This window comes from Mirounga leonina, unplaced genomic scaffold (assembly GCF_011800145.1).
Source record: "Mirounga leonina isolate KUSES-001 unplaced genomic scaffold, KU_Mleo_1.0 Mir_175, whole genome shotgun sequence".
Classification (NCBI taxonomy): domain Eukaryota; kingdom Metazoa; phylum Chordata; class Mammalia; order Carnivora; family Phocidae; genus Mirounga; species Mirounga leonina.
The window spans coordinates 4716925-4860193 of NW_023270453.1; the positions used below are offsets into that span (position 1 = coordinate 4716925).

A 143269-nucleotide genomic window follows, 5' to 3' on the forward strand; every position below is an offset into this window, starting at 1 on the left:
CCTGAGCCGAAGGCAGTCGCTTAACCAACTGAGCCACCCAGGCGCCCAGGAAAAGAAATTTAAAAGGTACTCCCAGTGTTGATCAAATGCCACAATATGTGAAAATGATTTTGGAGCTTCTGACCAAATCTCAAGGATGCCCGTATAAAACATCTTAATAAATTCCCCCTTTACAATATTGCTTCTCACAACAGTCAGTCAGAGGCTCTTTGGAGTTACTCTGTGCCCTCCCAGCCCCACTGTCCTCCTCGCAGTTCCCACTCCCAAGGCCTGGGCAGGGCCTGGTACTGCATGCCTTTCCATGTACAGAACTCAGTAAACCCCAGGTACCACCAACCCACTAAGCCTGGATGGTGATGGGCCTGAGTCAGTCACACATATGGTAAACAACAGATGATAAATGAAGCGTGCAGACCTGAAGCTGTTTGTCACTGACTCTGTGAGAGACTCATCCAAAGTGGCAGATGGGACATTTGGGCAGCGATCAAGCACCTGTTGGATGGAGGCCCATCCCAGGCTGCCCGAGTTAAGGTCTTCTTGGAAGAGCTCAAAGAGTTGATGTTGCCAGTTCAGACAGTCACCACATGAAAAGAGCAGGAGAGAATGCAAATTGCAAACCTGCCCAGGCTCATTTCCCAGGGATTCCAGGGGAATCCTGAGCTAGGACTTTGAAACTCAAAGAGGTGTTGACTTAGCCCCTCATGTGCATTCCCATGTGTGTTTGGCAGGCGCAGACTGTAAAATCATATTCACCTTCTCCCAGTTGCCTTTACTTAGGAACTCTTTTGATATTTACCCAACTGTCAGAAGATTCCGTGTGACCACTCTCAACCTATCCAATTTCCCATTTCTTGGGTGGCCTAAATGGACTTTGACTCAAGCTATATTGTGTTCCGTCTCTCCTCTATGCACAACCAGTTCTAACTGCTCAGAGGTTTACCAGTTTCTCTGTAAGTGACTTATTTGAACTTCCTAAACATACAGACTTTCCAATATTGTTTTAAAATATTATAAGGATTTCCTCTTACAAACCCCCAAAGATTATACTTTCTAAAAAAATGAATAATAGTAATTTTCCTCAAGGAACTACCACAGTATCTATTGAAGGACAAGTTTTCAATTGTCTTGTTATATTCTTAATCCTCATTGATACACAAAGAATCATTCTGATTCCCTTAAATACTATCCCAAAGTAGCTCATAAATTTAAAGCCAAACAGTGATAATGGATAATTATTATATTTTGCTTACCTTTAAAGAATAGTGGCAAGGTAAGGGAATCTCTTAAGCTATCAAGCTAAAATTTGAAGGAAGGAATTTTAGTCTTCCCCCTCACAACATTTCAAAACCAGTCATCCAATCTGAAATCTGCATATGGACCGAGTTGGAATCCTATCATTTGGGGGAAAATTACATTATGGGAATTTATATACAACTGCTCCTTTCTACATAAAACCTTTGTTCTGACTACTCCGTAATTTCTAAAGCTATGATATTTTGTGAAACCCACCCCCAAAATACAGCTTGGGTAAAGCTGCTGATTAAAGACAAGTAGACAGGGATATACTAGGTACAGGGAGACCAGCACATTCTGAAATATTTGGAGATCAGGCCACGAAACAAAGCACCCTAGTCTTTTCTAAAATGATGACAGCCTTTTATCTACTGGTACTCGGAATCTGTTCAAATAGGGAGCTTTGAACTCTGCATTGGGCATGCTTCCCAGGAGTTCCGCAGATCTTCCTCTGGCTACCAGCCAAGTAAGGACAGCTCAAGGAGGCTGGGCTGTAGTTGTCTGAAGTGCCCTGAGAATTCTGGCTTCTTATTCTGGGGGGTGTCCTTCGTGTGTTGAGCTCTCTCTTCAGCCAACTGGAGGCCTTTCTTCTGAAAACGGTTTTGGCCCATGAACCAAGTTTCGGGTTCCAATTCTCCCACTTTACCTTCCTTAACAGTTACTAAGACTTCCAGAGAAAGGAACAGCTGGTTTCCATGTTAAATTAAGTGCCTGTGATAAGTTGTCCTGTTCCATGGTCAAACATTTCCTTTAAAAACAGAACACATCCTCAAGGTCATGATCACCAAGTACTACCCTGTGAAATTAATGAGCACTTTCAGCCAAAAATAATGCAGGACTAGGGTCCTGCTCAAATGCTGTAGTATTGACTTTACAAAAAAAAAAAAAATGACAACTTGAAAAATCTATATACATATGTGAAATGCCAAATTGAATAATATTAGCTAGGGCATATTGCTGTTAAAATCTCAGTATAGCAATGACTTAGGTTTTTTGGAAACCTTAAAAACAATTCCTCACATATCAGGGTTTGATCAACTCTAGAAAGTAAGGTATCCACTTGCTGTGTTATATTGTCACAGTGTCAGAGTGTATCCCCAAAGGAGGCCCAGGTCCCCACAGGATTTTTCCTAGTCAAAAATAGCCTCCCTGGATCATCTACCAATTCACTATTTGTTGGAATTAATACGCTCAGCTTTTAAGATGCAAACAACCTGTGCAGAGAATAAACATAGCAGACTTTTTATCTGTAGTGCCCACTGATTTAATACACCCCACAAATTCAGTTGCTCTGAGGAAAAGGAGGTTTCGATGGGAGGGTGGGGGCAGGAAAGAGCAAAATGGGAAGGCGCTTTTGGAAACGGGGTGTCAGGGGCTGAGTGCTGAGGCTTTGACTAGTCCAGGGAAGCATCGGCACCCCGGCTTCCTTTCTTCTGGGAAGGGAGAAAGGAGGCATTCAGAGGCATTCAGAGGCAGAAAGGGAGATGAGCCATTCCAGGGCAAAGCCTGTCTGAAATTTTCCTAAGCCTCTGGGAGGTGTCATCTCTTTCCATAACACAGCAGGGAGATGTCTTCCCAAATGGTTTTCTCTATGCAGAGAACTTCATCCTTTAAGTTCTGTTGACTGATAGAGAGTTTCCTAAAGTTCACTGAGAAGGTGACTTTTGAGCAAAGGAGGGTGAGGGAGTGTGTACTAGGTGGCTCCCCAGGGTACGGGCTTTCCAGGCAAAGGAAGGAGGGCAGAGGTTCTGGAGGGAGCAGGGTTGGCAGGTTCAGTGGCCAGGAGGAATGGAGGGATCAGGCTGGAGAAGGAAGGTCAGATCCTGGAGAACCCTGGATGTGATGGTCAGGGCTTGGGTTTTTATTCTGAGTGAGGTGGGAAGTGATAAGAGGATTTTGAGCAGAAAAGTGTCATGATTTGACATAGATTTTAAAAGGTTCTGGCTGCTGTGTTGACAAGAGTCTTTCCTTAGTAACTACTACTTGTGAGCAGTTGCTTCACTCTAGTAAATCCCCAATCAGCTTACTCTACACATACACGATGTTCTTCTTTAGCAACTCCAGAATGAGTATCTCAAAAGCATCCCAGACTAGGTATAAATCATGTTATATATTGTATTTGAATATCTATTCTTATACCAGTTGACTAAAGTGTTGGAAACACTAAATACCTATCATTTACAAATATCTCATAAAACCTGGTTTGGCTTTATATAAGAAGTCTGGACAATGAGCTGACCTCGGTTTCCTTACCTATCAATCGAAGCATTTGAATTTGTACATTCATTCATTCCTTCATTCATTTTATCAAATATTAATAAGTATTTCTTTTTAAAAACAATATTTCATTTATTTATTTGAAAGACAGAGAGAGAGAGAGAATGAGCAGGGGGAGGGGCAGGGAGACAAACAGACTATACTTCCTGCTAATCAAGGAGCCGTGGGGCTCGATCCCAGGACCCCTAGATCATGACCTGAGCCAAAGTCAGGTGCTTAACCAACTGAGCCACCCAGGTGCCCCATATTAATAAATATTTCTAATAAGAGCAGGGATTACGCTGAGGAAAGATCTACTTCTTTTCAAGGAGTTTGTATCCTACTGGTGAGCGACCAGAAGCAGTCTAAAGATGGAAGTTATATTTTTTGTTTTGCTTTGATGGGTCAAACTTAGTATTTTTTACCTCTGAGAGAAAGGAGCTATAGATAGAAAGATATGGAAGATTCAGGAAAGCAGGAAGAAAATCTGTAGACTGTGCTGAGAAGAAGGGGAGTTGGCCCCCAGAGTCCAGAGAGAGGGGGTCAGGTCTTCCTTCATGATAAAACATTTACTAAAGGTCACAGGTTCCCAGGTTGGAAGGTGAGAAGATTATTACTAAAAAGGCTTCAATTTCCCCTCTGAAGTAGCAGACAAGGTCACCTGCTGAGCATGAGGAGGGTGCTATTGGGTAGAAGAATTGAGAAAACAGTGAAGTCTTGAAATAGCCACTGTGGAGAATGGGACAGTGAGTGCCCAGAGATCCATGCCTTGTGGTACCAATCTGTGCTTTTGGTGATTTTATTTCTGAAGAGCACAAATGAGTGGAGAACACAAACAATTCCATTGGTTCAAGGTTGGGGAATCGCTCCACAGCATGATGTGAAGACCATGGCTAGAGGAAAGTGGTAAAGACTAGTTGACATGAAGAAGCATCCTGGGGAGGTAAGGGGAAGCTGGAGGAGATGGAGGCAGAAGGGAAATTGGGGGCAAAGTGTTGGATACCTCATTGAGACAATGGCAGGTGTGGTGGGAATGCCTGAGAGCCAGAATGAGGGGACGGTGTAGTCAGAGAGTGCAAGGTTTGGATTTAAGATTTTACAAAGGAGCCAGTTGGAGGGGTATGATATCTGGGGTCTGGCGAGGAGAGTGGAGAGTGAGAGGAGCTCAAGTAGCCCAGGAACTGGGTGATGGGTATGTGGGGAGTCAGGCTGCTGACATGGAGTTTGAAGGCAACTGGAATTCCAGCAGGGTTTCGGGCAGAGAGGTCCGTGGTCCCTTGTAGCTCTAATGTCATATTATTGGGATAATATGACCAATAACTAAGAAAATAATGACTTTTAGTGAAGTTCAGTGAGCGATACTGGATAACAATTGGTTAAGAATTCCTTTATTTTACTAAAGAAACTCAATGTTCATCTCCAAACAAATATTATTCTGTGTCATGTCACAGTGGAAACGGGGTAAATTTTGTGGCAGAAGTCAATCTGACCAACCATTTATCACCTGCGTGGCTTAATGTCTCCAAGAATCTTTCATTATTTGTAAAACGGGAATAACAATATTGACTTCCTGTGATCACTGAGATTTTCATATACTATGCCATATAGGAAATGGATCCCTAAGATGATTTGCTTAGTAGCCCCTCCTTCCTTCCTACCCCCTGCAGGTCCTTCCCTGGGGCCATCTGGGAGCTGCCACATTAAGAAGACATGCCTGTCCCTGGACCCAATTGATTGGTTCCAGGGTGGGTACCTGGCCCAGGTGAAGCCAACATCCCGCCCTCCAACATTTTGCACTCCAACCAGTATGAGTATGGTTCGTCTCCCCGCCGTGGCTGAAATCCTGGGATGCAAAATGCAAAAGGGATTAGGGGAAAAATGGAGCTGATCTGTAGATAGGAGCCAAGATAGCCCCTCTTTTGCCTGAACGGCAGAGGTGGATTTCTTCAAAGTGTCTTGGACACAGTGTGTTAAAGTTAATAGCGGAGCACCTGACCCAGTTCACATGTTATACAATTGCTTTCATTTTTTTTCAAGGCATTGTCATGTAGGAGAGGAATTAGGAGTCAAAAGTAATTTACGTGACTTATCGGACAGCACAAACACACGCATGTGTGAGACAGAGTCAGAGAGACAGAGACAGGAGAGGAGGTACTGGAAGGCAGGCAAAGGCAAGAGGGAGGAGTAGGAGAAATCACAAATGAGAAGGCTTTCCCAGCTACCGGATAAACAAGTCAATAATGCTCCCCCCAAAGAACCAAACATGCTCCCTGTCCCTACCCTCCCCATCAAGCCAAACTTTGCCGTGCTCCTGGGAAGGAAGACACAAAAACCTCAGGAATCTTAAAATCAGAAGGAAATGAGAGAGGAAACACGATGATCTGGAGCTGCAACAGCCAAGAGGAGCCAGCAAATGGGTGATTGCTCTGCTGAAACATGCACCTGACAGTTTGAAAAACTTAGTCACCAGACTATGAGAACAGATAACAGCGTGGGAGGCCGGGCTGAGGCTAGGCAGTGGGGAAACATGTAAAACTCTGTGGCCCTGAGGTGCTGAGCACACAGCTCTAAAACTCGCAGCCTCGGCAGCCAGAAAGCCAGAAGACCACCTAACGGGAGAAAGCAGACAGATCCATGTTGTATTGTAAAATGCAAATATGACCAACGCCCATCCGACTAATGGTGGAGACAATTCGACAAGAATCCTCTACCACTGAGCATGATTATATTCAGTCCTCGAAAAATTTGTAAAATGTGCCTCGACTTTGAAAATCGTCATTTTTGGGTCTAAATGGCCTTTCTAAAAAACCTGCTTCACTAGTTCACTCAGTCTAAAGTCCCTTATAGTTCTCACCTCAAGTTAAACAAAAACTACATTAATTTTTTTTTTTTTTGACCAGCCCTGTAGGGGACAAGTGAACACAGAGACAAATACAGATGGTGAAACTGTCAACCCTAGGTTATAGGCACCCAGATGATTCAATACTTATTTTAATTTTAGAACTTGTCATCAGCATAATGACACAAAATTTTTTATTGTTTATAGAGAAAGTAAGAGATCCCTGAGAAGGGGCCACCAAACCCCTCCAAGACTGTGGACTCCAGTTTTAGGGATGGGGAGCCTGAGAGTCAACATGGTTAGGTTATTTCTTGCTTGGCTCTGGGTTGGAGGACCTGGTTGGGGGAGGAGGAAAACTGGGGGCAGCTCTACTTCAGGGGCCATTCCAATGGCTCAGGAGGGAAGTGAACAGACTGAAGAACTAGAAGGGAAGGGATAGAAGGATGGGACGATTTTGAGAGAAGGAAGGAAGGCTCATTGCCTCCTTAAGGCTCACTAGAGGTGGAGGCTGAGGGGGAAGGAAATAGTGTTCTGAAATGTCAACCACATAATACATATATATTTAGGCTTCAAGGATCCTCTTCAGAACTATGTAATATGGCAACAAGTTTCTGTGGACAGCTGATTAAACAAAATGCTCTAGAAGGTACACTTAGGCCCACTTCAAGTGGGATTTATAATTAGAACCCCTGGGCCCTCTTCTCAACTCTGCCAATTCTGTGGACTTGAATTTTTATTTCCCGGTCTGTAAAATGGCAGGTGTGTGGGAGAGAGGACGCAATGCTCAACGAGAATCACAGAGCAGCCTGACAGAAACACCCACCAAGAAAAAATGGCGCCAGCCAGAAATTAATTCTGGAAATCCTTTTATAAATTGCACAGGCTAACATGAACTTAGCCTTTATAAGAGAAACACATGAAGCCAGAGATAAGATTTTGAGAAGTAATTTTAAATAATTGCTGTGGTCTCCACAAACAGAAGTGAGCAGCTTGGCTTTCTGAATAAATGGCATTTACAGCTGTCATCGCCTAATAGGGCCACCTGCATGGCCACCCGGACTGCCCCCACACACGCTAGGTTGGTCAAAGACACAGAGAGAATTTTCATACAAAAGAACCTTTCTTCTGGCATTAGTAGCCATTGAGTCGGGTTGTGATTAAAGATCCACACATTTAATATTATCATCACACCAAAGCTTGATTTTTGTACTGGCACAAAGAATGGAAAATTACCCCTTTTTACTTCAAAGAGTCATGCTGATTTCCTCGAAATATGTAGCGCTTCAGCATTGCCCCGGGCAACTGATTTAATTCAAAGAGATCCTGCCTGTTGATTGACAGCTGAAGAAAGGTAAACTTTATTGGTAATAGGCTGGAGAATGGGTTATAATAGGTATGCTGAGAGATTAGCAAGCAGTCAGGAAAACAATAGCAGACTTCAGGTAAGTTTAGCTAGCTGAGAAGAGCCTATTCTGTAAGTTTGAGTTCTTGTGAGAATTTGCATGCAAGCTACTGGTAACTTCTAAGAAAAAGATTAACTGGAGGCATAGAAATAAGTAAACAAATCTGGCTAATGCATTTTCCCACAGGGAACAGATGTCGCTACATAAAATTCAGTTCAGAAACGTTTTCTCCAAAGTTCCCCAGACTGGGTTAGAAGTCAGATTACAGTATGCAGGACATACATTAGTGGAACAGATGGTCTGAAAGAGACTTTGGAGATGCCACGAGATTCCCTAAGCCCCCAGTTGTATATATTTTTACGGTAATGTATGACTGGATATGAATACAATTAGCTACCATTTTGTTGGTTTACTTTCCTTTGAAGAAAATAAGCAACTAGTAAAATGTTCAAAGACATGCCCTTTCAACCAAAGTCACATCTGAAAATGAATTGTTTAATGAACATGGCTTCCGGTGAATTCTAATTTGCTAGCTAAGTCTGACGCTTGACAATTGTCATTACTGAGTCACAGAGTGACTGATTTCAGATTGCACTCAGGGCTTGTCGGAAGCTATGGAAAATAACCGCAATATTCATCTTTTCCTGCATTGTTTGATATGTTTTCCTCAGACCAAAATAGACCATTAATCCTATTGTATTTCTTTTGTATCATGTACTTATACTGCAGTACGTATAGCATTGTAGTTCATTTAATTTTCTTCCATATCTGTCTCCTGCTTGTGTGAAAGCCTTAAAGAGCAAAGAATATCATCCTTCTATTTTTAGCTCCTGGCCAAGGGCTTGGCACAGCAGTTGCCCTCAATAAAAATGTATTGAATGAATGAATAAATGAATGGATAATTGTTTTCTTCAATTTTTATTAACCTTCACACATCTAAACCTAATACAGTTTTAGAAAGCCATCGAATGGAATCAGAATATGTCATCCTGAAATATGCCACTTTGGCATAAAGATTATTTTGAGCCGAAGACACTTCAGAATCAACAGATGCAGGAAGAGTTCTCTGTCTTTCCCTTCTCAGCCTAAAAGTGTGAAGGTGTCCCCTCCTTCTCTCCTCTTTCCCCTCTCTCTTCCCCACCCTGCCCAGAAAGAGAAGAGCAACTCACCTCCTCAGAGACAGGGGAGTCAACATCAAGATTACTTTGCATAAACAGATCTTACTGAAATAACCTTTCTCTTCCATTGGTTCTCCCACATATTTCCTGCTACCTCCCCAATATGTCTCGTATCTTGAAGCCTAGTCCCTACTGTTTCTGTGAAGAGTGTATAAAACCCCTGAGTCTAACCATTTCTTTGAGTTTTACTTCTTTTTGTGAACTGCCATGCCTGTAAATATTAATAAAAATTGTGTGCCTTTTCTCTTGTGAATCTGTCTTTTGTGAGTTTAATTGGCAGCACCCTGGGCTCTCAGTGGAAGAGGGTAGAGGTTAGACTTTCCTCCCTGACACCACTGTATTTATTCCTATTTCTCTTTATACCCATCAAAGAAATCTCCGTTCTGGCTATATTCTCTTTATTTCTTATGGCTTCTTGCCTCTTTTAACATTTTGAAATATAAAAGTAACAAACAAAATAAAAAAACTATCTTGACCACATGGGGCTCTTTTAAAAGACTCTTCCTTCCTGTTAACATCTCAAACAAAAAAATAAACTCAAAAGGTTTCCACTTTTTAGCCCCTGCCCTTAATACTTATTCTCAGTTCTTGTCCTTTGGCAAAGCAACTTTCTTCTTTCCAAATGCCACCCCAAACTCTCATCTTTGTTCAGGCTAACAAAGACTCTCTCCTTGAGCAAACTTGAACCAGTCTGTTCTGGACCCTCGTCTCAATTAGGCCTCAACCTTTGGACTTCTGGTCTGTTTGGAAGTTGGATTCTGATTTGAAATTCTGATTCCAAATGGAATCAGAATATGTCATCCCGAAATATGCCACTTTGGCATAAAGATTATTTTGAGCTGAAGACAATTCAGAATCACCAGATGCAGGAAGAGTTCTCTGTCCTTCCCTTCTCAGCCTAAAAGTGTGAAGGTGTCCCCTCCTTCCCTTCTCTTTCCCCTCTCTCTTCCCCACCTTGCCCAGAAAGAGAAGAGCAACTCACCTCCTCAGAGACAGGGGAGTCAACATCAAGATTACTTTGCATAAATGAATTTAGCAAAAATCTTGCTAAGTCAGGATAGAGGAATTCTCATGCTCTGGATAACTGATCACTTTGATGTCTGATCAAATTCTTGATCTCCCAACTTCCCCCAGGTGATGTTTAATGACACAGCCTATCTTTAGCAAAATTTTGCCAAGTTGAGTTAGCCAAAATCCTTTATCCCTCTGTTTCCTTAGTAATGTTGCATCCAGTGACCTCCACCCTGCTCCTGGGCCATAAATCTCTACATGCATGTGTGCACATGCTGTCTTCAGAACGGAGCCCAGTTTTATTGCAACCATTTTTGAATAAAATCTCTTTTTCCCACTTTACTGTTAGGTTCTGATTTTCTTTTTTAAAGATTTATTTATTTATCTGAGAAAGAGAGAGAGACTGAGCACGAAGAGGGGGAGGGGAAAACGGGGAGAGAGAGAGAGAAAGAGAGAGAGAGAATCTCCAGCAGACTCTCTACCCTGCATGGAGCCTGATACGGGGCTCAATCTCATGATCCTGAGATCATGACCTGAGCCAAAATCAAGAGTCAGATGCTTAACCAACTGAACCACCCAGGCGTCCCTCTGATTTTCTTTAATAACATGTACAGGGACCAGTATCTCAAAAAGGACCTCTAGCAAAGGAGTATCTCTTTATTTGTCACTCCCTTTGCCCTGCTAGAATATAATTTTCAAAAATTGTAAAACATGGCTCTCTTTGCTCTTCATCATCCATCCGGTAAGAAACACCAAACAGCCCATAAAACTAAATCCCTCGTCATTGCTACAACCAAGGGGAAGTGACATATGTGGACATGCATGAACTAGAATCAGAAACAACATATACACCCTCCAAAACCCAAAAACATTAGAGAGGACGAAAGAACTAAAGAACAGAGAGTCAGCAAAGTTAAAGTTCTATTGCTTTTTGTTATTCACTCTGAAAGCCACAAAAAGGCAAGCCTGGGCTTACACAGCCCCTAAGGTGCACTTTCCAAGTGGTGCATTTTACCAGGCGTCCATGTGGAGCCCACTTGAGCATGGCACTGCAGCCTCCAAAATTCATAAGATGTAGTTTTTTAAATGTTAAAAATATACCTCTCATGCATATATGAACATGGGATGCCTGGCTGTCTTGGTAGGTGAAACAGGTGACTCTTGATCTTGGGATTGGGAGTTCGAGCCCCACATTGGGTATAGAGATTACTTAAAAATAAAATCTTAAAAAAGAACATGTCCAAGATTTTAACCAACTCAAAAATCAGTGAAGGAACCAGTAAGATACTAAGGCTATTTCAAAAGAGACTGAAGAACTGAGAGATACATAGTTACCAATGCTGAAATAAAGTTAATATCTTATGCGGCAATCAGATGTAATGCTTGAGATTGTCTTTCATACCAGCAGGAAGTGAATTGTTTCTCTAGTGAAACAACATTTATTTTCATTGTTGTGGGCAAGAATCATTGGCATTGCTATCAGTTTTCAGCAAGCTAACTTCTTCCCTCACAGAGATGTAGAATTGCCTGGATAAAAAAAAGTCAATCAGACATGGAGCACTGGGTGTTATATGCAAACAATGAATCATGGGACACTACATCAAGAACTAATGATGTACTGTATGGTGACTAACTTAACATAATAAAAAAAATTAAAAAAAAAAAAAGTCAGTCAGAGGCACACAGAGCTACAAAATCAGATAATCTCCAAAGGACTTGTCAGCCCTTTGCTGAAAGGACACTTGGTACGCTCTTTGCCCACCCCTCCCCCAAGTCTTGGATCATTTCTCCTGACATCCTTTTGGAATTTTATTTATCCTCCCCACCTTCCTCCCTTCCTCTTTCCCATCATTCTTTCTTTCTTTCTTTTCTCCTCAGATATTTATCTATCACTTACTGTGTTCTAGATCAGCACTGACCACTAGAACTAGATAATGGACATGCTGTCTGCCCACGCTCTCCAGCATGGGGGCCACTAAATACACCTGGCTATGGAACAGTTGCAATGACTGTCAGGGGTGAACTTAGACACGACAGCTCTGGCCCTGACCATAAAAAAGGAGGAAGAACTATGTTAATTCCTAAACCCAGCTCTGTGAATCTCTACGTGAGTTAGGAAAAGGACTTCAATGACATATACAGGGTCAATCCTGGACAAAATCGTGAAATATTAAAGTTTTTAGAAGCATTAAGCCTTCCTTTTCCTTATTTACCCTGCATAACTAACATGTATTTATGGATAATTTATTATGTACCTGGCCCTTGATTACGATCTTTATTTTTTTTTAAGATTTTATTTATTTATTTGACAAAGAGAGACAGCAAAAGAGGGAACACAAGCAGGGGGAGTGGGAGAGGGAGAAGCAGGCTTCCCGCTGAGGAGGGAGCCCAATACAGGGCTTGATCCCAGGACCCTGGGACCATGACCTGAGCCAAAGGCAGATGCTTAACGACTGAGCCACCCAGGCGCCCGTCCCTTCAACTTCTAAAATCCTATGGTCTTGGGCGCCTGGGTGGCTTGGTCAGTTAAGCATCTGCCTTCGGCTCAGATCATGATCTCAGGGTCCTGGGATTGAGCCACCAAGGTGCCCCTGATTACGATCTTTAAATATTAGTTTCCTAGGGCTGCGATAACAAATCGCCACTGATTTAGTGGCTTGAGATAACACAAATTTATTATCCTACACTTCTGAAGATTAGAAACCTGACGTTCTCACGGGGCTAAACTCAAGGTGTCGACAGGGCTGTGTTTCTTTCTGGAGGCTCTAGACGAGAATCTATTTCCTTGCCTTTTCCAGCTTCTGGAGACTGCCTATATTCCTTGGCTCAGGGACACTTCCTCCCCTTCAAAGACAGCAACAGTGGGTCAAGTTCTTTACATCCCTCTGACCTTCTCTTCTGCCTCTTCTCCCATGTTTAAGTGTCCTTCTGACGACACTTGGACCCACACAGATAATTCAGGATAATTTCCCTATTTTAAGGCAGTTGATTTATACCCTTAATTCCACCTGTCATCTTAATTCCCCTTTGCCATTTTCCCACCCCGAGGTCCTTAACCATAATCAACCACAAAGTCCATTCTGACATAAAAGGTAACATATTCACAGATTCCTGGGATCAGGGTATGGGCATCTTGGGGAGGAGGGCATTATTCTGCCTACCACAACTATATTATTTCATTAAATTCCCACCACCTTATTATTATGAATATTTCCATTTAACAGAGCTTCAGGACTCTAGGACTAGGTTGTAGATAATTAAAGTAAAGCTTAGGGAAGCTGAATTCAGTGAACCCAAGGGGATATTTTGAGCTTGAGGCTTTCTCAGCACTTCTGGGGCATTGATATTTGTCTATTTTGCTTACTGTAAGGAGAGGTTGGGCCCCAGGCAAGGCTTGGAGGAGAGGGGTGACAAGATTTTGAGAATGTTGCTATCTTAGAGTAAAGTGGGATGGTGCCATGCTGCACTTGTCCTGGGAACCATCCACTTACAGTATCAAAAGACACACTGTCTACAGCCACTCAAAATGAGCTCCCACTCAATACAACCTTAAGTTTATTTTTAAAATGAAGAGAAAAGCTAAAATGTTAGTATAAATTGTATACCGAATACGTGCACGGAGATCAGATGGGCTCATTTTGGAAATTCAGGACTATCAGGCATATTCAGTGGGAGCTTGTCTTTGAAAAGCTATGGTCTTTTTAAATTTTATTTATTTATTTATCTATCTATCTATCTATCTATCTATCTATCTATCTATCTATCTTTTTGAGAGAGAGAGAGCATGAGCTGGGGGAAGGGGCAGAGGGAGAAACAGACTCCCCAATGAGCAGGAGCCCGATGCGGGGCTCCATCCCAGGACCCTGAGATCATGACCCAAGATGAAGGCAGACAGTTAACTGACTGAGACACCCAGGCACCCCAATTGTATACCAAATACATGCACGGAGATCAGATATGCTCATTTTGGAAATTCAGGAATATCAGGCACAGTCAGTGGGAGCTCATTTTTGAAAAGCTATGATATTATTTTAAAGCTACAAAATGTGTTATTCTATAGTCCATCTGTTTGTTTTCTTGCCCTGGCCTCCTTCATCCACTAAAGTGCAATAAATCCAGCTGAGGGTCTTCTGGGTACTGTTTGATTCTTGATTTGGGTCCTGGTTGTTTAGATGTGTTCACCTGGTGAAAATTCATTGAGCTGCGCACTTATAATTTGTGTGTTTTCGGTATGTACGCTACACTAACAAATTTAAAAAGACACTACATACAGAGAGTAAGTGTGAGAGAATGGTCTCAATGGAGCAAGCAGGATTGCTGGGTAACAGAGGGCAACTTATTCTGAAGCTGATGCTCTAGGGCCCCTCACCCCTGGGTTCCAATGAGTGTGAGAAGCTGCTAAGGAGCAGTTGAGTGTTCTAGGAGGGGAAGGGAAGCCAGTCTTCAATCAGGAATTGCCTACAGAGAAAAAGGAGAGAAGGAACTGATTTTGGAAGGACTCAGTGATTCCATTTCTTATTCAAGATACCTATTCACTTTTTGGTTTTAAAAAGCAAATCAACAAAAACAAATGAGCCATGAACTTAGCCTTGCAGAAGTCACAGCACTAGGGTGGATGCAGCCCTGCCCAGAGGAACAGGAAAGACCTCACCCAAATCACCACTGAGTAGGAGAGATGGATGCTTTGAAATGCTGCTGTATTGATTTCCAAACAGAAAAGTTTCACAAAGTCCTGGGGGGTTCTCGTGCCTCTTAATGTCTTTTGAATCCCTGCCTTCATGGAACTTACTTTCTAAAGTGGGGGTGGACAGAGACTGACAGAAACAAAAACAAGCCCCACGTAGAGTAATTAGAAGGGGACAAGTGCTATGGAGAAGAATAAACCAGGGAACAGGGAAGTGGTGATGAGGATAAGGTGTGATGTTTAAATAAAGTAAACAGGGATGTCCTCACTGAAAGATGGCATTGAAGCAAACATCTGAAAAATCAGAATCCTGGGGTCACCTGTGGAAATGCATCAAGGTAAGAGGAGCAGCATGTGCAAAGGCCCAGAGGTGACAGACTGCAAAGGGTCAGTGTGGCTGGGGCAGAGCTGGAGTGAGGGGTGAGTGGCAGGAAAAGTGTTCATGGGGAGGGGCAGAACTTGCAGGTGTCCTAAGCCACTGCACGGAGTTTGACTTTTACTCTTAGTGATTTGAGGAGGATTTGATCACAGGAGTGATACAATCTGAGTTAGACTGTAACTGGATCATTCTGGTACTGTACTGAGAAGAGACAATTTGAGGGTTGGTGTAGAAGCAAGGCAAAGAGCTAGGACCCTAAGAAATGTTCTGGGTAAAGACAGGAGCGCTGCTGGAGGTAAGAATGGATATGGTGAGAAGGGGTCAGATTCTGTTCACATTTCCAAGGCGGAGCAATAGGACTTCCTTACAGATTGGATGTAGGTTAAAAGAGAAGAAGAGTCAAGAATGATTCTAAATTTTTTGGACTGAACAGTGAAAACATATAGTAGCCTCTAACAGACACAGGAACACTCCGAAGGACCCATAAGGAAAGTGAAAACACAGACCACAGAATGGAAGAGAATATTCACAACTTAGATCTAGTAATGGTCTAGTACCTAGAATACATACAGAACTCTATAATTCATCAGTAAAAAGATAAGTAGCACAATTAAATGGACAAAGGATTTGAATAGACATTTTTCAGAGAAGTTATACAAATGGCCAACAAGTGCATGGAAATGTGCTCATCATTAATCATTAGAAACATGGAAATCAAAACCAAATGAGGTAATATTTCACACTCAGTACAATGGCTACAATCAAAAAGATTGACAGTAAACAGAATGTGGAGAAAATGGAACCCCCATACACTGCTGACAGGGATGTAAAATTGTGCATCTACTTTGGGAAACAGTTTGGGAGTTCCTCAAAAAGTTACACACAGAGTTGCCATATGACCCAGGAATTTGACTCCATGGTATACATCCAAGGGAGTTGAAAACTATGTTCACTCAAAAACATGTACATGAATGTTCATAGCAGCATGATTTATGATAGTAAAAAGTGGAAAGAACTCAAATATCCATCACCTGTGAATGGATAAACAAAATGTGGTATATCCACACAGTGGAATATTACTCGGCCATAAAAATACTCAATACTACTGATACATACTAGATGGATGAACCTTGAAAATGTTATGCAAAGTGAGAGAAGCTAGTCACAAAAGATCACGTATTGTACAATTCCATTTAAGTAAAATGTTCAGAATAGGGAAATCCATAGAGATGGAAGGTAGGTTACAAGTTACCAGGGGCTTGGGGAAAGGGAAATGCAGTCACTGTTGGTGGGTATAAAGTTTCTTTTTAAGGTGAGAAAAAGGTTCTGATTAGAGTATAGTGATGGTTACAAACACACTAAAACCCACTGGATTGTACACCTTAAAAGGGTACATTTTACCATAGGTGAATTATATCTCAATTTAAAAAAGAAAAAAAAAGAATGAAGATCTTTGAGAGTTAAGTTACTCTTAAAAGAAAATCTATGAGTAAGACATGTATCAATTATTAAGACTTACTATAGTCACGGTAATAAAAACAGTATAGTCTGGCACCAAAGTAGACCAATAAAACAGAAAACAGATGTCAGAGGCAGATCCACATGTATAGGGGAATTTAATAGTCAAGTGGCATCACAAATCAATGGAGAAAGAATAGATTATTTGATAGCTAGTGTTAGGAAAATGGACTACTATCAGATGCAAATAAACCTGAGTTACTAGCTAGCACCAGACAGATGGACTCCAAATGGATTGAAGACCTAAAGTTACTTGAAAATGTAGAGGAATAATTTTGTGACTTTCAATGGGGAAAATTCTTTTTTTTTAAATTTAAATTCAATTAGCCAACATAGAGTACATCATTAGTTTGAGGTGTAGAGTTCAATAATTCATCAGTTGCATATAACACCCAGTGCTCATCACATCATGTGCCCTCCTTAATGCCCATCACCCAGTTACTCCGTCCCCCCTACCCATCCCTTTCCCCTCCAGCAACCCTCAGTTTGTTCCCTCTAGTTAAGAGTCTCTCATGGTTTGTCTCCCTCTCTGATTTCTTCTCATTCAGTTTTCCTTCCAATGGGGAAAATTCTTAAATGAAACCTCAAACAATAAAAGCTCGAACTTGACGAGTTCAATTACATGGAACTTAAAAATGTCGGTTCAGTGAAGAACATTGTGGATAAAATTATAGACTCACAGAATGGAAAAGAGATCTGTAATGGCTAAAATCAACAAAAGATAATATCTGAGAATACAGGAGACATTTTCATATCAACAAAGAAAAAAGTAACAATTCCAATAAACAAGTCAACAAAGGCTATAAAGAGGCAATCTATAGCAGAGGAAAGTCACATACTTCTAAGGCTGTTGTGATAGGTGATCAGAGGCATGACATACCACCTAATAAGGCAGAATTAGAAAGCTAGAAATGACAAAGGTTGACAGGGATGTGGGGATATCTGAATCCTCATGCACTGCTGGGAGAAATGTAGACTGGTGCTGTCATTCCGGAGAGTGACCAAGAACTTATGCCAAACTATAATAATCCAGAAATCCTGTTGCAGGTGTACTGTCAAAGAAATCCTCACATGGGTCCATAAGGAGAAGTATTTGAGTCTAATTGCAATATTGTTTTTGGCAACAGGAAGCTACAGGGAATCTTGCTATGTATCACTTGGGAGAGTGGATAAATCAAATGTATATACTTTCTAAAATTCATACCCCCCTATGTGTGCACACATACATGCATGCCACATATAAACACTCACTAGCCTTAGGAATAACTAAATCTTTGTTTCGGCAAATCTGATTTGCCTGAGCTTATTCCTAGTTCTCACCATAGAGAACCTCTTACTTTTCTTGAGTCCCCACTTACCTACCCCACACAAAAGTCATCATACCAGGTTGGGATAATGTGATTTTTAAACCTACACTCTCCTAACACACTCGGGCCAAATATCTATGCTTTTGCTTTTTTCCACATTCTGAATTCCCAGTGCAGGCCTAGACTGGTTCTCCTGGTTCTCCTGCAAACCCTGAAGACACACTTGATTCTTGTCTATTTTCCTTCCAAGAGACTAGATCTTCTTTTAAATCTGAGCCTAAGCAGGATCTCTGGTTCTACTAACAGGTTCCCCTCAATGGCTGTCCACTTAAACTTTGGAGCATCAGCCATCTGGAACCCTGCCTCCTTTCTTTCCATGTGAACCCTTTGTAATTCAGCTAAGACCTCTTGTGAGCTCTTGACTTTGATCAGGATAAGAGCTGGTTGAGTTCTGTTAGACCTTGAATTTCCACTTGTACAATGAAGCCTCACTGGCACCTGGGCACATTCTTTAGTGTCCTGCCATAGGTAGGTCACCTGTTGTCAGGTCCTGGCCACCCCATCTGCCTTTTATTCTTACTTGAAGAGTAGATCACAACGCCCAATGCAGGAGGCTGAATAATGGTCCCAGAGCTGAGTCCTCCTCCTCCTCCCTGGGACCTGTGAATGTTGCTTTCTATGGCAAAAGGGCCTTCGAAGATGTGATTAGTTGGAAGATCTTTAAAAGAGGGAGATTATCCCAGATTACCCAATGGGCCCAATGTAATCACAACAGTCCTTAAAGAGCAATGATGAGGAGTTAGAGTAAGAGGAGAACGTGAGCTGAAGTGGAAACAGAGACTGGAGTGATCTGCTCTGATGTTCAGGAAGGGGCCACAAGCCAAGGAATGTAGGTGGCCGCTAGAAGCTGGAAAATGCAAGAAAACATCTGAGCCTTCGGAAGGGACCAGCCCTGTTGACACCTTGACTTTAACCCAGTGACATTGATTCTGGAGTTCTGACCTACAGAACTGTAAGAGAATAAATTTGCCTTAATTTAAGGCACCACATTTGTGGTAACTTATAACAAAGCCATAGGAAACAAATAAACACTTTGGACCTGTTATATGGGAAGACCTCCTATTCATAAAACCCAGTGGTCTTTTCCTTTCCCCCTTCCTTCTTAGCTTCCCTTGGGAGGCTGCCAGATGTAGCCACAGGAAAAATATGGGTTTTGAGGGGGAAAATCCAGATCTGCTTCTAATTAGTGTTTCTATGCAAGAATTCTTTTTTGTCATTTCTCAGAAAATTTATGTTTTTCTACATCTTGACAAAAAATCCATTGAGAAATTGGGGAAAGGGGAAAACGTAATTCTCTAGCAAATATGAAAGCTTAGCAATCAACAGAGAAGGGGAATATTTATGATCTAATCAGTCAGTTTTACTTATAGCTGTTTGTAAGTGTGCTTCTGGCTCTACCTTCTGCTAATCGTGAGTCATTCTGGCACATAAAATACATATTAATAAGTTTATACACACTGTATACTTTATTTAAATCCTGTGGATGATGTTTTAAGAAATAACAAGACTTAGAGGCAAAGAAATCCTTAAATTGGCAATTTTTACACAAGATGTTTTTGTAGTTCTGTTAATCTTGTTGAGCTCTAAATATTACATTATTTGAATACGAATCAATTCCGCTGGCTTTTTCCAATGTTTGAACATTTGCCATACTTTATAAATACTACTAAACTTAATATTTCATATTTACTAAACACAACAGTTTAGATATCCATAATAATGAGTAAAGTCATAAAGAATGCTGGAAGTATTCTGAAGAATAACTTACAATTTGGGGGAATTCCTGAGAAATTTTGTAAGGGATGATATCTCATTCCTGAACTCCCTAATTAGTATCTATTAGGAATTTAGAAACACTTTTCAAATGCCTGCTCTGTCATTTTACTAGCTGCACAAACTTGGGCAAATTATTATTTTAAGCTTAAAGGTCTTCATCAGTCAAAAGGGGACAATAATACCACGTAGGTTTGCTATAAGGATTAAATAAGATTTTATATGAAAGGTACCTGAGACATAATAAGTCTTCAAAAAAGTTTAAGGCAACATGGGGTACATTTTCATAATTTTGGATTTGGCTATAGACTCTGAGATATGACACCAAAAACACAATCAACTAAAGATGAAGTAGCTCAATTGGACTTCAGCAAAATTAAAAACTTTTGTGCATCAAAGGATATTATCAAGAAAGTGAAGAGACAACTGACAGATGGGAGAAAATATTTGCAAAGTATATATCTGGTAGATACCTGATTATATTTCCAGAATATATAAAGAGATTCAAAATCTCAACAACAAAAACACAATGCAATTTTGAAAAGGCAAAAGACTCGAATAGATATTTCTACAAAGAAGATAACAAATAACCAATAAGTACAATGAAAATTGCTCAGCATCTTTAGTCATTAGGGAAATGCGAATGAAAACCACGATGAGATTTACATCCTCTAAGATGGCAATAATAATAATAATAATAATAATAATAATAATAAAATGGAAAATGGTAAGTGTTGGCCAGGATGTGGAGAAACTAAAACCCTCACATTGCTGGTGGGAATGTAAAATGGTACAACTACTGTGGAAAACAGTTTGATGGTTCTTCAAAAAAGGTAAACAGAATTCCCAAATGACCCAGCAATTCCACTCCTAGGCGTATACCCCAAACAACTGAAAGTAGGGACTTGAACAGGCACTTGTATGATAATATTCATTGCAACATCATATTCAATAGGTAAAATGTGGAAGGAACCTAAGTGTCCATCAGCAGGTGAGTGGATAAAAAAAGTATGGCATAGGGGCGCCTGGGTGGCTCAGTTGGTTAGGCGACTGCCTTCGGCTCAGGTCATGATCCTGGAGTCCCTGGATCGAGTCCCGCATCGGGCTCCCTGCTCGGCGGGGAGTCTGCTTCTCCCTCTGACCCTTCCCCCTCTCATGTGCTCTCTCTCATTCTCTCTCTCTCTCAAAATAAATAAAATCTTAAAAAAAAAAAAAGTACGCATATCCATACAATGGAATATTATTTCATCATAAAAAGAAATAGATGAAGGGGACAAAAGAGATCAAGGGGATCCAGAGCACACTTATCATGATGAGCACTGAGAAATGCAGAGTCATTGAATCATGATACTGTACACCCAAAATTAATATCACTCGGTATATTAATTATATTTCAATAAAAAAAAAGGACTGAAGTTCTTACACCTGCTACAACTTGGATGAACCTTGAAAACATATGCTGAGTGAAATAAGCCAGAGACAAAAAGACAGATATCGCATAATGATATGAAGTATCTAGAATGGGCAAGTCAACGAGACAGAAGGAGGACTGGAGTTTGCCCAGGCTGTGGCAGGCATGGGGAGGCACTGCGTGATGGCCATGGAGTTTCTGGTGGTGGAAGAAGTGTGAGGAGGAAGTGAGCACATACAGCAGCACATACCGTGAATGTCATTATGCCTCTGCATCGGTCGCCTAAAAATGGTGAAAATGGCAAATTTTGTATTAAATATATTTCACCCCACACCCCAAATGCTCATCCTCATGGGGCTTCCTCATGAGATTGTGCTTGAGGAAACGTTTCATTGGCTGGGAGACTGAGAAGCCACTCCCCCTCCCCCGGGGTGCTGTCCCTGGAGGACTGAGTGTCCCCTGTCTTCACCAAGACCACGAGCCCCAGGTGCGGAGCCTGGCGAGGGGATGTGTGGCCCCCTGAATGGCTGACTGTCCTCTTAGCTTTTCCTCACACTGGATTCATTGCAACAGGAGACCCTGTGCCAGCCTATCTGTCACCATAAAACATGAACACGAGGCAGGGCCTACTGCAGAGTTAACCTTATCTAAAAGGCATTATGTGATCAAGGGAGATTTGGCAAGCTTTCAAGTGCTCGGCTCCACAGAGGAGGCTGAAGGGCTGATTTTCACTTCTCCAGCTCATTTTGACTTAGCTAAACGAAGGAATAGCAAACACAGCGTCAGTGTGATGACTGAAAGGACACAAACCAGACACAGGCTTGCTAAGTTAAGTACATTCAAAGGAGAAATATTTATATTTTACATTTTAAATAGTCCCCGAGGGAAGCACAATATGTTTTTCATCTCGCTTGTGTTTAAGAACTTACCGTACTTGAAAAGCAAAGGATATCCCCCGCAAGCTATGGATTCAAATGACAGTGATTGTCTTATCGTGCAGATCAAAATAGCAGACTTGGAATACAAACGAGGCTTTCTGTGTGATCACATGCAATATAGGTTATGCAGGAGAAAAGGTAAAAATGATTGGACGAACAAGGAGCATACATTCTGCCACACTAGACCCAGGCAGCTAGGAGGTAACATGTCCCCACACTTCTCCTGGAACACAAATGCACATTTTTATGAATGTGTTTCCTGAGACTTTGGGCAAAGGATATAGAGATGCGTGTGAAAGGGGAATTGGGAACATTCTAGAAAAACTCAGAGAAGGGGACAAAAAGGCATATGGATTTCTGATCTGGCTTGACTTGCAAGATATGGTGTGGATAGAAAAGGTGCTGTTTTAAAACTGTAAGTCTCTTGAGAGAGGGGTGACTTTTCATGGTCACTATGTGAGCAGAAAGAGTAAAAGAATCGTTATGGTTGAGTTGAGACAAAGGACCACTCAAGCAGATGAAGATAGAGAGAGAACTGGATGTTAGGGGGTTGGAAGGAATCATTATCTAAGGAAACGAGGGAAAGAGGCAACATGGAAGACAACTCCACCAGTTTATGGAAGATAACCCTCATGTCCACCATGGGGCACAAACTTCTACTCTGTGGGAAATACCAGTACTCTTTGCTATGACACTTCACTGTGAGGGATGCAGAAACTGGCTTGCCAGGATTTGGGTCCCAGCTTCACCTCCTGCTAGTTGTGTGACTTGGGCCAAGTCACACACTCTGTGAGTCAATATCCCTAACTGATAAATGAGGCAAATAATAGTATTTATCTTTTTTTGTGTTAATAAACACACAGCTCATTAGATGTCAGTTACGACGCTAACAACTTCCAGTATTTACTCCTTGATTTTCATGATGAACATTAGGTGGTAAAAGTCATCGTGAAGATTAAATGAGATAATACAGGTCATTATTTATAAAACAGTGCCCAAAATATAGAAAGTGCTTGGTAAGTTATGCTAATGTTAATATTCCTATTGCTTTTGAATGAACTCAATTTAATCTTTACTCATTTTCTTATAACTGGGCTGATCAAAATATTCCTAACAGAAGTAACAATACAATGATAGCTATCATTTATGGACTGCTTATTATATGCTGGAAACTATGTTATGTTGCTTACACATCTCATAGCAGCGCTGCAAGGCAGAGAGTGTTGCATCTGCCTCAGATGGGAATGGAGGTTCAGAGTGGTTAAGGAATTTGCTCAAGTTAACACAACAAATAGTGTCAGAGAGAGGCTTCAGAGCCCATGCTCTTTCAATATGTCAGGATAGGGAAGCCAGAACTAATAAACAAATTTCATGATCACTGAACGGACCATAGAAAGAAGTAAATTCATTTGAACTGTCGAATGATACCCATATGTGGCATGTATATTCTCTAAACATCAGTGAACTCACGTAGGAATAACTACCTCCGAGTAGTAGATATCCTCACCGTGCCTGGTACACGTTGGTGCCTCACAATTGAAGGTGGTGGTCCTAGGGCTGGCAGTGGTACAGGGCGGGGTGGGGGGAGGGACAGCTATTCCCATTATGTGTTAGGATGCTGATGTAGAATGATTCCCCCAAACCTCTCATTCTTTCAGTTAGAAGGTGACATCAATAATATTGTTAATCCTTTTGCAAGGAAAGTTCTTGGTGAAGAAAGAGACAATGGAGGTCCCAGAAAGAAGACCATAGAAGAACACAGCTTCAAATCAGACAGGAAGTGTGGAGGACAGAGGACGACTCAGGGGAGCTGGGTTCTGAGCTCAGCTCTGCAACACCTTGGCCAGGATCCATGTGACTCCGCAACCTCCATTTTCTGGATTTCTGAATCCTCTGATGAGCCAATAGTAGAGTAAGACTTGGGGGTGGTGTTGAAATTCAAACACGCTGGTCTAACCCTGAGATGCAATGACCCATCCATCATCCTGGTCAGAGCCTCCAACCCCAGCCCACCTGACCCTGCTGTCTTGATTCTTTGATCCTTTGATGCTAAATGGAAAGAAGTCTTCTGGAATTAGGATTGAGGCTGTGGCACCCCTTCCAACATTGTGTCTGGACAGCTTTCTCTCCCTCTCCCACTCCTTGTCCCCAACACTAAACACTAAATCAGTTTCTCCAAACCTCTTCCCATAGCTCTCTTTCTTTTGCTGCCAACCCTTTGTCACCCAGAACCTATGTTTCCCCAACATAGTTCTGATCACACCACATTGTACTAGCCTCCTGGTATTTTAAGTTCCACCTTTGTAAAATAAAGGATTGAGCTGGAAGCCATTAAAGTTTCCTTCCTGGCCAACCATTCTCTGATTCTGTACATGAAGTTGTATATACTCATATCGCATGTCTATTTCAGAGAAGAATTCTATTTAACTTTTAAGGTACTGACTTATCAGATCAACAGTAGTCTTGATTCAGGACATAATTAGACAATCAGACAAATATTATGACATGAGCTCAAATTTGAGTGTGTCTCTTCTTTAAGTAAATTGTCCAGAATGAAATAATCTACTATTTGTTTAGATATTTACTGTTTGCAAATACTCTCAAGTGTGCTTTCTCCTGTACTTCTTACACTAACTGTAAAGATAGATGTTAACCCCTCACCAATTTCTTAAACATCAGTGTACTCACATAAGAATAACTATCTCAGGGTTGTACTAAGGGTTAAAGGAGGTGATACAGTACCTAGAACAGTGCCTTGTACACAGTCAGTGCTTAACCAATGAAGATGGTGATCATGGGATGGCAGTGGTGTGAGGGGTGTTTTCATTATGTCATATGATAGAGATGTGGAATGCTCCCCCAACCCTCATCTCTAGAATCACTATCTTCAAAAAAAAAAAAAAAAGATACCTAAACAGAGATCCTGTCACATGTTTTACCTATCTTTTCGCATATTAGTCAGAAAGGAAACTTCTGAACGGTGGTATGCCAACTGTTGAGTTCCAGAGCTAGCTATAGCCTCTGAGTTTGACAAAAGAATCTAACATCACCTTTCTTGAAAACCAAAGTGTCTTAGTCTGCTTGGGCTGCTATAACAAAATATCTTAAACTGGGTAGCTCATACATACCAGAATTTTATTTCTCACAGTTCTGGAAGCTGTGAAATCTTAAATCAAGTCCCAGGCAGATTTAGTGTTTGGTGAAGGCCTGCTTCCTGGTTCATAGATGGCTGTCTTCCTACTGTGTACTGACAGGGTGGAGGTGAGGGGAGCTCTCTGGGCTCCATTTTATAAGGACACTAATCCCATTCATGAGAGTGTAATCACCTTCCAATGGCCACATCTACAAATACTGCCCTTGGGGGTTAGAATTTCAACATATGAATTTTGGGGGGACACAAACAATATTTAGTCAATAGCACAAGGCAGTTTTATCTACCTTGTGACACTATTAGAATAATAACTAATAGATTTTTTAAAAAATAATTTACAAAAATAAAACAAATAAAGGGGCACCTGGATGGTATAGTCGGTTAAGTGCCCAACTCTTGTTTTCTGCTCAGGTCGTGATCTCAGGGTCATGAGGTCAAGCCCCACAACAGGCTCCACAATCAGCGCAGAGTCTGCTTGGGAGTCTCTCTCCTTCTCCCTCTGCCCCTCCCACTCATGCTTTCTCTCTCTCTCTCTCTCATAAATAAATAAATCTTTAAAAAATAGTAATAATTTACAAAAACACCAGACTAATACTTGTACAACTATGGGTAAATACTTTGAATATCCTAACTTGTGACCCCATCCAAAAGATTAGGCTGGCATTTCATTAGATTGGTGTCATCTTTTCTACTTATCAGGTTTCAGTTGTGGAGGGTGATTTATAAATTTTATCCCAGGAGAAGAATTTAAGAGATAATCATAATTTCTTGATAAACAAAGCTTCCTAAAAGCCTTTCATTAAAACAACACTGAGAAAAGAATTATATACCATTATAAAAAAATAAAAAACTCATACAAAGTAATTCTTTGTAGCCTAAAGATTTGCACAACTCCACCAGGGATTAACATTTGTCACCATAAATAGCTACGTAAAACAAAGTAATGCCATATTTCTAGACACATCTCAGCTAACTTATGAATCTATGAAGTAACCAGATAATCAGCTCATATGAAGCAAATGGGGATGGTTTCTTCCTTTCAGTGCCTGTAGGTAAATTAGATCTGCTTCTTATTTGTGAAGACAAAGCAATTTGGCATCTCTGTGAGGTTTTCTGTTTGTTTTCAAATAGACTTTGAAAACATTTTAAAAACTGAAATATTGGTTGAATTTTCAATTCAGTTGCTGAAGCACTTTGATTGAGTTATTCAGTTATTCGTCAAATAGTTACTAAATGCCTTCTATGGGCCAGGTAAACATGATGGTTCTGTAAATATCAGGATAAACAAAACGTAGTATCTGTTCTGAAGAAGATTGCCTTCTAGTGGGAAAGAGTATTGTCTAAACAGTGATATACCAAAGCCATGATTACCATGATAGAGATTCAATGGAAGGAGAAAAGATGGTGATAGAGTCCCACTGTTCGGTGAGACCTAGGAGGAAGAATGAGGGAAGAACTTCTGAAGGAAGTCATGCCCAAGGCATGCCAGATAGAGGGGACCACATTGCAAACTCAGGGAGGTGAGAAACAACAATACTATGATGAAAATAAACAAGTAGTCTGATTTTGTTGGAATGTAAAACACAAAGAAGGAGGGACTGAAAACCCAACAGGAGAAGTACAAAGAGGACAAATCATGGATTTGTTAAGTTATTCCATGTTAAGTAACTTGGACATTTTCCTGAAAGCAATAGGGAGAAACAAAATATTTTGAATAAGGGAATGACGTGCTCTGATTGGTTTGTCAGACAGTTCACTTTAACGAATTTTTATTTAGCACCTTTGGGGTAGTACGCTAGGTTCTCAGAGTATAAACATGAATAAGAGGGATCATTTTACCCTGGAAGAACTAAAAGTCTAGTGGAAAACAGACAAGGAAAGAGTTAACTTCAAAATTTTGGTGAGTGTTATGACAGTGACCTGGATATTTGAAAAAAGAACTCTCAGATATAGTTGGCAAACCTAAAATAGCTCCAAAAATAGCTGAGAAAGTGATTCTTTTCCCTGAGTTCTACACAGTATGAAGTTTACATCTTTGTAACACAAATATGTTGTCAATTTCCATTCCTTCCAACAAAATGCCTTTGCATAGCTGTCAGCTCCTAGTCTTGGTGGTGGTGGTGGTGGTTGGGGGTGCTTAGAGGTCATCTAGCTCCACATCTCCTTAATAATAGTCTTTCCCAACTGGGGAACCCCCTTCATTCCAAAGCAGCTTGTTCCACTGTTGGAAGTAGATGTGTAAGAAAGGGGATTCCCACACAGCACTTTGGAATGACCTCTTCTAGTGCTGTCTTTTGAGTTCCTTGTCTGAGGCAGTGTGTGTAAGGGGGAAGACCCAAGCCCATGGAATCACAGTAGCTCTGCCATTTATGAGCTGTGTGGTCTTCATTAAGCTACTTAAACTTTCTGACTCAAGTCCCTCATCTCCACAATGGTTTAACATGGGACTTAAATGATGAGAGAAATATTATAGGTAAAGCAATAAGCAAGTGCCTTGTATAAAGAAGTTCAATAAATAATAGCTATTACTATTATCATTAAAGTATAATTCTGTTTATGCCCTCTGTCCTCACTTCATTTAAAAAAAAAAGAAAAGGCAAAACTTACTTCCATGAACTCTAAGTGTTGGTCTCAGTATTGTACTCATTACCTGGGTTCATCACACATAACACTATCACAGAATACTATCTCTCTTGAGCAGAAAAAATATGTAGACAATTTCTGACATCTATTCCTATCTATTCATTTATTGTAATTGCTGATCTGGGTAACTTAGTATCCAAAGAGCATCTATCCTTTCCAAGTTGACCTGAGAGACAGGTATTTCCCTCTGCATTTTTTTTAAAGGGCAATGCATTTAAAACTTATAGAGTTTTTTAATCCATAGTAAACACATTAGGTGACCTTGCACATCTAACATTTTGCAATTGCTTATTCTATTGCTCCAAATCACAAGATAAATAAACACCTTCTGACTCAAGATGTGGATATAGAAGGATCCTCTTCCCACCGACAAACCTACAACTACATAAGGAATAATTTCTTCTAAAAAGAAAGCCCTAAAACTAGCTGGGAGGGAACTCAAAATCCTAACCTTTTTCCTGAGGAACGAAGGTTTTGAACCTCACATCTGCCATCTCAAGAGATGAGCCCCCAAAACACCTATTTTTGAAAGTTAATGGGACTTGCCCCCCCAGCCCACAAGACTACAGTGAGCTAAGAAACAGTTCTTAAATAGCTTACACAGAGCCTCACCCATGCCAGGGCCCAGGGCAGAAGAAGCTGAATGAAAAGTGCCCAGACTTTTTGTGAAAGAGACTTATTTGCTTATTTTAAAGCATCAGCCTGAGGGGCAGGCATCCAATTTAACACACAGCTAGGGGCCTAGTGAAATATTCTTCAAAGACAGAGGTTGGCAGGCACCATCTTAGCGCTCTCCCTCTGCCTCATTCCAGCACCATTATCTCCCAGAAAGGAGCTTCTATATTTATCTGGTGTCCTGATTTTTACAGCCGCTGCCCAGGACAAACCTCTAGATTGCCTGGCTCTGGTAGCCAGTGTGGCTTATGTTGGTGGGTCCCCCAGGACTGAAACAAAGAGAGAAAGAGCTCTTAACCAGCTCCAATGCGCAGAGCACAGCAGAGAGGCAACAGGCTGAGGCCACCAGTCTTGCTGTTCAAGAAACCCATTAGCTTGTCTTTGTAGCTGTGGCCTGAAGGCAGGCTTCCAATTAAACACACACAGAAAGATTGACACTAATCCTCTTCAGGGACTTCAGAGTGTGAGTGATATCATTGTGCTCTCCCTCTGCTGTGCTCCAGAACACCTGCATATCCCACAAGGGATCTTGTGCACACATCTGGCACCCCAGCTTTTGTGTCTGCTACACAGAGTACACGGCCTTTGATAGCCTAACTGTGATGGCCAGTGTGGCTTGTGTCCAAACGTTCAGTGGGTTGGTGGCAAAAAAACAAACGGTTCTCACACCTAGGTTCAGTGCGGAGGGAGCAGACAGAAACACCTGCCTTCCAGTCTTCCTTTGAAAGAGACAAATTTGCGGGAGCCTGGGTGGCTCAGTTGGTTAAGCGACTGCCTTCGGCTCGGGTAGTGATCCTGGAGTCCCGGAATCGAGTCCCGCATCGGGCTCCCTGCTCGGCGGGGAGTCTGCTTCTCCCTCTGGCCCTCCCCCCTCTCATGCTCTATCTCATTCTCTCTCTCAAATAAATAAATAAAATCTTAAAAAAAAAAAAGAGACAAATTTGCATATTTTAGAAGTTGCTACCTGAGGATCTGACTTCTAATGAGCCTGAGTCTAGGTGTTGACTGAGATCCTCCCCTTTGGGACAGTGACAGGTGTAGCACACCCTCAACTATTGGGAGCCACTAAAGTAGAAAGAAGGCTGCTTGGACAATCACGAAAGTTTGAGAGACAACCAAGAGCTAGGGTGGGGTTGAACAATAAGCTTCATCTCCTGCATGGGTATACTCCTTCAAGACTGGGAGAGATGACTGTTTTATCTAATGCACAGAAACCAACATAATGAGTCAAGGAAAATGAAGAAATAGAGAAATATGTTCCAAATGAAAGAACAAGATAAAACCTCAGGAAAAGGCTTTAATGAAACAGAGATAAGTGATTTACCTGAAAAAGAGTTCAAAATAATGGTCATAAAGATATTTACCGAGCTTGGGAGAAGAATGGCTGAACAAACTGAGAATTTAACAAAGATAGAGAAAATATAAGAAAGTACCAAATAGAAGTCACAGAGCTGAAGAATACAATAATTGAACTGAAAAATACAAGAAAGGTTCAACATCAGATGAAGCAGAAGAAAGGATCAGCGAACTCAAATACAGGACAGTGGAACTAACTCACTCAAAGCATCAAAAGAAAAGAGAATGAGGGGCGCCTGGGTGGCTCAGTTGGTTAAGCGGCTGCCTTCGGTTCAGGTCATGATCCTGGAGTCCCAGGATCGAGTCCCGCATCGGGCTCCCTGCTCGGCAGGGAGTCTGCTTCTCCCTCTGATCCTCCCCCTCTCATGCTCTCTGTCTCCCATTCTCTCTCTCAGATAAATAAATAAAAAATCTTTAAAAAAAAAAAAAAAGAAAAGAAAAGAGAATGAATATAGCTTAACAGACTTAATGGGACACCATTAAGCAAACCAACAAACCAACATTTGCACTATAAGGGTCCAAGAAAGAAAGGAGAAAGTAAAATGATCAGAAAATTTATTTGAAGAAATCATGACTGAAAACTTCCCTAACCTGGGGAAGGACACATACATACAGATTCAGGAATCCCAAAGGGATCCAAATAAGAGAAACCAAAAGAAACCCACACCAAGAGACACATTATAATTAAAGCGTCGAATTCAAAGACAAGGAAAAGAATCTTCAAAGCAGCAAGAGAAAAATAAGTTGTCAAAAACCAGGGAATCCCCGTAAGATCATAAGCAGATTTTTTAGCAGAAACTTTGCAGGCCAGAAGACAGTGGCACCATATATTCAAAGTGCTGAAAAAAAACCTGCCAATCAAAAATACTCTACTGGGCAAAATTTTCTTTCAGAATTGAAGGACAGATAAAGAGTTCTAGACAAATAAAAACTAAAGAAGCTTATTATCACCCAACAGGCCTACAAAAATTGTTCAAGGGACTTCTTTAAGCTGAAACAAAATGGTAATAATTAGTGAAGGGAAAACATGTGCAAGTATAAATTTCACTGGTAAAGGTAACTAATCTAATGTAAAGGTGATGGATTAATCACTTATAAAGGCATATGAAAGTCAAAGACAAATGTAAGTAAAAAAATACTAAAACTGCAATAATTTGTTAATGGATGCATGAGATGAAAAGATGTTAAGTTTTGATATCAAAAATAAAATGTTGGGAGGGAATGTAAAAATGTAGAGATTTAGATGCATTCACACTTAAGTTGTTACTAACTTAAAATAAATTGTTATAAGTGTGTATATATATATATTTATATATATCTATCTTATGGTAATGGAAAGCAAAAACCTATAGTAGATCCAAAAAAGAGAAAGAAAGGAATCAAAGGCCTCTACAGAAAATCATCAAATCACCAAGAAAAAGAGCAAGAGAAGAAAGAAAAAAGGAATTACAAACAGCCAGAAAACAATTAACAAAATGGCAATAAGTATGTACCTATCAATAATTATTTTAAATGTAAATAGTCTAAATGCTCCAATCAGTGGACATAGGATGGCTGAATGGGTAAAAAAAAAATTCCATTTATATATTGCCTATAAGAGACTCACTTCAGAAGGAAGGACACACACAGACTGAAAGTAAAGTGATGGAACAAGATATTCCATGCAGATGGAAATCAAAAGAAAGCTGAGGTAGCTATACTTACAACAGACAAAACAGACTTTAAGACAAAAATGGTAACAAGAGACAAAGAAGGTCATTGCATAAGGAGAAAGGGGTCAGTCCAAGAAAAGGACATAACACTTGTAAATATTTAGCCACACAACATAGCAGCACATAAATATGTAAAGCAAATATTAACAGACCTAAACAGGGAAATATACAGCAACACAATATACAAAAATCTGTTGCATTTCTATATACTAGTAATGAACTATCAGAAAGATAAACTAAGAAAACAATCCATTTCCAATTGTATCAAAAAGAATAAAATACTTAGGAATGAATTTAACCAAGGATGTGAAAGGCCTGTACACTCAAAACTCTAAGACACTGATGAAAGAAATTGAAGAAGACACAAATAAGTTGAAAGATATTCCATGCTCATGGATTGGAAGAATTAATATTGTTAAAATGTCCATGTTACTCAAAGCAATCTACAGATTCAATGCTATCCCCATGAAAATTCCAACAGAAATAGAACAAATAATCCTAAAATTTGTATGAAACCACAAAGACCCCAAATAACCAAAGCCATCCTGAGGAAGAAGAACAAAGCTGGAGGCATCCTGCTCCCTGATTTCAAACTCTTTACAAAGGTAGAGTAATCAAAACAGTGTAATACTGGCATAAAAACATAAATAGATCAAAAGAACAGAACTGAAGGCCAGAAATATACCTATGCATGTATATGGTCAATTAGTTTATGACAAAGGAGGCAAGAATACACAATGGGGAAAAGACAGTCTCTTCAATAAAGTCTTGAGAAAACGAGAGCTACATGCAGAAGAATGAAACTGGACCACTGTCTCATACCATACACAGAAACCAACTCAAAATGGATTAAAGACTTGAAAATAAGACCTGAAATCTTAACACTTTTAGAAGAAAACATAGGTGGGAACCTCCCTGATATCAATCTTGGTGAGGACTTTTTAGATTTGACACCAAAAGCCCAGATAAAAATGAACAAGCGGGGGCGCCTGGGTGGCTCAGTTGGTTGAGCAACTGCCTTCGGCTCAGGTCATGATCCTGGAGTCCCGGGATCGAGTCCCACATCAGGCTCCCTGCTCAGCGGGGGGTCTGCTTCTCCCTCTGACCCTCTTCCCTCTCGTGCTCTCTGTCTCTCATTCTCTCTCTCTCAAATAAATAAATAAAATCTTAAAAAAAAAAAATGAACAAGCGGGACTTCATAAAACTAAGCAGCTCTGCACAGCAAAGGAAACCATCAGCAAAACAGAAAGGGAGAAAGTACTTGCAAATCAGGTATCTATTAAGAGGTTAATATCCAAAGTAGAGGAAGAACTCATACAGCTCAATGGTAAAACAAACAACTCCCCCCAACAAAAAAATCCAATTAAATAATGGGCAGAGGACCTGAATAGACATTTTTCAAGTAAGACTTCCAAATGGCCAATAGGTGTATGAAAAGATGCTCAACATCACTAATCACCAAGGAAATACAAATCAAAACTGCACTGAGCTATCACCTCATATAAGTCAGAATGGCTAGTATCAAAAAAACAAGAAATAACAAGGGTTGGTGAGGATGTGGAGAAAAAAGGAACCCTCATGCTCTACTGGTGGGAATGTAATTGGTGTAGCCACTATGGGAAACAGTATGGAGATTCCCCAAAAAGACACTTCTTATGATCTTATGATCCAGCAATTCACTTCTGGGTATTTATCTGAAGAAATGAAAACACTAACTCAAAAAGATATCTGCATCCCCGTTTTTGTCACAGCATTATTTATAATAGACAAGATATGGAAACCTAAGTGTCCATCAATGGATGAATGGATAAAGAAAATTTGAGATTTATATTTATACCTGTATATGGTGATATATATACCTCCATATATATATGTATATATATACATATAATATGTATTAGACATGAACTGTATATATAAAGGGATATCGATATATATGTAGTGATGTGAGGTGTATACGTCACCATATATATATCAGTATTCCTTTATATATATAATATATATACTCCACATATATATTAATATTCCATATAATATTCCATTATACACACACAAATGGAATATTATACAGCCATAAATAGAAGGAAATCTGGCCATTTTATAAAAAGATTTTATTTATTGATTTATTTGACAGAGAGAGAGAGATAGAGCACATAAGCAGACAGAGCGCCAGGTAGAGGGAGAGGGAGAAGCAGGCTCCCTGCTGAGCAGAAAGCCCGACACAGGGCTCCATCCCAGTACCCTGGGATCATGACCTGAGCCAAAGGCAGACGCTTAACGGACTGAACCACCCAAGCACCCCAGATCCTGCCATCTTTGACAACATGGTGGAAGTTGAGGACAGACATTAAGCTAAGTGAAAGAAGTCAGAGAAAGATACTGTATATTCTCACTGATAAGTGGAATCTTAAAAACAAACAAGAAAAACCCCCAAAACAAATATATAGGTCCAGAGAACGGATTGGTGGTTGCCAGAGGCAGGAGGATAGGGGTGGGAGATACACACGGAGGTGTCAAAAAGTATAAACTTCGAGTTATGAAATCAGTAAGTCATGAGATGTTAACACACAGCATGGTGACTATAGTCAATAATACTGTATTGTATATCTGAAAGCTGCTGAGAGTAGATCTTAAAAGTTCTCACAAGAAAAGAAATTTGTAACTATGTGTGGTGATGGATATTGTGAACTAGACTCACTGTGGTAAACATTTCATGATATATACAAATATCAAGTCATTTTGTTGTACTTCTGAAATATAATGTTATACGTCAGCTATATCTCAATTAAAAAAAAAAACCCTTGCAGCCTAGACTCCAAATCCTCATGGGGAGAAATGAACATGAATTAGGTAGTAAAAGCAACCTCAAATGACTAAGGTCTTGCAGGTGAAGAGTTTGACTGGGCAGGACCAGGGAGGGCTGGAGATTGTTAAGGTGGCTGGACTAGATTCACAGATCTGAATTAAGTCCCACGTCAACTCCTTTACAGAGAGATAAGAGCTCAGGCAATCATTCAGACTCTCCAAACCTCAGTTTCCCCTCTGTAGAGGCCATGTGATGTAGGGATTAAGATCACAGATTCTGGAGCCAGGCTACCTTAGATCTGTAAGCGTGGGCAAGTTAACTGACCTCTCTGGGCCTCAGTTTGTTCATCTGTAAAAGGGGGCATGAAAATAGTATTAGGCCTATATTCTCAGGGTTCTTAAGAGAATTCAATGACTCTCATAAAGCACTTTTAACAGTGTCTGTGCTATACATATACACAGTGCTATAAATACGTTTGCCATTATAACACTCCTATAAAATCAAAGAGTTGAATTAAATGTTTGTCTTTGGTTCTGGCACCAGCATTATGTGATCCTGTAGGCTGAGTCTATGGGCACTCTTCATTGCTTGATATTTAAGGGAATGCTGAGTCAATGAGACAAGCTAACCCAGAAAACAGAAGTCCTACATACTTTGCAAAATTTTGAGTGAAGCCAAGGGTACAGATGGGAATCGGTGGGAGCCCAGGTGGGTTACAGCTGGACAAAGCATCTTTCTCTGTGGGCAGAGGAAGAGGGAAATTTTTTGTTCCAAGAAGTTATAAGGCTATTAAATGGCAGCACTGGGATTTGAACCAAGATTCCAGTGTAAAGCCTGATTTTTTAATGATCACACAGGAGTCCCAACCTGATTAGTCCAGTCTACCCTACTGATGATTAGCCTCATGATACAACCCTGCCCCTCCAGCTTTGAAGGAGAAAGGAAAGGGTAAAGGTACAGTGTCCTGACAGGTGTGTCTTACAGAAAAAGGCACAGTCTCACCCCCGAAGTGTGGGTTCTGGGAGGAATGGTATTGGCCATAATTTATAGGTGCATACATAGAACACGCTCATCCTGGTAAGTACGCAGCACTGGACCCATCTTCCCTGGCCCCACACTTAGCGTCACAGCGACATGGTGCCAATTCCCCTTCCCCTAAAGATGGCTGTCACTGGGTGATGGCTGTCCAAGTAAGATTTCTGTGTGATTGGCTCTTTGATTTTGCTCGTGGACCATTTCTAGTTCAGTGACTACAAAACAGATCAGTCACCAAGGAGAAATACAGTGGAATCCTAAATTTAGGCCTGGCAAACAGAAATACTCTAACATTATTGAGAAATTTGGCTTCAAGGAAAACACCAATTACGACAAATCTTGTAACACATGGTTTAGATGACTTACCGGGATGACGAAGTTCAACCACTCTAAATTTAGGCTCTGTCCATATTTAGAAGGCAAATAATTGTCATAATAGTTTTATCATTACCACTCAACTTTGAGGAAAAAGAATTTCTAGCAATTCTAAGATTATTTGTAGCTGGAGGTCCATCTCAGGCTGTTGGGTTACTCAGTGGATTAGCAAAGAGCCAGCTAAGGTAGCAGAAGGAAGGAGTGGGGAGCCTAGAAAGGTACCCTCAGAAGCCATTACATCACACCATTCTTAGGTTACCCTACAGGTGACCTCTGATGGCCAGGACTGATGGCTTACAATCAGGGCACTAGTTGTAGGCTTACAAAATGCTTACTGGGGATGTCCCTCCACTCATTCCAACATGTGGCTCCCTTCAATCCCCTCCACCCCATGCCCACGACCTCATCCTAGAGGTTGGATGAAACTCACTCTAACTTGAAGGTTATGGAGTAGCTCACATCGAACATTTTAATTTAGGAGGCCCCAAACCACTGTAAACATGAACTTTGAATAAAGTCATCCATCAGAGCTTTCCTAATTAAATTGGCATAAATTAAGGCTTAATGTCAACATCAGAACTTGGTCATAGAAACCAAAACACAGATGGTGCCAGGTGCTTCTCGTATGCAACCTCCACGCCGTGGTGACCTGTACAAAGGTGCTTTTGTTCAGCTCCAAATTATTAGGTTCTTCTTTTTTTTTTAAAGATTTTATTTATTTATTTGAGACAGAGAATGAGATAGAGCATGAGAGGGTCAGAGGGAGAAGCAGACTCCCTGCCGAGCAGGGAGCCCGATGCGGGACTCGATCCCGGGACTCCAGGATCATGACCTGAGCCGAAGGCAGTCGCTTAACCAACTGAGCCACCCAGGCGCCCAAATTATTAGGTTCTTTAACAAAAAAAGGGCAAAACTCGATGTCAGGTCTGCTTACCTTTAAGACAAATCTAAATAAAAGTGCCTCCCTGTGGACTCCTCATCCGGTAACTGATCCGATGCTCCCAGGCAAGGACGCAAAGGGAAAGGAGTTTCAACCTAGGAACACTGGTCTGGCATGAGGTTTGCGGTGTTAATCAACTTAATTAGAATCACACAGCATTTGGGCAACAGGGTCGTGCACCTGCTCTTTCTTCAAGCCAGGTGTGCCTGACTTCTACACACCAGTGGAGCTCAAAGGGCCCCACCCTGCCGACCAGCAGCCTTGGTATCACCTGGAGGTCGTTTAAAATCAAAGTCTCAAACCCTGCCCAGACCTTCAGAATCAGAAACTCTCCGTATGGAGACGAACATTCCGTGTTTGAATAAATCCTCCAGTTGATCTTAATGTAGGCCAACGTCTGTGAACTACTGCACTTTATCATGAGGCCCCCTTAAATCAAGCTCTGAAGACCAGTGAAGAAGAAACCAGCCTCATTTTGAAATCAAATAAAGGTGGTTGAAAAAGATGGTGCTTGGGTGGGACATGGCAAAGAGTATGTGTACCGGTAAGAAAGAAGCAGAAGAGACGTATTTGATCGAGTGCCATGAGTCATTTTGGCAGTAAAATGGCCCTTTTCCCTTGTCAAGATATATCAATAATAAAATAAAAATATTAGGCCTCTGTTTTCCAAGAAAAATAACTAAAGCCAGGATATTTTCTATTTTAATAATTTTTCTGGGTTATCAGTACTGCAGCTTGCACATTTCACGAACTTACCTACGGAAATAACATTTAGGTTTACTCAAGAAAATATAAACTATATCGCATCATCACTAATATTGTATCCATAGGCGCAGACTGTGGAATTTGTGAGTTTATGCATTGATCTACTGCCTGACTCTAGTTTTATGAATTAAAAAAAATTCTTAACTTCCCTTTTTGTTTCCATTTCTCCTTACCTAGAACAGATTTTATTTGGTGATTAGAAAGAATGCCGATCTATTATCCTTTAGGCTTCCTGAATTTGCTGATTTATAAGCATTTATGAGCCAGTGGGTAATGCTTCCAGGTGAACTGTTATATTGGTTTTCCAAGAATTGACTCAGAATCTGACACCCAGTAAGAGAAGGTCATACAAATCATCACATTAACACGAGACTTTATTACATTTGTTTGTAATTTATTTTGCTTATGGTTTCTCGTCTTACAAGAAGAAAAATATTATTGACATCAAAGAAGTTGCCGCCGATTTGATCCCAGCAGGCGTCTGTCCACTTCAAACACTACAAACATTCTTTGTTAGCAAAACAATATTGTTTGAAAGTTTACCAACATTAATTTAGAATTTGCTAATTACTCAAAAAGATAGGAGTTCCATCATGGTGCTGGGTACTGATACCAAAATTTTAATTGAGGACAACCTGACATTTATATCCTAAGACGAAAGTGCATCATAAAATTAATAAGTTAATGAACTAAATAACACACACCCTTCCTCGAAGATAAAAATGCTTAATTTACCAGCCACTCTAGAGTACAACAAAAGAAACAAAATTAAGCCGTATAAATTCGCTTTTGAAGGATTTTGATACTCTTTAACTTATATTTTAATATTTTGTTCATATATAGCCAACAGTAAGAGAGAAAGCCAACCTAGGGTCAATCCAAAGTTCTGCAGGAGAAACATCAACCAGGGTCGCCGTGTTTGAACATGAGTCATTTCAGGAAGCTAAAAAAAGAATAAAAAACCAGAATAAGATCCAGATATACTCACTGCTGGGAAAAGTTTGGTGGGAAAACATGAGAGACTCTGTTATTCAGAACTTAATAACCTTTCAAATTCCCAAAACAGTTACAAAATGCTTAATACCTACTCTTGACCAAAATTTAAAAGTATAAGATAAATTAAATCATTCGACTGTAGTTAGAAGGATCCTAGTGTTGCCAGAAGTCTTAAAATGACAGTTATCAGCTGAAAGCCAACCCAACCCTTCTTACTTTTGTTTTCAGAGAGTGCTTAAATGTAAATAGATAGTAGATATAAAGTATTATTTTTTACTGTTCTGTTAGGTTAACCAACTGAGCCACCCAGGCGCCCTACTGTTCTGTTAGGTTTATGAAGCCGCTAAATATACTTGTTGTTACAAAGCATATATTTGTTTCCTTTCAAAGAGATCACCAAAGAGGTCACCAAGGTCTTCCTGACCTTTAGGACAATAAAGACATCACGCGCTAGGGCTGTGTTTTACTCTTGGAGAGGCAAGAGGCAGCTGTATGGTTAGTGGAATGGCTTTAATACCATGTAGAAGAAAATGTTCTTGTGAGCGTCCGGGGGAAAAGCACCTCAACATGTTCCTTTTTTAAAATCTCTTTGTATTTATTTTTTTTAGTTGAAGTATAGTTGACATTGTTACCTTAGTTTTGAGTGTACAACATAGTGATTTCACATCTCTATACATTGTGCGCTCACCACAGATGTAGCGACAGTCGGTCACCTTACAAGGCTAGAATACCATGGACGGTATTCCCTATGCTGTAGCTTTCATCCTCGTGGTGTTTCCGTCCCATGTTCCTTTGAATCCCTCATCCTAAGAAGGTGAGAGTGACTGTATCTTTTGCATGACATAGTCATTTCTATTGGAAAACCGGCTTAGGTCAACATGGAGGCAAGACTTCACCGGACCGTGACATTATTAACATTTCGGGTTGGATAATTCTTTGTTATGGGGCTCTTGTATGTGTTAAAGGATGTTCAGCAGCATGCCTGGCTTCTACCTGACAGTTGTCAGCTGTTACCTCTGACCCCAGTTGTGACAACCGCAAATGTCTCCAGATGTTGTCACATGTCCCCTGGGGGGATAAAAAAAATCACCTCTGGTTGAGAACTCCTGCATTACTTACAGCAAGAAAAAGGTAACATCTATAAAATATGCCAGGGTTTTAGATTTATGGCAGTCAAATGGTTGATGTATTCTTTTTCTAGGTTGACTTGTTTTTTTTTAATGTCTGTACAAGAGCATCCTGAATGTTCTCTTTGGGTATGCTTGAGATAGATATTTCTCCGTTTGATTAGAGAAATTGACAAGATGAAGATTAGGATTATTGTGACCTGCTATCTCACACCCTAACACTGAGCAGTGGGCCAAAAGGCAAAGTAGGATCCAGAAATGCTGTCCTGGGTAGATAACCTTAAACAAATTATGTGTCCTTTTGATGTTTTTCTGCCATGTTTAAACATAAGTTTAGCCATACTACTTTAGAGTAATCCTGTATGGTTCATTATCTATTATAAATTTACAATGACATTTTGAAAATCCATAGACTATTCCCAAAGAGCTAGCAATCGATGGTACTCTTGAGGGAATAACAAGATACATGCATTGGAGGTACCCAATACATCTGAGTCTCAACAGTTTGTAAGCAATTTCCTTCAAGCATTTACTTCAAGGCCAGACAACACAGGTGACCAGTTTCCTTCTGTCTCAATTATTTGTCTATCAGACCATCTGTGAGACATAATTATGCCATCTCTGGTCACATAAAGGCTCAAACTTTGACTAACCTTATCTCCAAATACACTAAGACATTGTGTAGTTCCCTCTCCTTGTTTTGCAAGCAAGGTAATTAATATTCATCCTCAAGATGTGGATGAATTAACATCTCGTCTTATGTCTATTGTGTCTAGTGCCACCTGGGTGTTCATCTCTGATGAAATAGAAGTAATTTCTAAAAAGATTTCTTTTGGGCAAATACTCCTAAAATAGGAATAACTGACTGAACCATCGTGATTGTTTTTAGTGAATTGTTGAGAAAAATACTTCAGCCAAGATACAAAGCATGGTGGTGAAAACGGTTCTATTCAACAGGTAGAACTTGAGATACATTTTCAAACCATCAATTTCTTAACCTACATTTTAGAAAGCTCATTTTCTAAGTTCCATCTTTGCCTCAAACGTCTACTCAGGGTCTTTGGTTGGAAAGAAGTAGGTCTTGATTAGGTAGATTTAATAGCCAAAATGTTTAAGATACAAAACTGCAAAGATTAAGTTAGTGTCTTTGGACTTCCTTCATAATCTCAAACAAGTTTCTGTCCCAACTAAATCAAAAAAATGCCACAATTTTTAAAAAACAAGTGTTTGATCTATTGTTTTTCTCACCAGCCTAAGTTTATAGACCAGCTGTTGGCTTATAGTAACACATGATAAAATTGAATAAATGTGTTTAGAAGAGTTTCCAGGCTCTGTCAGTGGCCACACTCCCAGTAAGAAAACCAAGAATCTTTGATTCTTGAGTATGTAGATGACATTATCCACAAGAAAACACCATGAATATTTTACAGCTCCAGGAGCCACCATTCACATAAATGCAATATCTTCTGGGAAGTTTTGCAGCAGGATCCCTGCTTTTCACTTTTTAATCAAAATAACTGGCTGTACAATATCTTGCCATCCATGTAGGTGTGCCTCCTAGCAGCTCATTTTTTCCTTGAGGTCCTTCAGGATGCTCAAGCTGAAGGTCTTATGCAGTGCTTACTTTCATTTTCATCTGTTTTATCATGCCCTTTCTTATATCCCGCACCCCCATTTACTCCTCATAATCCTGCAAGAGACAAAATTATTAACTCCTTTTAGTTAGGAGGAAACAATGGCTCAAGGAGGATAATGACTTACTCAAAGTCACATGGATGTGACGTCAGAACTAGGACAAGAAGCCAGCTCATCTCATTACTGTAGAGGACTGTAGGAACGCAGACAATACAGACTCCCATCTTTGGCCCTCCATTGTATTCATGTTTGTTCAGTGAGCTCTCTTAGGGCTATGTGTTCTGGCCCCCTTGGAGATTAATATACATACCTTAGAAATGCCCACTGAGGCTGGGATTAGGGGAAGCTTATTTTGGCCTCCCATGAATCTGTTAGAGATAACATAGTCTTTCCCCTTACTGATGCACAGGTGATGCCCAAGATCTAATTAAAAGTTAGCTGTCAGTTAGGGGCATGCAAGCCCTTGGAGGTGCATATGAATCTCATGACAATGACCTTCTGCGTGTCCCCTCTATATAATCTGTGCACTAAGGTCTGGATTTTGCAGAGAATAACTATACCGCTGCCATGGATCATTGCCTGCCCTACCCCCCCATCGATAAATTACCCTGAATAAAATTTTGTGTGAACTATATGGAGTGGTCTCCTTCATTTTCTGTTTTCACCATGCTTTCTCAGTTTGGGGGATACTTTACTGTCTCTCGTCCACCTTCTAACAAGGACATATAAAGGCCTGTAAAGACCAGCTCTCTACCTGAAATTCATCTCTATAATGACCGACACATTTCTACCTAATTAGAAAAAAGTGTAAATATCAATGCTAACAATGTTCAACTAGACATAAAAGTCATTGCATGTGAAAACATAATGAAAATATATTATGCAACATATAGATATCATGCTGCTTTTGTTATAAAAGTTATGTTATTGGTTCTGTTTTTAAGGCAGACAACATGTACTTGAAAAAAGCTATTAAAAAAAAGACTAATTTTGTAAGCCTATAAAAATGGACAATGAAAATCAACATTTCAGAAAAAAGTTTGAGAGTCTCATTCTGATATGGATCATCTTAATTTGGATGGTCTATCTGATCTTTTCATGTCTGTACATAAATGGGCTTGGGAAGAAAATCCAGCTAAGCTTACTTTTGAGACAATACTTGGCTCCTTTCTGAATGATTATGGATGAACATATAAATCATAATATCTCTTGGATATACACCAAAATGCCAGAGAGTCTTACAAGAAGTCTTTCCAAAAGATACAAATATAAAATGCCAAATCTCAACCATGTCTGATTACAGCATTTCACTTACTTTGAATCTGCTCATATTTTCTTTTATCATTTTGGCCAGTAAATTTTGAAGGAAAATAAACATCCATATGAATTAATTTTTAAGGGTATATATTTCATTTTTTCTTTTTAAAATATTCCTGACATCAGCTTTATTACTTCCCATTTCCCCCTGGATTTCAAGAAAGAAAAGTCCCCTTTTCCTCTAGGGCAATTAAATTCTTTTATTGAACAATTTTATAGATCTTGATTTATACCCTAAGACTAGAGGGGGTGAAATGATGGATAGAGTATGTTAACAATGAAGAAAATGGTCAGGAAAAAAGAGAAGAAATGTTAGCAAAACACCTTTGCCCAGAGATAGAGCCAAGAGATATATTTTTTAGATTTCAGCCAGAAACTTGGAAACCTTGAGGTAGAAAGTAATTTTCTTTTTTACCTGCAATGTTTAGCAAGTTCCCCAACTCAAATCAGTGGATGCCAAAACATAACAGTCAAGGAATTGTAATTTTCTGGCAAGAAAAATTTAAAAAAGAAGGAAAAGAAATAAGAAAATCTTTACCTAAAAGGTAGTCTTTTATCATGGTATTGTTTTGTTTTGTTTTCAAATTTGAATCAGACACAGGAGAGAAATTACCCAAGATGCACCAAGTCTACACAGCGACTGACTTGTCTGCAGATAATGACCCCTATAATTCTAACGAACTGAGATGTAGGTATGATGGCCAACTGCTAATTAGAATTTCTGAACATTTTAGAAAGTTATATTAAGTAAATGATTTACACTTGAGTCAGTGTCCATAACTGTATTCATAGTCAAGCTAAAGTTTTAAAAGGAATACTCACAGAGAACGTTAGAGCCCATCAGGAAAGAAACCAGAAAAATTATAATGTCATACGCTATGTAATAATTATATACCAGGGAAGACGTATCACACAGGAGGATGATCTATAAAACATTCTCTAGAACTAAGATTTTTGGTCTCTCCTTACACATCTAAGCTTCAGAGTCTTGCCATGCAAAGCCTTCTCTGTCTACTTCCATCTGTAATCTGAAACTGGTTTCTTGTTGGTGTTAAAGATCTCTCATTAGATATTTCAACATTTGCTTTCAGTATGAATCATAAATGTACATACTGAAAAAGAAAGTTCAGCATCCAATGCTTCTAAAAAACACTAAAAAAACTAAGTCCTTTCACTATGAAAAACTTACAATTTAAATATAAATATTCAACATTCACTTGCTGAAGACATTTGGCGATGTCTCTTTTGAAGGTTAAGATTGTAATTCAAATATTTTTCCTCTCTCAGGAATGCATAGTTTTTGGCATTATCAACTTTCAAGAGAAATGATTTGCTTCTCCATTCATGAACCTCCCTTGATAACTGACTTATACCATCTTCTTTTCAGAAGATCCCTTAAACCCTTTGTGCACACTGAGTTGGGCATATACATTTACATTTGCTAAAAGGAACCACTTTTGTTCCTAAGAAATATGATGAGAGAGAAAACCTCAGAAACTTATTTTATAGGCTGTCCTAATAATGCTTAATCTCTCTAGGGGCACATATTCCATGCACTGCTCTTACTGTCACATTTGTAACAAGCTTAATTGTGTCCTTGCAGAAGACCCACATCTGAGAACAAGATGGAAATTTATGAGTGAAAGTCATGATTTGGCTTGCAAATCTGCAATTATCTGTTTGCATATGCAAACTATACACTTAAAAATTTAATATCAAAGACTTCTTGTTTCTGGTATGTTATACAAGATTAGAAGTCACTAATTCACCCAAGAGCAAGTAAAAAGACGAAGAAACTGAAAAATCGACAACTCTTCTCAGAAATGACAGAAAAGTGAGATCAAATGGCTGGCCCAAACACTGGAGAGAAAAACAAGTGTATATAGAGAATCAGACTTACCTGAGCAGAAACCTACAAGCAGAAACTTTTGTGGAAACCAGTGCCAGGGTAGAGAAATAAACTGTAATTGCCAAATTACTAGAGATTTAGTGTAGGTAAGCCTAAAAGTTAAAAAAATCTAAGGGGACCCAGTCTTAAGTCTTAATCCACACTTTTGTGGATTTTTCTGCCAGGAGCTCTACTGAATTTTCACAGTGAGTATTGGGGGGAAATCCCTTCATGCTTTCATCTGGAGGAAGATAAAGGAGCCATTTTGAAATATGCCAGAGGATTCTGATCTTAACAAGGACTTCCCTTAGGAGAAACTATTTTATCAGAGCCTAACCTGCTGGGGTTTTATTAGACTTTATCCTGCCTAGGGAAGGGAAATACTCAAATTCACCCGCCTCTAGCCATTCTCTTCCACCTAAAGGGGGAGGAGACAATAAATTCACCATCTGGGAGCACCAGCTCACCAAAAGACCAAGACCCAATCAAAGAACTATATAGTGCTTCCCCTTTCCCCATACCTTATTACTATATTATTAAAGGACTATTTACCACAGTTCCTTTTACCCAGTACATCATGTCATCCTTTCAACAAAAATAACATGAATTATGTGAAGGCAAAAAACACAGTTTGAAGAGACTGAACAACCATGAGAACCAGAGTCAGATACAGCAGGAAAGTTGGCATTATCAGACCAGGAACTTAAAACAAAACAAAACAAAAAAACTATGATTGATATGGTAAAGGCTTTAATGGGAAAAGCAGACAACATAAGCAATCAAAGATAATATAAATGGAGAGATGGAAATTCTAAGAAAGAATAAAAAAAAATGTTAGAGATCAAAAATACTGCAAGAGAAATGAAGAATGAAGGGCTTGTTAGTAGATTAGACATGGCTGAGGAAAATCTCTTGAGTTTGAAGTTATGACAGCAGGAACTTTCAAAATTGAAAATCAGAGAGAAAAATGACTAAAAAGACCCCCCTAAAACACAATATCCAAACCATGGGGGGAAAGGTGTAATATCATACCAGAAAAAAGAAAGAGAGAAAAAAACTGAAGCAATATCAGAAGCAATAATGGCTGTGAATTTCTCCCAAATTAATGTCAGGTACCAAATCACAGATGCAAGGAGCTCAAGGAATAGCAAGCAGGATAAAATTGAATCAATAATTAATAACCTTCAAAAAGGTTATTCACCAGTGAATTCAACCAAACAGGAAGAAATCATACTAATTCTCTACAATCTTTTCCAGAAGATAGAAGCAGAGGGAATACTTCCCAACTCATTCTGTGAGGCCAGCAATGTCTTAATATAGAAACTAAAGGCATTATATAAAAACTATAGAGCAATATTTCTTATGAACAGAGATGCAAAACTTCTCAAAATATTAGCAAATCGAATCCAACAATACATAAAAAGAATTATACACCATAATCAAGTGGGATATATCCAATTATATAAGGCTGGTTCAACATTCCACAATCAATTACTGTGATCTACATTGCAACATCAACAGGCTAAAGAAGATATCAATAGATGCATAAAAAGCATTGGCAAAATTCAACACCCATTTATGATAAAAACTCCCAGCAAACTAAGAAAAGAGAGAAACTTCCTCAAAATCATCATGATCATCTGTAACAAAAAAAACCCTACAGGTAACATCATGCCCAATGGTGAGAAACTAGAAAATTTACTGCTAGGATCAGGGACAAACAAGGATGTCCCCTCCCACAACTGTTTTTCAACATCAAATTGGAAGTCCTAGTGAGTGCAGTAAGAGAATAAAAGGAAATGAAAAGAATACCAAAAAAGGCCATCTATGTATAAAATCCAAAAGAATGATAAAAACAAACCCTCCTAGAACTAATAAGTGCTTATAGCAAGGTCGCAAGATACAAAGTTAATATACAAAAGTCAATTCTTACATATGAGGAAAATGAACAAGTGGAATTTGAATTAAAAACACATTACCATTTATATTAGCCCCCCAAATAGTGCTATACCCAAGTATAAATCTATATGAGAAAAAGTATAAAATTCTAGTAAAAGACATCAAGGAAAAACTAAATAAATCTAGAGATATTCCATGTTCATGGGCAGGAAAACTCAATATTGTCAAGATGTCAGTTCTTCTATATATTCAACACAACCCCATTCAAAATCTCAGCAAGTTATTTCATGGATATTGGCAAACTGATTCCAGAGTTTATATGAAGAGGCAAGAGACCCAGAATGGCCACCATAATACTGAATGAGAAGAATGAAGTTGGAGAGTTGACACTATCAGTCTTCAAGAATTACTATAAAATTATCACAACAGTGTGGAAATGGTGAAAGAACAGAGAAACAGATCAATGGAATGGAATAAAGAGGCCAGAAATAGAACCACATAAATATAGTCAACTGGTCTTTGACAAAGGAGCAAAAATAATAAAATGGAACAAAGATAGTCTTTTCAATAAATGGTGTTGGAATTATCAGACATCCACATGTTAAAAAAAAACAAAAACCAAAAAACAACCCTATAATGAATCTTTACACAGAACTTCTACCCTTCACAAAAATTAAGTCAAGAAGAATCATAGGTCTAAATGGAAAACACAAAACCATAAAAATCCTAGAAGATAACAAAGGAGAAAACAGATGATGTTGGGTACAGGGATGCCTTTTAAAATATAATACCAGAGACATGATTCATGAAAGAAATAATTGATAAACTGATCTCTTTAGAATTAAATTTTCTTCTCTGTGAAAGACAATGTCAAGAAAATGAAAAGATAAACCAGAGACTGGAAAAAAATTTTTGCAAAAGACATATTGATAAAAGACTACTATCCAAAACATACAAAGAACTCTTAAAACACATAAATAAGAAGCCCAGTTTTTTAAAAAATGGTTAAAAGACCTGAATAGACACACCTCTCCAAGGAAGGTACACAGATGGCAAATAAGCATATTAAAAGGTGTTCAACATGATATGTCACTAGCAAATTTCAAGTGAAAACAGCAATGAGATATCTCTACACAACTACTAGCATGGCCAAAATCCAAACGTTGACAACACTAAATGCTGACAAGGATCTGGAGCAATAGGAACTCTCATTTATTGCTGGTGGGAATGCAAAATGGTACAATCACTTTGGAAGACATTTGGAAATCTTTTATAAAACTAGCCATATTCTTATCATATGATTCAGTGATTACACTCCTTGATATTCTCCTAAATATATAAAAAACTTAGGTTCATACAAAAACCCGCACACGGATATTTATAGCAGCTTTATTCATAATTGCCCAAACCTGGAAGCAACCAAGATGTTCTTCAGTAAGAGAATGGATAAATGCACTGTGGTACATCCAGACAATATTATTTAGTGCTAAAAAGAAATGACCTATCAAGCCACAGAACAATGTGGAGGAAACTTAAAGCATATTACTAAGTGAAAGAAGCCAATTTCAAAAGGTATATATTGTATGATTCCAACTACATTACGTCTGGAAAAGGCAAAACTACAGAGATAAAAAAAAAGATTAGTGGTTTCTAGGGGTTAGCAGAAAAGGAAGGATGAAGAGGCAGAATACAGAGGATTTTTAGGGCAGGGGAAATATTCTATATGATATTACAAGTGTGGTATATGTCACTTGTCAAAACACATAGAATGTACACCACCACACATGAATCCAAATGTAAACTACAGACTTTGGCTGATAATAATGTCAATATAGTTTCATCAGTTATAATAAATGTACCTCTGTGGTGTGGGATGTTGAGAGTGGGGGAGGCATGCATGTATAGGTCAGATGTTATTTAGGAATTCTCTGTACTTTCTATTCAATTTTGTCATTAACCTCAAACTGCCCTAAAAAAATATTTTTTTAATTAATTTTTAATTAAAAAAATTCCATTTCCCAGTTATACTAACCACATTTCAAGGCTTGATGGGATAGCCAAACATGAGCAGTGGCCACCACTGCAGATAGTATAGACCAAAAAAAAAGCTGATCATCTAAGTCACTAGATAAATTTTTTTAAAGGTTTTATTTATTTGAGAGAGAGAGAGAGAGCACGATGAGGGGAGGGGTAGAGTGAGAAGCATACTCCCTGCTGAGCAGGGAGCCCGAAGCAGAGCTCAATCCCAGGACCCTGAGATCATGATCGGAGCCAAAGTCAGATGCTTAACCGACTGAGCCACCCAGGCACCCCTGTCACTAGATAAATTAAAGAAACACTCTTAGCAGGAAGTATAGGCCCACTGGGAGAAGAATTATAATGGTTATGGATCATTTTGTATTTCTTCTGTTCCACTCTCACATTCCTATTATTCTAAAAATAGAAAAAAAAAGGAAAAGAAGAAGGAAAAACTAAAGCATATTTTGAGTTACTGAACTGTTTAGTGACATAGGTCAAACTAGATAGTGCCATTTCAAAGTCTTCTATTTATACTCAGGACAGAGGATTTTTTTCCAAATATTTTCCACAGTCTTATACCAGTAATATATCTAGATTTTTTGCAAATGATCATCATTGCTAGAAAGAGGCACTGGAACATCTGTATATTGTCAAATGCATGAGAAAAAAAATTAGCTTTGAATATTCACTCATCCACATATTCACGACAATGTTAATAAGGCAATCAATTAATTTTTCTTTGGATCTTTTGAAGGGTTATTTGATAATTATTCACAAATAACATGTTATCTAAAAAATGATTACAAAGAGACATGTAGGAGTTTTTCCATTAAATAGGTAGGTAGATAGGTTTATTATGGTTCTTAATGACACCCACAAGTTCACACAGTGTTTGCAAAATCGAACACTCAGTCTTTATGATCCTTTATACATACGCTGTCTCCAAGAAAATTTTCTGAGGAAGTCATCCATGAGATCACAACTTGCTCAAAAATTATAAATTAGAAAGACTGTTGGCCTTAATATATCCAATAAAAAGATAGCCTGATTTTTGTTTGTCTTTCTTCTCTCATCTGTCAGCTGACCAACTTACTTGTTTTAGTAAGTATTTAACCACAGAAACAATCACAGGACTTTTTTGCTTTTCTCCCAGACTGTTGACAACGTGAAGCCATACATAGGTTGTTTCTTCATAGAAGAGATCATCTCATGCTTTCAATAAACTTTAGATGAACTGAATTTTAAACAACCTATGTTAGTCCTAATGAGTAAACAAGATTGTATCTGGCATTCACTGTCACAGACTTCATAAATTTAAAAAGGAAGTTGCTCTACTAAAGAAAAAATCACACAAGGATCAAATTTGTCATACAGTCTTCATCCCTTCTAACTTTTGGAAAAAGTAAAGATTTCTTTTCTTTACATATTCTCAACAATGCATGTTTATCTACTCATACAACTATAATTGAGGAAGAAGAGAAAAAAATGGATAACATTGAGGCAGATTTCTGTTTCTAGTGAGTTAAAAAACAAAATGAGAGAAATGAGCTCATGTGATTAATGATTATTTTTTTCTAATGTTTTCTTCCCTGACTTGTAAATGTCTTTAACTTAAACAATTGTATTCACTATATTACATTTAAAAATTACTGCTTATGAAACATATCCTTCTGATAAATAAAAATTTGTTGCCCAGTGCCAATACCTTTTCTACTTCTGAGATGTTAAAATGCAATTAAAAATTCAGCAGTTGTGGGGCGCCTGGGTGGCTCAGTCGTTAAGCGTCTGCCTTCGGCTCAGGTCGTGATCCCAGGGTCCTGGGATAGAGCCCCGCACCTGGCTCCCTGCTCAGCAGGAACCCTGCTTCTCCCTCTCCCACTTCCCCTGCTTGTGTTCCCTCTCTCACTGTGTCTGTCAAATAAAATCTTAAAAAAAAAAAAAATTCAGCAGTTGTATGATACAAAATCAACACAAAAATCTGCTGTGTTTCTATACACAAATAATGAACACTTTGAAAAGGAAGGATATTAAGAAAACTATTTCACCTGCAATAGCATCAAAAAGAATAAAATACTTAGGAACAAACTTAACCAAGAAGGTACAAATAAAGGGAAAGACATCCCATGTTCATGGATTGGAAGACTTAATATTGCTTGGATATCAATAGTAGGTAAAGTGATCTACAGATTTAATGCAACTCCTATCAAATTCTTAATGATTTTTTTTACAGAAATAGAAAAACCCATCTTAAAATTAATTAAAAAAAATCTCAAGAGACCCTGAATAACCAAAACAATCTTGAAAAAGAATGAAGTTCAAGGTCTCACTCTTTCTGGTTTCAAACTTAACCACAAAGCTACAATAATTAAGAGTGTGGTCCTGGCATAAAGCAGACATACAGACCAATAGAATACAATAAAGAGTCCAGAAATGAATTCTTGCAAACACAGGCAATTGATTTTGAAAAGAGTGCCGAGAGACAATTCAGTAAGGAAAGAACAGCCCTTTCACCATGTGGAATTGGGAAAACTGGATATCCACATGCAAGAAGATGAAATTGGACTCTTACCTTACACCATATACAAAAATTCACTCAAAATGGATCAAAGACCTAAATGTAAGACCTAAAACTATAAAACCTTTACAAGAAAACGTAGGCAGAAATCTTCATAACATTGGATTTGGCAATGGTTTCTTGGATATGTCATTAGAAGCTCAGGGAAGAAAACATTAGAAAAAAATAGCTTAAATATGATTTTACCGGGCGCCTGGGTGGCTCAGTCGTTAAGCGTCTGCCTTCGGCTCAGGTCATGATCCCAGGGTCCTGGGATCGAGCCCCACATCGGGCTCCCTGCTTGGCGGGAAGCCTGCTTCTCCCTCTCCCACTCCCCCTGCTTGTGTTCCCTGCTATTGTTCTCTCTCTCTGTCAAATAAATAAATAAAATCTTTTTAAAAAAATATGATTTTACCAACATGAAAAACTTTTATGCATCAAAGGATATTATAAACAGAGTGAAAAGGGAACACATGGAATAGGAGGAAGTATCTGTAAATCACATATCTGAGGTTAATATCTAGAATATGTAAAGAACTCCTACAACTCACTCACACAAAAATCTAAACAAAATTATCAAAGGACTTGAATACACATTTTTTCCCAAAGAAAATATACAAATGGTCAATAAGCACATGAAATGATGCTAAAGAACATCACTAATCATTCAGGAAATGCAAATGAAAACAACGAGATACCACTTCACATCCATTAGGATTGTTATTTTCAAAATGACAGACTATAACAAGTGTTGGTGAAGATGCAGAGATACTGGGAGGGTAAAATGATGCAGCCACTGTGAAAAACAAATAAGTAAAATTAGAATTACTATATGATTCAGCAACTCCACTTCTGGATATATACATAAAAGAACTGAAAGCAGGGACTTCAAGATCTATTTGTACACCCATGTTCATAGCAACATTAGTCACAGTAACCAAGAGGTGAAAGCAACTCTGTGTCCATTGATGGATAAATGCATAAGTAAAATGTTGTGTGTACACACAATGGAATATTACTCAGCATTAAAAAGGAAAGAAATTCTGACACATGCTGACATTGATCAACCTTGAAGATCTCATGCTAAGTAAAATGAACCAGTCACAAAAAGACCAATACTCTATGATTCCACTTAAATGAGGTACCTAGAGTAGTCAAATTCATAGAGACAGAAAGCAAACAGGTGGACGCCAGAGAGTAGGGGCAGGAATAATGGGGAGTTAGTGTTTAATGAGTATGGAGTTTCAATTTGGGAAGGTGAAAAAAGTTTTTAAATGATGGTTGTACAACAATGTGAATATACTTAATGTCATTAAATTATACACTTCAAATGGTTAAAATAGATTTCTTTTAAAGATTTTATTCATTTATTTGTCAGAGAGAGAGAGAGATCAAGCACAAGGAGGGGGAGGAACAGGCAGAGGGAGAAGCAGATTCCCCGATGAGCAAGGAGCCTGATGTGGGACTCGATCCCAGGACTGTGGGATCATGACCTGATCCAGAGGCAGACGCTTAACCAACTGAGCCACCCAGGTGTCCCTAAAATGGTAAATTTCATGTTATGTGTATCTTACCATAATAAACACCACACACACACACACACACACACACTCTCCAAGGTTTCACAATTGCTTTAACTCTTTAGCTTATTATAATATTACAATAAGCAGTATTTAATTACATCCAAGAAACTATGTGATAGGAAGAGGTGTCATTCATTGCCTGGTAAGGATTCATCATTATCACTTTGCAGTGAGAAACGTGTTACGTTTAGATCTCAAAGTCCTGGAGCATAGATATTATGGACTGAATGTTTTCTTTCCCTCAAAATTTGCATGTTGAAACCCTATGCCCCAGTGTGATGGTATTAGGAAGTGGGGCTTTCGATGAGGTCATGAGAACGAAGCCCTCCTGAATGGGATGAGTGCCCTTATCAGAGTCCTGAGACACCTTGCTTCTCCCTGCACTCCACCATGTGAGGACACAGCAGAACAGCCATCTGCAAACCAGGAAGCAGGTTCTCACCAGATACCAAATCTGCCAGCACCTGGATCTTGGATTTCCCAGCCTCCAGAATTGTGAGAAGAAATGTTTGTTCAAGCCACCCAGTCTATGTTTTTTTAATTATAGCAGCCCAAAGGGATTAAGAAATTTACCCATAACATAGTCCATTTCTAGAGAATTAGAATCCTTTTTTTGATAGTCTGCAGTGTGGACTACTTCAAATTTCTTTGTGATTGTCAGCTATTACATGATGGAGGGAAGTCTATGTCTCCTTTCCTTGAAGGAACCTGGCTGACTCCCTGGCTGCAATTGGTTGGGGAAGGTTGGCTATCCACAGAATGAGGTTTTATCAGCTACAAAACCTCAGGAGGGCCCTGCTGGATTTCTCTTTCTACAATATTCTGGAAGATGAAAATTTTCTTTGGAATATTTGCTGAAAAATATTCCATCAATTCTTGCCTCTAACAATCTCCTAAGACTTTAATTCAGTTAAAGTTTGGGTGTGGTTTCAACCTAATCTATCCTTTTGTTATATATTTTCTCTTTTGTTTTATTGAATTCATTCTCTTAGTCATTTCTTTTGACAGCAATGTAAAGGAGGTTAGAAGTATGTTCTATTTTATGGGCAGAAGATATGAACAGACATTTTTCCAAAGAAGACATCCAGATGGCCAACAGACACATGAAAAGATGCTCAACATCACTAATTACCAGGGAAATGCAAATCAAAACCACAGTGAGATATCACTTCACACCTGTCAGAATGGCTAAAATAAAAAACACAAGAAACAACAAGTGTGGTGAGGATGTGAAGAAAAAGGATCACTTGTGCGCCATTGGTGGGAATGTGGAAAACAGTATGGAATCCCTCAAAAAATTAAAAATAAGATTACCATATGATCAGTAATTCCACTACTGGGTATTTACCCAAAGAATACAAAAACACTAATTTGAAAAGATATATGCACCTCTATGTTTATTGCAGCATTATTTACAATAGTCAGATTATGGAAGCAACTCATCCATCCAAAGATGAATGGATGAAGACGATGTGGTCTATACACACAATGGAATATCACTCAGCTATAAAAGAGGATGAAATCTTGCCATTTGCAACACCATGGATGGATTCTCGAGGGTATAATGCTGACTGAAATAAGTCAGTCAGAGAAAAATACCATATGATTTCACTCGTATGTGACATTTAAGAAACAAAGTGAAAAAAAAAAAAAAAAAAAAAAAAAGAGAGAGAGAGAAAGAGAGAGAAACAAAAAACCAGACTCTTAAACAGAGAGAACAAACTGACAGTTACCGGAGGGGAAGAGAGTGGGGAATGGGTGAAATAGGTGAAAGGGATTAAAGAGCACACTTAGCAAGGTGAGCACTGGATGATATATAGAATTGTTAAATCACTATATTGTACACTGGAAACTGATAGAACACTGTATGTTAATTGTAACAGAATTAAAAATTCCATGGGGGTAAAAGCAGTTGCCGGAATAATAATACTGTCTTGAAATAAAATTCACAGATTCTATATGACAAAAAAAAGTGCATTCTATTTTAGCATCATATTTGATTACTAATAATAACACCCTCAACACAGATCACTATGTTGACTCGACAATATCCAAAAATTGGGAGATTTGTTCCCATTGACACAAGTCCTGTTTTGAATTCAAGTCTTTTTAAATTAGTAGCTCTCTTCACAAAACAACTTAATACAGCAGTTTTAATTTTCCTTTGCAAAGAAAGAAAGCAAGGACTACAGCTTTCAGCGTACCTGGGATCACCAAGGTGAAGGTACCAAAGAGGAGGCTTATCTTTTAAAATTCAGCATTAGGTATTTTATTTAAAAATTCAAACACAGGAGGGGCACCTGAGTAGCTCAGTTGGTTAAGCATCTGCCTTCGGCTCAGGTCATGATCCCAGGGTCCTGGGATCGAGTCCTGCATTGGGCTCCTTGCTCCACAGGGAGTCTGCTTCTCCCTCTGCCTCTCTTTGTCTCTCATGAATAAATAAAATCTTTTTAAAAAAAATTCAAACACAGGATACTATAGACTTCTAATTTCCCGATCTTATCTTCCCAAGGGAATTTATGAAGCAGTTTACATCAGAAAATAAATGAAAATCTCTTTTGAAAACTGAGTTGTAAGACAAAGACCAAACACAATTCCGAGAGACAAGGATATTACCTGCTTTTAACTTGTATTTAATAGTTCACTTCTCCATTTTTTCCTTAGGGGAAGTGATTCAGTTAGACAAATTCTTAATTGTATAGCTCAGGAAAGAGAGTCATTAGTCATCTTTAGTATTTTCCTAAGAAATGGATAACTTTGGAAGATGTGTGTGCATGGTTTAAGAGACTGGCTAGAAGGAAAAAAAAAATACAAGGAACAAAAATACAAACATTTCTGGTAGTCAATTTTTTTAAAATCACAGGGCACATTTATCAAAATTGGGTCTATTAGTCATTTTCTCAGTAGAAAACATCTAAGCATAGAGTTTGACTGATTTATAGAGAAAGAGAATAAAAATCTTTCAAAATTGTTGGTAAGAATGATTCATACTTCTTGCTTTTGTGAAGAAGTAATTTTGCATGTTAAATTATATTACTTTTGCTGCCTGAAATGGTTTTTAAATGCTTGTCATTTTTTTTCCACAGAAAAAGTGTATTTTAAATGATGTGAGTTGTACTCCTTGATTTCAAGTACAATATTTGTTGAAAGAAAATATGTATATCAAGGTTATTTTATATGTCTTTCAAATAAAATATCTCCTTTTATGGAAGCATATTGTTTAAAGGGTATCACACCTAGGTATTGTCAAACTTCAAAGAAAAGATAGCTTACTAGTTTTTTGGAGGAGAAAGGACTCTTTTACTAGGACCAACTTGGTGATTGTAGATTATTGACTAAATTGCATTGGATATAATAACTAGCTTTCTCTGAGAAAGCATGATTCCATCAAAATCAATAAATTGGAAGATAAAGAATAATGGGGAAGTGGGAATAGGATCAATATCCTAAAAGCATAGGAGTCTATTTTAGTTTAATTTTGTAGTCATGTGATTAAGAAAAGCTGAGAAGCCTTGCTAGAAAGTTAGCTGTTTTGTCAGTCAATTTACATTCTTTTCACCCAATTCACTATCTTGAAGCTATTAAATTCGCTGAATTAAAATAAACATAGAGAAGCCAATGGATGCTCTTCATCTGACTACTGATAATCCTATTTATTGACTGGGTTTAACACCTAGATCTTACTTTTGTGTGTGTGGATTTATTTTCAAAGCAGAGGATCTTAAGTTTGGAATCAAAATATTCTTATCCTGCCTTTCACTCAAGGAAAATTATCTGGAAATTGGAAAAGCCTCCAGGCAAAATCTGGTTATGATATTACATCAAGAAGACACTTCTTAGAGGGGACAGATACACAAGGTACTCTATGCGACTGCTCTTCAATCTTGCAGTTTCAAGATTGAATGAAATCAAGATTGGAGGAGCATTAGTAATAATCTGGAAGAGGAAGAACTGTTTTAAAAGAGCATCCCTTCAAACAAACAAACAAGCACAGAGGGAAGGGAGAAAGATCCAGAGAACTACATAGTTAGGGAGATTGGTTGAGGAGGGGGCTGGAAAGAAGGTCTATTCTCAACTAGATGGCCATGATGTACATGGAGGGGGCACCCGAGTTTCGTCTCATTTTGTTTTGACGTAAACTGGTGAGCTCAGCTCTTTCTTCTCTACCACCTACCTCTCAGAGTTACAACTTCTCCACTATCAGCTTGGGTGCTATCCATGTACTGGGGTCCTGGGCAGTTGTCCAGTTTTGCCAATTCTAGGGACTTCTCTAGTTCTATCTGTGGTGATAGCCTCTTGAAGTTTCTATGGGCTCGTTGTTATGGAAACAGTTTTGCAGGATCTAAAACCTTAGGAAAAATGCCTAAAGGTCTGAAACTTGTTTCAGATCCAAAATAAGCCTTTCCTTGCCATAATCTCTTATATTCTTTAAAATGAGTTAATTTATTCTTTAAATAATAAATCGTATTTATCAAAAATAAAGTCTCTCTTACCCAAACTGAAAAATTATACTTCCAAGGCTTGTCTTTTCCTTCTAGTTGAGAAAGTCTGTAGACTTTAGAGAAGGTGAATATGAGAAATCCTCTGGACTTTTTTAGTTCTGAGAATTTTCTTAGAAGGAACTCTCGGTTCTCAAGTAGAATGGGACCGTCCTACATAGTGGCCTCTCTTCCCAAGCACATCTACCCCAGGGTTAGTAGTTAGGGAGTAGTAGTAGGGATATGTTAGTTTTCTCTGGTTGCTGTTAACAAATGACAACTAATCTAGGGGCTTAAAACAAGACAAGTTTGTTATCTAACAGTTCTATAGGTCAGAAATCTGGCAAGGGTCTCACGGGGCTAAAATCAACATGTCAGCAGGGCTGTGTTCCTTTTGGAGGCTCCTGGGCAGAATCTGTTTCCTTGCCTTTTCCAGCTTCTAGAGGTGGCTGGCATTCCTTGGCGACTGGCCCTCCTCCTCCATCGTCAGTCACAGTGCCACATATTTCTGACCTTCCTTACACCATCACATCTCTCTCTGACTACAGCTGGGGAAGGTTTCCCATTTTTAAGGACTCACGTGATTAGAACGTGACCACTCAGAAAATCCAGGCTAATCTCCCCATCTCAAAGTCCTAAACCTTAATCACACCTGCAAAGTCTCTTTTGATATGTAAGATAACATATTCACAGGTCCCCAAGAAGAGGACAGGGGTATCTTGGCGAAGGGAGCATTATCTATAGAACACATCTGCATGAAATCTTTGTAGCAAACATGGGAATACAAAAAACATACCAAACCGATAGATCTGGTTATAAATACAATTGGGAGAAAGTGGATAGACAAGATGAATGGATTCTAACCTATTAATCCCTGGGATTATTGATTGTATCAGACATTTCTGTTACATTAAACTTCAAATACTCTATCAAGATGTCACGCCTTACCTTCTATAGACAGGGGAAGACGAAAGGATGGCCAAGATACTCTGTGCCAACAGTAAGCAGAAAAGCAGATGTGACTCTACGAACATCAGACAAAGGAAGCTTCAAGACATAAGAGTTTTCTCAGAGGTAAAGAGGGATCTTCCCGCATGATAGAAGTATCGATTCAATCAAGAGGACAGGCCAATCCTAAATAGGCATGCATGAAGTAACAGAGCTTCAACTGCGTGAAGCAAAATTGATAAAACCAAGAAAGAAATAGGGAAACCCACAAACACAGGTGTATACTGTAGCATCACTCCTAATTAACAGAACAAGTGGAGAAAAAAATCAGTATGGAATTTGAGAATATGAATAAAGCCGTCAACCAGTCTGACTTAACTGACATTCACAGAACTCTACACCCAAAAATGCTGCACTCATGGACTTTCCAAACGCATATGAGGGCATTTACCAGGATGGACCATACACTGGGCCATAGAACATGCCCCAAAATATTTCAAAGGACTAAAATAATACAGAGTATATTCTCTGACAGTGAAGAAATGAAAATAACTAAGAGCTACTTATAAAAGTTACAAACATTGAGCGATTAGGCACCATATCTCCATAAGAAAAAAGTTACATGAGACATTTAAAGACATTTCAAAGGGATCCGTACTGAACACACAACAGATCTTTTAAGACATGGGATCCAGCAAAGTAGTGCTTAGAGGGAAATTTATAGCTTTCAATGCTTGGATTAGAAAAGAAGAAAAGATTTAAAATCAATGAGATGTCATTCCACGTCACAAAGGAAGAAAGAAGCAGAAAATTAATGCAAGGTGAACAGAAGGAAGGGAATCATAAAAACAGCAGAAATGAGAGAAAATCCTGAAACAATGATACACCATCATTGCCAACTCTTACATTGATAGAATCTGTGTTTCCTATTCCTGCAAAGTTTAGCACTGTCAGATCACAGATTTTTGTTTTTGAGAATACACCAGGGAGCATTTCCACTGAACTTGAACCTGTGAGTACGCTTGTGCTCTTTCTGCCAATAGATCGACCAGCAGAGATAAATGTTATGAAACTGGTGGGAGTCATTGCCACTGGCTACCATGAGCAGGTACGGTTATGGCTACACAATGGAGGAAGGAACGTATCTAGAAACCAGGGGTTCCTTGAAGCATTTCTTGGTGCTTCCATGTCTGATGACAATGGGGAACAGGCAAGCACAGGACACATGGCCCGACCAGGACAAAGCAGACCCCTCAGGGAACAGCTGGGTTGCCCTTCTAGGAAAGAAGGTCAGTCAGAGTGCTGCCTGAAAAGTGAGGAGAATCAAAGTTGGGTGCTGGAGGACAGAGATGGTTGAATATCAAATATTTCCACTGGGTTTGAGCGTGTTCTGCTAACTATCACGTATTGAGTCTTTCCTGAGTTTTTGGCTGGCTCCTGCCCTGAAGGGGCTCCTCGTATTCTCTCATCTCTGACACTCAGCCACTGCTGCAGAGACCATTTCCAAGGGGGTGTTGATTAGTTTTGCACAGAACTTTGCTTCAGCCCACCCTGCATTCCTCCTTCTCTTGCCCTGGGCTTCTCCAATGTGATGGCTTGGGACTGCGGTGGGAATTCCCTTGGTGCTTAAGCATGCATAACCTGAAAAGGGCGTGTGTGGGGGGTATGTTTGTGGGGCTAGCTTTGAACAATGGGAATAGGAGCCTCCCCACACCCAGAAGGCCTTGTGTGGTGGATCGCCCATAGTGGTGGTCGACTTAACAAAAATACATCGTCTTCTTGACTTTCTGTCATTTTCTGCTCCACTCCACCTGCCCTCCATTCCTGCCCCTGGGATCACCTCCAGGGCGAACTGCCTTCCCAAATGCCTTTGTCTTAGCCTCTGCTTGGGACAAACCCATCCTAGGACACTGATCGTTATAACAGAATGAGTTTCCTCTGGCCACCCAGACCTGCATTCATTCTTAACTTTCTTTAGAAACCATTCAGTGCCTCTGAGAGTTAGTGTGCTTGGATAAGGCAATACCACTTTGGAGAATTTAGGCTGGCAGATTTCCCTAGTGAAGCCTTTCTGCCTTTCTGACTTCATTACTAATGGCCCCATTTTTGCTCCTAGTTCTTTTTCTTCTGGGAGTTTGAAATAACATGCCCAATTTCTTTGAGATAAACAAACAAGGCAAAATGTAGCTAATCTTTTCATATTAGCCCTGCTCAGAAGGTGCCTGGTAAATTTCCAGCATTTAGTAAATAACCAGTGCATGAAAGTATTTCTCCCCCACCCTTACCCTTTAGTTACTGTTATTTATTTTCTTTCCTGTTTTACAGAGTCTTTAAACCTTGTTTTCGTCCCTTTAAATGACAAAAGACTATTTTCTCTGGCACAGCCCCAGAGCCCAGCAACAGTTAAAGTTGCTGTTATGTGAAAGAGTCCTATTTGTTTAGAAGTTACTCAAAAGGCCGTGAGAGCAGGCGACCTGGATTATACGAAGTAGCCCCAGGAAACTCGAGAGTATTTTCTTTCCTGTCTTTCTGCCAGGATGCTGGCTTTTCCTTGGCCAGTAGGAATTTGCAACAAGGTCAAGATTCATTCTAGTTGGAATCTCATAGGATATCTGCCACATTTCTTACAAGTGATTGCTTACGCTAGCGAAGCAGCGGGAGAAACACTGAGGGGAAAATGACGTATTTAGCTTAGGGTTCTCCACGACAAACGGTTCTTGATAATGTTCTCAGGTCCATTTTGGGAGATCAGACTCTCTAACAAAGAAAAAGCATTAACTAGATAAATATACATCCATCATAATTGAAGAGAGATCCAGACTTAAAACAAAACACAAAACAAAACAACAGAATAAACTTCCAAAGAATACAGCAACTGCCCCCAAATGAGTCATGAAGAGAAAGGAATTTAGAAGCAGAAAAATGAAAATCAGGAGACTCACGAGTGAATTTGAGGACTGACATATAGACATTTTAGACAAAAGGTAGTTTGCAACATTCAGCGACGAGTGACAGTATTCCTTTGGAAACCACCATGCAAGGCTAGCTATCTAGATTTCTCAAACTGGAAGTCTCACAGGATCCTGTGATACTGACCTTGGCTTGAGGATTGGAGTTCAGAAGAGGTGGGTTGACCTTGCTCCCCTAGTATCATCTTTACTATCAAGATCAGGAAATTCCCTGAGTATCGTAAATAATATCTAAGAACATTTCTAAACAGGGAAGTACCTTTTGGTGTTTACCTCATCTATCTTAATCTCATGAGAATTAAGAAAAACCACCAAAAAGTCAGAAGTATGTAGACTGGGGTTTAAAATGGTTGTGTTATATTTGAAGAGTCCCCTTATTGAATTCTACCTCCAGAATTCACTGTTACCTGGTTGTTTCAGTAAAGGCTCCTGCCTTTCAGATTTTTTTCCTCATGAGACATTCTTCTTCGCTTAGTTCTGGGACAATAGCGAGATTCTGCCAGATCATGAGTCAATCCCAAGGGTCCTGTTCCACATACGACCTTCAAGATTGCTTATTTTACTTTTCCAATCTAACATTCATGTAATCACATATTTTACTCCATTTGGATGGGCTTTCTATTGATTTTCACTCTTCAGTATTTCTTTCATTCATTTATATCATTTTAACATGCATGATTCCAACATATGAGAAAAGATAGTTTTCGGACTTCTACCTCAACACATCCAAATCGTACCAAGTCTAATAGAAGGTGACTTCAAAAAGACTGGTTGATTTTGCAGATTCCAGAATTTAAGAGGCAAAAAAAAAAAAAAAAGTAAAATTTCCCAGCTTCAATTCCTTCATCAGATTGGAGAGGATGAAAAGTGGTAACTGAGTTTCAATTCATGTCAGCGAGGACCTCTTTAGGAAATATATGTTGTAATGTGAGAGGCTCCATACCATCCTCTTTCTCTTTTCACCAGCATGATAGAGTAAAACTTAAAGTCAAAAATAAGGATGAAATCATTTCTTTAAAAAATACAGCTGGTTAATTAAGTCAAACAGCTGATTAATGGCAAATTCGGATGAACTATTTTCCAATGCGTAAATAAAATAGGTGGCTATGTTACAGCACTTTCCATTTTTCAGCTAGAAGGCTAGGCACCATATAGAGATGCACAGCTGGAGCAGAGTGAACTGATGATCACTTTTTGGCAATTCGACAGGCTTCATTCATTCCACTGAAATTCACTAAAAGGATGTCAATATTTTCTGTATCTCAAATTATGTGTCTTCTGCCTACAACTTACTTTCTTGGATTACACAGAATATTTCCTTAGTCTTTAATATTATTAAATATATTCCTCTCTTCTCATCTATCCTTCCATTTTATGGCTTTTTCTCTGTTTTACATTTTCAGAGTTTAGAAAAACAACATGGAAAAGCCACAAAGCTTACCATTTCCACCAAGGATAAGTATAAGAACATTCCCGCAGTAACTGTTAAGATCCAGTTTTGAACACACGGATCAGTTGATACTGAGAGGCCAACGAATAGTCCTATGAAGGCAGTGAGAGCACTTATAAAATTCATAAGGATGGCAATCTTAATAGGAAGTCCAGAGCTTAAGAGCACGGCAAAATCTCCTGAAATTTAAGGGGAAAAGAAAATATAATCATTGTATAAATGATGATGACTTTGCTAGAGTAATGTGCTATTAGGATGCTTCAGATTTCAGCGACTGGGACCAATTTTACAAGTTGACTGACCTGTTGATAAAACATTTTCTTATATCTCTCTAGGATTCCCATTATACCATTAGGAAGTTACATTTCAAGAGCTGTCTTCCTTTTACTAGTCCTGAATCTAGCATATGCGGGGAGAACTGTGACATATTCTTCAGGTCCTGACACCCTGTGACATTTTCAACCTAGATAAATGCAGAATACAGCACTTGCTGTTCTAGAGTTTTTAAACCTTTTTGCCTGGAAACTTGCCAGGCAAAATCACATTATGTTGGCTTTTATCCTTTTCTTCTGAGAGAACTCCTGTGGGGAAACAGAGAACTACTCAATATGAGATTTTAAAATCATTGCAAAAGTTGGTTAGGAAAACAAATTTTTCCTTTAGAAAACGTTTTTACTGCCTTGATGATTATAGAAAAAGATTCTCTCCACACCTTTCCTCCTAAAGAAGAATGACCTTTTGCTCTGAGAGTCTCTTTTTGGGAGATAGGGAAGGGCTGAAATTCAATAAAGAGATAGTCTGGCGACTCAGTTTCTTAGTTCCCTGGCATAACTGGTCCCAGGAATAGGTCTTTTTTTTTAAAAATATTTTATTTATTTATTTGAGAGAGACAGAGATAGTGAGAGAGAGCTCGAGCAGGAAGGAGGGGGAGAAGCAGACACCCCGTGGAGCAGGGAGCCCCATGCAGGGCTCGATCCCAGGACACCAGGATCATGACCTGAGCCAAAGGCAGAGGCTTAACCATCTGAGCCACCCAGCCGCCCCCTAGGAATAGGTCTTAAAACATCTTTGCTGGTTTGCCACAACCTGTCACACTCCTCTGTGGTTTTAGTATAATAGCTAAAGGCAAGGCCACAGTATACGGCACCCAGACCAGGTCCTTGGATAAACTGCTCTAAGAAGGATGGGTGATGGGTTGGTGACAGGATTTCCAGCAGGAGACACTGAACACCCGAGGCCGGGGTGGCTCAAAGGGGCTATGTAGACCTGGCTGTGGGGGGCAATGAGATTGTCCAGAGCTCCCTCTCTAGGGCACGCTTGTGCCTGGAGCCAGTCCTTGCTGTTTCTGGGCCTCTTTTGGAAATGTCTATTTTGTCTTCTCTTGTTTCCTGGGAGGCAGAATGTGAATTACAGAGCTATTAAGATTATCCAGAAAAAAGAGCCTGATGCGCATCTGCTACCAGACGCCTATCATTTCAATTTTATGCTTGGCCTTAGACATTTTATATAAATCAAGTTGATGAAACCATGGTTTGGCTTTAATTTAAATGTTATTTCATCTCATTGGCCTGTTTGCTGACCTAATGGGGAAAGTTCCCCTCTTAATGTTTTTCCCACATTTAATATGCAGATTTTAAAGTCTTTGCCAAAGATCTTTAAAATGAGGTTTCTCTAAATGACTTTCTTCCATATAGAACTCTCCAGAGTCCAAAACGAGTGACTTCTGGCCCTGGGGAAACATCATAAAGAGTCTAAGTGAATTTTATCCCAAGGTACAGAATTTTTTTTTCTAGTTGTCTTCTTCTTGCCGTTTAAATAGATTATGAATGGAAAGTACTCACCTTTCAATTTTGTGTCGGAAAAAGACGCCTATGGACCATAGCTAGAAATATACTCTGGCTTTCTCAACAAGCGGGAGGAAGCCACACTACTTTGTGACTTACCCATTTCATGTGGAATTTCGTGACACAAGATTGCAAGTGTGGTGGTCGCTCCCGACTCGGATGAAGATGAGAAGGCCGCTCCTATCACGAGGCCGTCTGCAAAATTATGCAGGCTGTCCCCAACCAGTATCATTATTGCTAAGAAGCTAACGGTTTTGCCTAAAGAACAAAATAAAGGTGTGAGAAGAATTAACAGGGCACCAGACATTTCATGGAACCCTTCACACACAACCAACTTCTCCACCCACCCTTGACATTCTTAAACCGCATCAAATTAAGCAACCCCACTTTGTTTCAGCTTTTCCAATAAGTCAGGACTGGGGACCCAAATATAGTAATCGACACATTTGGCTGCAGGTCATTGTTTTTGTAATGGATCTGACTAGTAACGAGATAAATTACGCGTGGCATTCACTATTCTGTCACCTTGTTCAGCTATCCCAAAAGAAAAAAAAATAAACATAATATTGTTAGAACCTTCCAAAATACCACCAGTGACCTCTGCATGTGCATCTTTTGTAAAGCACTTTAAAATAATTTAAGACCGTCCCCGTAGGATATCATTAAAATGAGGCTATTTTCCAAAACTGTCTCCTCTGGGTCAGACTATCCCTGGCGTTAGTCTGCCATTTTCTGCTCATTGAGTTTCCCTTTCTGGTTGGCGCTCATGGCCCTCCCCAAATATCTTGTTCAGTCCCCAGCCGTGACCAGCACAGAACCACGGTCAACTCCGCCGGCCCCCAAATTAGCTTTGGTACAATTAGTTAGTGTCCTTGTCTTTCCGAAAAATAACCTTCAGTACTAGGCCAGCAGGACATTGAACAAAACAAAGAGAAGTTGTTTTCATGGGATTCCATTACATAATATACATTATCTGATTAGTGGAGACTCACTGAAATAATTAGTATCATATTTTCAATCCTAATTGGGTCCAAGGTTTTAATGGACAGAATTTCTGTTTTCGAAAACCTAAAACTGTAATATTAGCATAACCCTCTTATGGAATTGGACAACTAATACATTCAAAAAGTACTCCTGGGATAACACTTATTAAGACAGTAAACCACCTCGAGATGCCATTTGATAGGAATAGCTATTCAAATCAATTTCCACTGTCTAAGACTTCATTAATTACTCAGCCCTTATGCACTGTGTGCCTGGTGTAAGTAGTTGTTGCTGTTAGAACTGAACCCAATATTCTAATAATTATACACTCAGTAAAATAGAAAAAGGTTACCTCCTGGTTTCTGTTATGTGGTCCAATATTACAGGGGCACTATACTACAGTACGGTTTTCTATTTTGTCCGGAGAATACAGTTTGACTCATTTCACATCTGACACCATAAAATACAGAGAAAGACATGTATCATATGACCTCACTGATACGAGGAATTCTTAATCTCAGGAAACAAACTGAGGGTTGCTGGAGTGGTGGGGGGTGGGAGGGATGGGGTGGCTGGGTGATGGACATTGGGGTGGGTATGTGCTATGGTGAGCACTGTGAATTGTGTAAGACTGTTGAATCACAGACCTGTACCTCTGAAACAAATAATACATTATATGTTAAAAAAAAAAAAAAAGAAGAAGAAGAAGAAGAAGATAGCAGGAAGGGAAAAATGAAGGGGAGGAAATCGGAGGGGTAGACGAACCATGAGGGACTATGGACTCTGAGAAACAAACTGAGGGTTCTAGAGGGGAGGGGGAGGGAGGGATGGGTTAGCCTGGTGATGGGTATTAAAGAGGGCATGTACTGAATGGAGCACCAGGTGTTATATGCAAACAATGAATCATGGAACACTACATCAAAAACTAATGATGTAATGTATGCTGATTAACATAACATAATAAAAAAAATCACTACATCGTACACCTGAAACTAATATCACACTGTATGTTAACTGGAATTAAAATTCAAAATTTAAAAAAGAAAAAAAAAAGAATTACTTACTAAAAAAAATATAAATAAATAACTTCAGTCAAGTAAATGGTAGATAGAGCCTCAACTATCAGCCACGAGATTGACTACAGTGCAAACATGTCCCATGCATTTCACTTCTAAAATTCATGGTTTACTTAGACCTATCACTATAAGACTAACTTTTTAGTTAGTCTTGTTTTAGTTAATCTAGGTTTACTAATTCATTTTATTCTTTATTAAAAGTGAGAAAATTTCAGGCAATGGTCATATAAACACAGAATAAATATCAAATGATCGAATTCAGGGAGTTCTTACTGGCATGGCCTGGAACCTCTCAGAATCTAATAATCCTACCAGGTCGCTTTGCCATTCCTGCCAATTTTCAGAAAGAAAGCTCTTCTTTGTGGAATTAAAACAATTTTAAGTAATACATTTGGCAACATTGCAGCATGCAAATATATTGTGATTTCCATGTACTTTAGTGTAGTTTGGTACAGGTAGCATATATTCAAATGGAAAGTTTTTATTCAATTCATACTCTGCTAAGAAACTGTGGCCTATTTTCGTTGTCTCTTATTTTATTACCTCTGATTATGGGTTTCTAAATGTCAGATCAGGGACATGTAACAAGCCACAGGCAAATATACATATTTGTAATGTAAACCTCATAAGCACACTGTATATAATGTTTAAGATAATGTACACATTATTCAGTGGAAGATAAGACCAGCATTCATTGGTAATCTAATGTACTTATTACAGAATTATCAATAATATTTTATCTTTGCTTATGTCCCTGGCAGTCATATTCATTTCCACATTTCTAACTTATCTGAGGTTTTCCATGGTGAAACAGGGGCTGGACCTTGTCTCATGTTGCTTTTTGTTTATTTAAATCAGACTGTGGGTAGGATGTTCACATCCTGTCTTTTGAAATACAAGCTGAGTTCCACCAATGAGGTAATGTGAAACAAGTAATCAAATATTTGAAGCTAATTCAATATGTCCCTGGCAAAAGGGCAGTTGAGTAATCAAATTTGGATTTGTTCACTGTGCATTCTGTATGCCAAGCTTGATATCTGAAGTGGAAAGATTTGAGGCCTCCAAAATCCCTCAATAAGACCATCCTTACTCCCTGATCTAGCATCTACCACTGCACTCCTAATGTGACGGGGCGTATCCTTCTCCCCTCTTCCCTTCTTGCAAAAACAATAGTGAAGAAATGACCACTGCAGACCTACTAGGTGCCAGGCATTCTAGAATCTCTTCTGGAACTAAAGATTTAGAAGGAAAATATTCCTAGCCATGTCCTGAGAGCAGAATTAGACAGACTACATAATCACATATTTTGAATCAAATAATAAGTTACCGAGGTTATTATATGTAACACATTTAAAATAGTGATTGTTACAATCATGTTTGATCTATATCCCCAGCCACATTGCAAACTAGGGATAAAGACCATTCTTATTTTATTCTCCGGTGCATGTATCAGTGCCTGAAACACAGCACATCTTCAAAAATTTCTTGAATGAATGAAAGAATGTGAGAGAAGACATGGATGCATGAATGAATGAATGACCATCACGAAATTGTTGGTCCATTAGCATTCGTTAGTTCCACTGGAGCTTACTAGCTATGTAATCCTGGGCAGTAACTTACCCTCTCTAACAACTGGTTTCTACGCTTGTTTAACTGGGATAATAATTGTTCTTACTTTGTTCAGTCATAGGAGTATTAAATAAGATAATCCATGATGTGTTGAACACTATGCCTGGCATATAATGTTAGCTAGTTTTATTACGAGGTAACTAATCTATTATGGTAGAATGTGAGTAACTAATCATGACTGTTTAACGTTAAAACACTGACAAGATTGTGTCACAAAAGGGTACTATCAGTAAGAAACACTGGGCAGAGATTTGGAAGCAATGGATGAAAACTGAAGGAGACCAAAAGAATTCAGAAAATTATTCAAAAACATAAGCCAAAAGGAATAAAGCTGTATACAAAATTGGTACATTAAATTCAGAAATAGGGAAAAATCACAGAAAGAAAAAGGTTGGTTGAAATTTATATGAACAAGTGAGTTATAGAATAAGATATGAATGATGAGTTATCTCTGATTTGACCTCCACCGTCCCAGGGACAACATCACACATGAGAGAGACGTTTGTGCTAAATTTCAGTAGACTGTGACAGAAGTCTCCAGATTTCATAGAGAAAGAAGTAAAAGGTTCAATCATCATGTAAGCATGAATTTTTTTTAAATTGATATTTAGTTGACACACATTACATTAGTTTCAGGTGCACGACAGAGTGATTCCGCAAGTCTACACTGTATGCTGTGCTCACGATTTTATAGGAGCCTTGACAACTACATATGGATTTACACTAACTGCAGTTCTCAGAGGATCCATTTTAAACAATTTAGGAAAACATCGTTTTTAAAGAATGGAGTACAACTGATGTTAATGAGCAGTGTGTGTGGAAGACCGATGGGAATGAGTATTAAACATTTTCTCATAAAGGCTGTAATAATGAGATACAAACCCAGGAAGAAATCTATATGATTTCCACACATTGTTTTCAAACAGACATAATCCTTGTTCTGTGGTACTTTCTATATTTAAAGTATAGCTCTTGAAAATTGGTACTCACATTTTCTTTCGGAGGCTGTCATACTGCCTACAGGAATTTCAGCTGCCTGTGAATCTTCTGGGCCTTTCTATTTTAAATTAAAAAAAAAAAATAACTGATGCAAGATTAGCAATGCTCATCATTTTGGTGTAAAAATGAAACATCTGGAGAGTTATGTTGATTTTTAAACACTTGAATACTCTAGGCTATATGAGAACTTAGAAATTTCATAGGCAAGCATAGAAGGTAAAGCAGAAGGGTTAGAGGCAAACTTTTGGCCCTGTGTAGACGAAAATAGCTCTCTTACGTGGATCAGAACCTTCCACACGGAGTTAGAGGCTTCCGAGACAGTCTGTAATTCAGGCTCTTAAATTATATAAGCCTTTATGAAACCCAAAAGCTGTAGAAAAAACGATTCTTGATTCTTGACCTAATTTGACACTTCTGTATGGTGGACTGTGGGTCTAGGATTCATTCTCTGATCTTAAAGCACATCGTGTATTGTGGATAGAGAACGAACTCAGGCAATGCCTCCCATTATTCCTGAGAGTGTAATATTCTGCTTTGGCCACGAGTAGAAGAATCTCGCTGATGAAGAAGGTACATCAACAGACTTACAAAAGATAAATATATATTTTAAGCTTTTTTTATACTTTCATAGGACAGAGAAGTAGGATTTTGCAGTTGACTTCTGTGACTTAAGATTACGTGATTTTATTTCAGAGACTGACTCACGGGTCAATTTCGGGAAAGTCACTTCCCTTCCCCGGGCCTCGGATTCTCATTCCATGATGTGAATACTTTTCATAAGTAGCCCCTGCTTTTCTTAAGCTCATGTCACACCCCGTTTGCTTTTACGAAAAACCTACCCTAGGACCTGTTTTCACCAACTGAAATAAATCCGGAGAGGATCTTTGCTTTTATGAAAATAAGCCAAAAGCACCGAGAGCATTCAGCGTCCGTTTCGTAGCAAGGCTAAAGCGGCAGCGCGCACCCCAGCCTTGAGTGGCGCCACCAAGCGCTTTCCCCGGGAACTGCACTCAGCATCTCAGCGTCAAGCCACCAGAGCTTCGACCTGTATCTGTGAGCATCTGTGCTTTATCTCGATTTATTGTGTGCACCTGTTAGCAAAATGTGTCCTAAGGTATCAAACGGTCCTAAGAGAGGTTATGTTTTGTGTCTGGGAATGCTCACACATTTTTCCGGGTAAATTATTGGTAATTGCTCCTTCACTTTATACCATTTTGCTTACAAAAGGTTTCATAGGAATGCTCTATTTTCAGATAGTGAGGAAAACCTGTATCTGCCTATTGAACATGTCCTTTCAAAGGCACATTCACAAGGGTGCCCGGCTGGCTCAGTTGGAAGAGTGTGCGACTCTTGATCTTGGGGTCGTGAATTCAAGCTCCACGTTGAGTGTAGAGATTACTTAAATAAATAAACTTCCAAAAAAACTTTGAGACAAATTTAATGTGAGGCATAAGCATCTTTTTAAAAAATGTGAAATAGAGAAAGTAAACTTGTATCTCACATATTTGAACGGTAGCATCTACTCAAAAGATACAATAATGGGCTATTTTTGGATAAGTGGCTGAGAATTAAGGTAGGACCCGAAGGAGACAGGGTAAGAGTGAACAAGAAGACAATGTGATTTTTTTTTGTTATGTTACATCCAAAGCCTGATTAAAATCAAAAGGTCCTATAGTTCTATTAAAAGAAGTTCAAATAATTATTCTAGAATTTTTTTTTCCCAAAAAACTATATACTACATAAAGGAATTTAGAGGCAAGCATCCAGGACTCCTTGATTGGTGAGAATTATGAGGTCCGTTCCTTCCTGAAAAACCAGGAAATTGAACCAAACAATCTTAAAAGTTCATATTATTTTTATTCACTTTAAGGGTGATCCTGCAGCTAAAATAACAAAAGGAATAGTGAGTATATTCTTAGTAAGCTAGCATATTCAAAGAGTTCAAAACTCACTAAGTTAGCATCAAAGATTTGCTTAAATGCATCTTGGGATTCTGAAACCCTTCACTGAAACAGAAGGAATAAAGTAAAATCAGCCTGAAAGTGATTTTAAAACTAATCTCAGCCTGAAATTATCTTCTTCCAAGCCACATGTGAAGTAACTAAGCAATAAACATAATAAGGCTTTTAAAATGACTTGTTTAAAGGGATGGTTTTGTTCATATTTGAGTTAGCCCTAGATCCGCAATCTCCCAGCAGACTTCTCTTTGCTGTGGCAATGTCTCAGGCTCAGCTTACTTATCTCTAGGTTAGGAATCTATCCTTGAACTGTAGACACCTCGCCCAAGGCCATGGTTAGAGGTGGCAAGTTTTCTATTATTTGTTACTTTCGTATTTTTTCCTGTCCCTTTACTTGTTACTTTGAGATTTAGAGTGGGGACATTGTTTTAAACCTGATTGGAGGTTGTATTTTGCAACTTCAAGTGGAATATTTGTCCTGGAAACCTCAGTGTAACAGAAACCACTTACTAAAAGACACCTTGTGGGACAGAATCCATTCTTTTCTGCTGTATAAAATTATCACCCCACTCCTAGATGCACGAATTCCTTGCTCAACATTTATTTGGCCCCATCTAGCCATGTCTAAGGATTATTCAGGATGGAAAACCTAAAGGTCAACTGGTTTATGAAAACTTGTTAACAAAATGATTGAGGTATACATTATGTCGAGCTGATCGTATGTGTTTCAAAGTGGTGTAGATAGCAAGGATTTGGATTTGTGGAAAGGCTTTTTGCTCTTTAAAACAGCTTTTGGGTGCTTGGCAAAGATCTCCAAACTACTTATCGTGGTTAAGAAAGGCAAATCAGGAGTGGATTTATCTATCCTACTGATTTTCATCTATTCATCAAAGAATAAAGGAAAGAAGGTAATCAAATCAGTAGAATACCTCAGATCATTAACCTACCAACTGGATAGTTGAAGCAGATTTGCCTCTGCCTGACTGGTCACTTAATTCAGAGTTGAGTGCAAGATGGTGGGAATGGCCCACATGCCCATTAATTAAGGACACGCCCTGCTGGATGAGGATGGTTTAAAATCAGTGCTGAAGCCAGAAGAACACAGGTGTAGCCTCTGTCAATTCCATGGTTCCATTTAACACTTTGCTTATTGGCCAAAGTGGTGGGTGGTACAGAAAAAAACACGGGGTGGGGGGGCTCCTGGATGGCTCAGTCGGTTAAGCGTCTGCCTTCAGCTCGGGTCATGATCCCACGGTCCTGAGTTCTAGCCCTGCATCGGGCTCTCTGCTCAGCTGGGAGCCTGCTTCTCCCTCTCCCTCTGCCTGCCACTCCCCTTGCTTGTGCTCTCTAATAAATAAATAAAATCCTTAAAAAAAAGCACTGAGAGAATTTTATCGTGATAAATACTTACTAAAATGTCTCACCTTGGAGAAGCACAGGACTGCTCTGAAACATTGTTCATATTCCAAGTGCCTTAAGAACGAAACTTTAAATGTCTAGTTATGATTTTAAAAGACTTGAACAGTGGCAGTTTTTATATTGTCTTTTTATTGAAAAATTATATTTACTACAAAATTAAATTTTGCATTCTTTCTGATAGGGATGCCAAAGGGATGATAACTGAAACTATATTACACCCTATAACTATGAAATTAATATCTTCGGAAATGTATTCATCCACTAAAGCACTTGTACCTTCTAAAATATTTGCCTTCCTTTTATTTTACTCAATATAATGAGTCTTGAAATTCTGCTCTTAAAACTTGTTTTAAGGGTGCCTGGGTGGCTCAGTTGGTTAAGCGACTGCCTTCGGCTCAGGTCATGATCCTGGAGTCCCTCGATTGAGTCCCGCATCAGGCTCCCTGCTCAGCAGGGAGTCTGCTTCTCCCTCTGACCCTCCCCTGTCTCACGTGCTCTCTCTCTCTCAAATAAATAAATAAAATCTTAAAAAAAAAAAAAAAACTCGTTTTAAGTTCCCTGACAAGTCCAAGGACAATCTGAATAAGCTCCGCACATTTTTGGATGGCCAGAATTTATTTCACTCATTTCTATCCTGGTTAAATTTCTAATTACTACACACAGGTTGATATGTTGACTTTGTCGTTTAATTTTCCCAGGCCAAGAATGCTAATCTGTTGTGGACAAAGAGATCTATTATTGTCTTTTGTGTTTATTGAGATGAGAACCCCTTCTGTGGAGGTGAGGTTGTTGAATGTGCAAGCGTAGGGGCTGTGATCAAAGCAAGCATTCCTAATTTCTGAATTACTATAGTATCCTGGCTTTGGCTCCAGGACGAAGAAAAACCCTTGTTCATTAAAAAAGAAAATTTCGACAGCATTTATTTACCGTGAAAAGTTTCAAATAGAAAAGCTGAAAGAACTGTAATGTTATCACTCAGATCCTCACTCCCAAGATCCTACCATTAACATCTGACTACCACCGTTTTACCACCTCTCCATCTGTCATCCCTCTGTCCATCCATAAAACCATCTTATTTTTTGATGTGCAGAATTTGAATCTCGGATAAATTTGGGAATAATAATAGACAAGTGCTGGATATTTTAAAAGACTGTGAAAGTTTTCCCTGAGTGCAGACATTATAAATTATGGGAACAAGGAGAAAGCCAGAAAATAAGTGGAAAACTATGGAGGACTAGAGAGCCCCAGGACTTTGTGAGGAGAATTTGCTTTATTTTGGTCTCCTAGAGCTGTTTGCAAGCATTTACCTTTTTAACCATCCCACCAGTTAATCTATTGTCTGATATAAGAGCAAAACAAATCCATTAAAAAAAACCATACTGCATCTTACGTTTCATCACAGACGTAGAAACTAATCAAATACAGGCACAATGGATACAATTATTCAGCTGAAAAAAAAAAAAAAGATCTGCCACAAGTCCCATTTTTGAGCTCCTTGTTTTTATAATTTTAAATGTTCTTAGGATAGAAAATGATGGGTAATTTTGTGAATTTTCAAAGTTTTTGTCTGCATGTTTATTTGTTTTTGGTTAGGAAACACATCCAAAACGCTGATTAGTAGCTAGACCTTTGGGGCCCTTCATTCCCAGACATGAAATAGTCTCCTGTTTCTAAACTAGCCACAAAGGTCAAATAGCGGGTTTTAACAAGTACCTTAATAGGCCAGCAACAGATGTTTAAAAAATTAATAACCATACTTATAGGGAAGCTGCCAGTCAGTATGATCTGTATATTCTGGAAATCAGAGCCCCATCCCTTACCTAGAGAACTTTATGAAGATGTCAATTACTTTTCAACAAGGACTTCTGAAATAAAAGATGAATATTATGAAGCTCTAAAGCAAAAGATAAATAAAATTTAAAATATACCTCAGTATTTGGTGATACCAGAAGAATAAAGCATTTTTCTATCAAGAAAAATCCATGGATGCCTGCAATTAATCCTAACAGTTTCCAAATATGGCCTTTGCTTTCATGGAAATGTCCAAACTCTGAGCCTTCCTGCTTATGTAAACCAAGGACCTTTATAAAAAAAGGAGGGGGGGGGGAGAGACACAAAGAAATAACTTTTGATGACTTAAATATTGATTAATAGGTCCAGTATTGAATATATTCACCTTTCCTTCTGGGGAACCCCATAACAACTGCTGGAATCATGCAAAGCCCAGTTCGCTCTTAATTGTAGGATTACCTCCACTATATGATCCGATCAGGGTCAAACAAAATGTGTTCAAGAGAAAAGAAAGGAGAACCAAATTTTCATATATTCTCAGTCCTTTTTTCCCCCCAAGAGTTCAATCCGTATCTGTTTGCACAGCAAGTCTTCATAACAGATCAATGTATTTTATATCCAGAAGAAAGACAAAGATACATTTCATCCAAGGTTCATTTCCCCCATGCCTCACTGCAATTACAGAAAACTTTTAATAAATGTTCAGGTAAGTGAGAAATCTGCCTGAAAGCCTTCTTCCATGGAGTGTATACTATATACCCATCAATACTGTCAGCTCTCTGGGAAACAAAGGGATACAAGAAATGTACGAGGAATTTTCCTCTACTTGACTCATCCCATTGGTTGACCTCATGATTTCTTGTGAGCTAGTAAATCAGTATGTATCATATTCCCTCCCCAGGAGAAGGCAGTTTGGGAAACAGCTCAGTGGTTTCTACATTTAGGATGTTACTGACCACCAAAGTAAAAAAAGGAAAAAGAAATCCTATGCATACATACTGTACACGTATGTGTTCATACATACATGCGTATATGTAGGTACATAGGCACATGAGTATACGTGTGAGTGTACATATGCATCCGAGTATATACATTGAGTTTATGAACGTAACTAAAAACCAATACACGTTAGTCAACTTTTCCTTTTGGTAAAGACATTAAAGGATACCCATCTAGTATTTGCAATTACTGTTATTTCACAAAATAATGGGCATGGCAAGGATACAAAACAAAACAGAAGAAAACCCTACAATCTCAGAATAAAATGTAGACCTTTAAGTTGACATGTTGCTAGTTGAGAAAAGGAAATCATGACAGTCGTGTTTTTCTTGTTTCTGTGCAGCCCTTTGACCACCAGCCACGGATCACAGTCAGGAGCCACTGATTTTTCTAGCTTTCCGAACACTTGTACTGTACTTTTCTTCCTTTCCCCACATCTCTTCCCTCAAGTAAAACAGTTGCCTTCCAATTTTCAGGAAACCTAGCTAATCTTTTAAACTCCTCTCTGGAACATGTCTCTGCAGAGCCAGCGGATGGCGTCCCCCTCCAGCCCCCACCCCCAAGTCCATGCCTCCTGCGCAGAGCCGCATGCCCCCATTGGGGGGAGGCACAGGAAGCTTTTGCTGTTTTGCAGAATCCCAGGCAGTGCGCAGTTCTGCAACCACTAAAGGGACCTAGGAAAAGGCCTCGGCCCCTGCCTCAAGCCAATAAGCCCTGAAATATTTCCAGAAAATTAGATTACAAGGGAAATTAAAACAAATAATGGTTTATTTCATTTTCCAATGCTCACTTTGTGATTTTCAGAACATCTAATAATTATTGAGCCTCTGAGCAACAAGAGTGACCCTGTAGGAAATTGCCAGAGGCTTGTGGAAATTTTTAACATCTCCGGCTTTGCAAGAGGGGGGCCCATTTGCCCATCATTCTCTATCCCAAGAGATTTCAGAGGGAAGAAATAACCTCCTCTGGAGCTCCTTCTGCCTGAACTCTTGCATCTCAGGTCTTTGTCTTTTCATCCCTGACAAATAAAGAGCCTCAGAAGAATTCAGCAAAGAGCCAGCTTCCTGGTGCTTATATTTTTCTTACGGAAAATCTAGACGTTATGAGGCAAAAAAAGAAATTCATTTTGATGGTTCCAATGAAGAGAGCTTACTGATGGTGTGATGACAGAGGTGTGGGCAGCAAGGGGAGGAGCAAGGGCTAATGAGATGCCCAGAAGCTAGCAACTCCAGGAAACCATTTTCACTCTTAGGGCAGAAAGGGCAAAGGTTGGAAGTAATATTTCTGCAGCTCAGTGGGAGGTGGAGTGGGGGAGGAGTCCTCCCACGGGAGCTGTAGTACTGTAGGTAATCAGCGGCTTCTAGAACAAGTGTAGGGCCAGGAGGGCGTGGGCAAGAAATACCCTTGCCCCGCTCTCCTCCCACCCGGCTTTTCTGTTGCGCCTCCCATTGGCAAACAACAATTCAGCCCGTGAGGAAGCTGAGGAGGTGCAATCTTCTGGGGCAGAAAAAAAAAAAAAAAAAGAGCAGAAGAGGACAGAGAAAGGGTCTGAGGAGCATTGGGGACCAACTGGAGAAAATGCAGCACAACATCTTGCAGCCCATTCTTTTTTATTTAATAGATAATTAGTGGCTACTTCCTGAATTTCTCTTAATAGGAATCTGTATCTGATTACTTTTGGTTTATTTAAAAAATAAGAATAACATGTGGTGAACCTAAGGACTGGTTCTCTCTTTTCCCCTTTAAGTGCTTTGGGGAAATGATACTTATTTTCAAGGAAGACACACTGGCCGAGTCACTGTGACATTGTGTATCGACATGACCAGTGACTCAATGGAAATGGAAACTAGAAACACTCCATGGAAGACAGAACAGTGTTACCTGAGGGATAAGATGGAGCAGAGCATCCCCAGAAAGTGTCCCGACGGCCAGCCCCACAAAGAGCTGTAAAATCAGCTTGTAGTTCTCCTCACAGCTGTGGAACAGAATCAGCGTCGTCCCGAGCATGGAGCCCAGTGTGAGCAAGGCCACGGCCGCCGTGCTGTAGCCATATTCTAAGCCGAATGGAGAGTGCGAAGCAGTCAGAGCTCCTCATCCACTAGTGGTACCCCAGCCAGTGAAAATGCCAGAAAAACCCATCTTACAATACAGCTGATGGGGATATGGAATTGTTATATGAGTGGTCGAGTGTGTAAAAGGTCTTCATTTTTAAGGAAAAGAATGAAAAGACTTTCATCATTAACCTTGTTGCTTTGAAGTGATCCCAACTACCCCTTACTAAAATCACCACGGCAAGAAAGGACCTAGCTTACCACCCGCTGCCAAAGAAATGAACTTCTCTCGCTTTAAACCACAACATCGGCTGCCATACACCGGTAGTGATTTCCTTCTAATCCCATTTAAACCTTCTGAAGTCAAGGAAGCAGAGTATAGAGGGGGCACATGGTGTGGGGCCATCAAAGACCTATGCTTCTGTAGAAGGTGAGTACTTCCTTCCAAAAGTTCTCAAAATTATTCATAACTCATCAGTGCCTAAGATGAGTGCTTATATTAGTAAGAACTGATCAATGAATGTGTAACGGTTGATAATGTGAATTTGGACAGCCTACATTTTAAATTATCACAATCATTTTTTAGAACCCCTAAATTTATCCCATGTTTCTAGGTTTCTGAATTTTCAAAAAATATTCAGGAAGTGCAATTTTTAAGATTATTCAAACAAAAGCAAATATGCATGAGGGAAGAAGAAGCAAAGAAGGAAAGAGAAAAAGATGAAAAAGGAGGGGCAAAAATGGCTTTCAGGGTCAAGTAGAGTTGACCCTTGAACAAGGTTAAGCTAGAGGAAAGAAAATGTCATTAAGAAAATCATAAGAGGGGTGCCTGGCTGGCTCAGGTGGTTGAGCATGTGACTCTTGATCTTAGGGTCATGAGTTCAAGCCCCATGTGGGGCATGGAGCCTACTTAAAATAAAAATTTAAAAGGAAAGAAAAGAAAATCATAAGAGAGAATACATTTACAGTACGGTATATTAAAAAATCTGCATATAAGTGGACTTGTGTCGTTCAAACCTGTGTTGTTCAAGGGTCAACTGTATAAATGATTTGGGGATAAAGAGTTTTCCAGGCCACCATTTTCTTTTGGTTGCAAATATTCAGAGCAAATACTCTGTCTTCTACTTATTTAGAAATTACTAATAAGCCATAGCAAATTGGTTTGTAAACAATGAAGGAAGGTAACTACAAAATTAAACCATCATTTCCTTTAGTGACTACAGATAATAAGTTAAATCAAACAACCCAGTTATCATACTAATTAAAGCCCAAGGTAGATTTTAAGAAACTGCCATCTTAAAATTAGTTAAAATAGAAAATATCCTGTTCTTATCATTCTTGTACTTTTCTGGAGGGTTCACACCTACATTAGATTGTATTAATGATACTACCTGGTAACATGGTAATAGTCTTGTTTTTAAGAGGACTTTTATTGAATTATAAGTTCTAAATTATACAGGAGTCTAATATTAAAATAGAGTTGGCAGTGTACTCAAAAGAAGCAAAAAACTTTCCAATTTTAATTTTCCCACTCTTACCCCCACCCCTTCACTTCTAGGGAATCTCTATAAGACAGTTGTTTAATGGATATAGAGATACAGTTTTGCAAGATGAAAAAGTTCTAGAAATTTATTGCACAATAATGTGGAAGTACTGCTGAACTAGACACTTAAGAATGGTTAAATTTCATCTCAATTTCAAATTTTTACAATTAAAAATTTTTTTAAATCATAAAAATGGTTTGGAATGGTTTTATTTTGTTCCGACTTAATAAAAATACCTATATTATAAATACATCCCTGGAGATACTAAACCAAGGTTCGTATCCCACTCTTCCAAAAATAGACTCTATGTGGGAATGTCATTCTTCTCACTGAATACATAAATTAAAGACATTCAAAGGACGTCTAATGAAGTTCAAGGTTGCCGCATTTTTATGCTAGCTACAAAAGATCAGAAAATGTTGAGAATTCACAAGGATAAATTAGGGTGTGGCATTTCCCAGGCAAAAGGAAAATTTGCAGCCCTTTGATTCTTCTAACTCCTCTCCCCTCTGTCCTGAGGGCACCTACAGAACGGTATTGGAGGGGAAAGGGCCCTTCCTAACTTGAGAGCTTAGAAATCTGTTCAGGTCCTCTGTGAATCAGATTTCACCTGATCGTGAGGCAAAGACAGCCTGAAAACCATAAAATCTGACATTCATGGCCACAGGACTCTGCTAAGCCCCCCAGGTCCTCACAGAAGTGTCACGGCGTCTTGACTGGAGTCAGGCAGCTTGCAGACGGGTTCTATATAAATGTTTCCCATCATTACAATAGAACTTGACCTAGTCATTAAATTCCTAGCCATTCTTTTTTTTTTTTTTAAGGTTTTATTTATTTGACAGAGAGAAAGACAGCCAGAGAGGGAACACAGGCAGGGGGAGTGGGAGAGGGAGAAGCAGGCTTCCCGCGGAGCAGGGAGCCCGATGCGGGGCTCGATCCCAGGACCCTGGGATCATGACCTGAGCCGAAGGCAGACGCTTAACGACTGAGCCACCCAGGCGCCCCTGATTCCTAGCTATTCTTGAGCAGCTCCCTTGAACAAGTCTGAAATCTAATTTATACGGGGTCATAACACTCTTTGCTGGAAACCCATGCGCAGGTGGTGCTTAAGGGTCAGGTTCCAGCACACAAAACACTTTCTCTTCCTAACAACTCCCCAGCCTCTGCCTTCATCCCACATTTTCTGTTATTTACGCCTTTCCCCTTAAGTTACATAATGCAACATTTTAAATTGAGCACAGTAATGGGTTCTATGGTAAGTGTGATTTCTCTGAATCGTCCTCAGGAAGACCATTCCCCGGGGGAGGTCTAGCTGTTCATTAGAAAGATAAGCATTTCTCACAGATTTTCAGTTCATAAAGCTATTTTGCAGTGGTCCGTAAGTAGCAGATACGGCGCCTGGTGGTGGCCATGTAAATATGCTCATGGACGCTCCTAGGTGCCATGGTCTGTCCCCCTTCTCCATTTCTGAGCCAACGCTGACCACCAGGTACTGAATTATTTCATTGTTCAGGTTTAATGAAGTTTTCCTTTCAGTGAATATGGAGTCTTAGATATTTGGGTCCGGCAGGGTTTTGTTCGCATAAAATCTTCAAATGAGCCACTCGATGCTGCAGAATTCACGGTGTGTTGGAAGTGCTGGACGGTTCATCCCTGATGGGCACTGCAAGACTATCTCAGAGAGAAAGAAAAATGCTCTGGAAAGGCCTACATAAGGCCCTCCGATCACTGGCAATATTTAAAGCGTGCATGTGTTAACTGTCACATTTTTGCTATTCATCATGGATGTTTTTGGCCACGATTTCTTTTTCTTTTAAATATACAGTGCTTTAAGTGACAGAACACACCTTTGTACACATTATCCCGTTTGAAACTTACAGCTACCCTGTGAAACCTTATAGTGGAGCTCACCTACTGTGGTGATTCCGTGGGTTATAGGGGAGCGCAAATATCCAGCCTTCACTTCCTGGGGGGTCAGCCTGGTCGGGAGGCTGACAACTCCCCCCACGGCCACTTCTACGCCAGAGGAGCTCTTTGGTTTACCCCAGCGTGCCTTTGTTTTTTTACGTGTGTCATGATGTGTGAAAGGATGGGGAGCTGTGTGAGATCACTGCTTTCCTACCGTGCAGGAAAAAAATAAAAAATAAAAGACAGCCCTGGGGAAATAAAGAGAGGGCTTAAGATGACCGAGTTGGCTGGGGCTAGAAGGCACGACTCAACTTGGCATCTCTGATTCCATCGCTCATCTTCTTTCTCTTATACCCTGCCATTTCTCAACTAGAACTTTGAAGTTGGTCCATGACTGAGTCATATAGAGAGGATAAAATCAATTTCTGTGACTTACATGCAAAATAGGAAATATTCAATGAAAGATAATGTAGCATAGCGGCTGACAACAAGGACGGTGAGGCCCACTTGCCGGGGTTCACATCCCAACTCCGTCACTTACCGGCTGTGTGTCCTTGGGCAAGTCACTTAACTTCTAGGTGCCTGTTCCTGTATCTGTAAAATGGGGATAATAATAGTGTCTAGCTCATGGTGTTGTTGTGAGGATTGAACGAGTTGAGAAATGTAAAATGCTGAGAACAGTGCCTGGTATATAGAGTACGTATCCTACAGTCACTATTGTTATTACACTGTGTGCACAAACTTTCTCAAGGAAGCACCAGCACTTACTCTCCAGAGTGGTTGGTAGCAGCTTTGCTTGTTGGTCCTCAGGCAGCTGACAAGAGCAGCTGAGTAATTGCTGGACGATTCCGGGACTCATTCGTTTGAAGTCTTCCTTGGAAATGGGTGAAAGGCTGTTCTGTAGAAATATCTCCACCAGCTGCCCCGCAGAGAAGCAAGACTGCGTGGTGAAAACACCATTAGTAATCCCGACAAACAGATTGTCCTTCAATTGCCGTTCCTGAGAAGTCAGAGCCAAACCAAAGGGCTAAAAAGGACACAAGAAGCCACTCGTGCCTGCTTTCCCCTGCAACCATAATTTCTAAGGATTATTTTAAACCTCCGATCAAAGTCAGCTGCACCTCACTTTTGCTTTGAGTATGATGTAGAATGAGTTTGGCACCCTTTTTTTTCCTTTCCTGAAAACACGCACTGTATTTGACAATGTGTCGAATGGTTTTCTAACCAGCAGTCTAAGGCAACCGTGATGCTCCTTGTTTTGCTTTTCAGTGGGGATGGTTTTGCCTCAACAGAGTCAAGATTTCATATGATAAACAGGAGCTCTGCGGTAATGAGATCATTGTCTTTAATATTCTCTGATTGAATAAGCCTGTGTGGGCAACATGTATTTCCAAAAGCAATAAACGTTAATGTTTAAAAAGAGTGAAAGCTGTGTCAACCAGCGTGTGTGTGAACACTGAGTAATACGGACATCTTTGTAACCGACCTCCCTTCTCCACCAGAACAATTGAGATCATTATGATTCCTTTGCTGTTTCTCTATGTTGTATAGACATGTTCATAAGAGATAAGGGTTATTCGTAAACAACAAAGGCAACAGGTCTCTCAACGTTGCCACAGGGAAATTTGTGCATCTCAGGGGTGCTCGGGGCTGACTATGTACTTCAAAAATGGCATTTAAAAGTTTTAATGTGTATATAGTTCCACCAGCACAAATCGTGAAATCAAACCCTAGTGCGACGTCTCTGTGAGCTCTAGTCACAATCAACAAGGTAGCTGAAGAAAACCAGTACTTTACGAGGCTTGTGTGATTCGCTCTACGGGGGAATGTAGGGATTTTTGACAAAGGCACATTGCTGATCAGAAAATGATGACAGATTTGCTGGGTTTTCCCCACAGACATTTTTGGGGGGATGAGTCCATGAATAAAAAATGTTTTATCTTGATCAGGAAAGATTTGGTTGCAGGGAAGAGAACCCACTCAAATCAGTGAGAACCAAGAGGAGGTTGTATTGGAAGGATGCTAAGGATCTCTGAGATTGAAAAGGCAGCCACACTTCAAGAGGAACTCAACTTGAAGCTAGAAAATCAGAACCAAAGATGTTTATGACTCTGTCTGTTTGGGGCCAAGTATTTTCTCCTTTCTGTTTCCTGCCGCATGTATCTATTTCCTTTCGCGGTCCAGTGTTCTCTCCTTTAGTAAACACAAGGCCATGTAAGCCCCAACTCTGAAGTGACCTCTCAGCCCACAAACCCAAGATTGAGTGGAGTCTGCAAGTCCCGACAGAGATCTGATTGCTTCAGCAAAGCCACAGATGGGCTCTCTGGGGTCAGATGTCCCTCTGGTTCAATCAGTTTTGCCCACGAGATAGGAGGTGGGATCAGACTGTTCAGACAGGGCTGCCAGCCTCACGCCTGTGAGTGAGGAAGGCATTTCTCAGAAAAGGACTGGGCAAAACTCCAAAAGGTTTCTACTACAAAAAGCAACAACAGAAAGCTAAACCTGGGTTTGTCTTTTTCCCTTTGTCAAAATAATTTGTGCCAAAGACAATATTCTCTTTTGCACCATTTGTTACTAATGGAATATAATTACTTCACCATTAAATATACTGACAACAACAAAGGGAAACTGGCAACAAGCTTTTGATGATGAATCCTTTGTAATAAACATTCTCATTGAAAAGTGCTTGACTGGTAAGGAAAACAGTGCAGAGGCAAACGTGAACAGAATGCTATGCATCTTTCACCAGTTCACTGCCAAGAAATTGAATCGTTCTGGTCTTAGACTACCTTCTCCTAGAGTAAGGATCTTCTATTAAAAGCTTCTGTGCCCTTGATCTTTATTTGCTGTTCCTGTGTTATTTAGGTCATTTGTTTGTTTTAAATTTCTTCTGAAATCACTAACACTAATGTCCTTAATGGTGATTCATTATATTCTATGAATCTGAAACCCAAATATTTTTAATAAAGAACTAGAATGAAAATTTAGATTATCCAGCTAATAACCTTTAAAATATCTTTATTCCTTCGCATAAAACTTCAAATTATGTGTATCCTTGTTTTGATGTCATCAGACTTCTATGATAACTTTACAAACATTCTAGAGCAGTGGTTCATGAACTTCAGTTTTGAGAATAGCTTGGAGGGCTTGTTAAAAGACAGAGTGCTGGGCTCTACTCTCAGAGTTTATGATTCAGCAGATGCTGGGGTGGGACCTGAGAATTTGCATTTCCAGTAAGTTCCCAGGCACAACACTTTGAGAACCACTGGGCTAAATAACATAAGTAGGATCTTCAGATCTGGTCTATCTTAGGGTCCTATCAAGAGTCACAAGGACAGTGACATGTTGGGACAGAGAAGAAGCATTTGCATTGTTAGCATAGGAAATGACTATTACTGTTCTTAGAAGCCACATGCCTTAAGTAGGTAGTTCCTAAATTTTAAGAAACAATTTTCATTCTTTATGAAGATAAGGTCTCATTAGGCAAATTTGCTCCCTTCTAAAAGCCAGCCCTGAAGAAGCATCGAAGAAGACCTGGCAAACAAAGATTAACATAGGCATCAGCTCTCTTCACTATGTGTTGAGTACAATTAGCATGAGTTTGAAAGAATCAACTTTCATACATGTCTTTATATCTTATATATATATCTTGTATGTATATCACATATACAGCAGAAGTAACAGAAATTTACTTTTAAAAACATCTAATATTCTAATAATCTGTTTTTGTCTAAAAAGCAAAACAAGCAAACAACAACAACGAAGAGAAATAGACTCATAAATATGGAGAACCAATTAGTGGCTGCCCGAGGGAAGGGTTCGGGGTGGGGGGTGGGCAGAATAGATGAAGGGGATTAAGAGATACAAACATCGGAGGGTTGGAGGGAATATATGATACTGCCCAGTCATGTATATATAACTCACAGGAACAACATTCTGCATTGTTAAGAATCTGTAAGGGATTTCGCCCTTTGAAGGTACTGACTATACCTTGCTCACCTAAGATACAAATAACAAAAATAGTTTTATTTAAATCAACATTTCTCAAACAATAGCACAGCTGTTAAGAGCACAGAATATGTTTTTAGACAACCTATGTGTATATTCTAGTTTCTGTGAACTGAAGCTATTATTTATTAGTTCCATGTCTCAATTTCTTCATCTGTAATATGGAATAATATACCCTAACCTCATACAGGTGTGATAATAATTAAATGATGCAATGCAGGTGAAATAGTGCTATGTCTAATACATAGTACATACTCAATAAACATAAGCCATGTTCATGTAACATCAATTTATCAGGATTTTAAATGGTTAGGGCTGGGAAGAATTCTGTAGTCAAGGTTTGAGAAATGCTGGATTCAATAAGATTAAAGAAGTATTTGCTAAAGGACCTCCCCAGATAACTCAATAAGCTACAGGGTAATATGCATTTCTAGTGTTTCCCAAACCAATTTGACCACAGCACTCCTTTTCAAAGAGCATTAAGATAGACTAGTGATTGTACTTTGGAACACATCTTTAGGTAATAATGGATATAAATATGTTTATAAGCTCATATATCACCTTTTCTCAAAAAACTTCTCAGTGCTACCTACTATACAAATATTTCTCTGTTACTCACATGTCAAGTAATCTCTTTATAACCTAATCTATGTTTAAAGCATTCATTCATCATTGTAAGTATATATATAATGTTTGTATCCTCCTACTACCCTGTAAGTGCCAAAGGAATTGTGCATATTTTTGTTCAGCACTGTATCCCTAATGGCCATGATGGTGACTGGCAGGTAGTAAATGCTCAGTATGTTTGCTGAATTAATTATTTGTGCATTTAATACAGACACAATGGGGGAAAGAATCATATATATATATATATATATATACACACACACACACACACACACACACACTATATGTTTTTCCTACATGTCTTAGCCTCATGTTTATGTCTACAGAGATCTATTTGTAGAAGAAAAAAACCATGACCACTCTGTAGAAATAGAATATTTTTACATTTAAGGAAATACACATTATCCTTTAAATTTTCCACAACTCTTATAGAACTTTCACAACTTTGACAGTAGCAACTGGTGGTATAAGAATAATGACCATACCTCATCCCAGGAAGCTGAACCATCATCTGACTCTTGGCCTGTGGATACGGATAGATTAGGGTAGCCCCAATCATAGATTGATAGGTCGTTTTGTTTCCTTTGAAGTTGATGGATTTTATCTTTTCTGATACAGGTACTTTTGGTCCAGAGAATGTTGAGGAGTTGGTCTAGTTCTAGAAATTTCACACAAAATCTGGTGTCACATAGAATAAAGATAAGTCAATCTCAGGATAATCACAATTTCTTATGGCCACAGCATAGATATTTTGCTAGATAAATTTGGTTCTAATGAAAAGTCAAGATGTTACTCTGGACAATAATAAAAGAACATTTATACTTCTTGGGAATATTGATTGTCTCACAAGATTTTGACTAAGCTTTGGAGCTAAATCAGCCTTACAAAGATGTTCCTACCATTTTTATCTCCTGGGGATGATACAATGGGCAATTCCTCCAAAGAAATACCTTCTCTTGAGCCAACTATTTCTTTTTCTAGATGGTCCCTATAAAAATGCAAACAAAAGATAGAACTGGCCTAATCCTTAGGAAATTTATTTCTTTGAGGTAATATATACATCCTTAGTAGATTAACTATAACTTTAATTTGATTAAGTAAATAAAATTATTTTCCTTTTAAGGGTTTGTTTATGCAGAAACAAGAAAGGAAATAAAAGGGATCTGAGATTGTAGAGACAAGCTGACTTTTTCTTTTTTTTTAAGATTTTCTTTATTTACTTGACAGAGAGAGAGACAGCGAGAGAGGGAACACAAGCAGGGGGAGAGGGAGAAGCAGGCTCCCTGCTGAGAGGGAGCCCAATGAGGGGCTCGATCCCAGGACCCTGAGATCGTGACCCAAGCTGAAGGCAGTCGCTTGACCGACTGAGCCACCCAGGTGCCCCGCTGACTTTGTTTTCTAATGCTACCATGGTATGGTTGCCAGTTTATAGATTACAGTTTAGTTTCCCTTAGTAGAGCTCTAGGTTTTTAAATTGATTGATACAGAGAATAATTAAATATAATGGTGAATTTATTTGGATTTATCCATCTTCTTGCTTGTGAAGACAATGTCGCTGGTATTTTCCTGAATGTTATCATTAATGACAAGAAAAATTACAAACTAGACTTACTACAATGTTTCATTTTAAATAACTGACTTTCAGTGAAAAAAAAATTATAAGACTTGCAAAAAAAATGGGAATGTGGGACCCAAAATCAGGGAAGAAAGCAGTCAATATATAGGTCTCTGAGTATTCCCAGATGTTGGATTTAACAGAAAAAGACTTCAAAGCAGCTAATTAAAAGTGGGCTAAAGGAACTAAAGGAAATCATATTTAAAGAATTAAAGTGTGACAATAATAAGTCAACAAATAGAAGAAATAAGAAATTCAAAATTATATAAGTGTCCAAATGGAAATTCTGATGTTGAGTACAATAAGTGAAATGAAAAAATCACTAGAGGAGTTCAACAGCATATTTGAAAAGGTAAAAGGAAGAATTACTGAAAATGGAGATAGATTAATAGAAATAATCCAGTCTGAAGAACGAGGGAGAAAAAGATCTAAAAAAGAACATATTCAGAGACCTATGGGACAACAGCAAGTATACCAACCTACATGTAATGACAATCACAGAAGAGAAAGATGCAGAAAAAATATTGGAAGAAATAATGTCAAAATTATCCAAATTTGATGTAAAACCTTAATTTACATGTTCAAAAAGTTTAGCAGACATCAAGGAGGATAAATATAAAAAGATCCACACCCAGACACATTGAGGCAAAACTGACGAAAGTCAAAGAAAAAAACAAATCTTGAAAGCAGCAACAGAAAAATGACTTATCACATACAAGGAACCAACAATACAAATAGTACCTGACTTCCCATCTGAACAACAGAGACCAGAAGGTAGTGGAATGATATACTCAAAGTGCTAAAAGAAAAAACTGTCAATCAAAAATTTTATATCCAACAAAACAATTCTTCAGACATGATGGTGAAATAACAGCTGAAAAATTCTCAAATCTGGGGAAGGGAAAAGAAATCTAGACCCAGAAGGCAAAGGAACCCCCAGCAAAATCAACTCAAGGAGGTCCACACAAAGACATATAGTAATTAAAATGGTGAAAAGTAGTGATAAAAAGAATTTTAAGAGCAGCAAGAAAAAAGATAGCAGCTACATATAAGAAAAACCCCATAAGCATTTTAGCTGATTTTTCAGCAGAAACTTTGCAGGCCAGGAGAAAGTGGCACTGCATATTCAAAGTGCTGAAAGAAAAAAAAAAAAACTGCAACCAAGAATACTCTATCCAGCAAGGTTATCATTCAGAATAGAAAGAGAGATAAAGAGCTTCCCAAACAAACAAAAATTAAAGGAACCCATGACCACTAAACCAGCCGTACAAGAAATGTTTCCGTTGCATGGCAAGGAAAGACCATAAGTAAGAGCAAGAAAAATAGGAAACATAAAAGCAATAAAAATAATTGTATCTATAAAAATCATTCAAAGGACTCACAAAATAAAAGGATATAAAGGACACCATATACTAAAATGTGGGGGCAGGGAGAGGAGTAAAGAATCGGTTAAAACTTGAGCGACCATCAAATTAATATAAACTGCTACGTATAGAACATGTTATATACAAGCTGAACAGTAACCACAAATCAAAAATCAGTAATAGATATGCAAAGAAAAAGAGAAAAGAATCCAAGTATATTGCTAAAGAAAGCCAACTAATCATGACAGAAGAGAGTAAGAGAAAAGAGGAAGAGAGAAGAACTACAGAAATAATCATAAAATGAGTAAAAAAATGGCAATAAATACATACCTATCAATAATTACTTTGACTGTAAATGGGCTAAATGCTCCAATCAAAAGACAGGATGACAGAATGAATGAAAAAGCAAGACACATCTATATGCTGCCTGTAAGAGATTCATTTCAGACCTAAAGACACATGCAGATTGAAAGTGGAGGAATGGAGAAGCATTTATCATGCACAAGGATTAAAAAAGAAAGCCAGGGTAGTAAATACTTATATCAGATAAAATGACTTTAAAACAGAGACTGTGACAAGAGACAAAGAAGGACACTATAAAATCATTAAGGGGGCAATCCAACAAGATGATATAACAATTATAAATATTTATGCACCCAACATGGGAGCATCCAAATACATAAAACTGTTAATAACAAACATAAAGTAATTGATAGCAATAAATAGTAGGGAACTGTAACACACCACTTACATAAATGGACAGATGATCCAAACAAAAATCAACAAGGAAATAGTGACTTTGATTGACACACTGAACCAGCAGGATCTAACATATATTCAGAATATTCCATCTTAAAATAGCAGAATATATATTCTTTGCAAGTGCACATGGAACATTCTCTAGAATGGGTTACATATAAACACTAAAGAAGTCTCAACCAATTCGAAAAGATAGAAGTCATACCATGCATATTTTCTGAACATAACGTTACAAAACTAGAAATCAACCACAAGAAAAAATCTGGAAAGAGCACAAATGCATGGAGATTAAACAATGAATGGATCAACCAAGAAATCAAGGAAGAAATAAGAAAGTACATGCAGAGAAATGAAAATGAAAACAGAATAGTCCAAAATTTTGGGGGTGCAGCAAAAGTTGTTCTAAGAGGGAATTTTATAGCAATACAGGCCTACCTCAGGAAGCATGAAAAACCTCAAATAAATAATCAAATCTTACACCTAAAAGAGCAAGAAAAAGAAGAACAAAACCCAAAACCAGGAGAAGGAAGGAAATAACAAAGATTAAGGCAGAAATAAACAAAATAGAAAATAAAAAACCAATAGAACAGATCAATGAAACTAGAAGCTGGTTCTTTGAAAAGATCAACAGAACTGGTAAACCTTTAGTGAGACTCTTGAAAAAAAAAGAGAGGACTCAAAAAAATCAGAAATGAAAGAGGAGAAATAACAACTGACACCACAAAAATATGAAGGATTATAAGAGAATACTATAAAAAATCATATGGCAACAAATTGGATAACCTAGAAAAAAAAATGGATAAATTCCTAGAAACATATAACCTACCAAAATGGAATCAGGAAGAAATAGAAAATTTGAACAGATTGATTACTAGCACTGAAATCAAATCAGTAATCAAAAAACTTCCAGGGTGCCTGGGTGGTTCAGTCAGTTAAGCATCCAATTCTTGATTTCAGCTCCGATCATGATCTCAGGGTTCCATGCTGGGCATGGAACCTGCTTAAGATTCTCTCTCCCTCTCCCTCTGCCTCTCCCCCCAAAACAAAACAAAGCAAAACAAAACAAAACTTCCAACAAATAAAAGTCTAGGACCAGACAGCTTCACAGGTGAATTCTACCAAACATTTAAAGAAGAGTTAATATCTATTCTTCACAAACTATTCCAGAAGCTAGAAGAGGAAGGAAAGCTTTCAAATACATTCTATGAGGCCAGGATTACCTTGATACCAAAGCCAGATAAAGACACCAAAAAAAAAGAGAGAGAGAGAGAGAGAGAGAGAATTATAGGCCATTATCTCTGATGAATATAGATACAAAAATCCTCAACAAAATATTAGCACACTGATTCCAACAACACATTAGAAAACCATTTACTGGGACGCCTGGGTGGCTTAGTTGGTTGAGCATCTGACTCTTGGTCTTCGCTCAGATCATGATCTCAGGGTTGTGAGATTGACACCTGCATCAGGCTCCATGCTCAGTGGGGAGTCTGCTTGAGATTCTCTCCCTCTTCCTCTGCCCCTCCCCCTCCCCGTCAAATAAATAAATCTTAAAAAAAATCATTTATCATGATCAAGTGACATTTATTTCTGGTATGCAAAGGTTGTTCAATATTTGCAAAGCAATCAGTGTGATATATCACATCAAGAGAAAGGATAAAAACCATATAATCTTTTCAACAGATGCAGAAAAAGCATTTGACAAAGTACAACATCCACTCATGATAAAAACCCTCAACAAAGTAGATTTAGAGGGAACATACCTCAACATAATAAAGACCATATATAAAAAACCCACAGCTTACATCATCCTCAATGGGGAAAAACTGAGAACTTTTCCTCTCAGGTCAAGAACAAGATAAGGATGTCCACTCTCACCACTTTTATTCAACATATTACTGGCAGTCCTAGCCACAGCTATCAGACAAGAAAAAGGAATAAAAGGCATCCAAATTGGTAAGGAAGAGGTAAAACTTCCACTATTTGCAGATGAGATGACAATATATATAGAATCCCTAAAGACTCCACCAAAAAACTACTAGAACTGATAAATGAATTCAGTAAGGTTGCAGGATACAAAATCAATATACAGAAATCTGTTGAATGTCTATACACTAAAAATAAAACAGCAGAAAAAGAAATTAAGAAAACAGTCCCATTTAAATTACACCAAAAATAATAAAATACCTAGGAATAAATTTAACCAAGGAGGTGAAAGATCTGTATTCTGAAAAGTATAAAACATTGGTGAAAGAAATTGAAGATGACACAAACAAATGGAAAGATATTCCTTGCTCATGGATTGGAAGAACAAATATTGTTGAAATGTCTATACTATCCAAAGCAATTTACAGATTTAATGCAATCCTTATCAAAATACCAACAGCATTTTTCACAGAACTGGAACAAGAAATCCTAAAATTTGTATGGAACCACAAAAGACCCCAAATAGCCAAAATAATCTTGAAAAAGAAAAAACTAGAGGTATCACAATTCCAGATTTCAAGTTATACTTACAAAGTGGCAATAATAAAAAAAGTATGGTACTGGCACTAAAATAGACACATAGATCAATAGAACAGATTAGAAAGCCCAGAAATAAACCCATGATTATATGGTCAATTAATCTTCAACAAAGAAGGTAAGAATATGCAATGGGAAAATTCTCCCCAGCAAATGGTCTTGGGAAAACTGGACAGTTATATGCAAAAGAATGAAACTGGACCACTTTCTTATACCATACACAGAAGTAAACTCAAAATGGATTAAGGACATAAATGTGGGATCTAAAATCATAAAAATCCTAAAAGAGAGCATAGGTAGTCATTTCTCTGACATAGGCCATAGCAACATTTTTCTAGAAATGTCTCCTGAGGCAAGGGAAAGAAAAGCAAAAATAAACTATTGGGACTACATCAAAATAAAAAGCTCCCACACAGCTAAAGGAACAATCAAAAAAACTAAAAGACAACCTACTGAATAGGAGAAGATATTTGGAAATGAAAATCCAATAAAGGATTAGTGTCCAAAATATATAAAGAATTGATACAACTTGACACCAAAAAATCAAATAATCCATTTCAAAATGGGAAAAAGAAATGAACAAATATTTCTCCAAAGAAGACATCCAGATGGCCAGCAGACATATGAAAAGATGCTCAACATCACTGACATCAGGAAAACGCAAGTGAAAACCACAATGAGACAGCATCTCACACCCATCAGAATGGCTAAAATCAAAACACAAGGAACAACAAATGTTGGCAAGGATGTGGAGGAAAAGGGAGCCATTGGGCACTGTTGGTAGGAATGCAGATGGGTGCAGCCACTGTGGAAAACAGTATGGAGACTCCTCAAAAAACTAAAAATAGAACCACTATATAATCCTGTAACTCTACGAGATATTTACCCAAAGAATATGAAAACGTTAATTCAAAGGGTTATATGCACCCCTATGTTTATTGCAGCATTATTTACAATAGCCACATCATGGAAACAGCCCAAGTGTCCATTGATAGATGAATGAGTAAAGAAGATGTGGTATGTATATACAGTGGAATATCACTCAGCCATAAAAACACGAAATCTTGCCATTTGCATCAACATGGATGGAGCTAGAGAGTATAATGCTAAGCAAAATGAAGTCAGTCAAAGGCAAATACCATATGATCTCATTCATAAGAGGAATTTAAGAAACAAACAAATGAGCAAAGGAAAGAGAGAGACAGAGAGAGAGAGAAACCAAATAGCAGGCTCTTAACTGTAGAGAACAAACAGATGGTTACCAGAGGGGAGGGGGGTGGGTGGATGGGTGAAATTGATGATGGGGATAAAGAATACATTTATCATGATGAGCCCTGAGTAATGTATAGAATTGAATCACTGTATCGCACACCTGAAACTAATATAACACTGCATGTTCACTATGCTGGATTTTAAATGGAAAAAAAAAAAAAAACCATGTAAAACTAGAATACTTTCTTTCCACCCAAGATACAATCAGTTGCTGCAGCGCCCTAGCTCAGGGGCAGCTATAAGAGAAAAAAATGCCTCATGGCTTCTAAAACGCCTAATGGCGCTGAGATGGAATGGCACGCTGAAATAGAACTCTTGAGTGCTCAAAGTGTAAAGTGGCTGGTTTTTGCTCAAGTAGGTGATACTGCAGATCTCTCATGGGTAGTTATTTGGATTTTTTAACCAAGGTGCACAATGATCAATATCTACACAGCTTGCCTCTGTCTTCTGTATTGTGGTCTGATCGCCTCCTATTTCATAGAGTGGTCGAGCCTTCAAGTGGTCGAGCCTTCAAAAGCCTTCCAATTTTTATATCATTTGAAAAATGGAATCACTTGCCCTCCTCCAGTTGCAACAGGAACTGCACTGCTAAAATTTCCCAACTCCTGTTTCCCACCTCAAAATGATTCTCTGTCTAACATGACTTTCCCTGGCTTATTTCCTATGCACGACAGCTAGGCAACATGATTTAATTATATTTCGACTTCTAACAGAAAATGCAAGTGAACTGTAGAAAACCACATCTGTCATTCAAATTGTCGGGCAAATAGGTCCAGGGAAAGTTCAGCACTGAATTGTATGGCTACAGCTCTCAATCCCTTCAGACTTGGGGGGTTTATCCAGATCACGAGTGTTGTTGGTCCCTTGGTAAATTCACATCTCCCTTTAGGTTGTGACTTCGCAAGAGGAAGTGTGTCGGGAGCAGCACCAGCTCTTATGCGACACTCCAGGAGCCCTTGGTGTACAAATTTGATACAGATTTTAAAAATGTCATTTCCTGGGCACCTGGGTGGCTCAGTTGGTTAAGCGACTGCCTTCGGCTCAGGTCATGATCCCAGGGTCCTGGGATCGAGTCCTACATCGGGCTCCCGGCTCAGCGGGGAGCCTGCTTCTCCCTCTGACCCTCTCCTCTCTCATGCTGTTTCTCTCTCACTCGCTCTCTAATAAATAAATAAATAAAATCTTTAAAAAAAATAAATAAAAAAAATAAAAATGTCATTTCCGGGGCACCTGGGTGGCTCAGTTGGTCATGATCTCATGGATTGTGGGATCAAGCCCCGAGTCAGGCTCCACATTCAGCAGAGGGTCTCCTTGACATTCTCTCTCTCCCTCTGCCCCTCCCCCCACTCACTCTCTCTCTCTTTCTAAAATAAATAAATAAATCTTACCAAAAAATTAAAATTCATTTCATTTTTAATGTCTTGTCAAGGACAAAGAAATGTGCAAAACAAACATTCTGATTCCATTCCCAGCATCCCATTTTACCTTGCAGTTCCAAAAAGCTGGCAGTCATGAATGTAGCCAGAAAGGATAGGTCACATGACTTTTATTTAAAATTAAATAGTTTTGGGCGCCTGGGTGGCTCAGTTCGTTAAGCGACTGCCTTCGGCTCAGGTCACGATCCTGGAGTCCCGGGATCGAGTCCTGCATCAGGCTCCCTGCTCGGCAGGGAGTCTGCTTCTCCCTCTGACCCTCCCCCCTCTCATGTGCTCTCTCTCATTCTCTCTCTCTCAAATAAATAAATAAATAATCTTTAAAAAATAAAAAAAATAAAAATAAATAAAATTAAATAGTTTATTGTTATAGTTACAAGCAAACACTACCAAGGTTCTTGCACCATTTGGCATACTATTCCATCATTCTTATGCAATATTTTGTGACCCCTGGCTCAGGGCTATGTACTAAGTCGAAAAGTGTTCATTAGTACTTAGAGCAGGTCATAAAAATCTCTCCCTTGGCTCTAAATCCACAATACCACTATCAAATGATCCAAGTCCCTATTTTTGCCTCATCACCACATAGAAACAATAGCATGTTTGCCTTGAAAAGTCTGAGCTGTCTTACTACATGGTAAGATAAAATGGTGTTTAGAACATACCCGAACAAATTTAGTCATCAAAAAGCATCAGTCTTTCTTTTGGGCACAATTCATTTAGTAGGTATGACTTGGGAGTTAAATTCATGAAAAGCATCCTTACCCGAGAGATGGAGAGTATTTGAACTATTCAAAAAACTGAAAATATATTCCGTAAAATAGTCTGGGGAAGGCAAATTCCTTTGCCCCAGACAAACACCTTGGAGGGACAAAGCGATGATTGTCGCCGCCAGCTGAGGAAGTGTATTTTCATCAGCACCGTCACTGCTCACTATTCCAGATTTTTCCTGCAGCATTTTGGTTCCCATACACTGAAATCAGATACAGAGTCAAAAGAAAAGTTTGAACCTCTAAAGTCATTTTGATTAAAATATCTCTAGGATTTCCCCAAAAAACAAGAAATAGTTCTTTATCTTAAAGAGGTCTGAATTGTTTGTAGGAACATGAATACCGTCATTCTCTAGTTTCAGAATTCTGTTTGGAAAATTCTTGTTTCTTTTATTCGCCCTGACACTGGATTTTCTAACTCCCATCCTATTGGTCCTTATTTACCCAACCTTTCTCATTACTCCCTCAGAGATGTGTTTTCTCCAAGAAGATCCCTTGCTCTTACTGTTCACGACCTTCCAGTTGGTGAATTGTTTCTCTCCAGCTTCAAGAAGAGCCTGCAGTGTAATGACTTCCAAATCTATATTCCCGACCTTGACTTCACATTGGCTCTGGTGCATTGTGTCATCACAGAAAACTTCTCTTTTCACCCCGCCTTTAGTCTCAAGTTCTATGTGTGCTGAGTGCAAATCAAAGCTAGCACAGTCTGTGTTCTTTGAACTCCCATCAGACATAGGATCTTTTCCATGTGCACATCAATTTTCTTCAATTAAATTATGAGCATCTGAAAGGCAAGAATCTTGCTTTGCATTCCACTAGTATATCCATTCACTCATTTAAAGTGAATTGAGTGCGTATTATGTGACAGACACTATGCTAAGTCCATTATATTATGCTCTCTCTTCATTCTCCCAGAGCTCTGTGCAGTGGATACTCTTTACACAGATCACCAGGCCAATAACAGAGTGTGCACCCAGTGCGCACTCAGATCTGACTCCATAGCTTGTGCTTTTTAAATACTCTTCCTCTTGTATATAGAAATAAAAGGAAACACAGGATGAGGGGTTATTGGACTTTCATATCATCAAAGTGAGTTCCGTGGCATAGTGCTTGGGATAGACAGATAAGGCTTTAATATTATCTCTGGATTTGTAACTGAGTGACCTTGGGCAAAATGATTAACTTTGTTAACCTTCATGTTCTTTATCGGTAAAAAAGGACAATGCTGCCCACCACAAAGGTTATTAAGATTAGATGAGCTAATGCATGAAAAATTCTTAATATAGTAGCTGGTACATAAGACACAGTTAGCTAATCTTAGTATTACTATTGTTGGACCTAGTGTCTAGTTGTGCATCTGACAGACAGTAGGCTGGAGAAGGTGGCAAGAGGCTTATACTCAGTGTCATGAAAACTTTCCCCCTAAAGGCTCCAGAGGAGCCATTGATGTTATAAACAAAAGGATAATACAATAAGGTATGTTATAGAAATATATCGCTCTGGTGGCAAAGTAGTGAATAAACTGCCAGGGCTAGAATTTAAAAGCAGGAGTGTAGTTAAGAAGTTATTGATTAAAGAAGGTGTGTTCTGCATGGAGCACTGGGTGTTATATGCAAACAATGAATCATGGAACACTACATCAAAAACTAATGATGTAATGTATGGTGACTAACATAATAAAAAAAAGAAAAATAAATAAAATCATAAAAAAATAATTATTAAAGATAAAAAAAATAAAAGAAGGTATTGATTAACCCAAGGTATTTCTTGACCTCAGATGGTAGCACTAGAGATGGAAAGAAGTGGATATATTTGAGGAATATTACAAAGGACTTGGAAGAAAATGTGAAGGAGTCTGAAGAGTTAAAAATGGCTCAGGTTTCTGGGTTTATCACCTGTAGGACAGTAATACCATCCACTATTCCTCCATATAAGAGTCAGGGTTAGTGGAGAAGTCTATACCGATCCCTGTTTATTTATCATGGTAATAGCCAACAGTGGAAAGAGCAGAGAGTGCTGGGAGCAAGAGATTGAGTCAAGGAGCTAAACAATAGTTGGACAAAAGAAAATGAAGGAATGGAGGGATATGTACATTCTGCACCGACAGGGAGGGTGGCTGGATTAGGGTACTCTGGCGTAGAGCTGTTTCTGTTGAGCTGGTGAAGGCCTACCTGGAGCAGTTCTTAGTGGCTTCACCTATGGAAGCTGAATCCTGTGCAGACCAAGACCTAGAGATGCTGGTGGTGGTGGGCCTGGTCTACCAGCACCTTCTCTGACCTCACACTCTCTAGTCGGAAAGAGCAGCATCCTCCAGTGAGAGGCCAACTGGCCTCCTGTAAAAGTCTGGATTGACTGACTAAGGATTCCTAAGGGAATTCTAGCCCAAATAAATGGGCTAAAGGATGACGGTGCCATCCTCCAGGAGACAACTGGTCTAAGGCCTAGCAAGGGTTACAACCCAACAAGAGCTCTTAATTCTTCTTGAATGAATAGATGGAGAAAGTAGGCCTACCCATAATATTGAATTATTTTATTCTGCTCTAGGAATGTTTAATCTCACGTACACTTGGAAGCCCAGGTATTTGCAGTATGTGTTGGATAACCAGAAATCTGCGTTGAACATATACACACCATCTGCTTTTGAGTGCTGGGTTCTCATTCCCACTTAATCTGCATCAAAAGGCAGTAACAGATGGGATGACTAAAATCCTAGTGGCTAATTTGAACCAATCTTGTATCATATAGATGTTGCACCGAAGAAATTATATGTGGGCCTCTTTCCTTATTTAAGCAGAAACTGAATTCTAGAAAGGAACCCATTTTCTCAATTGGAAGTGGAAACAAAAATATGGCCCTATTTTGAGATTCATGAGATGAGAGTTACCAGAGTGATGCCCACACAGTCCTTCGGAAACAGTCTTTCCATCTGTGTGCCAATCACGAGAGAAATTAAATGCTTTTACGGCAAATTGGAGGATGTGTTTGCCGGTCATTAGGCCACAGCATGATCGCACAGATACCTCGGGGCTCCCAGGAGCCAGAATTGAGGTCAAAAATCAAATACACCTATACACATCACTATAGACTGAATGTTTGTGTCCCCCCATCCAAACTGATACGTTGAAATCCTACCACCTACTGTGATGGTATTACGAGGTGGGGCCTTTGGGAGGTGATTGGGTCATGAGGGTGAAGCTGTCATGAATGTGATTGGTGCCCTTATAAGAGAGATCCCAGAGCACTCCTCTATCCCTTCTACCATGTGGGGAGATAGTCTCTTGTAAACCAGGATGGGGGGGCTCTCACCCGACTCCAGAACTGTGAGGAAGAAATTTCTATTGTGTAGAAGCCACTCAGTCTATGGTATTTTTGTTACAGCAGCTCAGAGACACATGTCAATGAAAAATTCAAGAGAAAAAAAAATGACTCACAACACTCTTCAAAATGCATGGGTGGCTGCTCGATTCTTTAAGAAAATGTGGCTTAAAAAACTTCTTTTTTTAATGTTCAGAGCACTTTATCTGCTCAGACTTCCCACTGCAAAGTTAATAAAGGTAATTGAAAGGCTAGCTTTTGCTGGAACAGTAAGGAAGGCCAGAAGAGACCAGACGCCTGGTTCCTCACAGTGGGAGCCCTGAGGAGAGAAAACCACTTCCAGAGACCCCTTGAACTGAAGCAGCACGAATCAAAAGCTGCAGAAGGGATATTGTCCGTGCTGACGGTCATGAATAATGCTTTTTGCAAGCTGTTTCTCCGGTGGAGTAACTAATGATAAATTCCTCGCTCTCAAATGGTCCCGCCTTCTTTTTCTCTGGCCAGACGGCAAGGCAAACAGGCACGATGCCCTCCCCTATGTGGGTCAGTCCTTGGAGACTGACCAGGAGCTGTGACTCACTCACTTTCATGTTCAGGAGAAGAGAGTTGCCCCATCAACTGGCTTTCCTGCCCACCCACCCACCCACCTTCTGGCTGGAACTCATTTTACAATAATTAGTCATCCCATCTCCCCCTTTTATACTCAGAGTTTTAAATGACATCACTTAACATCCCATAACTAAAACTCACAAATACCTCTCTTAAAAGTCCTTGGCTGTCCTAGGGATAAATAAGTGACAGGGAACAAGGCTCGGAGACTGTATCTTAGCAGCACAGCCAGTTGGCACCTTGGGCCTTCTTACCTGGCTTCTAGAAGTGTCAAAGTACAGCCTGGTGAGTGTCAAGATGTCTTCTGTCTCGTTCTGTGAAAGGAAATAGGAGTTTTCGTCCTGCCTGAGGCTGAGGAGGCTGTGTAGGTAAAATTTATACTCTTTATTACTCATGTTGAGCTTGGAAGAACAGATCTCTTCCTGATGAATAATGTAATAGAGGAGGAGAAGAGAAACCCTCTGGACCACTTCCTCTCGGAGCTGCTCCTCAAAATCTCCTCCAGCTATTAGTAACAGGGCATCTGGTTCAAAGCACTGTTCCAAAAACACAAAATAACACACAAGGAGAAACAAAGCTTAGCAAATAGTCCTAGAACACTAACGACCACCGGTCCTCCCCTGCTTATTATTTTATGAATACCAGGGGAATGCGGGCAGCCCCAGTAGTCAGCTTCTAATAAGAGAGTTCAGGTTGGACTTTTATACATCAGTGATGCCCTCCTGCGGAGCCCTTATTCCCTGAGAATAGTCCTTCTAGCTCCAGTTGTCCATTTGCTGCCTGGAGTAAAACCAGTAGACTCTTTGGCTTTTTAAAGGAATGCCCCATTGCATTTAGAATGAAATCCAAGCTCTACACAATTTTCTCAGTGGTCTGGTTCTTGACTACCCCCTCCCTTACCTTACCTTAGCCTCTCCCCGCCTCTCTTTAACTTTCTGCCCCTGTGATTTTCCATCAGTCCCACCAAGCTCCTTCCCACCACCTTTCAGGTCTTCTTTCCCCTCATTTCTCAGATCTAGCTTAAAGTGACACCCCCTCGGGGATGCCTTCCCAAACACCCTATCCAAAGTCGGACGTCCCAACCCCTGCCCCATGTTCTCCAGTATGGCGCTGTTTAATGGAAACAGGACCCCAGCCACAGAGATAAGCCACACATCACTTTAAATTTTCCAGGAGCCACATTTTAGAAAGTGAAATTAATTTTAATAACTTATCTAATAATGTACCTTATTGAAACATATATGCAAGATAGGATCACTTTGATATGTCATCAAAATTTTTAAAAATTATTTAGGAGCTATTTGACATTCTTTTTGTCAGGCTAAGTCTTCAAAATCTGGTGTGTACTTTGCACTTCCCAGTGTGTCTCAGTTCAGACGAGCCACGTATCAAGTGCCCAACAGTCACAAGGGGCTAGGGGCAGCTCCGGCATAAGGCAGGTTTATTTTCTTCGTGGCACTAGTATTCTAAAATTGCTTGCTCTCCATGTTTATTTTCTCTCTTCCCTTGAGAACAAGTGGTCCATTAGGATCAAGTTTTGTCTGTGCGCAGTTCTATCCTTGGCATCGAGCACAATGCCTAGCACTTCTGAGGCGTGAAATGGAATGAATGAACGCCATCTGCCTTGCCTTTACCCTACCTAAGATAATTGCTAAAAATACCTCCACGATGCTTTCTTTGTTTCACACCCACGGCCCCGACGCCTGGCTCGGCTCATCTGGGAAGTTTACGTGGCAGAAGGTGTTTTGGGTAACGTGATGGGACAATGAGAAAAAAGATACACACAGGGCTGTGGAACGGAAGCTCTTCTGACAAGACAGGAGCTGCCTTGCTTCAAAGACAGTGAGGTGCTCCTAAGAATTCTCCTAGGATCCCAGAAGCAGCCCACTGCACAGCCTCAGCCTCAGAGTGAAGGCATGGAGGGATGCCTGTCCCGAGCCCCCCAAAGGGATTTTTTTCCCACTGCGGGACAATTTACTAGAATATCTTTTAATCTATTCTCTGAGGTGGAAGCTTCAGGCGTCCTAATTCCATGTGCTGTGCGTCCCACTGACTAACATCTGGGCCGTACCGTCTGAGTCAGGAAGAAACATGTCATCTGTCTCTAAAGCAAAGCATTCATCACATTCTTCACAAGCCATACAGATTCCGTTCTCTCCCCAACTCAACTGCACTGGGATAAGAACTCAGCAAACAGGCTTCCCAACAAGACCAACTCAACGTGACTATTAAGCTCCACCACCAAAACCAACCCAGCCCTTTTCTGTTTCTTGGTTAGCCCACAAGAAAAGTTCATGGGTTGGTAGCTGTTGGCAGGACTGATGCCAAGACTCAAGGAGGTGAATCAGTTGAAACAAAAGTGTAATCAAGCCATTCTTTGTAATAACATATAACCTCCTGAAACCAAACTATTGGTAATATCAGCTATCCTTTATTGGAAGCCATGTGCCCAGGACAGTGCTAAGCACCTTAGGTATTCAAGCATTCCTCAGTACATAAATCTAATTTGTGGGATGCCTGGGTGGCTCAGTCAGTTAAGCGTCTGCCTTCAGCTCAGATCATGATCCCAGGGTCCTGGGATCCAGCCCCCTATCAGGATCCCTCTAAGCGGGGAGTCTGCTTCTCCCTCTCCCTCTGCCTCTCCCCCCAGCTTGTGCTCTCTCTCTGTCAAATAAATAGATAAAATCTTCTAAAAAAAACAAATCTAATTGGTTCTGGAAAAAAAGTCAGATAATGAATTTTTTGATGGTAAGAATATTATTCCATTATTTTAAATGGAAAAACAAAATGTCCTCAGCTTATTTGATAACCCACCAAATATTTCTGCGTACTGTTAAGCACTAAGAATACCAATAACCCAATTATTTAATGCATAGTGAATAATGGGTACATTTCTGTGCAGTATGCAAGGATAATGCACAGAATCCAGCATGAGTTATGTCTTCCTTCTATAAGGAAGGTATATCTATAGCATATGTGAAAACCAAGTCAAAGAAAGGGTAAGTAATGTACCTAAGGTCACAAAGCTAATAGTGCTTGCCCAATCTTAATTCCTCCTCTGCAAATGATAGGTTTTATTCTCTTATTCCTTTGTTTTGTGCCACGAAGAACGTAAGCTATAGACCCACCGATGTACTTAATGTGCAGCCCCTTCAACCAGTAATTTTCTCTCCCTCCTGTTTGATAGGAAAAGAGATCAATTAGGAGACCAAGGGATTGGGGGCACCTGGGTGGCTCAGTCGGTTGAGTGTCTGCCTTCAGCTCAGGTCATGATCCCAGGGTCCTGGGATCAAGCTCCATATCAGGTTCCTTGCTCACTGGGGAGCCTGCTTCTCCCTCTCCCTCTGCTCCTTCCCCTGCTTGTGCTCATTCTCTCTCTCAAATAAATAAAATTAAAAAAAAAAAAGGAGACCAAGGAATGGGTAAGGCTCGAATATAAATCAATGAGAACATCGTACAATGAGAAGATTGAATGAGTTCCTGCTGACAAACTGTCAAGTGCTGTTCAGGTTGTTTGAGGAGGGCTGGGTAGGTCGGAAAAAAGTGCCAGTGAGACAAGAAATGGGACTTCCACGAGGTCACCAGACCAGGCACATGTGGCCAGGGTTTGGTTGACAGCACACAGCAGAGAACGTGGCCACCCTTCATCCCATCCGAGGTGCCTGAGACCCCTCTCCATTTGTGGTTCCTTTTCAATGTACCTCACTAGGATTGGAATAGGAGGGATGTGGCCTGGAGCAGCGGAAAACAAGGTAAGAAACGTTTTGTGAAAAGCATAGAACATGGAAGGTAAATTGATTTCTGACTGAAAATGTTTAAATAGTTGCTGAGCATCTCATTTTGAAGGACGAGAGACTTCTTTCCTCTTGAATGGACAGAAGTTAGCTAAACCTTGCTTCAATTTTCTGAGGCTTGCTTGAATAAAGCTCAGTTGGGAATCAATGACCATGGGCTGAAAACTTTCTGCCTTTTAATGATATTTGACTCATAAGAAGTTACCTTTGTATGGAAGGCAGTGGCTTGAGGAAAGTCTACCGTCAGGAACATCAGAACTAACAGACATTGACAGGACAGAAAGCACTATGTGGGTGGGTGGGGGACTGGACTTTCCAATTCATCATCACTAGATTTGTTTCAGTGGCTAGAGCTTTTAGCAGTGGCTTGGGTTGTGTTTGGGAGAGGATGTCTAGCACAATTTGGCAAATACTTCCACCCCCTAGGTATCGAGATCCATCCAAGGCGTTAACTCTGGTGAAGTGATTCTTTGTTAAAGAAGAAGGGACTCATTCAGGAATAATCCATCGATTTTCCCTTTAATCTTGTCAGGTGGAGGCATAAGATTTTTTTGGGGGGGGCACAGATTCTGGATTCCTAGATCGCCTTCCCCAGCTGCCTCATTCAGTTTCATTCACCACTAATGCTAGGAGAGCCCCAGTGACAAAAAACAGTAGGAAATCTTTCTTCTGCGTTAATAGGGCAACTGTCACCCTTGTAGATAATCTTTAAAGATTTTAGATCCAAAGATGTTTAAATTCGCTTTTGGGTTATGGACAAATCCACTGGCCTTATTCAAGTTCTTAGGTTTTTATAAGGTCTTTTTTGGGGGGGGTTTTATAATTGACTATAAGAAGGAAATTATGTTTCTTCCTTTCCCTGCCAAACCAAGAGTTGGAAGGATGTTGGCTAATGGCAGGCACTGGCTTTTTGTGGGTCTATAGCAGATTCTGTGGCATTTCCGACTGACAGAGATAAGTCTTCCTAAGATAAGAAAAACCTGTTAGATCAACAAGTTAAGATAAAGTTTGAGCTGTCCCCTGTTTATCCTGTGACAGAAATGACAAGGGGGGGTTTGAATTAAATGCAGGACCTTAAAGCAGTGGTTCTCTACCTTGAAGGTGTCTGAGAATCTTCTAGAGATCTTGGATAAAAACCCCCAAGCCCCTGGGAGAGTGAGGAGCAGGGAGTCTGGGGATGGGGCTGGAGGGGGATGCTGAGGAATATCTCATTTCTCAGCAGCACCGCCCCAGGGTCCCTGGGAAAAGGGGTTGGTCACGTCCATGATGTACAGGAAATGTGAGGGGACAGAGAGCTTGAGCTGTTGTGCCCCAGCTTGTTCACACATGGCCATGTGGTCCTCACACGCAGCTCCCTGAGGAGAGAACTATCACTGGGGTCTTATGGATGAGGGAGCTGAGGTTCAACATGTCCTAACAACTAGAAGGTACCAGAGCAAGGATTTGGGCCCAGTGCTGGCTGACCCCAGACACTGGGTTCTTATCCCTTCACCACGTCTGGAACCCATGTAGGGTCATGGTTCCCACCATAACTGAAGTGGAATTTATTCTCTTAGAGTTACTTAATCCCTCATTAAATTCATTAAAACTCCATTCTAACCCTTCTTATTAAAAAAAGAAAAAAAGGCCAAGACTACCCATTTTCGAAGGCTAAAGCTTGAATGGATTAATTTTTAAATGCACAGTGCTTTCAGATACTGCAGATTGATTTAAACACACACACACACACACACACACACACACTCATTCAGTTTTTACCTAAACCTGAAATAAAATTGGGAACACTTTTTCTCCCCACGAATTTAAAACACCCACTTCCCTCTTTTTTCCCCAGACATTTAGGGATATGAACTTACCCCCTTGCCCTCTTTTTACTACAGAATTTCCTTTAAAAAAAAAAAAAAAAAAAGAGTTTATTTACCACAGAATTTCTAACACAAACCCTGCCTCTAAATGGACAAGGTCCCTAAAAAGACATAAGAGATTTAACAATCAGCAGAAGAGCTGTGGTTTGGGCCAGAATGCAGTTGTTTGTCAAACCAATAGGACACTGTTTCTCCTTGGCTTTTTTACGAATGACAAGGAGAGATTTCGTGGGATCCTCGCTTATGGGGGACTCAGGTGAAGTGAAGCCCTCTGAGCAGGTCAAGTGGAAATTTGCCCCCCCCCCTTCTTTTTAACCTCAGTCTTTTCCACTGAGAAATAGCAGCAACAAGAGGGCTATTAAAGACAAGTGTTTCACTTCCTGGGAAAAGAAATAGCTCAAACAGAAGCTAAATTGGCCAAATGCTTGATAATGTCACGGAAAACAAAAAAGTGCAAAACAACCTCGCCCCCCGCCCAAAAAAAAAACAGAATAATTTTGCATGTTTACATTGGCCCTAGCTAGACTAATATTCAACCGGCCTTAATAAGGCACTTGATGTCATCAGAGGAGAACATTTCCCTGAAGCGAATTCTCAGAGGACATTAATAAGATATGACTCCGAGTTAGTTCCATGGGGAAGTCTTATGTTGCTATATATATAAATTAATGTCATTACAGATGAGTTGCCTATTATAACACATGTTTTCTCTGGGAGCCTTTGGGAATTTCACTAATTATCGAATTATTTATTGTTTGCACAGAGCAGAGAAAAAATTCTATTAGTAAGACCCTTCTGTCATGAAAAACAAAAACAAACAAAAAAAAACAACCCCACAAAAAAACAAAAAACAAAACACTTGGCCAGGAAATGTTTCCTCTAGAACTAAGCATGATTGAGAAAGTCTGCCAATTTTTTTCTTTTTTCTTTTTTCTTTTTTGCTGGAGGCAGTTATTTGCTTGCTTATTTATTTATGTCTTCATTTATTTATTTATTTATTTCTGAAAAAGTCTCTGAATCAGGAAAGGGTTGGTGAATAGTGTTTTTGCTTGTTCTTGTTTGCTCTCCTCTGACAATATGGGCTCCTGCCTCTGGTAGTCCCCCCATGCCTCCCCACCCATGGAGACTTTCTGATTTTAGGTTAGATGCTGACTTTATGTTAATGTGGATTTTACATGAAAGCGGTCTGCAGAGGATTTTTTATTTTTTATTTTTTTAAAGATTTTATTTATTTATTTGAGACAGAGAGAATGAGAGAGAGAGAGAGAGCACACGAGAGGGGGGACGGTCAGAGGGAGAAGCAGACTCCCTGCCGAGCAGGGAGCCCGATGCGGGACTCGATCCAGGGACTCCAGGATCATGACCTGAGCCGAAGGCAGTCGCTTAACCAACTGAGCCACTCAGGCGCCCATGCGGAGGATTTTTTTAAAAATTCCATCCCAGGCAAGTTAAATCTCTTCTATGGAGGGAGAAAGAAGCCGGAATGTGGTATTCGGTGAAAGCTGCCCAGGCAATGCTGAGGTGTGGACAGGGTTTGAGAGTCGCCGGGCAGACCAGGGCAAAGCTGGGAGTCGGGCCCACCAGCCACAGGCCTCATTTTAGCTCCCCCAGACCAGATGTGTCATTCTTTTTCAAAGATTTATTTATTTATTTGAGAGAGAGAGAGAGAGAGAGCACAAGCAGGAAGGACAGAGGGAGAGGGAGAGAGAACCTCAAGCAGATTCGCACTCAGCGCAGAGCCTGACGCGGGACTCGATCCTATGACTCTGAGATTGCAACCTGAGCTGAAACCAGGAAACGGAGGCTTAACGGAAGGTGCCACGCAGGCGCCCCTCAGATGTGTCATTTTAAAGAGGATGATTATCCAATTCATGAACGACCCACCATGCAACATACTAGAAAACACCAGGATAAAGTACTTAAAAAAAACTCAATGCTAGACAAATATCCTATCACTATCATTCTGCTCCCGAAAACAAACAGCATCTAACCAGGGATGCACAAGTGCTCCGCAACCACACACACACACACACACACAAAGAACTGAAAGTTCACACTTGCAACTAGATACCTCCCCACATGCTGGAGGGTTGCAGAAAGGCGTCCCTAAACATTGCCATTTTAGTCACTGAAAATTCTCCCTGTTTGGAATTGCTCTACGGAGGACGCTGAGTGACTGGCGGTACCCTAGCGGTGGGCGTATTACACGGCACCGCCCCGCCCCCGCGGGAACTGCATTTCCAGTTTGCTTCGCTGAAGTAAAGGGCTCGAGAAGCCATCACTGTTTTTTGAACCCGCCCTGGTACCTGATCCCATATCCTATTGCACTAACCAGACTGCAGCCTCCTTGCATTCTGTTTGTCCTCCGTGGGCAGCCAGTTTTCTCCAGCAAGGTTTCGATGAGGCTTCGCGAATGGTTCAGGGGTGGGGGGTCACCAGCAGACAGAGCTCGTAGTACTTCCATCAGGTGGCCGGGGCTCCAGGTGCCGCCGCTATCCTGGGTGGAGGGTCTTTCCATCTCAGTAGCGGGAACAAGGCCGAGGACAAGGAACAACGGCACCCCCAATACTGGAAGCTTTGTCCAGAAGCCCATTTCCACCCTTCCTTTACCTCCAGTCGGTGTGCGATGGAGTTGGGTGGCTTGCTGTCGGTGTCAGCTTGTAATCAGAGGACTTTCTGCAGTAAAGGGGAAAAGGAAAGGCTTTAATTATTGTGCCTGCACCGTGTTTGAAAGGATTCATTAATGGGGTGGCTAAGCTGATTTGCAATGGCAAGCGGGTTCTGAACAGCGGGGCGTCTGTAGGTCATTTATAACCACAAACAGCAGGCAACGCTCAGGGCTGTGGACTTTGCAAACTATAGAACAGCCAAGAAGTTTGTGGGATTGCGCTCAGGGCTGTGGACTTTGCAAACTATAGAACAGCCAAGAAGTTTGTGGGGTTGCCTCTCTCTAAACTCACTAGAGGAGCAGAATTAGGAAGAAGAAGTTTCTCTGTTCATCCTGCAAGGTGGTACCAGTCTAGGACCCAGGCAGGAAATACTCTTTTTATCCCATCCTAAAGTAGAACTCCCAGGGCTGGGTGGTCCTCATCGCTCAAGTAAGTAGATGAAAATAAACAGAAAATACATTTCAAGAAATTACCCATATTACATGGAACGAGACAGTTTTAGTTAAGGAAGGACACTAGAAGAAAACAGTCATGCCCAGAAAACACTCATTTTTTAGTTTTTTGTTTATTACCAGGACGAACTAGCAGAAAAGCCCTAGTGTTTCAAGATCACAAGAGCCATGATAAATCCACATACTCAATGGTCCCTAAAGGCATGAAGGACAACTTGAGAGCCAATCAGCTTTCTGCAAAAAAATTAATCTCTTCAACCGATTGCTCAAGGAATGCAAAATGTTAACAGCATCTCATGTCAGATCTTGGCACAGAGATGAGCTAATGGTGACTGTGGGGGTAGTAACAGAGATATTGGGATTACTTTTACAGTTAAGAAAAGAGAGAGAGAGAGTTTAAGATTCTTATGTTAGCATTTAAAAAATGACAGAAGATGAGACAAACGTTTCTAAATGTGGTGCTTACCGTTAGAAGAAAGATAACTGATTATTTATCTGGAGCTCCGTGGCCTTTTAAATCTCGGAGAGTATTTTGTGGTTACAAAGTCCTCTGTTTTTAAAATTCCTTGACTGTGCACTGGAAGCTGGAGAGGATTATTTCAACCCAGAGAAGTTTTCAGTTGCCATGGAGAGAGCTGCTCTGGGGGTAACAATGAAGGTGGATAAAAATGAGAACTTTCTGTCTGGCAGGTTTTCAGGAAAATCAAATAAAAGTGGCTAATGAACCTGACTTTTTATATCAATATTTACCAATGCTCTTTAAAGTCTAAGAAAATCTTAGAATTTCTTACAGTCACTTGCCTTTTAAGGGACAGATCTAGGTCAAAGGATTTCACCTTGCAGAATGGAAAGGCTTTAGTGTTAGATCAAGATTTTTTTTTTTCCCTTTCCAGTTGATTCTGTAACTGTTTTAGCCATGCTCAAGCCAAAGTTTTGTTGAGAAGATAAGCTCTTTAAAGCCTTAATTATATAAGGTGCAGAGGTTTAAAAGACTTAAGGCATTCGAAAATCTGTAAAAAGAGGTCTTCAGACAAGAAGAAAAGTATTTGTTGGAGGCATAAAGTTCTTACCTGGGAAGTAAGTGAATGGAAGTGGGGAACTTGATTTAGCAAATATATTCTGGTCCCAGAGTCTGCGGTAGAAGCGATTATGTAAGGCCCTCAAGGCCCTGTGAAACCCCAACAAATTATTAGGGAAACAATGACTGAGAGAACAAAGTGCTAAATTGTGGAGGAGGTAAGAGAAGTTCAAACCCACGATTTCAAAATGGACAGAGTGCATGTACATGGCACATGGTACGTGAAAGACAAAGTGATGCTGAAGGATGCAGGGAAGGGACCGAGTTCTGAGTTCAGTTCCCGGGTTGGGGTAAGGGGGTATGGAGGGAGTGGGGCTTGGCGTGGGGGGCAGAGGAAATGAAAAGAGAAAGACGTTGGGAGAATCCGTCTTCTCTGTCACTAACGATGTGAAAACTGGGAGCAACAGCGGGAGACAACCTAAGAGAATGCTGTAACACTCATAGGAACAGGGGAGGCAAAAGCTCCCAGAAATGCCCAGCTTCTCTTCAATGACACATCACAGCACGTGGATTCACCTCAACTGTCAAGGGAAGGGACCTGGCGTGTTTCTCCTGAGCTCTCTGGTGAGCTGAGCGAGAGTCAGTGTCCAGAATCATTAGTCCAGGGGCGCCTGGGGGCTCAGTCGTTGGGCATCTGCCTTTGGCTCAGGTCATGATCCCAGAGTCCTGGGATCGAGCCCCGCATCGGGCTCCTTGCTCAGCAGGGAGCCAGCTTCTCCCTCTGCCTTCCACTCCCCCTGCTTGTGCTCTCTCTCTCTCTGATAAATCAGTAAAATCTTAAAGAAAAAAAAAAAAAAAAAAAAAGACTCATTAATCCAGCAGAGAGAGGAGTGAGGAGCGGGTCAGAGCTCCCCTGCTGGGGCCCCAAATCGGGTCAGAGAAGGGAGTGGGCTGGGGCAGAGGAGCATGGAGAAAGATACCTGCAGCTCAGGCTCATCGCCTGTGACCACCCCCCACCCCCGGGGGGACCACCTCTGCCTTATCTGTCTCAGGGATTGGTTGGGAGGTGTCTAAAGCAAAGTTGTCCAAAACCTACTGAGCACATTACCCAGTCCTCTGGTCACGTGCTACATTTCAGTACCTCTGCTTGGCCTTGTTTCTGGAATTAAGCCCTGGCTTCCCAGCCCTGCCCTAATTGGCAGGTTCTGAAATCTGTCCTCCCTGCCCAAGTCTTTACTGCATGACCTGTGGGGTGCAGCAGGGCCGGATCTTGATTTGCTCTAACCTGGGGCCCCAGGACAGCGGCCCTTCTGAGACCCTGGGAACCTTTCTCAATTCCTCTGTGCCGATGTCCACCCTGGAAGGCCTGTTTTCTAGTCTCCGGCTCCACGTGGCTACAGATTCCCTCCTAATAGGGCCCGAGGCCATTACCTCCTGCAGGAACTCTCAGCTGCTCCCACCACCTGCCCCAGCCTACCCACAGCCGCAGGACCCCCCCCCCAACCTGTGAACTGTCTCCCGATGTCACATGGCAAAGCCTGCTCCGTTTGCCCCCAGGACTTGCTGCACCCCACAGTCAGCCACCAGCCACGGTCCTGTCCCTGTCCTGGTGAGGCGGCCTTCAGGTGGGGCAGGCAGAAGCCCAGGATGTAGGGTCCAAGTCCGGCCAAGCAGTAGAGGGCCGGCAGGAAAAAAGTAGGAGTCATAAGGGAACAGAACACTTAGCAGAACCTGGTGGCGTCACCTTCTGGGCCTGACTCTGGGTTGTAACTTTAACTGCTAGTACGCAGCCTGCCTGAAACCAACCTTTCTTAAACATGCTTGTATCTGCAAACCAAACCAACCTCTAGGGGTAATGAGTTTCAGATGTTAGCTAGCCCCCTGCACGAAGAAGGAGCTAATTTACTCCTGATTGATAGTTACAAGGCATTTAGCCCCATTTGGGACCACGCTCATCTGCAGTCTGTCTTGATATACAGACACTGTGCTCTCACAGGAAGACATAGTGGACGAGAAGTGGGAGAGAAGGTGGGACTGACCAGTCTTTCCTTCAGTTCCAATTCTTTGCCTTTTGGTATGGCTTGTGTTTCAAACTTCTTCTACAGGTTTTATAATGTCTTTATATGCGTACCCTGCCTTGAGCTAGAAAGAATTTAAAGGGGCCCACCAGGAAACCTAAAATAAATGGCAGCAACGTAAGAGACTGAAACCAGGATAGAGCCATCTGGTGGGTCCAGTTCAGGGCTGCCCTGTACAGTTCTGCACGTTGGGCATTGTACAGCTTTGGGGATCATCATTCACTTCCGTAGTTATCATGGATTTCTATATTTATTTCAACAATTTTCCAGCAAATTTCCTGAGGAAAGGAGGCTTTGTTTTTGGTGGAGGGATGTATGTGCCCTTCTTCAGCATCCAGTCTACTCCCTGTGGGGCCAACTCTGGCAGGAATAGGAGGTCCTACCGTTCTGAGCTGCCTCGGGGCCCAGTTTCTCCCCATGTGCCCCTTTATACGGTCTTCTTCCCTCTTTTCCAAGACACTAACCTCTCTAAATAATAATAATAATAATAATAAATGTTCATTAACACTTTTTGAGTGTGTTCTATGCCTAGGCACTGTGCTAAGCAACTTCATGTATATTTTCTCCTGTTATATCAATAGAACCTAACGAACTTCTCACTGTCCATTTCAGAAATACCCAGTGTCACACAGCTGGTAGGTGTCACCAGAAATCCAGGCCCATCCATATCGAAGTTGGTGCTATGAGTTCCCTTGGTTTTATTTGTAAGTGCAAGCTTTTTTACAGCACAGCATGGGTGGGCGGGATGCACAAATGAATCAGATGACAGCCCACCATCAAGGAAATAATCTGCTACATTCTGATTTTTCGATTCTTCCCCCAAACCTTTCAGTCCAAAACTCTCAGAGGAAAAAGAATGTAAGCAGAACCTTGGGCTCTACTCTCGTGTAATACTTAACAGGACTACCTACCAGGCATTTGAAACAAATGCTATGTGTTCTCTAAACGATTTATCAGAGGAAAAGCAGAATATTCCACTGAGAAGGCAGTCCCTAAGGGGTAGGGACTATCTTGCACATCTTCTGATTCTGTGACATTACCAACATCACTGTATTAATAACAATTAGAACACGTTGGGGCGCCTGGGTGGCTCAGTCATTAAGCGTCTGCCTTCTGCAGGTCATGATCCCGGGGTCCTGGGATCGAGCCCCGCATCGGGCTCCCTGCTCTGCGGGAAGCTTGCTTCTCCCTCTCCCACTCCCCCTGCTTGTGTTCCCTCTCTCGCTGTGTCTCTCTCTGTCAAATAAATAAATAAAATCTTAAAAAAAAAACCAATTAGAACATGTCAATTGTTTTGAACTTAGACCTTTAAGCCATCTTTGATTTGGAAGCTGATAGTAAAAATAACTTAAATAAAACACACATTTTATTATGTGCAACTTTCAAACAATATTTTCTTCTCTTTATAAAAGCCATCTATGATCACTAATTAAAAAAAAAACCTATAGAAAATACCTAAGAGTACATAAAGAAGGTGCTCTCTCTGTTACCTTTTAATGTATCTCTTTTTATTATTTTAACCTGATTTGGATTATGTTATATGCATGACTTTAAAACTCATCATTTTTACTCATTATCTTGTGTCAGTCTTGCTGGAAATGAATCTATTTTATTAGTCATTTTAAAAATTCACCTTCCCATTTGGCTTTGATGAATCCCCATTTATAGCTTGTTTTCCATGTCTTTAGTTTCTGCTCTTTTTATTTCCTCTCTTCCTTTTTCCTGTCTTTCCGTGGTTCTTTCTGCGAGAACAAAGCTTTAAGTGGCAGAACTTTGCTAGGACGTCTACCCCATGTCCATCCTTCCTCCTTCCACCTGTTCAAGGCAACAGAGTACCCAGTGAAAACCCCTCACTTTGTTCCGGACTCATTAGAAGTGAGGTGTGTGACCCAGATCTGAGGTGAATGTGAGTAGGAGTCTTCTGGGGATGCCGAAGGGAGCATCCTGTCTGGAAGGCAGAAGTGACACTGAATGTGGCCCCAGTGACCTAAGGAGCAGGAAGCCAAGGGCCTCCCCACTCAAGTTGGAGCAGCAGGAAGACAGAAGAAGAAGCCTAAACACTAAAGTTCTCCTCCAAGTCACCTCAGGAACCCTGGCAGCCTGGCCCTGCAGTTTCGGGCCCTGACCCCTGTGAGGTCCATTTCGCCAAAGCTTCTGTTCATTTGTTCTGTTCATGTTCACATGCACATGCTGGTACCCCTTTAGACAACAATGATATGTCTTGTCATCTTCTGTTTCTGGAAGTGACACTTGCAGAGAGGGAAAAAGCTAATGGAAATGGAGAGTGGATTTGAAGAGGCCTGCTGACCACTTAATTTCATAAGGAGTTTCTGACTCACTCCGGGTGAATCACTGTGTAAACAGGTGTATTAGTCATCTATTTCTGCATACCAGAGTCACAAATCGAGGCTCTAAACAGGACACATTTTTTTTTTATTATTAACATATAATGTATTATTTTTTTCAGGGATACAGGTCTGTGATTCATTAGTCTTACACAATACCCAGTGCTCACCATAGCACATACCCTCCCCAGTGTCCGTCACCCAGCCACACCATCCCTCCCACCTCACCGCCCCCCCAGCAACCCTCAGTTTGTTTCCTGAGATTGAGTCTCTATGATCTCACAGTTTCTGTGGGTCAGGCATGGCCCCCGTGTGCTCTGCGATTCGGAGCTTCATCAGGCTGCAGCCTGGGTATCGGGCAGCACTGGGGTTTCTCTGGAAGACTTGTGGGTTGAAGGAGGGCCTTTCAGACTCATACGACTGTTGGCCATCTTATGACTTCTGATCACATTGGGACATTTCCTATTTCACCCGTCAGAAGGGAGTCACGTGTCCCACCCACACTGGGAGGGGCACCAGAAGGAGGTGAATACCAGGAAGTGGGGAGCCCTGGGGGGCATAAAGTGTCAACAGGAGAAGCATGGGGAATTACAATAGTTCACATCCAAAAGGCTGTATTTTTCATCCATACTCTTTTCTGGGGAAGTGGAGATGGTAGAATGTCTTACAACATCTTTCTCCATCTTCCAGCCACACCCCAGCTTCACTTGTTTTCAAGCCCTCCTGGGGTCAACCACAAATATGACAAAGGAAATATTCAACATCTAATATTTATTCAGAATCTTCAGTGCCAGTCTAGCACACTGGAAATGTGTTCCTTTTTAATTTAATGTCTTCTTTGCTTGTTCCTCAAATGAAGAACTAATCCATTATAATTTGAGATGAAAGGATATTAAGGTACATAACCCTCGAACATATTTTTTACTCCACAAACCAAAACCACTGAAGTTTCTAGAATATTTTTAGAAAAGTGGCGAAATCCTGATTTAACATTTTAGCCTGCTTTTAAGATTAAGCTGTTGATGTCAACGGATTTCAGAATTAGTGATATGCTGAAATTTCTATCTTTTGAATATCCTTTAAGTTAATGACAATTTAAAAAAAATTTTTGAACTCATCTATTGCCAGAAAGAATAATTCAACACTGTTTATATTAACTAATGGCATTCACAAGAATTCTACACAATAAATTGTTTGGTGATTATTATTTGGTGGGTTTTATTCTCAGTATGGAAAGAAATCTTTCCAGTATTTATCCAGTTATTAGGCACATTGTGTAATAAGAAAAAGTTATTTTTACACATTTGTGTAAAATGTTACAGAGATCATAACTATGTCAAATATATTCATGGCAAGAATATTAATATAAATTAGTAATAGTTCCTCACTGGTGGTAGGAATATAGGTGATTTTTCCTTCTATTTTTTTAATGTTTTCTACATTTTTTATAATAAATATGTGCAATTTTGCACAACGGGGAAAAATCATCATTTTAAGAAGACAATTGGAATACATCAATGGTTTTCCTTCTCTAATTCATTTATTTGTTTTAGCATCAAACTGCTTCTTTTAAAGTAGGGAATCCTAATATATAAATCTGAGAAGAGTGATAATTGTGATTTGGAAAGTATTTTTTATTGTTTGTGGAACTCCACACCAGCTGAGGGCTCTTTGAAATACTTTTTCAAACCGCCAGCTGGGATGGTTTTAGAGTTCTTTAAAGCAGGGTGTGGTGATAATAGGAATCAGACAGATCTGGGGGAAAGAATGCTGGACCCACGTAGGATATGGTATGGGCCCTTTGAGCCTTGTTTTTAAGACGGGGCTATCACCTGCCTTTATGGCATTTTGGTATGTGAGTTCAATAAATGGACTGTCATCACTCTGTAATTATTCTGCAAGCTCTACAGTAATAATTCCATGAACAGTCCCTCTCTGGCCTCTCTTTCTTCAGCTCCTTCTCCAGGCCACTTTCCTTCACTTCTCTTACCCGGAACTTCTCCAGGTTCTAGTATTCATGCTATTTTCTCAGGCAGAAACGGCCCTCTCTCCCCTCTGCTGCCAAATCATTGTTCCTTTTGTTTGTGTCGCTTTTCCTCAGACCCAGCTCAGATACCACTTTCTTTTAAAAGCCTCCCGTGATTCCCATGCCGTAGTAGAATCCTCACCACCTGTGCCTGATGATACTTTGTTTTTATCCTACTTGTCCCACACTGTGGTGATGTCTATGTTTATCTTATCATCTCTGTGCAAAACCCCTGGGGCAAAGGGGCACTGAAATTCCAGCTTCTGGTTCAGAATAGGGCAGGAAATAGAGTGGGTTGTTTGGGAGAAATAATCCCAGAAGAGTTAATGTTAGAAAACGGAAGTTGTCCATACCATTTACTGAGAAAATGGTTCTTAACAGTAAATTTTCCAGAGATAATTTCCAGAAAACCTTGAAATCCACACATAATAATTCAGTTCAGCCAGCACCTGTTTAGAACCTGCTATGTGCAAGTTACTGTTCTAGCTTGTGTGAAATACAACGACCTACACTCTCTAATATCCGGGCCCTCGTTTCTGCTGGGAGACCTCAGCCCAGCCCCAAACAACAATACTACAAAGTGGTTCAGGGAACGTCCTGTGTTGTGTGTGTGGGTGGAGGAATCTCTCAGTTCTGATTAGGGAGAGAGGGTGGGACTTCATTTTTGGTGAACTACATCCAACGAGAAAAATAACTCCATCCAGGGATCTCCTTTTTAATTAAACTTTGGAGAATTTAAAGGAAAATAAAAAGATCATCTCAACTAGGCGTTTGTAAAGACTGGGAGCTAAGAAATGGGGCAGGCTCACCCCGAACAGTGGCCTTCCACCTTGCTCACTCTATACCTTTTCACCTCTGTACCTTCTCCCCACACGCTCTTCCCTGCCCACACCCCAGCCCTCCAATTATCAATTACCCTGAACTCTGACTCATTCTGTCCTTTTTAACTTTCTCAAGCCTTCTCTGACCGCAATATGTACCTTCATGGCTTCCTGTAAGTTTCCTCCATTATACTTGCTTCAATAATGAAATCATTTATTTAAATCCTGTCTTTCCTACAGTCCCTCAAGGTCCATAGGAGGAAGGACTATGTCTTCTTGTCCCTGCTGTATCCCAGTTTTCACACAAAGTACATTGCCTATAGTGGATGCTGAATAAATATCTGATGAATGAATCAATAAATAATTGAATGAATGAGCCAGAGGAGGAAAAGTAGATTAGAACTGTGTGATCCCTGTATGGATAAAAGAAAATGGATGTGATCAGGAGACCTGCTGCTGGGGAAGGAAAGGACTATTTTAAAAAGAAAGTAGCTCAACCACTGAAAAAGAAAAAGTCATGGTCAAGATAATAAGGTGCTGAAAGGAGAAAATGTTATCATGGGGACCCATGCTCTGTTCTCTTGTTCTACTTACAATCCTCCTCTTCTATAGATGAAATGAAGGAAAAAACCCAAAAAACTCCAGCTAATGTCTGGGCCTTGCTTGCTGAACTGAGCACCTTTGTTCAAATAACTGCTATGTCTCAGGATTCCTGCTATGAAGGGTATATTGCAAACACCTAGATCAGACCTCCCTGGAACTGGAGGGTATTTCTATATTATAAGGACCTCGTTGGGGTCTCATGGCTGCTGGGGCCCTGGATTCATGAGAGTGGAAGTCTCAACTTGACCTAGTATCATTCACATAGTCCATGAGGTGAATGGGGCCCCCAGAGATGTGCAGTGCGATGGCCCTATTCACTGTATTTTGGGGACCACCCATCCAATTAGATTAGTCACTTTCTCCAGAGAAACAGAGTCAGTAGGAGATATTTAGATAAAGTTTAGATAAGTGATGGATAGATATAGATAGATAGATAGATACTGATTCATTGATTTTGAGGACTTGGCTCATGTGATTATGGAAGCTGAGAGATCCCAAGACATCTAGTCCAAAGGCCTTAGAACCAGGAGAGCTGATGGTATTAAGTTCTAGTCCAAGTCCAAAGGCAGAAGAAGACCGATGTCCTAGCTCAGAAATCCTCAAATAGAGAGAATGAATTCTCCCTTCACCTTTTTCTATTCAGGCCCTTACCTGGCTATGTGAGCCCTACCCACATAAGATGGGCCATCTGCTTTACTCCGTCTACTGATTCAAATGCTAATTTCATCCAGAAACACCCTCACAGACACTTCTAGAAATTATGTATAACCAATTACCTGGGCAACTCATGGTCCTGTCAAATTGACATATGATATTAACTATCATATCAATATAATATTATTGAAACCCAGCTTCCTGTTATATTAAGAACTTTTGGAAACTCAGCTTCTCTTTGAAACTACATAGCATGTCCCATTTGAACTTCTTTAGACTTTGGAGTTTAAGAGAGTGTAAAAAGATTAAGGCTAATCCAGGGGAATACTGGAGGCGTAGGGTGCTTTGGGATGGCTTCAGAAATCATAGCTGGGATGCCTTCAAATAGAATTAAAACTGGTTCTCATCAACCAGTTCCTAAGATAATACTCTTCTTATTTTTCAAATGCCGTTTGAAGAGAACAACAGACCCTGAAAAATCGCACTCAGCATATCCTGTCCTCCCAGACATACATTCATTAACAAAACTAAAGTATTAGCCAATCTATTCATGGTGGTCAGGAATTAGCCAGAAGAGTATATGGTTAAGAGAAAGGTTTCAGGCAGATGTCAATTTAAATCCTGGGCTCTGTCATTCATAAGATTTATGACCTTGGCCAGTTTACTGGATCTTTGTAAGCTTCTGTGTTCTTATCTCTGAAACGCAGATGATGATTTAGTACCTATTTTATGTGAGGATTAAATGAGAGAGACCGTGTGAAGTACATCACTTAGCGCTCATAATGTCAAATGAACATTACTATTATTATTATTAAAACCAGGATTTTGTTAGATTGCTTTCTTCTTTGAGTTGACCCAGCTTCCCATAGATCATCTGTGACTGCCCAATCCTGGGCCTGTTGTCTCCAGCTGTGCTCCATCAGTACCTTTTAACAAGACTTCTAGTTAAATGTGGTGTGTGTTTATTTCAGAGCTATCCTCCAAACTCCATTATAATGACAATAAAAAAAAGAAGCATAACTCAACAAATAAAGACAACAGGGAAGGGACAGCAGTGTGAAAAAAAAGGAAGAAAACCTTAGAAGGATGAAAATAGATGAGTAGACACTCCTATATATAGACATGTATGTGTGTGTATATATGGGTATATATACTACTTTTAAAAGTTTCTTATATATTCTTCCAGAGAAATGCTGTGCATATATAAATATGTGTGTATGTGTATGTATACATATTTGTGTGTGTATGTGTGTGTGTGTGTGTGTGTATATATATATATATATATATATATATATATAGTTGATCTCTAGAAGAATCAACTGTGGTTGCCAGTGGCTGAGGGGTGGGATTGTAGGGGTGGATGGTGCAGGGGTTCACCATCCTCTTGAATCTTTTGTGTACCTATATATGCATTATCTATTCATTCACGAGGATGATGATAAATGTAACAAATACAGTGAAATACCTGATTGGTCGTTCTCAGTGCTGATATTGGCAATTCAACTTGAAATCCTTGATATCACACCCTACCCCAGGGGCCCAGGGGAAGAGTGATACCCTGGAGAAGGAAGAGTGGGTGGAGCTGGGAAGCCCACTGGCCTTGCACCCCTACCACTAAGACCCCCTGCTCTGGGTGGCTGTCTCTGGTGAATACTGCCTTGCTACTGATGACTTTGGGTTGCGCTGGCCTTCTCTTTGGTTTTTCCCCAGGAACTGCCTCATAGCCAGTTCCATTCCAGCCTGACCTAGTCCACCTTTGGTGACCTGTGCTCTGTCTTGCCCAGGAAGGGAGTTCAGACAGATAAAAGTCCTTGTTTTCCCTACTTCCTTTCCTTTTTGATTTCTTTCAAAGTCAGCTTACTGACTCAAGAGCCCAACTGCCCAGGCTCCATTTTTGGTTCAGCCACTTGCTAGCTGTGTGACCTTCGATGACTTTCCTAAACTTTCTATCAGTTTTCTCAGTGATGAGAGGATAAGAACAGAAACTTTCCTTCATAGAGCTGTCATGAGGGTTCACCTAAATTAAATTAAATACTAATACAATTAAATTAAATACTAATACAATCAATGACTGTACATGGCACATAGGAAGTGCTCAATGAGCATTAGGTGTTATTTGCATATTTACATTGTTATCATATTCAGATATTTATTGAGCATGCCTACATCACCATACGCTGGTGAAACAATGATGAATGGAGCATGATCCCTGCCCACAATCACAGTTTGTCAGAGAAAAGCCTGGCCAACAGTCCAACAGCATGCAGCAGGGTAAGTACTATGATACGTACAGCATGTTCTATGGGAATCTCTTATCCTGTGTGGGCTCCATGAGGGCCAAAAAAAGGCAAGTAGACTTGAACACTAGTAAAATAGAGAGGTCTGTGTGAAATCAAGTGAAGCAGAGAGGTAGGAAATGCCCTTGAACAAAATGATTATCACTGAGCACAAATTGCTGTCTAGTTTCAACTCTCAAAGTTTCCTCTGATGACATATAAGTAAGACTTCTGAAGTGACCCCATGGGGAGTCACAGCTTATTCTGGCTCATTAGCAGACAAAAGCCTTCCAGCACTTCCTTGGTCTAATGGCTTAGGCTGTACAGTCTTCTCTGAGAAAGGCAAGGGCAACTCTACTTCTTGTAACAAAAGTTAGATCCTGAATGGCACTGGGATTCACATTTCTGTAATCTAAGCAGAAATCTGGTATAATCAGGTGCCACACTCTCATCTCTCTTGGATATGAAAACTTTCATAACACAAACTTAATATTTTCTTTCCATTTTTTTTTCATCAAGTGTGTCCTGCTTGCTGAAGTCAACAGGGGTATAATAGAATAATAGTAAGTACATAGATTCTCGACAAATATATATATTTTTAAAGCCTCCACCCATGAACTCAGCAGACATCATGATTTTCTCTCCCAGCCTGACATTGTCCTCTGTAGAAGGGGCCAGAGAAAGGGGTCAATGGCTTGGCTTATCTATTCCCTTGCACACTTTGTAAGCCTCTGTCTATCTTGATCTTACATAAAATGAGCAGCACAGATTTGCCCAGAAACAAGCAGCACTGAGAAATGGAATCTGCCCTCCTCACACCTCTCCGGGATTCAGAGTGACAGAAAACTTTAGACAAGCCTGTGGGCACATGTCTTCCCTAGAGAGGAAGAACCTGACCAGAGGACATGATTTGTAACTGTAAGGTTTTCTTTATTTTCAAGATGTCAAAAACTTCTACAAGAAAAGGAGAGCCAGAGCCTTCCTGAAGTCCAATTTACCCAATCCTAGTCTCCCCCAGGGTGGAGATCCATTGAAAAATCCAACAGTACCCACTATAGGCTGACTCAAGAAGTTCTCAAAAATAGCAAAAGTAGGGGCGTCTGGGTGGCTCAGTTGGTTAAGTGTCTCACTCTCTCTTTTTTTTTTTTAAGATTTTGTTTATTTATTTGAGAGAGTGAGAGAGAGAGAGCACGAGTGGGATGAGGGGCAGAGGAGAAGAAGACTCCTGGCTGAGCAGGCTGAGCAGGGAGCCTGACACCAGGCTTGACCCCAGGACTTGGGGATCATGACCTGAGCTGAAGGCAGATGCCCAACCAACTGAGCCACCCAGGCACCCCAAGTGTCTCACTCTTGATCTTGGCTCAGGTCATGATCTCAGGGTCGTAGGATTGAGCCCCATTTTGGGCTCTGTGCTAAGCATTGAGCCTACTTGGGATTCTCTCTCTCTCTGCCCCTCCCGTCCCCACTCGCAGGCACATTCCCTCTTTCTCAAATAAATAAAGATTCAGATCCTTAAAAAAATAAATAAATAAAGATTCAGATCTTTTTTTTTAAAAAAAGCAAAAGTTGGGGCACCTGGGTGGCTTAGTCAGTTAAGTGTCTGACTCTTGGTTTTAGCTCAGGTCATGATCTCAGGGTCATGAGATTGAGCCCCCATGAGAGTCTCTGCTCAGCAGGGAGTCTCCTTGAAGATTCTCTCCCTCTGCCCCTCCCCCCACTCATGCGTGTTCTCTCTCTCAAATAAATAAGTAAATCTTTTAAAAAATAAAAAAATAGCAAAAGTAAAAATGAATGATGTAACTACCTCACACCTTTTAGGTAGCTACTATCAAAAAATAAATAACAGAAAACAGTGTTTGCAAGGATGTGAAGAAATTAGACCCCTTATGCACTGTGGGTGGAAACAAAAAATGCTGTAGTCACTGTGGAAGACAGTATGGCAGTTCCTCAACAAATTAAAAATAGAATTACCATATGATCCAGCAATTCCACTTCTGGGCATTACTCAAAAGAATTAAAAGCCGAGTCTTGAAGAGATACTTGTACATCCATGGTAATAGCAGCATTATTTACAATCCCCAAGAGTAGAAGCAACCAAGTGTCAAAAGACCAATGAATGGATAAACAAAATATGGTCTATACATACAGTGGAATATTATTCAGCCTTTATTTATTTATTTTTAAAGATTTTGTTTATTTTTATTTATTTGACAGAGAGAGAGAAACAGCATGAGAGGGGATAGGGTCAGAGGGAGAAGCAGGCTCCCCGCTGAGCCAGGAACCCGATGTGGGACTCGATCCCAGGACTCCGGGATCACGACCTGAGCCGAAGGCAGTCGCTTAACAAACTGAGCCACCCAGGCGCCCTTATCCAGACTTTAAAAGGAAAGGAATTCTGGGGCGCCTGGGTGGCTCAGTTGATTAAGCATCTGCCTTTGGCTAGGTCATGATCTCCGGGTCCTGGGATCGAGCCCTGTGTCAGGCTCTGCACTCAGCATGGAGTCTGCTTCTCCCTCTTCCCCTCTCTCCCACTCGTGCTCTCTCTCTCTCTCTCAAATAAATAAATAAATAAAATCTTAAAAAGAAAAAGGAAAGGAATTCTGACACATGCTACAGTATAGATGAGCCTTGAGAACATTATGCTAAGTGAAATAAGGCAGTCACAAAAGAGCAAATGTGCATGATTTCACTTATATGAGCTATGTAGAGAGGTCAAACTCATGGAGTCAGAAAGTAGCATGGTAGTTTCCTGGGGCTGAGGGTTAGGGGAATGGAAAGTTATTTAGCAGATAGAGAGTCTTAGTTTTGCAAGATAAAAGAGTTTTGGAGATTGATTCCACAACAATGTAAATATACTGACTACTGAAGTACACACATAAAAATGATGACAGTGGCAAATTTTATGTGTATTCTACCACATTTTATAATGAACGTATGCATGGATTTAAAGCAATTTGGCTAGGTAAAGGTAAAGGTACCCACTAACTTCTTCACCCCTTCCTGCTGACGCCAGTCAACTACCCTAACTTAGTGTTTGCTTAGCAAAGAAACTACCCCCAACTGCAAGTGCTATCTCAACACACAAAAGAAGGAAAGGTAAAAACAGTTATTTAAACTGGCATTTCTCAACTATGGTCTGCACATTCATTGGAAGAGCCTGGATGCTTTATAAAAATTTACCCCATCCCTACAGATCTGATTTAATTGGATTAGAGTAGGGCCAAAGACATTGATACTTTTAAAAGCCCCCCAGGTGACTTTCACTGTGACTATAGAGAAGTCTTTTCTTTCTTCTACCCGGGCTTTGGGTTCCACGGAAGTGGATGCCAGGAAGTCTGTATTCCATTAATCATAGTCTCTCATTGCTGGCTCTTACATTTTCCCTCTCTCCTAGGTCCTTTCCTATACTTAATTGTACTGAAATCTTTCCTTCCAGCAACTTGTACCTGATGTCTCTTCTCCTTCACCAGTCTCCTTGAAACTTGTAAGCCTCTGTCTATCTCGATCTTACATAAAATGAGCAGCACAGATTTGCCCAGAAACAAGCAGCACTGAGAAATGGAATCTGCTCTTGCCAAGGTCACAAATGACTCTTGTAATGCTAAATCCAGCAGACAGCTTCAACCCATATCTTACCTGACATCTGGCAGCATCTGGCAGAGCCTACCCCTCCCCTACCTTCCTTCTTGAAGTGCATCCTTTGCTTGGCTTTCAGAATATTCTAGCAGAATTCCTCCTCTCTAACTGCTTCTTTTGAATTTCCTCGCAGGTTTGTATCCTGCACCTCAATGTTGATGTTAGCACTCCCCTGGATTCCGCCTGCTGCCCTCTTATATTATTTTATTATTTAAATTCTTCCATTGATTCAGTGGAGTTAACAAATGTTATTGAACACTATCATGAGCCAAAGACTGCAGAAGGCACCAGAAATTCACTGATGAATCAAACTAGACATTGGTTCCTGCCTTCATTACATTGGAAGGTGGAGGAAGAAAGAAACAAACAAATAAAGGAACTATTAAAGAATTATGAGTGTTATGGAAACAAGCAGGAGGCTGAGTTGAAGACCAACAGAATTGGAGTCTACCTTAATGAAAATGACCTGAGGGATCTAATAGCTCTAGCTCTTGAAGCTGGGAAGAAAGCACATTCCATGTGGAGGGATCAATATGTGGAAAGTCCCTGGGGTGAAAGAGTTCTACTTTCTGAAATGCTGAGAGAGGATTAGTTGGCTGGAGTGTGGGTGGTGAGCATGTGACAAGCCAGGGGCAGATCACATGGGTCCTACCAGTCATGGTAAGAATGTTGAGTGGTCTTCTAAATGAAATTAAAAGCTATTGAAAGGTGTTGAGTTGTGGAGAGACATAATATGACTCATATTTTAATAAAGCCACTTGCTGCAAAGTGGAGGACAAATGGAGGACAATAGAAGCAGAAACAGGGAGATCAGGGAGCAGGCTACTTTTGTATTTCAGGCAAGAGATAATGGGGGCTAGACTAGTGAGCAGCCATAGAAAGAGGAAGACATGGACAAGTCCAAGAGCTTATTTGGGGAGTTGAATTGAACAGACTTGGTGACAGATACAGAGTGTGAGGGAAAGAGGTGAAGCAAGAATGGCTCCAAGTTGTCTAGAGTGAGCAGCTGGATAGTTCATGTTGCCATTGACAAAATGGAGATCAGAGTAGTAATAGTGTAGGGGCAAGGCTGTGTTCTATTTGGTTTAATGTGAACTATCTATGAAACATTCAAGTAGAGCAGTCAGGTAGGCACGTTAAAAGTTCCAAGCAGAAGTTAAGGCTAAAGATATAAATTTGAGATTTATCAGCATGAACACGGTATTTTTTAAAAGATTTTATTTATTTGAGAGAGAGAGCACAAGCGACAGGTGGGGAGAGGGGTAGAGGAAGAAGCAGACTCCCTGTTGAGGAGGAGCCCAATGACACGGGGCTTGATCCCAGGACCCTGGGATCATGACCTGAGCTGAAGGCAGATGCTTAGCCAACTGAGCCACCCAGGCACCCCGTGAACATGGTATTTATTCATTCTCACACTTACTTATTTTTCTAGGATCTTATTTTTCTTTTCTTTAAATGACTATTTACAAAAACAAAACTAATTACCGTACATTTCACAGAAGTTCTAACTAGAATGGGCTATAAACATAACATCATATCAAAAGGGAGAAAAAAGTCAAGATCCACAAGAATTCTCTCTTTAGATGTGATCAAGCTGAAAAATGACCCAGTAAACTAAGTCCATGATGAACTTGGGATCACTTACATCTATGCTGACAGAGTTACTACACTTTCCTGGTCCATGACATAACTTTTTTTTTTTAATTTCAAAAAGAGGAGAGAGCTTTTAATAATACATTAATTTCACAACAGATCTATTAAGTATCTGGCATCGCTCTCAAATTGCCTCAAAATAATGCATAAAATAATACCTGATTCAGACTTAGCAGATCACAAAGGAAGGAGAAATGCCCCCCAGATTTCCCAGAACACTTAATACAGAAATCGTTTTTTGTGTAAGTGTCCTTCCAATAATTCCTTCAAAATCATCTAAAGTCTATTAGTTAAGCACTTTGTTGGGTGATAGTTCTTCTTGTAGCTTTTAAAGATAAATATGACAAGAGAAATTAAAAGGGCCACCAAGGGTAAAATCTGTTTAGTGCCATTTGGAAGCTTTGCGACAACAAGCATGTATGACTCAATGGATCCGTGCTGTCTTGAGTTTGTTGTTGGCCTCTTTAGCATTTTTATAAGCTCTGTCAAGACAGTGCCGACAATGGCCTCAACTCTGGATTTTTCTGTCATCAGTAATCCGCATACTCTCTCAACCTGCTTCTTGAAAGTTGTAAGGTTTCATAATGTGCATGTGATACTGGGTGTGGCCTTCAGGCCCATGGTCGGTATGGATGGTATCTTCATTTCTGACTCAACTCCTCATGCCCTGGTAGTGATCACTGCTGTCTTAGACAGGACTCCTTCGGGGTGATGGGTGATCGTGTTGATCATCCCTGTGATGGTGGTTTTGGCCTCAACATGCAACCAAACGGATGTAACTCTGCTTTCTGTACTAACCACAGAACGGCCTGCCAGAAGTGCGGGGGTGACCACCTTTGCAGATTTGTCAAATATTTGGGGAAGTTGTCAGGTTACGATTGGTGTGTTCAGAAGAACAGAGTGTGTCTATTTGACCATGTACCTACCTACCTTGCCTAGGTACCAGCAACAGCTTTTGAGTTTGTAGCTTACATTGTTGTCATTTTTCTGTTGTGGTTCTTTACAGCACTTGACTTCTGGACACTACTATTAGATACAATGGAAACTGAAATATCATTGAATGAAGAAAACAAAGTGAGAGCTAAAAAATGCATGATTGTGGATGTTGATGGCTACCCAGTTGTGGTACCTGTTATGGTCATTGAGGTACCACGTTTCCCATTGTCTTAGTCATTTCTGAGTGCCACAGGGGTGACAGCAGCCACCAAAGTGGCTTAGGTTGGCCAATCACAGGAACTCTTGGAGGGGGGGTGACTGTGTTCTTTCCACCAAGAACTCACTCTCATTCTCTTTGGTCTTTTTAAAATTTTTTCTTTTCTTTTCTTTTCTTTCTTTCTTTTATTGTCTCAGTCTATGTGATATGTGTCGGCAGAAATGTCCCCTTAGCTAAATCATTCTGCTGCTTACGAGAGAGAGAGAGAGAGAGAATATTTTGTGAGCAGTTCTTTGATATCCTGAGGCTTGGCACTGTGGAAAATGCTTGGTTGAAGACAGTCCAAAAGAACACAGTGGCTTGGATACTCTAAAGATCGACTTCAGGAAAGGTTACCTGATACTGCCCTAACCTCCCCAAACTTGTTCTCCCTGTTCCTCTCTGCCCTCATGGCAACCCCAGAAGACTTGAGATTTTGCTTCCTGTCCAGGGAGAAATCTGGCTTTTAAACAAGAACACGGAGGAAGCAAAACAGGCACGATGACTATACAAATCTTGAGGGGGAGCTCAGAGGAAAGCTGTGGTTTCCGAAGTTCCAGTTGGCCGAGGCTCTTCAGAGATAATGCCAGATTCTCTGTTGCTTGGCCGCAGAATCTCTGTCAGCTTCTCAAGCGAAGAAGGCCCCACACCGGATCCGCTTCCTTCTTCATGCTCTGCCAGGTTGGCCTGTGGGTCCTCACTGGGTGAGGCATGGCCCCCGGGATGGTAAAAGCAGGAGTCCCTCTACCTGCTTTGTGGCACACACACCACAGGGGCTTGAGCCCAGGTGTTTCCAGCATGGCTACCATCCAGCCATAGCAGTCAGCAGCCGACGGGGTACATGGGATGTGGAAGCAGACTCTTCTGACAAAAGCGGTTCTTGCATAATCCCTATCTAGTTACAGCCTACTGACATGTGGGAACAAAGGCCCAGAGAGAAGTCCAGACACATCCAGAGAAAATCAGGACTTTTTATTGAGACCCAAGATCAATAACACAAAACACATAGAGATTTTGCTCATCTCTCTTTTTTTTTCTTTGTTTTTTTTATTCTTATGTTAATCCCCATACATTACATCATTAGTTTTAGATGTAGTGTTCCATGATTCATTGTTTGTGCGTAACACCCAGTGCTCCATGCAGAACGTGCCCTCCTCAATACCCACCACCAGGCTAACCCATCCTCCCACCCCCCTCCCCTCTAGGACTTTGCTCATCTCTTAACCCGGTATTTCCTCAAGGGAGTCAAATCTTGCCTGATAAGCAAACTGTCATATTCAGAGACGTGGATACCTAGAAAGGCTCAATCCCACAACCTTCCTTCTTCTCTTTTAGAAACTTCAAATCTCCTCCTCTGTCCCCACAGCTCAAGGGAGGGGGGGGGGTCCTTGGAATTCACCCCTAAGGTGGCACATGGCAGTCAGCAGAACACACTTCAGGCCCATCTGGAATTACTCACTTGCAGGCCATTGTGTCTAGCATGATAGGAACTTAATCAGTCTCCCTATTACCTTCATTGCCAAGAGCTGCTCCTGATTTCCAGAAAATTGAGGGAAAATAAGAGACAGAATCCTCTTTGAAATATTCACTGCAATTTTTATCAAAGAAGCTGATGAGGTTTTTTCCCATCTTCTCAAGAAAATAAAGGTAAATTACAGAGTTCTGATGGTCACAGCATTAGAAGGTTTCCATGCACTTCCTTTTATAACATGAGCAAACCCTGACCCACAGCAACTGACATTTTCATGAGCTGGGAGTCTCTCTAGGGATAATTTCTTTGCTTTCTCCCATAGCAAATAGAAAGGATCTAAGGTTCTGCCCAGGACCACATAATGTCTGGCTTTTCCCTTCCCTGAGTTAATATTCTAAGATTGGACAAGAGAGACAAATCATCAGCTCACACATATTCATTAAAGGGGATGTAGGCACAGGATAGCATTGGGAGAATGTCTTAGACCATTTGGGCTACTCCCAGAAACAACGAACGTTTATTTCTCACAGTTCTGGAGGCTGGGAAGTCTAAGATCAAGTTGCCAGCAGATTCAGTGTCGGGTGAGAACCCGCTTCCTGGTTCATAGACAGTAGTCTTCTTTCTGTGTCTTCATACGATGGAAGGGACAGGGAGCTCTCTGGGGTCTCTTTGATAAGGGCACTAATTCCATTCACAAGGGCTCTACCGTCATCACCTAACCACCTCCCGAAGACCCCACCTCCTAAGACCATCACATTGGGAATTAGGTCTCAAACATACGAATGGGGTTGGGGTAGTGAGATGCAAACATTCAGTAGAGAGCAGAGAGTATAGGGGAGTTCATGAAAAGTAGTGCAGAAAAGATTTTAGCATCGACAGTTCCTGGTTAACTAACAGAAAGAATGGAGAAACTGAAACTTTGGTTAACTCCCATGCTATTTGGCTATCCTGCTTTTACCTCACGGATTATGGGATTCTGTGAGATTTCTAACAGCTTTGAGGAAATGCTATCTCGATGCAAAATGATTCCGAAATAGAGTTCATCAAAATCATAGCCCGAGGCCATCAGAATCTCCCGGATTGCGGGCTGAAAGGCAGATTCCAGGACTCCAACCCCGCTCTACTTAATCAGAATCATAACCATGATCCCAGAGGAATCTGTATCTTGAATAAACTCACTATGTGGCTCTTATGCCCATAACAGTTTGAGAACCCCTGCTGAAGCCCCCAATCAGGAGCAAGCCCAAGGAGTCTTGAACTTTTCCTGTCCTTAAAAAACAAAAACAAAAACAAAAAGTTAACAGAAAAGAGAGTATGATTGCTCTGTGGAGTTCTCTCAAACACCGGGAGAACTATATGTACATGAGCTGTAATCAGACCCATAAGGAGAAAGCAGTGATAGGAATGGTTTTCACTCAACCCACAGAGCTAGTTGAATGAGATCAACGATCTTTGCCAAAATCTAATCGTGCAGAGCCACCATGAATAACCTTAATATTTTAAAGCCCCCACAGCATAGCCAGGATCTCCAGCCAACTCAGGGAGACTTTCCAATGTCAGTGCCATCTTTTGTTTAAAATTGCTGCCTAATAGGGGCCCTTCCAAATCAAAAACCTTATTTATAGAATGCTACGGAAATTCTAATACCAAAATATGTGTTGCACCAGTTTGGACAAAAGTTTCAGTGGAAGGAATCTCCTGAAACATTTTTATGACAACATCTATTTAGGCTTTACCAAAAACAATGTTTTAAGGAAAATTTCTTATTTGATATTTGGATACAATATGAATTCTCTAAGAAAAACCAGAAGTATGCAAGAACAAATTATAATATTACTATTTTTGATTATATCTTCTTTTTAGTAAAAAACAAAAAGTTATGTTAAGGGCAAATACATCGTGAAATTTACCAACTGCCCTCTGCTAATTTTGAGAAATATTACTGTATTCATGTTCTCAAGAATTTTGACTTACTAGGGAAAGCTGAAGAATAATTAACACCTTCAAACCTGCACTATTTAACCTTATTTCTTCATTATCCAGTTCATAGTGTCACCTAGGAAGTTTTTGCTGGTTTGCCCTGTTCTGTTCTGCTGGTCCACTCCCAGATTCTCCTTTTATGGGTCCGAGGTGAGGCCCAGGCAATTACAAAGTGCAACCAGGATTGAGATGCCTATTTATAGCCAATGCAATATGTTTACCCTAAGATATTACCAGAAAAGAAATTCTCACTAATAGAGGTGCCTTACATCCTTCATATTTCAAGGCTTTCTAAATTAAGATTTTTCAGCCTCCAATTTTGTTATGCCAACAAGCCAGTTGTTCTGTCAAATAAATAAAATCCTTAAAAAAAAAAAAAAGAAGGTGCTTTGAATGCAGATGAAACAAGGGGAGGACCAAACAGAAGACTGCCTGCTGTCAGTGTTTGAGGGTGTGACCCCTAAATTCTAGTCCTTAACACATTCACCCCACTTTACTCCCTGTCTACAACTAGTGGGTTCTCATCTCTGGTTTTGCTCAAGATTTCGTCTGTCTGGCATCTGTTCCTACCTTCCCCTTCCCCACTGAGACACACTCTTCTCTCATCTTATTGGACTCAGGTCTCCTCTCCAGGGGCCCCTCTCTCAGAAACTACTCCTGACATTCAGAGTGGTTCTCTAGTGAAGCTTTCAAATGAAGCATAATTTGGGAGGCCCTCACTTGCAAGCGTCCCTTCGAAGCCGGTGGACAGGGTCCTAGCCGTGTTTTCACACAGTTGTGTTTTTAAAATAAGTTGTGCAGAAGTAAGATATTCTAACCCTAATTGTTTCAGACTCTCTACTCCAACTACCCTTCCATTAAACTCCTTCTTGTGTTAGGTAGCGTGGGAGTGACTGTGAGCACTTTTGGGAATCGGGGTAAAGGGACATTGAGTTTGGAATACATTTGGTTGGTTTAATGGAATAATATATTTATGTGGTTGTCAGTATAGGAATGGGGTATCAGTCAGGATTCAGGCAAAGAAAGAGGACCAGTAGGAAATATTAACATGATAGATAGATGGATGATAGAGATAGATGATAGATAGATGATAGATAGATAGTAGGCAAACATCTCTAGAGACATAAGAAATTGGCTTATGTAACTGTGGCAGACTGACTAAGCAAGTCTGAAGTCCACAAGGCAGGCCATCAGAAAGGGAAGATAAGGAACAAGCTGGAACTCCATGGGCCAAAAGTTTCCTAAAAGCAGGAGTTTGCCCCTAACCCCCACCCCAGGGAAAGCCTAGACCCAATTTGAGAGATCATTTAACTGATTAAGTCAGGCTCACACAGGATAATATCCCCAACTTAAAGTCACCTGATTAGGGACTTTATTTACTTCTGCAAAATCCCTTCACAGAGCATTTAGACTCCTGTTGGATTAACTGAGTCCTGCGGTTCAGCCTCAGGAAACTGTGACATCAATCAGCCACATCACAGCTTCTGGGAACGCACCTGCCATCCACCGTATCAGATCGTCCAGCCTTGGTTGTGAACCAGTATGAGCATATCCTCAGGTACCAGGGCCAAAGTAAGTGGATTTAGAGAAGAAACAACTTTTAAAATATTTGAAACCAGATGCTAGTTTACAGAAATTCCTTCAATTATCACAGGGAGAAAAAAATTGAAGTAGAAATTCCAGTTGTCATCAAAGCCGAATTAAAATGGAAGGGTGAAGTAATGCAGCCTATACAATATAAAAACACTATGCGGGTTTCCTTTCTTTCTCTCTCTCTCTCTCTCTTTTTTTTTTGTTTGCTGGGAATGTGGTACAGAGCTTTATCAAAGATGCTACTTTACCTGTAACATGGAAAAATATTTTTGGAACATCTCAAAAAAACAACTGAGAAATTCTTGTATAGGTGCGGGCAGGGTGCACATTTGGATGTGTAGAAAATATACTTTATTTTGTCATTTTAAAATTTATTTGTTAAAGTGGTGTCTGGGTGGCTCAGTCAGTTAAGTATCTGCCTTCAGCTCAGGCCCTGATCCCAGGGTCCTGGGATCGAGCCCCGCATCGGGCTCCCTGTTCATTGGGGAGCCTGCTTCTCCCTCTGCTTGCCACTCCCCCTGCTTGTGCTCTCTCATGCTCTCTTGTGCTCTCTCCCTCTCTCTCAAATAAATAAATAAAATTAAAAAAAATAAAATTTATTTGTTAAAGAATTAGAATAAAATGCAAGTCAAATGAATGGGAATATGAAACAAAGCAAAAAATTAACCAATAGAAAATTGAAAATGAAAATTTTGAAAATTGCAAAATGAAACCAATAGAAATTATTCTGACATCAAGATGCAAATAGGAACAAGAAAATTTTCAGATCATTCCCAAAGTAATAATTTATTAACAGGAAGAGATTAATTTCAAAGTTGAAATAGTGAAGAGACTCTTGGGTTATATGGTAATTTAGTTAATGATGAGAATGAAGAGAACTGAATTATATGAACATATTAGAAAAAGATTGAGGTTTGACACAAAATACCAACCTCACCAAGCACTCATAATATGCCATTATAAAAATGTCAACAAACTGATTAGTGATTATCACCAGATTTACAGGTATTTACAATTACTCGTTATACACATATGCACACACTCAAAATAAATGCCCTGAAATTCAAGAGGTTTTCCTATATTTGACCTTAGTCCTAAAATTTATACTACATTATCAATAACAAGTTATAGAGTTAAAACTATTAACTATCAAAGAATTTTTCAAATATTTGTTCTATCATGCTGAAGACTGCATTATCTTTCTATTCTCTATATAAAAATATTGCAAAACCATTGCCATATAAAGGGGTGTGATGGTTAATTTTACGTGTCCACTTGGCTGGGCAATGGTGCCCAGATATTTGCTCAAGTATTATTCTGGATGTTTCTACGAAGGAGTTATTTTGGATGAGATTAACATTTAAATCAGTGGACTTTGAGCAAAGCACATTACCCTCCTTAGTGAGGGTGAGTCTTGTCTAATCAGTTGAAGGCCCTAATAGAACAAAGATGGACCTTCTTCCTTGAGTGAGTCTGCCAGCAAACTGCTTTTGGACTCAAACTGCAACTCTTCCCTGGGTCTTTAGCCTGCTCACCTATCCTGTACATTTTGGATTTACCAGGTATTTGCAACTGCATGAGGCTTTTCCTTAAAATATATCTTTCTCCATTTAGATAGATGATAGCTAAGTAGATAAAAATATAGATGAATGAAAGATAGATGATAGATAGATAGATAGATAGATAGATAGATAGATAGATAGATAATAGATAGATTCTATTGGTTCAGTTTCTCTGGAAAATTCTGACACGAGGGATAATCAAAAAGAAGTGTTCTGAAGTATGTGATAGGCTGAACTGTGCCCCCCCCCGCCCCTGCCAAATTCAAATGTTGGAGCCCTAACCCTTAGTACTTCAGAATGTGACTATTTGAAGATAGGATCTTTAAGGAGGGTATTAAGTTAAAAACAAAGTCTTTAAGGTATACCTAGTCCAATCTAACTGGCATCTTTGTAAGAGGAGGTAGGATACACACAGAGACACCAGGGACTCGTGCACACAGAGGGACAGCTATATGAAGGGGCAGCAAGTGGGCAGCCATCTGCAAGCCAGAGAGAGAGGCATCAGAGGACCACCCCCGCCCCCCACCGCCAGTACCGTGACCTTGGACTCCAGCCTCCAGAACCGTAAGCTGTAGGAAAGCTGAGAGAAAATAAACTTGCATTGTTTAAGCCACCAGTCTGTGATATTTTGTTATGGTAGATCCTAGAAAACAAATACAAAGTATATCAGGCAGTTAATTATTAAAAATAAAACATCATTGTCCTGAATTTAGGATATTTGTTGTAGCTGCCATCTTTAAAAAAATTGTAATTTCTCATTTCTTTTTTCATTTTGAATAAATTTTCACTTTTATACCTACTTCTTTGTATTATCTTTCTTCAAGAGGGCCCCCCAAAGTTAACTCCTCAGACCCACAAAACTCAGCTCTTGCACTGCTGAAACCATGTCTGCATCTGTCACTGCTCCATTAATATCTTAGACGACTTGTATTTCAAATTGTAATTATGTGAAGTGAGGGATATGCTACCTATTCTTACTGTGGTCATCATTTTGCAATATATACAAATATCAAATCATTATGTTGTACATCTTAAATTTACAGTTATATGTCAATTACAGCTCAATAAAGTTGAAAAAAATTTTTTAAAGAGTTTATTTATTTACTTGAGAGAGAGAGTAAGAGAGAGTTAGCATGAGCAGGGGGAGGGATAGAGGGAGAAGCAGACTCCCTGCTGAGTGGGGAGCCTGATGCAGGGCTCAGTCCCAGGATCATGACCTGAGCCGAAGACAGACACTTAACCAACTGAGCCACCCAGGCGTCCCAAGCTGAGAAAATATCTTAAGCCTATTTCTACCAGTGCATCTTCCACATTGTTATAAAATGATCTGTGTCTTGACCTCTACTAGGCTGTGCACATCTTGTGGACAGGCACTGCTCCTCACCCATATTTGAATCTCCAGGGGGTAGCTCAATGTCTAGCACATGTGACAGATGACCCAGAAATAGCTGACGGTTGAATGGGCAAATACACAACCAGACGCACTAGCGAATACTGAAAATGAATTAAGAGTCTGCCAGTCTCTACAGATATCAATTTTAATTTTAGAGTTGAAGTTAGAGACTATTCACATTGTCTGAGCTCAACTGGGGGAAGAAATATCCTTAAGACTCTTCCAGCTGCTGGATTCTGATGCAAACCTGAAGCAAGCAAGCCATTGAGGAGAGTACTTAAACATTTAATCCACCAGATAGAATTTCTGGTTAAGAAACGAAACAACTCAACTCCAACAACCAAAAGTGCATAAAACTGCTCTTGTCCACCCTAGACGCCTTTCCCTGACTCCCTGACCCACAAAATACCCTTGATATTTTAGTATTGTATTTGGATACATGTGTAGATACAAATGATTTAACTATGACTCAAACTATGTTTGAGTGGACTGAGTGTTGTTGGAGTGGGGGGTGGGGTGGGAGGGATAGGGTGACTGGGTGATAGACACTGGGGAGGGTATGTGCTCTGGTAAGCGCTGTGAATTGTGCAAGACTGTTGAATCTCAGATCTGTACCTCTGAAACAAATAATGCAATATATGTTAAGGAAAAAAGAAGAAGAAGGTAGCGGGAGGGGAAGAATGAAGCGGGGAAATCGGTGGGGTGGACGAACCATGAGAGACGATGGACTCTGAAAAACAAACTGAGGGTTCTAGAGGGGAGGGAGGTGGGAGGATGGGTTAGCCTGGTGGTGGGTATTGAGGAGGGCACATTCTGCATGGAGCACTGGGTGTTATGCACAAACAATGAATCATGGAACCCTTCATCTAGAACTAATGATGTAATGTATGGGGATTAACATAAGAATAAAAAAATGTAAAAAAAACACAAAACTATGTTTGAGTGGATAACGTGAGTGTGAAATATTATGCTCAGCACTCTGCCAAATACGGACTGTTTCTTGAAAAAGTAAGACATTTAAGTCTGAGATACATGTTTGGAGTCCAAAATATTTTCTGTGAGGATGCGGCTCTGAGTTATAATGACTTTTGTACAGAATTTTTAAACATGCTCACTTATGTATTTCTCCTTATTTTATATTTCCAATTCTCTCTTGTATCTTGAGGGAAAAAGAAATATATATATATTAGGGAAAGGATATATATAGAGAGAATATATAGTATATATATATATTAGGAATATATATACTATATATAATATATATTATACATATATAGTATATATGTATAGTATATTTTAGTATATGTAGTATATACACATATATAATATATGGTATAGTATATATAGCATATATATACTATATATATAGATAGCATCTGTATAATATATATCTTTCTATGTATAGTATATATACCATGCATACTATATGTATACTATATATAGTATTTATTATAGATACTATAATATAGATTATATATAAATGATATATATACTATAATATGTAGTATAGTATATATATCTATATATACTATATAACTATAATAGATACTATATATATACTATGCATATGTATATATATCCATAATATATATCTATATCTATATATACTATATACTCTGTATACAGTATCTATATAATCTATAATATATATAATTATCTATATATCTATATATAGTATATATCTAATATCTATAACAGATACTATATGCAGTATATATGTAATATATGCATAGTATATATTAGTATATATATGTATATATATAATATATATAGCATATGGTCTTAATACATATATCCTAATATATATATATTAGGAAAGTCATTTCTTTAATATAGTTCATCACAGACAGCAGTGATATTATAGCAATCATTCCCACTGGAATGTCTTCAAATGGAATATGTTTCGTTCTTACCAAGAAAATAAAAAGCAACTTGTTTTCTACTGTTTCAGGTACGAGAGGGAATTGTTGGTGCTCAACTACCTTTTCCACAACTGCCTACCTCTCACTTCCTATTTCTTTCCACCTGTTACTCATCTGAGTTGGGGTATTAGAAACTCCATCATATTCCTACCCAATGATCAGCTTCTTCGTCTGTTTTGAATTACAGACTTACCTGAAAATCTGTGCTATTTTCTTCTCAGAAAAAAAAAAAAGGCACAAATTGGTACAGCATTTTGCATGCAATTTTTGGACCTTCCTAGACCTCTTTAACACCATCTGAGTCCCGCTGGGGACCTCAGGTAAGGAACTTCTGCCCAGGAGCAATCCCTTGATAAAGGCAAGGATGAGCTGATAGTGTGGTACCTATGTGAGATACGGAACCTCCAAAGTATTGCACAAGGTACAAGAAGCTTTATCTAAGGCAACATTTTTAATGCAAAAATGAATTATTAATTACTAAAGTGAGAAAAAGATATTTAGAGACCTAATTCTCAGTAACAGAACCTTTGTTGAATTCTGACTTGAATCAATGTTACAGGGGAAGATCTGGGGAAATTATACAATCACCTAGTGTTTTAGCAACTTATCTTTTCCAAATAGATGGAGGGTTTAAAGAATTTCTCTACTAATCATATTGTTTATTTTCAGAGTAAAGTTAAGTACAAAGTAAATAGATAAATAAGTCACACTTAAAAGAAAATTGACATTTACCAAGATCACCAAAATTCACATATATTAAAAATAGACCTTGTCTTTGATGTTTATTTCACATTATCTAAGTACATCCAGTTATGCAAATTTACATTTTTATTTCACATCTTTTGTTCCTGATATACATATAACAGGACAAAGAACACATATGCAAGATTCAGCCTGGAAAACCCTGCTCAGAGAAAACAAGATTCTCAGCTGCCTCATTCTTTCTGCATGTGTACAAATACAATTCTAAATAACTGAAGTAAAAATCAAGATTGGTAAGAGAAAACAGTGACTAAATTTTCATGCCACCTGAGGTTATTTGTACTTGATTTTTAAAACAGTCTTCTGATTACCGAATTACAATTCAATAGGTAACATTTCTTTGGGAGCTCCTTAAACTATTTCAGGAAGCTTAGGTCTTTGGGGTTCTTCTAACCTGCATGTGGTTGATGCTGGCTACACACCAGTGATGCTTAAATTTTAAGTTGGCATTCTTGTGCTGTGTGTTCACCTAAGCTATTTTTTTCAAGTGGTAGTCAGTATCCTTATCCCTCTTCTATGAAAATCCCTTGCCAGATAGAACATGAGCAATTATTTCTTCAATTAGGCAAAGAAAAAGGACAGGCCAGTTCACTACAGTACTAATTTTAAAGGAAACAATCACATTGCATTAAAGACCTTAACATTTTAGTTACAATGTTATGAGATTCAAATATATCTAAATCACATTAGGATACTAGATGCCTGCGTGTTCATTCTGTTCAATGTTGCCCACGAGATCTTTCATATCACTCATTCCTGGACTTGATCTGCTATTAAAATAGAGAGTGTTTTCAAAAGTGTTCTCTTGAGGTAAGTGCACACGTCTTTTCTTATAAAAGAAATACGCCGCGAGGCCAGCACCCACTATGATCAGGAGGACCACCATGACAACGACTCCTGCCAGGCTGGAAGAAGGTTTGGAAGGACCCATCTTCCTTGGGTCAGCTAGAAATAAATAAAATAATGAGGAGAAAGGTGGAGGGAGGCAAAAGGTAGAATGCTATGAAGAACAAGACAACTTTCTTTTTTGAAAAGCTAAAATGCATGAATGTCCTTTCATTTCAAATGTTTTTTGACATTTGTCAGACAGAAATGAAGGACATAAAAACAGGAGTCCATGTGACATAGAGGATTGTTTTAGATGTTAAGATTATTGTTCAGTTGCAGGAATATTCCATCTGTTAGTTTTAAATCAATGTTTTTTTGTTGTTGTTGTGTTTTTTAAAGATGTATTTATTTATTTGAGAGAGAGAGAGAGAGAGAATGAGAGTGTGAGCGTGAGAGCAGGGGGAGGGGCAGAGAGAATCTCAAGCAGACTCTGCACTGAGCACGGAGCCCTGCACAGGGCTCGATCCCAGGACCTATGAGATCACAATCAAAGCCAAAACCAGGAGTCGGATGCTCAACCAACTGAACCACCCAGGCACCCCAGTTAACATCAATATTTTAAAATACGCACCCCTGTTTCAAAATAATTTAATGCTGCTTACAAATCCATCATATGAAGATAAATAGTAATAATAATGATGATAAAAAAAAGCAAGGGAGAAAATTAGAGAAAAGAGAAAATAAGAGTAGTGGCAATCTGAACTCATGAATATAATCAGTTAACAAATAGCACCCAGGAGGTTAGTAAGGAGGTTGCAGGCAAACCATAAATCTGAGGGGTTTTTAGCTGCCAACAAAATTGGCAAAATAAGATCAGTTACCATCAGTTACCTGATTCGAGTTGTCTATAAAAATAAAATTTAAAACATTGCTTAAAAAAAAAGAAGAAAAAACCCCGCAAGGATTCCAGAGAAATCTCTCCTGTTGTTTCCACAAGGCACCTCTGTAATGCAGCAATGTCTTTGATAATATCTATGGTAAAAACACCAACCTGACTCCAAGGCCTGCTCTCTTAGAGCATTATTCAAGGGAGGTTGATGACATAATGACAAAGGCTAAGGCAGCTCAAGCAATTCTACTGAGAATACAGGGGGTATAGGAAAGGATTATTATGGTTTTTAAAACAAGCAAATTGTATTGATATATTACTAAGAACTTAAAATTTCATAATGGTCTTACCTTTTGTGGTAATTAATGTATGAGTAGGTTCAGCATCAACAACTGTTTGTGAAATAAAAAAAAATAAATATTTATAAAAGCCCATAATAATTGCATGCAGATAGTGACTATTATTTGGTTCGCAGATACATGGAATCCTCCATATTTGGTTCATGGTGATATGATATATAGATGATAGATGATAGATAAGTAGAATCTAGAAGACCTATGTATGTGTGTATGTATGTAACTATCGATCCATCCATCCATCCACCCATCCTGTATCAGCATCCTATAGCTGTAGGGAGAGTTTGAATACAAAGACAATTCTGAAAATACAGTCCACTGAGTTGCATTTGACCCACTGATACTGACCCTCAAAATCTAACCCATCTATCCAAAAATAACGTATTCTAGGCTGTTTTGAAATTGGCCCACGGAAGCCTAAGGTACCACAGGGCGTTTGAATGAAAAGTAAAACAAGACTCCCACACTGAACCAAAGTGTCTCAAAGAGAGTTTTAAAAGACTGAAGAACTACACGATTCCAAAATAATAAAATCTACTGAGATAGAGTGTTAATTTATCTAATTCCTATATTTAAATCTATTATTTAATTAATATTTTATCTCTTGGGAAGCATATTATGTGAAGTAGATTGGCATAAAATATTATTAAAGTCTAGAGAGTATTACATGGTGGGCATGGAACACCATTAATTCCTCCAATCCTTGTCTTTACATGATCTGCTACTTAATCTCAGAAGGAGATTTAATTGGTCTTACATGATTTATTCCATAGTAAATTCTGATTCCTCTCCAGAATCTTAATACCTTCTGGTTTGGTGGAGATGACAAACTTTACCCCCTTTTCCTTTTATGCTGTAAGGCTTTATAAGCTGACTCTTCAAACCACCTGCAACTCCACAGTCCATATGCCTGGGTATCCCATCATAAATGTATTGATATACCTAAATCATTATGGCAGCTACACAGACAGAGTTTGCTCCCACAGAGCTGCAGACAACAACTAATCACTAGGGATTCTTCACTTACTCAGGGAGAGAGCTTGCATGAGACCTGTAACCACATTATAATCCCACGTGTGACCCCTTAATATTTGAAAGAAACAATGGCCTGTGAACATAGGTACTGCAAGGAAAATTCTTACTTTTTGGTCTTTTACAAATATATCCTTTGTAGGAAGAACAGTGAATATTATTCCAAAATCCAGAAGATGCGGATAAAGCTACACAATCATTTCGTTCACCAGAGGGATCTCCTGTGTTCCAGTTGACAAAGGAGACTGGATTGTTGTTTACCCACAGCCACTTTCCTGATGATCAAATGAAGTCAGTAAAAACAGAAGTTAAGAATTACCCATCTTCAAATAAAATCAACCTACTCATGCAGAATTTCTAAGCATATTATTTTATACTATAATCAATAGTTGTTTACAACCAGACTTTTAGTATGCAAGATTACAATGACCAATTATTACAGGGAAAAAAACTGAAAAGAATATGTTTCTTCTATAGCTTTAGTTGAAAATTGATTCCTAATTAGTACAAATACATATGCTTATCCTTCCCTAATTTTTTTTTCTGGCAAAAGATAGAAATTATTTTTAAAGCTTCTTAAACTAACTTAGCTACACAACACTCCTTTAATCAATAGCCTTCAAGAGAGCATAATATGTGAGTCATTTAAAATTTCAGTTCTTATTTTAAATGAAAATATAAGTTTGAATTTTCAAACTCTTCACAAATTAATCATTATTTAAGGCAAGACTTTCTGGAACAGAAAACTTGTTTTGCACAGAGCATTTTGAAATATTTGTGATTAAATCATTGTTCTGCAAATTTACCTTCAACATTTCTGAACAATCCTATCCAAAAATTGGTTTTGCTTTGAAGTGGTTCTACTCGATAGGACAGAAAACTTGATTCAGCAGCACTTTCAATGGAAACCAAAGAGGAGCCTGCAAAGTATGAAGAAACAATGTGATGGAACTACATTTAAGTAACTAAAAATATTTTTATAATGATAGTATTGATAGCAAGAGCAATAAAAACGTCTCCACTTAAGGTGAAGAATTTCAAAGAGTAGACATTTGACTTCTCAAAATTTCAGTTTCCCTTCTGAAAATATGATTGGGGGGAGCACCTGGGTGGCTCAGTCGGCTAAGCAGCCAACTCTTGATTTTGGCTCAAGTCATGATCTCAGGGTCATGAGGTCGGGCCCTGCATGGGCTCTGCTCTAGGCGTGGAGCCTGCTTAAGATTCTCTCTCTCCCTCTCCCTTTGCCCCTCCCCTGCTCATGCTCTCTTAAAAAAAAAAGATTTTTTTTTAAGCATAATTTTTGTATAAGCACTGGATGAGCTGTGGCAAGACATGCAGACCAGTAGGACAATGTGTCTTTTTTTTTTTTTTAACTCTGCTTTAATGTTTCACAGACACTTGAAGCTCAACATGTACAAAACAAACTCATAAAATTTTTGCCTAGAAATCTTATTTCTCCTTAGCTGTTTACATATCAGCAAGCAGCTGATATGGCCTATGAATATAGGTACTGCAAGGAAAATTCTTACTTTTTGATCCTTTACAAATATATCCTTTCCACTCACTCAAGTGTGAACATGAGAGTCATTCTTGACTTCCACCCTTTCTAGTGCCTATGCCCAAATTCTGTTGTGATTTTACTGTTTCAATAGTTGTCACATCTGTCTGCTTCTCCCTGTTTCTACTACCTCTACCTTAAGAATGGCCACTAGCATCTCATACTCAAATTATTGGACCAGCTCTTGTGGTAGACAGAATCTAAGATGGTTCACTTTGATCCCTGCCTCCTGATATATAAGCATTAATGTAATACCCTCCTCTTGAGTGTGGGTTTGGGTATAGCGATGTGTGTGTGTGTGTGTGTGTGTGTGTGAATTTTTTAAATTTGAGTACAGTTGACACACAATGTTACATTAGTTTCAGGTGTACAAATTAGTGACTTGACAAGTTTATATATTATGCTATATTCACCACAAGTATAGTTACCATCTGTCCCATTACATCACTATTATAATATCACTGCATTCCTTTTGCTCTTTCATTCCCTTTACTTACTGATTCCATAACTCGAGGCCTGTATCTCTCCCTCTCTCACCTTCACCCATTTTGCCCAACCTTCTACCTCCCTCCCTCTGGCAACCATCAGTTTCTTCTCTGTATTTAGAGTTCTGATTCTGCTTTTTGAAATGTTTTTGTTGTTGTTGTTGTTGTTGTTGTTGTTGTTTTAATTTTTTATTTATTTGCGAGAGAGAGAGAGAATGAGAGACAGAGAGCATGAGAGGGAGGAGGGTCAGAAGCAGACTCCCTGCTGAGCAGGAAGCCTGATGTGGGACTCGATCCCGGGACTCCAGGATCATGACCTGAGCCGAAGGCAGTCGCTTAACCAACTGAGCCACCCAGGCGCCCTGATTCTGCTTTTTGTTTGTTTATTATTTTTTTTTAGATTCCATCTGTGAGTGGAATCATATGGTATTTGTTTGACTTATTTCACTTGGCAAAATACCCTCTAGGTCCATCCGTGCTGTTTTAAAAAAAGCACAGTCTCATCCTTTTTTATGGCTGTGTAATATTCCACTGTGTGTGTATGTGTGTGTGTGTGTGTGTGTGTGTACATACTACATTGTCCTTATCCACTTGTCTATTGATAGACACTTAGATTGCTTCTGTGTCTTGGCTATTATAAATAATGCCGTAGTAAACATAGGGGTGCATATATCTTTTTGAGGTAGTGTTTTTGTTTTCTCTGGGTAATACCCAATAGTGGAATTATTGGATGATATGATAGTTCTATTTTTAATTTTTTGAGGAATTGCCATACCGTTTTCCACAGTGGCTGCACCAATTTTCATGCCCACCAACAGTCTGTGAGGGTTCCTTTTTCTCCGCATCCTCACCAACACTTGTTATTTCTTTTCTTTTTGATTTTAGCCATTCTGACAGGTGTGAGATGATACCTCATTGTGGCTTTGATTTCTATTTCCCTAATGATTAATGATGTTGAGCATCTTTTCATATGTCTGTTGGCCATCTGGATGTCTTCTTTGGAAAAATGTCTATTCAAGTCATCACAGAGTATGTCTTAACAAGGTTATGGTTCAGGAGATAGCATAGATTGAAGGATGGGTTAGAAGAGAAAATATGTATGATATGTAATTAACATGTCAAATGAGGGGAAGATTTGTTTTAGGTGGAGCAACTAAAGGGGAGCATGGAGAAAATAGAATTTAAGATATTAAGAAGCATAGGATTTCAAGTGGAAAGAATAGAAAATAATTCCAAGAAGAGAAGGAATGAGAGAGGAGACAGAGAGGGAAGCATAGAGCTTCTTCAAGAACATGGCACATATGGGGTGGTTGGGTGATAGACATTGGGGAGGGTATGTGCTATGGTGAGTGTTGTGAATTGTCTTAGACTGTTGAATCACAGACCTGTACCTCTGAAACAAATAATACATTATATGTTAAAAGAAGAAGAAGAAGAAGAAGAAGAAGAAGAAGAAGAAGAAGAAGAAGAAGAAGAAGAAGAAGAAGA

At 39.7% G+C, this 143269-nt stretch overlaps 2 protein-coding genes across 4 annotated transcripts in view; both read right to left on the reverse strand.

The window, feature by feature from the left end:
• Window positions 1-37745: 37745 nt before the first annotated feature.
• SLC39A12 (solute carrier family 39 member 12) lies at window positions 37746-107741 on the reverse strand. The gene is made up of 13 exons (XM_035021530.1): window positions 107670-107741; window positions 106860-107203; window positions 99123-99404; window positions 94940-95147; window positions 85694-85866; window positions 81342-81513; window positions 76952-77124; window positions 74209-74361; window positions 71809-71919; window positions 68895-68961; window positions 64315-64473; window positions 62363-62550; window positions 37746-38451 (listed from the first exon to the last, which is right to left on the reverse strand). The coding sequence occupies exons 2-13, from the start codon at window positions 107118-107120 to the stop codon at window positions 38323-38325; spliced, it is 2076 nt and encodes a 691-aa protein (XP_034877421.1). The 5' UTR covers window positions 107121-107203; window positions 107670-107741; the 3' UTR covers window positions 37746-38322.
• A 28876-nt stretch (window positions 107742-136617) lies between these two features.
• Window positions 136618-143269, reverse strand: part of MRC1 (mannose receptor C-type 1) — a 109329-nt gene continuing 102677 nt past the window's right edge. For all 3 annotated transcript variants that reach the window (XM_035021531.1, XM_035021532.1, XM_035021533.1), the window contains 4 exons: window positions 140545-140658; window positions 139849-140013; window positions 138701-138742; window positions 136618-137578 (listed from right to left, as the gene is read on the reverse strand). In XM_035021531.1, the coding sequence (XP_034877422.1) occupies window positions 137328-137578; window positions 138701-138742; window positions 139849-140013; window positions 140545-140658 (572 nt within the window). In that variant the 3' untranslated portion in view covers window positions 136618-137327. The remainder of the gene's footprint in view (window positions 137579-138700; window positions 138743-139848; window positions 140014-140544; window positions 140659-143269) is intronic.

Bases quoted from the DNA above. Each gene is read 5' to 3' on its own strand.
- SLC39A12 (XM_035021530.1), bottom strand. From the start codon at position 107,120: ATGGGCTTCTGGACAAAGCTTCCAGTATTGGGGGTGCCGTTGTTCCTT. The intron at 77,125-81,341 runs GTAAGTGCTGGT...CATTCGGCTTAG, and splicing joins GCTACCAACCACTCTGGAGA to AATATGGCTACAGCACGGCG. The intron at 74,362-76,951 runs GTAACACTGTTC...TTTTTTATAAAG, and splicing joins TGCTCCATCTTATCCCTCAG to GTCCTTGGTTTACATAAGCA.